At 40.3% G+C, this 102,289-nt stretch overlaps 2 protein-coding genes across 3 annotated transcripts; one reads left to right on the top strand and one right to left on the bottom strand.

The window, feature by feature from the left end:
* Window positions 1-3,955: 3,955 nt before the first annotated feature.
* Window positions 3,956-4,576, bottom strand: LOC126650366 (sterile alpha motif domain-containing protein 1-like). The gene has a single exon (XM_050335124.1). It carries the CDS (start codon window positions 4,574-4,576, stop codon window positions 3,956-3,958), a length of 621 nt encoding a protein of 206 aa, XP_050191081.1.
* FAM171A1 (family with sequence similarity 171 member A1) lies at window positions 4,058-92,248 on the top strand. Of its 2 annotated transcripts, XM_050328085.1 has the most exons (9): window positions 4,058-4,123; window positions 4,638-4,783; window positions 54,851-55,078; window positions 60,867-60,959; window positions 65,972-66,130; window positions 71,115-71,291; window positions 84,779-84,895; window positions 87,381-87,495; window positions 88,136-92,248. In XM_050328085.1, exons 2-9 carry the CDS (start codon window positions 4,690-4,692, stop codon window positions 89,835-89,837), a joined length of 2,685 nt encoding a protein of 894 aa, XP_050184042.1. In that variant the 5' UTR covers window positions 4,058-4,123; window positions 4,638-4,689; the 3' UTR covers window positions 89,838-92,248. The 2 variants fall into 2 exon arrangements, with proteins under 2 accessions (XP_050184042.1, XP_050184048.1); XM_050328091.1 differs by lacking the exons at window positions 4,058-4,123; window positions 54,851-55,078 and having other exon boundaries at window positions 4,390-4,783.
* Window positions 92,249-102,289: the final 10,041 nt, after the last annotated feature.

The following is a 102,289-nucleotide window of genomic DNA, read 5'->3' as shown; positions in this document are numbered from 1 at the left end:
ACTAGTTGTGGGAGAGAGAATAGAAAAGAACTAATTAGCCCAAGTTTTTGTTGAAGTGTATTTAACACACCATTCAGAAGTGTCTGAAAACTGATTAAAAATTGGAAATGTTAACTATATGCCTAACTGCAAAGTAATCTCTATTCTCTGCAAGGCACTCATTGGAACTGTCTGTCTAGTAATGATTGGTACAGAAAGACTCATTAATAGGTAGTCATGTTGTAAGTATATTAGTATTCACTATGTGAATGGTCAGCTGTTTGAAAATGTGTTTGTACAATTTAAAATATAATTTACATTGTTTGTATAGTGTTAAAATGTCCTGTGCGTAGCTTCAAATAGGAAAGGCTGTAGAAAGGAAAAAATCCCACCTTTGGATAGGAATAGGTTCAGCCATCTAGTTTCCACTGCACCTCCAATGCTAGGGGTCAAGTATTCTTTCTGAACAGAAATCACAGAATCACAGAATGGTTGAGGCTGGAAGGAGCTTATGAAAGTCATCTGGTCCAACTTGCCCGCTCAGGCAGGGCCACCTAGAGCTGGTGGCTCAGGGTTATGTCCAGGTGGCTTTTGAATATTTCTATGGATGGAGACTCCACAATCTCTCTGGGCAGCCTGTGCCAGTGCTCAGTCACCCTCACAATAAAAAAGTGCTTCCTGATGTTCAGAGGGAACCTCCTGTGTTTCATTTTGTGCCCATTGCCTCTGATCCTATCCCTGGGCACAGCTGACACAAGCCTGGCTCTTTGAACCCCTCTTCAGGTATTAATGTACGTTGATCAGATCCCCTCTGAGCCTGCTCTTCTCCAGATTGACCTGTTCCAGCTCTCTCAGCCTTTCCTCATAGGAGAGATGGTTCAGTCCCATCATCATCTTCATGACCCTTTATTGGACTCTTTCCAGTACATCCACACCTCTCCTGTGCTGAGGAGCCCATAAATGGACACAGCACTCCAGGTGTGGCCTCAGAAATGCTGAGGAGATGAGTGGGATCACCTTCATTATCTAATGCAGCCCAGGATACCATTCACTGTCTTTGCTGTAAGGGCACACTGCTGGCTCATGCATGACCAGAGTCAGAGCTGAGCCCTCACTACAGCCTGACTTTGGTCATATTATTTTATTAATATTTATTGACACCTTCCCTCTGGTGTTTACTCAGGCTGCAGTAAATTGTCTCCTTTTTTTTTTTCTTTAAGGGTGTCTAGCCAATGGGTGTCAGCAAACAAGGCACGAAAACGTGACTGGAGTATAACTGATATTTGCTTAAGTTTGAGGAAGATTTGAACTCAGCTCTGGGACATCAACTATCCCATGTGTCACAGGGAGTTTTCATCCAGGAATCAATGGCATTACCAGTATGTCAGTGTTAGATACTTCAGTGCTCACTGAAGCAAGGGAGAAAAGATCATTCCAAGAGAAGCTCTTTGGAGGAATAGCTCAGCTTCATTTCATGAATGGGTGCATTTATGAGAGTGCTACCATACAATCATATAGATAAATTCAGCTTATTCAGGTAGGAGACAAGCTCTGTGTGCCCAGCATAGTCTGTAAGCATATCTGAGCTGAAATACAGACTGATGATGCAGGGAGTGTGTGGCACAACATATAGCTTGTGTTTTCAAAATCTGCAGCCCAGAGGTACCTTGGGCTGTATCATAAGAAATATGACCAGCTGACTGAGTGAGGGAGGTGATTCTGCTCTCTCCTCCACTCTCATGAAACCCTGCCTGGAATACTGTGAACAGCTTTGGGGCCCCCAGATAAGCTCACACCTGTTGGAGTGAGTCCATAGGAAGCTGCAAAGATGCTTAGAGAGCTGAAGCCTTTCTCCTATGAAGAAAGGCTGAGAGAGTTGGGGTTGTTCAGCCTGGAGGAGAGAAGGCTCCAGGAAGACTTTATAGCAGCCTCCAGTACATAAAGGGGACTTATAAGAAAGCTGGAGAGGGACTTTTTACAAAGGTCTGTAGTGATAGATCAAGGAGGAATGGCTTCAGATTGAAAGAGGGCAGGTTTAGATGAGATATTAGGATGAAATTCTTTACTGTGAGGGTGATGGGACACTGGAACAGGTTGCCCAGTGAAGCTGTGGATGTCCAATCCCTGGAAGTGTTCAAGGCCAAGTTTAATAGGGCTTTGAGCAACCTGATCTTGTGATGGTGTCCCTGTTCATGGCAGGGAAGTTGGAACTAGGTGATTTTTAAGGTTCCTTCCAACCCAAACCATTCTACGATTTTGTCTTCTCTATGCAATTTCTCATTCCTTTGCCAGCTGTCGTTACATGTTATCTACTGATGCTGCAAGGACTGTTGTATCTGTGCTTTTTTTGGGGCAGGGGGGAGAGAGGTTTGAGGGTGGTGGTGGTGGTATTTTTTGGTTTTGATTGGTTTTGGTGCTTTTTGTTTGTTTTGTTGTTTTTTGTTGGTTTTTTGTGGGTTTTTTTTTGTGAAAAGTATACAACTATATTCAGGAAAAGAATACAGGTATATTCAGAAAAATGCATTTTCTTCTCTGTAACAAATTGCTCTAGCTTTCATTATGGACAGAAAGAGCTTTTATATAAATTCCTAGCTCTGCGTTCATCCTATTTATGCTAATTTAAGTTCATGCACATCCAGAAAAAGGGAAACAGGATCTCAAAAAAAAGATGCTATATGTGATTATTTGCCACATGGCCAAGCTTCTTTCTTTAAGGAGTTGCCTCACAGTCACTAACAGATCCTAAAGTATGATTAGTTTTCTTATAAATCCACCGGGCTCCTCAGGCCACGCTCCATGCAAGATAACTGTTCAGACATGCCATGAATTTACAATATTGAAATCTTTGTTTGTGGCAAGCAGGAGTAAGATCACATGATCTGTATTTGCTCATTTGGTCTTCTCTGTGAACTGAATTGCCTTTTTGTACCTTGTTTTCTTGTAGGACTGAACTTTACAAATAAATCCTCCAAATTCTCAGGATACAAAGATAAAGTTGCAGTGTCTACATGTTATTTATCAACACTCAGAAAATGCATTTGAAAAACTAAACAGTAAACCCAAAATATATTGTAATCAATTGTAGTGTCTCTAAAGAAATCTGGAAAATCAGTTTTAACACTTCTGGGGCAATAGAATTTCATAAAAGGAACAACCTTGTGGTAGCTCGTGGTATAGCTACTCTGGTCAAATATCGAAGTGACAAACAACTGTACTGCTTTCTAAAAATCAATGTATAATGCATTGCATTTTTATTGACAGATTTTATTTAAAAATAGATATTACAAATAAATCCTGAAGCTTTAAGACACCTCGGGGAGAGATTAAACTTGAAGGTATACAAACTTCAGTCTTACAGGGAAACTGAAGCATTGGCAGTGTTTGGAAGCAGATCGTGGGAAACCCGTGAGCCGGTTGGGCAGGGGCTGTGCTTTGCACAGCTGTGTAAAGACTTGCCATAATAGCTTTCTGTAGCACCAACCTCTGCGCTGGAGGAAACATGAGGAGCGCCTGTTCTCCCTCCCTTAGGACACATAATGCTCAGCAGAGCCCGGGAGGGGAGGAGTGACGGCTGTGCCCTTGCGTTCAGCCCCCGCTGGCCTGGAGAAAAGCACTCCGAGAGATGCTTTTGTGGAAGGTGCAGCGCGGCAGTGAGGAAGCCCCAGGGAGCCTGTCCTGCCCTGTGCAGTGTCCGCAGCGCTGCCCCGGCCGTGCCCCGCTCGGTGCAGAGCGGGACCCGCCGTGCCCGACCTCAGCCCTCGATGCCTCTGTTTCCAACCCAGAGTTCGCCGTTCCCGTGCAGTTTGCAACAGCATTTTTAAAACAATTTTGCATTAAAACCAGTAGATGGGTGCATTAGCTGTTGCTTTGTGGTTGGTTGTTTCGTGGTGCTTTTTAAACCCTCTTTAAATACCACATCAGCAGCAGCAGGGGCCCCGGTCGGCGGTCACGCGTGGCCGTGAGGGACCCTGCGACCCTACGCGTCCGAGCCGTGCGGGGGAGCGGGGCACCGCGCCCGCCTTCCCGCCCGTCCCTCCCGCTGCTGCGGCGAGCAGGGCCGGCATCGCCGGGGAGGCCATTTTGCAGCCGTTCGGGGAGGGAAAGCGGCGGGCGCGGCCGGGCAGGACCCAGCCCCCCACGGCAGGTAAGCGCGGCAGCACCTGGCGAAGGGCGGCCGGGCTGCGCGGCTGCCCCGGGCAGCGGCCAGGGCGGCGGGGCCGGGCCGGGGTGGCGGGGCCGGGGCTGCAGCCGCTGCCGCCGGGCAGCCACGGCGGGAGCAGGGCGGGGCGGGGCGCGGTCGGCAGGGGGCGCTGCGCGGCCTGCGCGGCGCGGGGCAGGGCAGGGGGTGCCGCCAAGGGTTAAGGGGCGGGCGGGGAGCTTGGGCTGCTCCCGCCGGGAGAGCGGGGGGATACACGGTGGGGAATTGAAGAATAAACCCGGGCGGACAGGCAGCGGAGCCGCGGAGTGCTCTCGCCTCCCCCTCCTCCCCCCCGCATCCGCCGCCCGCGGGGACAGCGCGGGACGCGGAGCCGGGGCGCAGCGGCGGGACGACAATGCAGCAGGCGGAGAAAGCAGGAGGGGCAGCGCACGGCAACATGGAGGGAGGCGCGGAGCGGGCCAGCCCCTGATGCGGCTCTTTCTCCTCCTCCTCCGGGCAGCGGCTCCGGCGGCGATTCCCTCCCTGGCGGCGGCTGGCGGCGGCGGGTGGAAATGAGCAGGTCGGCGGCGCTTCTCCTCTGCCTGCTGGGCTGCAACGTGTGGAAGGCAGTGACCAAAACCTTAGGGGCGCCCGAGGCGACTCAAGGTCGGTGCGGGATGGGCGGCGGGACTGGTCCGCTTTGTGCGGCGGCCCCCGGGGCGGCGGGGGCTGCATTGTGTGGGGGGCCGGGTCGGGGGTATGGCGGGGAGGGGGCGGCAGGGCGAGACCTCTCTCGGCTCTCACCGCCCACCTCAGACCCCGCAGCTCGGGGAGGCGAAGGCAGCCCTGCGGCTGGGGAGCTTTTGTTACCGGCAGGGGCAGAGGCTGCGCTGGCCTTATTGTGCTGCCCCCTCCCACCCTCCGTCCCTCGGCGCCGCCGGAGCTGTTGCATTGCGTCCTTCTCCCCTCTTTCCCCCTCCCCGCCGTGCCCGCCGCAGGGCCCGCCGCGGCGGTGAGAGGCGGGCCAGGGTCAGCGGCAGCCGCAGGCCGTGCGGGGCCACCGGGCTGGGCTTCGCCCCCCGCGCTGAGGTTCGCCCCCCGCGCTGGCGGCGCGACTCGGCCCGCGGCCCCGGGACGTTTCCGGGCCTCGGCCGGGCCTTTTGTTCGGCGCGGTGGCTCCGGCCGGGCGGGGTCTGTCACGGCCGCCCCTGGGCAGCCGGGCAGAGACGCTCCCCGGCCGGGCAGGGTCGTCCTCCGCCCTCGCGTGGAGCAGAAGCCGCAGCGAGCCCGTGCCCGAGAGGTCGTGGGGGTTTCCCATCCACCTGGGGCAGCTCCTGGTGCCTGCCCTGGGTCCTGCCCTGGGCTGCGCTGCCCTGACCCTCACCTGTGCCGTGGGGCAGCAGCCCCTCGGCCGGCGAGATGCACCTGCCCTCCAGCCCTCGGTCCTGCGGAAATTCGGCGAGGGGGCGAACACTGCCGTGCCCCGCTCACCCTCCGCCTTGCGTTCGCTGGCAGGAGCGTAGCCCCTCTGTCGGGCTCCTCCCGGCGGGCTCCGACAGGGATCTTGCGGCAGCATCGCCCCTGCCGGGACTGTGGGTATGTTAGGAAGCAGAAAACTTGTGTACGAGACGTGCTAGGATAAAGTGCATCCTCCCCGGTGGTCAGTGTTGGCCCTGTAGCACGTGTTCTCTAGGGGCTAAACGTGTCATCTGGGATGAGCGATCCTACTCCGGCTCAGCCTTGGTGGCAGCGGGCTGGCAGCACCCTTCCCGCTGTGCCGGGGTGGGACTGCACCGTGTGAAGGGTGATGTCCTGCTTCCTCAAAGCTTTCCTGCCTTGCATGTCGGTAAGAATCAGTAAGCGATTCCTCACTGCAAGAAAGAGAACGTTAAAAGTAATCTCTTTTGGACTCTTTCTTTCGGTGGTTGTATTTATGGTACACTGAGTAAAATCTAAGTGGACCTGTGCTCTCATACAGAGTAGTCCAAAGGTAAAGGTGTCTTGTAGAAAAACCTACCACGCTAGGCAGTCTGACATCAAACGTTATGTCAGATTCTGCCTTTATTTTTTAAAGGACAAAACAGTAGGAGTTCTGGATAAAAAGTACTAAACTATAACTCAATGGCCACTAAACTCAGGATATACTGAGTGTGTTGATAAGCATACCAGAAAACCAGAGCTGTGTTTTTCCCATGAGGCTATCACTTCAGATACTAAGGTAATATAAAAATCTATTGTGATTTCTGTATAATATGGAAAATCTCCGTCATGTATGCAATCGAAGTGGTGAGGTATTGGCAAAATTAGTGCCTTTCAACTGCCCTGTCGATTTCATCTTCTGTTGTCAAACTCAATTCAGATGGTGTGGAAAGGCTTGTCTCTGTAGCTGCTACATCTACATCAAGACTGATGGCTGATTATTTAAGTAATAGCAGCTATGTCAGTGAGTAGAGAACACTTTTATCTAAATAGAATGGTCTAATTTTGTCTTCCATGTAAGAACATGAGTTTTCAGAGATATTTTCATTTTCCAAAGCCCAATTACAAGCCTAATCTTTAGTCTTTGGACATGTACATTGAAAAGAGGATATGTGGAACTGATCTAATATTGAAGTGTATTCTGCTCTCTAGTTACCAGCTACTTACTGTGAATCTCTTTTAGAAAGTTTATGTGATGCCAGCTTGTAGCCTTGAGTAAGTTTCTGAATATCAGGTGTGAACATTTTCTGGGGAAAACAGTTTTAGCACCAGTTACATTCCCACTATGTATACACACAGCACAGAGGAGAAGTGCTAAATGGTTGTGAAATCTAAAACAACTGTTTTTCCCTTTTGCCCTTTTAGCACCCTGGTGATAGTTGTAGGTACAGGTGAAGGGCTACTGCCAATGTTTAGGGATGTTTGCAGATGACTGGCTTTCCTTTTGTGGCTGGGAATATACTAGTTAAAAAGCAAAGGATTGGAATAAAGGTGGATGTGAGAAAGCCATAGGATGCCGTAAGGGAATAATTACTTCAGCTGCAGTATTTATTGTTGGACAGTTTACATAAGACTAGGGTGGAGAACCCTTCACGTGGTGGGACAGATTAGATGAGACGTGGTTAAGATGTTCGATGTCTGTGTTAAGAGACCAAATAAATAATTCTTGGATTTGGAGCTATTTGAAGGTGGGATTTGTAGTCAGTGTTCTGATTAAGGAAGGGATGAGGAGGGATGCTTTGCATCCAGTGTTTCTCTCCTTCTTTGCTCTCAGGCGGATGTTCAGACAGTCCCAGCTTCAAATTCTCCTCAGCCAGACTGATTATGTAATTTGTGAATATGGAAAGTACTGGTAATTAAGCTCTGCACTTAGCACCCTATTTAGAAAATTGAATGACTTTGGCACAACTGTTACCTTATTTGATTCATTATGCAGCTCTGTTGTGGCCTCTGAAGGTCACAAAGGTACCCTCTAACTTTCAGTACCTTGCTTTCTTTAATATGGTAAAATCCTCACAGCTGAGTTGTTAATTTCTGTTGGTGTTGGTGCTCAGAGCCCAGCACAGACGTCAGTAGACATCCATGAAGACACACTTTAGGACTGGTAAGGCTTTACCTCTGTAACTTCTCTCAAATACGTAAAACTTGACAAGTATTTCAGATGAGGAATAAATGATGGTTTTGAGGGTTTGATTGGTTGGTTTTGTCTTTTTTTGTTGGTAGTGGTTTTTAATTGTTTTATCAGGTATTCCAGAGCTTAAATTTGTTTGAATGCTGAAATGAATGTGTAGCAATTTGAATTAAAAAACTCCAAACCGACCCTTAAACTGTATTCCTGTTGGCATTGGTGATTTATCTGATGAGTACACAAAATACACAGTGCACATTCTTCACATGAACAGTTCCCTTTTAAACTTAGGGAGCCTTGGCAAAGAGGAATTTGACAGTTATATGAAGAGGTAACACTAACCCAGGGAGAATGTAAGCAAAATCAGTGTAATTTAAGAAGGCATTAAGTTTCTTCATTGTCTACAAACTTTACTTCTCAGTAAAATATGAGGATCATTCATTCATAGATGCTGGGGAGGGTCTTTTAAGAGAAATCCTAGAATATTTTGTCATAGTGCAGAAATCTGGTATTACTTCTGTCTGCTGTGGTGGGTGTTGGTTTTAACTCGTATCTTAATTGATCTTCCTGTTTTATTAGTTAGAAGAAGTTATGAATAATAAAATAACATTTGAGTAATAAATAGCACCCAGCTCAAATACTAGTTTACTAATAGATGAATACGCTCAGGATGTCCCACCTTCACACTACCAGAATGAGATCAGGCAGATACTTTTTTCCCCAGTACGGTGGTGAATAAAAGTTCAACTGTTGCTGCTTGGTCAGAATTCACAGCATCTCCTCCCTCTGTGAGCACAGAGGACAGGAGAGTTGATGCTTGAGTGCTGCTGTTTGGAATTGCCTGTCTGCAAGCAGCCATTACAGTACTAGACACTGGGAAGCTGACTTCACAACCATTTCAGCTGGACAGTCTACAAGGCTTCTTTTCTGGACAGCACAGTAACAGCTGTGAGGAGACCCTCAAGTTCTTGTTGTGGTTTTTTTTTTAAAGCCAATTATCCCAAGCTTGCAGTTTTAGCCATGATGATAGAGTTTAGATGATGCGGAAATGAAGTCTTTCTCTTTCCTCTTGCACTGCCATATTGTCTCTGCAAATTACTGATGACCTTCAAATGCAAACATTTATTTCACTGAAACCACAAATGGACTCATCAGAGTAGAAGCTAAATTGCTCTAAAGCAGTGCAAAAGCCATTGCTTTATTTTAGTGGAGGAGCAAATTGTTTACTTAGTACTAAATAGTATTGTAAAGTCTTAATGAGGAGGAGGCATTTTTTGGTTTTATCAGTTATCAGATCCAGGTAACCATTAGGTTTTGGTTGGTTGTTTTTTGGTTTTTTTCCTGTATACCTTGAACTACCAATACCTGCAAGTGCCTAGTAACTGATTTCTCTCAGCCAGATGAACAGGTTACCTAGGTGATCTGAGGGTTTAAAACTGCAATCTTTTTCTCCTAAACAGTTGCGTTTTCCCTTTCAGCTTGCGATACCTTGCAGTAAGTGATTCAACTTACCTTAAATAATGCGTGTATGCACTCATCAAGTGATGGCAAATTCACATGCTGGCTTTCCCTGTGGTCATTTGTCCACTTGTGTCTTGAGGTGGTGTAAATTGCCTTCTCCCTTTTTCCTCACTTTTTTTTTTTTTTTTCTTTAAACCCCACACTGATGCCTCTTCCTGCTCAAGAGTAGAACCTGGTTCATGAAATTTTTAGGGACAGCTGCTCTCTGTGCCAACTTTTGGCCAAGTGAATGGTTTCAAATAGCAGTCCTGTTTCTGCAGGAGAGGTTTCTGGTAGCAATAAAATGCAATTTTACCATTGTTAATTGTAATTGTTAGTTTAACAGAAGCCTGGCTATATGTATTTCTGTGCTGGAGAGGAAGAAGAATTGTGCATTTAGATTTGTTGGAAAACTTTGGAAATCTCTAGTGGGTTTGGTGCATAGAGGAACAGAACTGTCAATCTGCTTCCTGTTACTACAAACTTCAGAGTAGTTTTTCACTCCTGTCTTCTGTTGGCAATGACTAGCCAGTTGTGGTGCATGAAGAAAACCAAGAGGAAAATGCATGGCAAGGAAACTCAATGCATAGGTTGTGTCAGAATACGTTTGTGCAGTACCAGGTAGCTTGGTGGTTCAGCTTTAATGGCATTTCTCGACAGCCCTGCTTGAAGTGTGGTCATTGATTAGCAGTGTGGTTGGAAATGATGCTTCTCTTCCACATCTCAAATCGCTCTAGTACATTTGATCAACACGTTGTTGCATATCTCAAGCATAGGGAGAGTTATTTTTTCCAGTCAGCCAAAGGCAAACAAAGTGATCTCTAAAAAATACCTGCGACTTGAAATCAAAGTGTGCACTTTCAGTATTTCTATTGGCGCATGCAAGCTGCATTTTTGTAAGATTAATTTTCCTTTGCTCCGGTATATATCTATTCTGCCTTGAGACATGAAAAAAGGCTTCTGAGAGAGCTGTTGCTGTTGGTATTCTGCTTCTCCCACAGGTCTCAGTGGTTTTACCATTTACCTGCCAGGGAGCACAAATAAGGGAGGCAAGAAGCCTGTGTAAATGGTTGTATTTTACTAGAACAAATCAGTTTAATAATGCTAAGTATAATACACACTAATAATAAACACTAAAACATTTTGTTTTAGGAAATGACAAAGAGAACAGAGTGCTTTTTTTTTCCTTCAGAAATTCCAGAAACATTTTCCTGAAAGCTGGTTTACATTAAGCTTTCAGTTAATGTAATGTCTGGCTTGCTGTGCACGGGTAATAACCATTATACACATGCTTTTTACAAATACTGTCTTTAGTTTTATTAGAAACTGGAAAATATGTATGTATTTGTTAATAGAGAACCATAAGAATGTGAGCACACTGTAATTTCTTGTTGTTTTTACTAAGTGCATTGAATCTTTCACTTTAAAATAGTAAGACAGTCACAGCTGACATAATGGGGAATCTGAGTCCTTGAAAGGAGTATTTAAGTATATTTCAACATAGAGCAACATTTTTATTTAATGTAAAATGCTGATGTTCTGATTCAGGTATACCCATTCCACTCTTGCTAGCTTGGAGAGCAAGGGATATTGAGATGAACTGAAGGAAAAATTTAATTTATATGCAGTATAGTCTCTAAATTTGGCTCCCTGCTACTTGAGGGATTGGGTGTATTTAAACAGAGCTGCTGTGGATATAAAGTATGTTTTGAACAGAAGCAGTTTCTGCAGGCAGGGCACAAAAGTCCCTGGAAATCCAACACCAAAGCTGTCTTTTAGCTATTCCTAGTCTTAGCTATTGCAGTTCTGTGAGCTGTCACTGCCTGTGCCATACTGTGGAGGCATACTAGGGAGTGAAATCCTGTCCTTACTCAGTATTTGTACACCTCATGCATTGGGAACTGAAGCATCCCTGTCACTGTAAGTAGGAATCTGTGCCACAGAAAACTCCCTCTTCAGCTGTAGTTGCTATTCAGATGGGGAGGCAAGAGCACGGAGCAGTAGAATGGACACCACATAAGCCTTGCTGGAACTGGGGTGACTTGTAGGGACCACCCTCAGCCTCTGCCCTGTAGGTACCCGACTTTGAGGAGGCTCAGTGGCAACTGCAGTCAGCAGAGAGGAAATGGAGTATGGGGGGAAGCCAAGGGGAAGGAAGTAGCAGCATCCTTTTGACTTGGGGACAACAAAGGAGCTCAATCCAATAAGATGCAAAATGCTTCAAGTTTAGTTCTAGCTGCAGGAGTGCTGAGAGATGCTGTACTGTGTGGTAGGTGTAAGTAATACAAGAGCAATGTAAAGGAGAGCTTGACTTGGCAGTTGGTAAATGCTGAGATAAAGAAGAGATAGAGGCAGAAAGTACTCCTGTTTTGTAAAAGGAAACAGTGCCCTTTCTTCTTCCTGCAGTAATTAACAGAGATGATAGTAGTGTTGGGCTCTCCCTCTTATTTCATCTCACCTTTGTGATTGTCATGACTGAAAACACAGTGTCTTTCATCCTTTATAAGCAAGGGCACATACTAATACTGCAACAAGTATTTCTCAAGTGATTTTGTGAGACTTGGTAAGAAAACAGCACCTTATTAAGGTAAATGCTGCATTTGTGCTGCTGCTGGGAGGAAATTAATGCATCAGCAGTTTTATCCAGCCCTCTTGTTCTTCGCCATACCATGAACAGTTGTACGAAGTGAAAGGTTAAGATCCAAACATGTAATCTCAGTGTGGACTTGCTATGTGGATGTAAGATTCCTCACGTGGGGATAGGTGATTGTCGTCCAGGGTAGGAGGCGTCTTGTGTGATTTGGGTGTCTGCATCTTAGCAAGTCACCCATGGTCCTTTTACAGACGTGAATATCTGATCTTCTCAGCTAATGGAACCGAGTATCGTTGCTGTAACCTGGAGTAAGTGCATTTGGTCAGAGGAATCCTGCAGTGTCAATCTCTGCTGAGGAGCATGGCAGCCTATACAATTGTTTGTGCCCTCATTTAGTCAGATGAATCCTCCCTCAGATACTGTAACTGAAAATTTCATGAGCTCGGTGTTGCCCTCTGGCTTGGCCTTGAGCTACTGAATATATACAATGTAATAAACTGTGTATAGGAACCCACTCTTGGATTACCTGACTGGGTTATCTTGCGTTTCTCAAGGCTCACACAAGAGTTGTTATCTATTTACATTTCTAAACCATTTGTCTTTGGAGTATTATGCTTATGAGCCTTCGTGTTTCACTCCCAAGAGTAAATAAACAAAAAGAAATCTTTAGAAATAAGTAAGAAGGCTTGCAGAGTTGTTTGGACTTGTCTACATGTTTTTACTGTGCTTTTAATTAGTTTTGTATTCCCAAGGGTTGATTTATTTTGGATTAAACTGCATTGTTACTCTCACCTTTGTCTGTTTTCTCATACTGGCATCAATGTGGTAAACCAGATCAAGGAAGTTATCCAGCTGAGAACTCCTGTATGCACCAGTTCTCTCTTTCACCTGGATCATTTCCCTGGTTGGATTAATCAGAATTATACAAATGCTGTTGCTGGTGCAGAAGAAAGGACTGAGAGGACGTGGTAAAGGAAAACAGGGAATTCATGGTAGCAGTGCCTGTGGATGCATGATTAAATTTTTTTGTAGAACTAGAACATAATATGTGAGGTACAACATTTAACAACTTAACTGTTTTAAAAGTTAATGCTTAAAGGAAATGGCTATTGTCTGAAAATAAGATAGTACCTCATTGCTTGAAGTAAAAGCATAAAGAATTTCTCAAAAACTAATTTGCCTACGGTAGGTAAAAATCTGCATTGTAGCAGCTAATGCTGGCAGACCTGGACCTGAGTCCTGGCAGATGATTTAAGATGCTTTCAGTTGCAACTGTCTATGTCTTTGTCAGAAGGTTTTTATCCCTTCCTAGCATATTCCACTTTGTACCCTTCATGGAAGTTTAAACAGAGTTTCATTCACAGTCTCAACTCCAGTGAACTGTGAGCTGTAGTGCTCATGAGGGTTTCTCTTATTTGTATAGTAACAGGTGGGTTAGTACCTGGATCTTCTAAGTGGCTTGAGAGGAAATGATATATTTTGGCCCACTTGAATGCCAGAGAAATGTGGTGGAGCAGTACTGGCACTTAGAATAGCCTTCTGGTAGAGTAACTTTTGCAAGCTAGCCATCAACATATGATTTGGTGTAATTAGCACATGACGCCTCATAGTGTCTGGTCACTCCTCTGATCTGTCTGTCAGCTGGAGAGATTCTCACCTTCCTGCAGCTAATTGCCTTGCTTTCCTTAGTCACTGCACTTCTGCAGCGATGTCTCTTAGATTGGAGCGTCTACTGAGAGATAAGAACTTTTCACTCCTAATCCTACCCTTCCTCCTTCTGTCCCTGTGTTGGCTCTCTCCTGTCCTGAAAGGCTTGGACTGCTTTTGCTGATGACAGGCAGGAGATCCTGCTAGGGTTTGTTCATGGCCTTTTTTTATTTATGTTTGAGTTGGGCAAGCATTGCTAAGAAAATAAATGAATCCAGGAGCTCTGGAGACAGGACTGATGGTCTGCAGGGCTTGAGGCAGACAAGGGCAGGAGGGGATAAACTTGTCCAGGTGTTGCATTGTGTTTGCAGAATGGGAGACATCAGCTCAAGATGGGAGCAACAGTTGCTTCCTTTACTTCCCTCTGAGTTGTGCTCCTGGCAGGCTGTGGAACCTGCTGAGTAGCATGCTAACCTGGGCAAATATTACAGTAGTTAAAAAAGCTACTTGTGGTAATAACATTGACAGACAGAGTGAAAAACAGCCATATACTTGCTCTTTCAGCTTTACTGCTAGTACCCAGAATATTCTTGCAACTCAGCTTATTTCAGCATGTGGTGTTGCATTTGAGGTCCTGGCAGATAAGTTAGAGCCAGTCTCTAGGTTCATGATGTATGATTTACAGGACCCAGGAACATAGACGTTTGAAAGAAGAGCTGTATTTTTGTTCTTCTGTGGTGTACCTGTGTGTGAAACTGTTACTTTTCCCCACTATAAAAACTTTACTTTGAAAACACTGATTTTCTTCAAAGGTTAAAATTTCCTTTGTTCTTATAAGATAGTTATTTCATTATTTAGTACACTGTTAGTTAAAACTTTTTAGATGGAACTATGGCATTAGACTTACCTAATAGTAGGTATTGATGTTAGCAGGTTACATGAAAATTAAAGATGCACTTGCTTCAAGTAGCCTGAAGCAGTAGGAGTAAGAACTTCTAATGGGATGAATTTCCAGTTTACTGATTGCTGTAAGCTGTTGAGTTATAACTGCAACAGGCTTTGGAATATTAAACTAATAAAAGTACTTTAAAAATCAGTTGTTGAAGGAAGAGAACCTGATGTACTAAAATTCTTGTTGAAAACTACTAGTTTTTCCAGATATTTGATAAGGCTTCCACCTTTAGTTCAGCTTCAAATGACTATCTACTCTGTGAAACTCTACATCAGCAAAAACTACTTGGCATTCTTTAGCTATGTTCAAAATCTTGATGGAGATGGTTTTAATTAGTAATTTTACCTGTGAGTATGTAATTAATCTTTCAGTGATTCTTGGGGGTTTTTCTTTCATTTGGTTTTTTTGGTTTTTTTAAGGCGTGGTTTACTACTGCTGTTGAAAGACCTGAGTGATCCCTCTCTGCAGATGTTGTCATTAGAAAAGGGAGTGAAGTAGTGTCATGTCACAAGTTGACTTTCTATGCACAGAAAAATATCCTTGGGTTTTGAGGGGTGAGAGTGTAACACAGCAGAGCAGTTTTTGTGGTGGTGTCCTAGAAAGGTAATGCGTTTTCCCATATGCAAGTTAACGCATGCTTTTAAGAATATACTGTACTTTCATAAATTCTTTTGTGGTTAAGAAAAATCCAAAAAGTGTATATATAAGCTGTCAAGATCAAACTCATAAATAAATAATAACCCTGTAGGTTCCTTTAGAGCAATAGAGAATCTTTGCTTACCATGGGTGATTGCACATAAACAAAGATGCATTTTAATATCTAATTCATTCAGGTGTCAAGTCTTGCATCAGTTAGCTGCTCAGAATGATCAAGAGTCATCTTCCCTTACCCTCAGCCTAACTGTATGGGGGAAAATATTAAAGCTGAAATTCTTATGGCCAAACTCCCTCAGATGTCTCTTCAGTCCAGGTGCTCTGTGTGCCTGTGGTGATGTTAGCATTTCCAGGGAGGAATATATTGAATGGGAGGAAAAGCAAATGCTCTGCATTGTTCCCTGACCATGATACTGACATCATGCTGGGGTAGAAAATCTCATTGCCTCACTGTTATTTCATGCAGTTCTGTCTACTGCTATAAGGTTAACAGACAGTAAGGATATACTCGAAATAGTCTGCCCTGAAAGAGCTTTGCTACATCTGGAACTGGCTATAAACAAATGGTATCTGACGGTGTCAGGTTGCAGATCATTGCTTACTTTCTGGTGTGTCTTTGTGGAGACAGTAAAGTGCAGCCTTCGTTACTCCAAATGTTGTTAAAATTCCAAACAGCTTTTAACAACCCAAAGGCTTTGAAGGAGGTGGGTATGCTTGCCAACAGGAATAGCACTTTCTCTTGCTGAGCTGCATCTTTAAGTTATTCTCATAGCTTCTTGAGTGTATAATAAAAGCTAGAATTAATAAAAGAGTGTATCTTCCTTGGAGAAGAAACACTCATTGTTTGCTCTGTAGTCACAGGATAAGGAAGATACGTCTTGTGCAGAAAATAAAGTCAGGATTAAAGAGAAAGTGCAGTGACCATGATGATCCACTGTCTAGGTCAGGGCTGGGAAGTAAATCAAACCCACACAACAGTTGAGTCCTAATTCATGTCATTTTTACTTTGACGGTTAGGGAACTTTTAGTGAGTTTACTGATAACTCAGTAATGTGGTTTCTGCTTGGACCCTTGTGAAATACTTTTCAGATTTATTGACCTTCTTTTTGCAGTTCCATGCTTTTCTTCATTGCACTTGCATGAGTGTAAAGGGTAAAGCCAGATAGCTGCCTGGCAGTTAGTGGGCAGCACAGTGGTGTGTCATCTGTCTGGGCTTGCTTTCAGCCTCCTGGGGAGGCAGGCAGCCCCCACCTGCTGCACTGATGTTCAAATTTGAGGGTTTTTTAGTGTAAGTACATACACACACACTTGCCCCCCAAATGAATGGCAAGCTTGGTTTCAGAACATACATATGTGTTAAGAAAGTAAGAAGATAAAAAAGAAGGCAAAAAGAAAAAGCATAAAGATGATAGGAAGGTATGTTAAAGTTCCTGTGTAGGAAATGAAGTTTCAGTGGATTCCAGCTACAAGTACTAAGATACATCTTCCTTTTCCCCTTGCTCTTTTACTCATCTTCCCTGCTCTATTGAGGTGAGCTTAATTTTTAACTTCATTTTAGTCTGTCAGAAGACAACCTACATTTTTAAAACAGTCTTGTAAACTAATCTGTATTTCAAACATACTTGCAAACTTGATGTCGCAGGTAACATCAGAATCTCATTTCGTGCACTGAAGCAGCAGGAGGATAAAAACCCTTTGAATTCAAGATGCATTTAAAAAGTCTACTTGTCTGTAGTTACAAGAAAATACCATAGGAAGCAATTGTTTTAATTCAAAGAATGAGGTAACACTGATAAATGTTGATTTCAGGATGTTTGCTAATAACTAATTACATTTGTAAATAATGTGCTTCTAGTATAGTATTTGGTTTAACTTTTTTGTGATTTTAAACCTAGACTGATAACCTGTGATTTTTATGAGGTAGCTATGTACTGCATTCACTGGACCTCTTAACCTGAGGGCAAAATAAAAAGACTATACATTTTATACCACATTAAAAAGAATAGGGAAAAAGAAAAGAACTTATTATTAAATCCATTGATCCCTTTCCTTGTCATGAATTATTCACATACTGGGGTAATTGGTTTTGTTAGACTTTAAGGGTTCTTTAAAACCTTGTAAAGAGAAGAACAAATATGAACATAATACCTAGCATCAATATAATACCTAGTTATCTTCACACCTTAGTCTGTCTCAGTTTGTGTTAATTACCGGGTTTCTGAGACAAAAATAGCGAGTCAGTATGATTATTTTTCCTGGTGGACTTTGTAAAAACTATGAATTTATTGTTTGTTGGAATACTCCTGTCTTCTCCTTCTGCTAAGAAACTGGGATGGCTACAATTGCGGGTTGGAGACCTCAGCATTCATGCACACATGTGCGGACATGCACACATGTTTGTCCTGTAAGGCCATATGGGATGAATCAAAGCTTACCTCACAGTAGTAAAACTGCAGTGCATTTTCCACCATTTTCAGTTGTGTGTTCATGGCATGATATTCTGTACTTTGAACAATTTACAGGGATGGTCCTTTGTAAATGGTCATTATTCTATGAAATTAATGTGTTCTCCAGGACGCTTGGCTTCAATTTTGTCCTTGGATTGCTGTGGCTATTTCAATAACACCAGAAGTTGCGTTGTCTTTTTTACTCACTGGCTTTGTTCAAAGCAGCTTTGGCTTGCAAATGCATACAGATGTGTTTTGTTCTTTCCTGTTCATGGCAGTAGATTTGCAATAAACCCTTACTAGCAGATAGAAGGCATGCAAACTAATTGAGTGTATGAGTATGTGTACTTCCATGTTCAGGATTTTTAAACAATCTGTTCAGACCTCTAATTACACATCACTGGCTTCTGGTTGTTTTGTTGTTTGTTTGGTTTTTTTTTTTCCTGCAGTTTTCATGGTATTTGCATACTGTTCTTACAAATTAGCATCTTTATTATTAAAATCCACTTTTTTTCCTAACAGACTTTTAGATCTTTCACATAAAACTGTATAATTTCGAATTTTTTCTCTCATCTTAGTAGTTCAAGGCAATTCATCTTTTAGGCTGCCATAGTGCCTTTGATACTATTAAAAATTATCCTTTCTAGAAACACAAATATGCTTAGCATTAAAATAGAGATTGGACCTACTGTTTATCTTTTTTATCTGTTCCAAGATAAGTAGAATTCCAGAGGTAGTTAAAAGACTCTAAAAACTGACCAGATGCTGAATCAGATGTATTCACCTTGAAACAGTGAATTCCATGTATTTCCATTTCTTTTTCCCAGATCAGTGGTGCTTTGTACTAGAGCCTGTGTGGTTCTGTAGAGATGGTTTTGTGACCAAAGGGAAAAAAAAAAGCCTACTTCCAAGGTAGTATTATCCCGAAGTAAGGCAAGACATTCCATTAAATCCACAATACCCCGTAATGAGAGAATAGCAATTTCTTGGATATTTTTAATGCAGGTAAAAGTGACAGAATAATGTCTTATCCTGTAAGTTACATTACTGAAAATCAATACTGGTAGGTTCTTCTCTTTGGTACTGATAGTAGGTCCTTGACTTCTAACTGCTCCTGTATACTCTGTATACTTGTTTGGAACTGATAGGTTGTCATTTTTCTTTATCAGAAATATAAAATATCAAATAAAGCTATCTCTACTTAGATAAATGTGTAAATGATGTGTCTCGTATATTGATTTTTTTATAGTTTGTAAACACTCCAAGCCATCCTTTCAGAATATGTCTGGTAGCTGAATCTTCTGCCACATTTGTCATTTTTGACAACAGGACTTCTGTTGCTAGCAGCTCTGGTGTAGATAATGGCGTTGGTGGAGCGGCCAATAATTTCTTCACATAATAATGATGACCTTGACTTTCAGAGGAGATGAATGTGTGTCCTCCTCAGTGTGCTCCTGTGGCTCTCTTAGAGCAACGAGCACGCTCAGGCCAAAGTATGAAGGAGATGAATAGTTCGTCAGGGAATTTTGCTGAGAGTTGCTTAGTTATTTCCTGATTCTTGCTCTGGAGGCTGTCCATCCTTGTGTGGACTCTGGAGATGCTTTATGGTTTGTCAGATTCACTTGAACTTTCTTCTGACCCATATTTCCAACTGTTCATTGCAGAAGTTACATTACCTGGCTGTCCACTCAAAGAATCATACAATCACTTAGACTGGAAAAAGACCTTTAGGGTCATTGAGTACAACAGTTAACCCAGCACTGCCAAGTCCATTAACTAAACCATGTCCCTGAGTGCCACATTGATATGTCTTAAAGCAGCTAGTTGTCCCTGAAAACTTGGCAGTATTTCAACCTCTCCTTCCAGTTGTTTGAAATACATCTGCATTTCAGCTTCTGAAATGTTCTCATCCATGTGTCTTTTCTTCTCCCAGATTCTTAATCCCAATCAGAAGTGATTGAGAAGGATTTGGTTGCTCAGGAGTTTCTGGAGAGAGATGCTCAGTGTGTAGGTGGAATAAGGCATTCCTTTGGCTTTCAGTACCACAGAGGAGTGTGCATAGATGGGGCTGTAGCGAGTGCTGTGTTTCTCTGTGTTGTTCATACTCGAGGGAAGATTAGTTGGCTTGACAGCCGTGGCGATATCCTGTGGCTACTAATTCTTATGGTATTGACCAGTCCTTTGTCTTCTTCTTGGCATGTTGCATCCAGACTTAGAAGGTCTGTTGCGTTGGCTTTCTGTCAGCTGAGAATCCTAAACTGCAACTTCTTCAGCGAGGGCTGGTATGGCAGAACGCGCAGCAGTGAGCAGGCTGTGCTCCTGCTCTTCACACTCACCCCAGCCCTGCTGCTGACACCTTTTGAGTAACTCTGCATCCAGTTTGCATGGATCTGTGCAATAATTAAAATAAAAGGATGATTCTTATGCATATTTTGTGAACGCATTGGGGAAAATGAAAAGACAGGCATCTTATTGGCTTCCCTTCAGAAGAATGGTGGCTGCTGTGCAGTTGTTTTTGCCTTGCTGTGTGAACTTTAACAAATGTCTCATTGTTTTGCTCTCAGTTCTTGCAGATGCTGGGCTTGCACTGCCTGCCACTGCTGTAACTTCTTGCTTGGCTGTTAGATATCTGTAAACAGCAGTAGTGCATGAGGGCCCCAGCTTGTGACTGGGGTTCTGCTGGGCTATAATCTTGTAAGTTTTTGCGTTTTTAGTGTTCTCCATTGCTAAATGGAAGGGAGATAAATAGCAGAAGTTCTGCTTTGTGACCACTTCTAATGCTGTCAGGTGTGCAACAGAGAAAAGCAATTAAGCTAGAAACAGAGGAAAAAAGTTCACATGAAAATACAAGTAGTTGAAAGAGGTAAACAAAAGACATGAAAGGGACTTATCTGTGTCTTACTGGCTTTAGCTGCTTGTTCTGAACTAGTAAGGGACGAATGTGTCCACCCTAAGTTACCGAAGGCTGACATGCTCAGGATTGGTTTAGAACTACTATCCTGCAGTACTGAGTACAAGATTGGAGGGTAGTTTACTGTTCCTTAGTTGTTGTTGGCAGCTTGACCTTGATGGAAGTGGGTTCTTATAAAGGAGGTAAATTCAGTGCAAGGTTATGAAATGATGGGGTAGCATTTTATAAATCTTTAAATATTAGCTCCTTTATTCACATTGAGTTTTTCTGCTTTGAGATGATGTTTGTATTGCCCAGACATTGGGGCCTATTGCAGTGATGTGATGTTTGTGTGATGGAATAGCCTTTCTCCTTAGGTGCAGAAAAGATGAGCTTATGGAAAAAGGGCATTTCTTTGAAGAATTATAAACATAAGCGTTTCTTACTTGTGCAAAACATTCTGTCCCAGGCATTCTGTTCAAAGACAGTCTCTGATTATGTGGTGCTTGCCCTGCAGGTCTTGCAATGCTGACCTTGTCTCTGATCCGAATTTGCTGTGGTTGTGTTTTAATGCCATATGTTAATCTTTACTTTCTGAGCACCTTTAACATGAAACTGGTGTGTTGTGTGTTTGAATACTGCTTCAGACTGCTCCTTTTTAATAACAGTGCTAAAAAGGTTTTATGCTCTTGCTTGTCCCTTTCACTGAGGAGTGTCATTGGCTCTGTCATTGTCCCTCCTCTGCACATATCTTTTCCCTCTTAGAAATCATACTGCTCTCTTCAGCCTTACCCATCACTTCTATATAGGTCATGTCTGATTCTGCATACTCTCTTAATTTTGATTTCTCTGTCTGTCTGGTCTCAGTCAGCTCCTGGCTACACCATAATTTATTACAAGTGACATGTTTGGAGGAGGAGGTCCTCTGCTGTATCATATCTCTGACTGTTGTGCTGATGGCAGATGATTGTGCTATGACATTCCTCTGCTTGGGTGTTTTAAAAAAGTTCCAGGGTGGAGGAACTGACATGTTCTGCAATTTGTAAAACCCAAAGGAGTTTAAAGTAACAGCTGCCAAACAGCTTTAACTCTTTACTTTCTCTCTTGGTTTATATTATGAATGAAGAATAAAGTTAATTTTTTTTTTAATAAAAAAAGAAAAATGGACTGCATTATGAACTGATGAGAATCAGATGCTGACGTTTTATTGTGTGATTCCTTAAAGAGTTAAAACATGATAGCAAGGGTGTTAATCTAGCAAATGTCTTCCGGTCATGTTTTAAACCCAGCATGAACAGACATGGATGTTTTTAATAAAAAGACAGATATTTAATTCCAAGAAATATACAGGTCTTAGGCCAGAAAAAATGCAATTTTGTGATTTCTGGTTAATTTTTTATTATTATTATTTTAGAATTATTTCCTTGGGGGCCATTTGTAGACTTTGGAGCACTTCATAACTTCTGCTAATCGTCTCAAGACTTTGTGTATTACATAAACTTCAGATTTCCTTGGTAGTAATCTGTGTTTATTTGACTTTCTGAAAGCTATTATAGGCACCAGCAACAGCCTGTACTTGGCTTTTTTGGGTTACTGATTTTTTTTATTTTTTAACTTTTTTCCCCACTTCTTTGGTTTCATAGGTCTACCTCGTCTCCTTTGCTTTCAGTCTGGAGCAGGATGATTGTTACCTGCGGAACTTGAAAAGCAAATCTTTCCTAGCTGGAAGGGAGTCTGTCTCATTTTTCTTCTTGGTGTGCACCAAGATAGCATGTTGTTTTCAGAGTGAGTAGCTTGGTGTGCATGGTTGCAGTTGGTGCTTGTATGCAGAACAGAAGTGGGGACTAGGTGAAATGCCACAGTATTATATTGTGGATCACCCCAAATGGCCCCTCTGCCATCCAGTCTGTGAGCACAGTACTGCAGAAATTACACGTGGTGTGCAAGAGTGACCACATCTCCTTTCGTGGACACTGAAAGGTAATGAAGTGCAGCACTATGTGAACTTCTGTGTTTGACCTAAATATGCTTGGAACACAGTTATGAATACGAATCATGAGCCCTATGAAAGTGTGGGAGTATGGTACTGAAACAGACTGGATTTTCATCTCCGTAGCAAGTGCCTTGTGAGCATTTCTTGAATCTGATTGACCTCATCTTAAAACAGAGTTCTGCTTCACTTCACCTTTGTGAGTCAGAGGGTGTTTCCAAGCATTTCACTGTTATAAGTAGTATCTTACTATCCTGTGCAAAATTTTATCTGCAAGAGTGACTGAAATAGTTCATGGAATAAGGCATTTTGCTGGCCTTCACTGCCATGCAGGGATATGCATAGATGGGGCTGTAACACAACAGCTTAATCCATCTGGTTGAGTTCAGTGAAAGTTGCAGTTGTTGTACAAATACCCTCATTTAAAAAAAAAAAAAAGAAAAAAGAAAAACAAGGTTAAAAAAAAAAGTTCAAATTTTCACAGGTTAAAGATTGGGCACATGGGGTCACTACCAACAGAGATACTGAAAACCCTTATCAGTACAGAGCCACAGTTGTTCAAAAAAGAAAGCAATTAATTCCTATCCAGTTAATGATAAACTAGTGAGAACCTAATAATCCCTCATATTTTCCTTCTATGGTATTATCCACATTCATGTAGCTTGCACATGGTCCTGTAAAATTGAAAAATGACAGAGAGAGAGGCTTGTAGACATAAAGATTTATCCATGTCTCTGACAAAGCTGGTTTTCTAACTTGCACATACCTCAGTACAGTTGCTCTGACTTTAATTTGGTTAAGTTAGTGCTGAGACAAGTTGAAGGAGGGAAATAAGAATGGTTAATCCATTAAATTGGGGAAAGGAAGGCACTGAAACTGTGGAGCTATGATCACAAAATCACAGAATAATTGAAGTTGGAAGGCACCTCTGGAGCCTGGGACTGTTTCCTGACAGCTTTTCAGTATCTCCATAGATGGAGACTCCAAAACCTCCCTGGGCAACCTGTGCCAGTGCTCAGTCACCCTCACAGTGAAAAAGTGTTTCCTGATGTTTTAAGGTAATTTCCTGTGTTCCAGTTTGTTCCCATTGCCTCCAGTCTTTTCACTGAGCACCACTGAGAAGACTCTGGCTCCATCATCTTTCCAATAAAGTAGGAAGTGATGAAAAACTGTGGCATATGGACTAGAAGGGATACTAAGCAAGTTTGCAGACAGCACAAAACTGGAAGGACTTGTTGACTTTCTTGAAGGCAGGGAGGTCCTGCAGAGAGACCTCAACAAATTAGAGGACTGAGCAGTCACCAACTGTAGGAAGTTCAACGAGGGAAAGTGCTGCATTCTGCCTCTGGGATGGGGCAATCCCCAGATGTACATACAGACTGGGGAATGAGATGCTGGAAAGCACTGCCATGGAAAGGGACCTGGGGCTCCTGCTCCCTGGCAAGTTGAATATGAGTCAGCAGTGCCCTGGCAGCCAGGAGAGCCAACCAGGGGCATCAGACAAAGCATCACCAGCTGGTTGAGGGAGGGAATTGTCCCGCTCTGCTCTGCACTGGGGTGGCCTCACCTTGAATATTGTGTGCAGTTTTGGACACTGCAATATAAGAAAGATATCAAGCTGTTAGAGGGTGTCCAAAGGAGGGCAATGAAGATGGTGAGGGGCATTGAAGGGAAACCATATGAGGAGTGGCTGAGGTCACTTGGTCTGTTCAAGCCTGGAGGAGACTGAGGGGAGACCTCATTGCAGTTGCAGCTTCTCCATGAGGGGAAGAGGAGGGGCAGGCACTGATCTCTTCTCTGTGGTGACCAGTGACAGGACTTGAGGGAATGGCCTGGAAATTGTGTCTTGGGAGGTTTAGGTTGGATCTTAGGAAGAGGTTCTTCACCCAGAGGGTGGTTGGGCACTGGAACAGGCTCCCCAGCACGAAGCCTGAAAAAGTTCAAGAAGCGTTTGGATAATACTCTCAGGCACACGATGTGACTCTTGGGGATAGTCCTGTGCAGGGCTAAGGGTTGGATTCAATGTTCTTTCTGGGTCCCTTCCAACTCAGCGTATTCTGTGACTCTGTGGAAACAATTATGCCACATTCAAAACTAGTTTTTCCAAGTTGAACTTGGCAGGAAGGTGCTGCTACTGTTAAGACCAGAGTGGAAAGTTCTGTGTTTGAAAAATTATCAAACTTTTACTGATTATTTATTCAGTAGAAGATATCTGTCTTGGAAATCAAGCCTTGCATATTTCCTCAAAATTGTTAATTCCATGCCAAAACCAAGAAGTTTACAGTATGCCAGGTTATTTTGAGTAGACTTGTATTCCTTTCGTAGCATTTGTTGTTAAAACATGAACAGCAAAGATACAAGGTGGACTGCCAGAAATACTGGATGTTTTAACAGTTGCCTTTGGTCTCAAGAACAATGTTTTCACACTGCATCTGTCTATCCAGTGCTCTGGCTGTATGGAATTTAATATACACTGAGCTGTGGTAGTGCCCTGATTGTATGCTTTTAGTGCCATATGTTTTGGCATCTATCTCTTATTTGATAAGCAATTTTATACCATGTTTCTTATACTATTTCCTCCTTATAGCTAAAATATGATCATCTTTTAGGTCTGGCAGAGTCAGCAGTTATTGTGAGATTGCTGTTCCACAGTTTGGATAACCTCAGTTGGTTTTCACCTAAAACCTGTCAGCAGTATTGTTGCCTGAAGTCATTCCTTGGCTGCTTTTGCAGAGATAGAAGATGAGGTGCTCAAGTAATGCTCTGCAATCCTTCAGCTGTAGGAGTAATAACATTCAGATGAGGGATGGTGCTGGGCAGGCTGCGCGTGAGCATCTTCATCTGCTGCTGATGTTTGTGATTACACTGTTTCGTACACCTTTGGTATCTGCAGTGAGCAGCTGTTACAGCAGTATTTGATCCTGTTCAAAAAGCTGTCTTATTCTTTTGGCTGATCAGAAGGGAATGTTATTTTCCTATACAGAAAAGGTTGCTGTTGGTAGCCTGAGCTCACAGCTTGGTGAAGCCATGTGGGACTGTTTTTATTCTCTTGTTATCAGTTTGTGCCACCTGGCACAGCTCCATTATATTCAATTTTTTTTTTTTCACCCAGAAAGGAGGAAAAAGGCATTTGAGGCCCTGAATAATCATCTAAACATCAGTGTGTGATGATTGGAGATAATAAATGAATTATTAAACTTTATTTTTTGTTCTTATAATGTTCATTCCTGCCTGGCTTTTGAACTACATATGAGCTTACTCAGTCACACCCTTTTCCTCATGGCATAATTAACTTAATTTTTTCTAGTACAGATTGCTGTGTTCTTTTTTGATTTTCTTTGAATTAGAAAAAAATTGAATTCCTTTGAATGGCCTAACACTGCATTCCAGTACTGTCAGCTGTCTATCCCTCAAAAAAAAAAAAAAAAGGGGGGGAAATCAGGGGTTGGGGAAGATTTCTTGAGGTTTCTTACTCAAGCTGGTCGTCTGAAGGCCAGACTTGACCATCCCCAGGTTAATCCCTATGACCTACTGCCTTGCTTCAAAAATAGTTTCCTTGAGTTGTGTTTGGTGTTAGGTTTTTTATTGTTGTTTGGGTTTTTTTCTTGTTGCTTTGTTTTGTTAGGGAAATTGTCATTTTATACTACTTTTGCTCTTTATTTGTAAGAGTTGGAAAATGGCTGTGACAAAGAACACTCATGACTGTTTTAGTTGTTTTCTGCAAAGCTGAAATTTTGATAGATAGACTCCTGTAAAAGCTATTTTGGATCTTTCTTCTCTGACATGCTTAACATTGCACATAAGCTTCTGTTAGTATTGAATGGGATAATAGTGTTGTTCCTCCTAAGGTTATGGAGCCCAAACCTTTCCGTGCATGCAGTAACAAAGCTGTTAGTAACATGTCATAAGGATCTTACTTTCCATTTGGCATTGCAGAAGTATTCCTGTGTGACCAAACACACTAGCCTGTGAATAGTTGCTGAGTATTTGTGCTAGTGTTAGTGTTTTTTTCATTCACATTTCTAATAAGGACATTTGTAAAGCTTTGATTTTTGAAACATTCTTTACATCACAAAGTAACTATGTTACAGTATGAATTTGTGTCTTTTGGGACCAATAACATTAATTTGTAAGTTGGAGGCTTATCAGCTGTTAGTTATAGGGGAAGAAAAAGATACAAGAGTATTGGTCAATCACAGAGCGTTTTATGAGCCATGAAAGACACATAAATGGTGATTCTCTCTGCAGGTATAGAAAGGACCTGTTTAAGGAAAGAATAACAGTTGACAGTCTGGCCTTGAGAAAAAAAAATGAGGAATGAGGTTGGGCACAGCAGCCAGCTGTGTAGGTGTAGAAGATGAGTAATTACTTCTTTAAGATGGAACTTGAAAAGCCTGAGCTTTTTTTGTGATGTATGTTTCTTCTGGTGACAGAGGCCTGGATTTGCCTACCCACAAGACTCCTTTATGTCCTTTATTCTAATTTAAAACATTCTTCCTAAGAACAAATTTGAAAAGAATAGAAACATAAAAAAGTAATAGCACAGTGAAGATCCAGCTAAATTATTTTTCCTTTGTTTTTAACTTTTACTTTTCAGTGGAATAAAAAAAAAAAATTTTTCTAAAAATGCCCTGAGGTGACTCAGTATTTAAATAAAAAGCTAAAACCAACACAGGATGATGAAAAAGTGACTCTCGTATTTCTCGATATTTGCAATTCCTTTTGTATTTGTATTGCAGCTAATTAGGAATTGTATATTAGTATTCCATGACATTTCTGTAATTTTTGTCCATTCTTGCTGCAGACAAACTTGTACTCCTTTGTAAATAGTTATAGTTTTATTCTCAGTGCATATGGAAAGTCATTAATGTGTGGATAAGAGACTGAAAGGCACAACACTGTAACTGCATTTCAGGGCTGATGTGAATGACCGTTGAATATGGAAGAATTTGCCTTCTTGTTTGTGATGGGTTTGACTGTTGTTAAAACATTTATACAAAACCACCACAGGATAGCAAGAGGAAGTGAAAAGCAAAGCAAACTTGTAAATGTAGCTCCTAATTTTGGGAAAAGCTAAATGTCTGTTAAATGCCTATTATAGGATCACACAAAGGTATGACTGCTGCACGTGCTGCCCTTTGAGTTGATGGAATGAAATGTTTGTAATGCCTGTGTTCTTCAGCAAACCTCTTTGAAGAACATTAGTCTGCGGGTTTCTTTGTGTGCTCATGTGTTGTGTAAAACGTTTGGGTGATAAAGTGGCATAAGTTGAAGCTTTAAAAAGACTATCCAAGTATTCTTAACACTTGGATAAGAATAGAGATACAGTCCATGTTTGGAGAGGTAATTAATGCTATATTTAGCTATAGTTTGATGTTTTAACCAGCAACCGAGATAATTCAGAATTGTAGAAACATTAGATTTATTTTTTTATTATTTGGGGCAAATGTATAAAGTTTTAATGAAGCTCAGCTCATTCAGTATACAAATCAGATTGCTTTTGAGAGGAAGGGATCTGATTTGGTTCAAGAAGCTTGTAATGCTTCCAGAAGACGATAATTTTTTTCTTTACCATTCACAGTGTTAAGGATGGGACCCTGGGACAGGTATTAACTTGTGAACATTGTGTTGCTGAGTTTCACAGGAGAGCAGCAGAAACCTCTAGATTTTGGCTGTGGAGAACAGCTAATAGCAGTCTTTCCCTCTGGAATGCTGTGCTTCATCCTGGGAAATTCAATCTCCTCTGCATGCTCCTTTGCCTTTATTTCACCTCCACATTTAAAATGTAGTATTTTATTTTAGCTCAGTTTTTCTGTGTGATTCTTAGTGGGAATTTTACTTCAGGTATTTTGCAAGAATGCTTTGGGTTATGGAACACCCTTCTTCATGAACTCTCACACACAGCTAAGTCTGTCCAAGTTAGTGCAAATAACTATTTAGCTATTTTCAAAAGTATTTAATGTTTTAACACTTTTCCAGCCAAAGAATGTTCTGTTTTTACATTTGGCTTGACAAAATTGATTGTTAGTTGAAAACCAAACCCAAGTGAAATTGCAGTAAAAGTAGATACTAAGAACAAGTTCTTTTTCTGCTGTGTGCCCTTGTCTTGTGCCTTGCAAGCTGCTCTGTCTGTCTACAAGAAATGCAGATTTGTCACCTCAATCAGTCTGACCTGAGCAACTTTTTACCTGGAAATTTTTTTTTTCCTCCTGCAGTAAAATTGAGTATGGAAATTAATTCCTGGTTATCCAAATAAGTCCAGCATGGGAAGTTTCTTGATAAACATGGAACATCTTAAAGGTTATGTGTTGTGAGTAACTGTTCTCATCTGCCAAAATACAAAACTGTGTAAGAAAAATGAATGTGCTATTTCTACATACATAAAAACCGGGGTACAACTGCACTGTTCTTGACCCCAACCATGCATCTCTCTTTGCACCACCTTTCAGCTGTACTAGCACCATCACCACTTACTACACTGTGTCAGTGACTCAATCTGGGTTAAAAAAAAAAAAGTCCTTCCCTTCTTAACTAAGTTTTTTAACTACAGTCTGTTAACCAGCACACACACATATATATATATATATGTATATGGGCAAGTGGAAGTGGAGTGGATCAAAGGTCTGCAGAGGTTTTTCTCTATTAAGTGCACCTGTACTATGGGTAAGTCCCTTCTGGAACCATCTGAAGAATGTCTCTTCTTGCACCCACTGGAAATTTTTTTTATCTATTAGTTCTTTTAAAATGACTATCAAATACAAGTGCTTGACAGACGGAGCCCCATCTGTCATTATACCATTATCTGCTGTATTTCTAAATTTGCTCCCACTTGTAGTGCTTGTGAGAATACTTTGGCATTGTTCTTAATTGTTCCTTGGACTGCTTGCAGAGATATAACCTTGAACAGCGAATTAGCTCTTGGACAAATGCATAATTCATTACATGATTTTATGTAAGACAATACACTTGGCCCTATCCTTTGTTCTTTTAATTTCATATATGTATGTTATGCAACTTTTTTTTTTTTAATTAGACTGACTTAGTCACTTTCTTGCCAGTCTACAGTATCGAGCCAATGCCAAAGGCAAATACCACGTTAGATACAGTAGTGGCCTGATCTGGTGTGGCAAATCCTATTTCCATTCCTTAATTAATTTTTTTAAAATATATCTGTTAGTTTAAAGTCTGATTTACTTAAATCCAAACCACAGTGAAGTATTGCTAATTGCCTTGTAATAATTGTGTATTTTGAGATTGAGTGTAGATTAAGCTTTATCTAAAAGTATAAAGGAGTGTATGGCCTTTGAGAGTGTCAATATAATGGTTTAATCAGGTGAATAGGTTTAATTATTTCAGTAGTCACACTAGTAAATTGCAGAAGCCAACAAAAGATAGTGCAGTTTGTAGGATCACTGGTTTGATTCAGCCCATATACATCATTCAGGAGTCCCTGATCTGTAAACTAATATTTGCAGCAGCCATTAAAAACCCCACCCAAACTGCCTGAAGGTGCATTTTAGTGGTTCAGCCTCATTTCCTAGCGTTGATACTTGGTTTTAGTCAAAGCAGTGACTGAGTTCTGTCACAGAGGATCTATCAGGTGCATTGTACCTACCCTCTGGCTCTGGATAACCCTAAATTTATGTGGCTAAACCCCATCTCAAACACACAAACAAAAATCAATGGGTTAGTCAATTCTCTGCCTCGCTTGTTGTCAGTTAAAGGACACTGTAACCTGCGTTGTAGTAGGGGAATAATTGCAAAATGTTTGGCTTTTGAGGACAAGAGTTTTTCAAAGAGTTCATTCGATAGTGGAATTGGTTCATTTTAATATTTTTCTTAATTTTTGTTGATATCTTGACAAATATAAAACAACTGGCCAGTTAGAAGGGTATCTGTTTTTAAGTGGTTAGTTGAGGAGGTTGATAGTAGTTCATGCTCTATTGTAGATGTTGCCTTTACTGTCCAGATATAACTTACCACAATTGACAGTGGCTTACATTAAACTTCAGTTCATATGCTCCCAGAACTGCCTGGGGAAGAATTTTCTGATCAGATAGTTTTCTTATCCTAAGAAAAATCCCTTTTCAAAAATCCTGTGGCTGAAAAGTAGCTGGAACTGGGATGTCTAGTTGTCTCCTTACACCAGCAAATATGTTCATCTTGTGCTTTTTCTAATCTGCTGCAGATACGTTCACTGGCAAGATAATTGGGATGTGTGGGATATGGAAAAGTTGATATTTAAAGTCTCTAAAACAACTATAATGATTTATAACAGGAGATCTAAATCTACTGAGTAGACACATGGGGACTACTGGTATATTTTTAATCTGCCGGTCCTTGCAAGCGTTTGGCTTTTCTGTAGCTCTGGTTAATGCATCGTAGATATTGCAGTGGTACTGAGCCCCATCTTGTCTCTTCATAATGTGTATGCAGACCTTGGACTGTCTTTGTAGAATTGGCACCAGAGAAGCAGCAATTTAAACCAAGGAAGAGCTTGACTCTTGCTGCTTCTTTATGTAAATGATACTGCTAAGAGGTAGGGAAGCAAAAAGCCTATTGTTTGGCATAAGAAGAGAGAGGAAATAGATCTTTGTCTGTGGAAAAAATGAAGTAGCTTTAGACCAAGTTGAAATCTCATCTGGAACCTCATGAAGGTCATCATATATCAGTATTTATAGCTGGTTTCCCTCCTTCCTCACACACATGCTCACACTCACTCTGTCATAGCAAGCCAGGGCTTGCAAAAAGTAATAACCAGTTTTCCTTAATCCAAGATGCAGACCTCTCCTTTTAGCATTACTTTCTGTAAAGTTGAAGAATCACTACACATGATCACGAGGCTACTAAAAGAATAAATGTCTTTATTCTAAGTAGCTGTGAATATCAACATTCTTAATGGAATTTTTCTCCATATGACAGTATAGTCATATTCTGATAGCATTGGTACAGGTAGAGAGCAAGAGAGGTACTAAATGGACAGATCTGCAGACCCTCCAGATCCTTCTAACCAAACTTCCTTTGGAGAAAAGGACTGACTTAATGGTTCATTTCAAAATCATGGAATCGACTAGGTTGGAAAAGACCTCTTACATCAAGTCCAACCTTTCCTTGATATTCATCCTTTCTATGATGTGTGTTGCCTAATTCGAAAACCTAAAAGGGATGTGTGCTATTGCTGAAGGAGCTCAGAACAGTTCCGATGCAGCTGAATATGGAGATCTGGGCATTACAAGTTAACATGCTTGAAAGGCCAATTTTGTTAGTACTTATGTGAATTTAGTATCTTAGAGGGAAAATGTGACCATTTAAAAAACTTGGAAAGTAATCAAATTACACCTTGAAGTTCTGTATGCTTTGCTTCCATGTGATAATTGCATCAATGCTGTTTTCCAGTGGTGTTTTCCAAGAGGAGCTTTCTGTCCTCAAGAGAAGGAAACTGTTCATTTGTTCCTTTTGTCCTCTTCCCTTTTCCCAGCCCCACATGAAAGCAGGTGAGGGTTAAGGGCCTGAGAGCTGCAGTATTTTTGTATGTTGCATACCCAGGAAAAAAACATCCCTGCAGTCAAATATGCCTGCAGTTAATTGAAGGCATTTTCTGAAGATTTAAATTTGCTCTGTCTTCATTCATAGTTTTTTCCTCCCCTCTTCTGTGAGTAGGTTTTCTGAAGTCATGTGTACTGTGTAGTTTATAAATGCAGGCTAATGTAGTTAGTGAGCTTTTTCTGCATTCAGGAAGAAAGTCCTAATTGATGGTATCCATCGAATAACTTTCCAAAATATTTACCAAAATTATGGAAATTTACTGAAATTTTGGTCATTTACTGTAATGAATAAATCAGCTAACAGCCTTAAAAAATAAACTTTTTTAAAAGGCCACAAACACCAAGGTGGTCATCTAAGCCAATTTAAGTTGACTAAATGTGAAAGATTGTGTAGTATTTGGAAAAAATGGAATTAAGCAATGTGGGTTTGATTTATGTTGTTCTTGACAGGTATGTGGTCCTGCTTTTATGTTATCACATTGCCTTTTTGCTTGCTTGTAGTATGTTGACTTGTGAGCAATCACATTTTTACTTGAAAGTGAACATTTCATTGCTCTTTAAGCCCTCTTTGTGCAAAGCAAGTTTTTAATGAGCATGCACGTTTAACTGTAGACAGGAGGACTCTCACAGTAGAAAAATTTGTATTTTGAAAGCTTGCCCACTACTGTCCTTTGTTTATGACGCAGTAGTAAACTAATGCAGTGTTACAGCTCTTGCTTCTGCTTGTGGTCAGGCTCTTTTGATTGTTGTTGTTTGGGAGGGGAGACTGGCTGTAATTAAGGTGATATATCCATTATATTTGTATACAGGAACTGTTAAGTAAGATACTTTCACCTTCAGCTAACATTTAATGTGTATATTAAATGTCAAAGGAAATTGAGGTGCAAACACAGTCATTAGGAAGCATCAAGAACAAAAGCACTCTAAGGAGAAATGGAATCCAATGGATTTTAAAAAGTGGCTTGATGAAGATAATGTTCTCTGTTAAGTATGGAAGAAAAACATATTGCTTTTTAAACCAGTTTCCAGGCTGCTTCAGTGTTCCATCGTTTCCATACTACTCTTTCACTGTGTTTTCTCAAAGGACATCTTTCAGCAAGGTCTCTCTTTCACCATGGTTTACAATAAGGTAACATACTGCAGCACAGTTTGAATGAGGCGTGTTTCTTGCTGTATAAAGTTGTACAGCATCCACTCTGCTTTCTCTTTTAAACATAGTGGAATGCAGGAAAAAAATATATGGTTGCAACTAAAATTTCAACCTTTTTTTTTTCTGGGTGGAATTAAATGGAGAGGGGAGCATATCAAATGCAGGTGTCTTAATTTAGTAGGCAGGCTTGTTTGTTACCAGCATGTTTGTGGATTGACTTTATGAATTTCTAGGAAAGCTGGGATTGAAACATTTGAAAACTAGAATAGTGCTTAATTTCATTGCCATGGATAATTTTCCAAGTAAACTGTGTGGGATTTATGCATTGTTTTCACCTTGATAGGGCTATCAGTATTGATAACAGGCTAATTAAAGTATATTTTTAGCAACTTTGTAGTGGTCAGAAAGCAAAAGGGGATAATACCACTGAGGGTTAAAGATTGCTCTGGGAAATTGCTCTAAACTGACAAATAATGATTTGCTGTCTTTGACATCTGTTAAATTAATACAGCTGAACTTAATTACATAAAGGCATTGCTGCTCAATCAGTCTCCTTTTCCCTTTGCTTACCAAGTTCTTCTTGGAGAGACAGTTTGACTACAAACCCTTTTTCCAATTGCCTTGTGATTTTTTTGCATATATCTTCAAGTAGGTATGTGTAATGTTTTTCAGTCTCAGTTTTAAGCTTGTATGGGCATTTAACTTGCTTGTAAATAGAAATATCAAAATAAGGATCCTATACACTTTGGATTTTTACTGGAGAAATACTGAGCTTCCCTGAAGGTGTTGGATTTGAATGCTTCTGGCATTAAAAAACAGGTGATATAAACCCTCCTCATTATGTGTCCAGTGCAGGATTTTTATGCTCTTGGAGCTTGGTCTGATAATTGCAGCATTTTTGATTCATGAAGAAAAAAAGTCAGAATAAGATAAAATATCTGCAAAGCAAGTCCAATGTCAGGGAGTAGAAGTCCTGCATGGAACAGTCCTGTTGCTTTCTTGTGGTGATGAGCCCCTGAGGAGCCCTAGTCATGGGGAAGGACCTCAGGAGACCTGGAGGGTCACCAAAGACGATCGTGGTGCAATTGTCCCGCTCACAGCACTGTCTGACAACCCCTGGTATGTGGTGTCTGCCTGGTAAGGGGGAGAGGTGGATCCTCACCGAGTTCTGCTTCTGGCTCTGGCACTGTAAGTTTTTACATCAAGGTAATTTTTTATTAGTGGGCATGCTGTGCGTGGATGGTGTGATTCCAGCAGCCACACCGCATTGCTGGATACCTCCTGACACGTGACATATTTCAGTTCTTCAATATATTGTGTTCATATGATGATAAATACATATTCCTGGTTTTGAGCTACATCTGGAATCTTCTGGTCCTCAAAATGTCAGATACAATAAGTTTTTGCTTGTCACTTACAATTAAACAGCCACCAAATTGAATGGTACTGAACTAAAGTTTGTCTAAAATTGTAGTCTGATTAAGGCCTTTCTTGTTGGGTTTCTTAGGTCATTATTAGTACCATATGATGGAGTTTTCCAGCCCTGAAAAAAGCCCATGTGAAGTGGAAACTGTGGTTTCTTGATTTAACTGTGAGGAAGTTAGTCCTCAGTCTCCTTTATGTTTCTAAACCAGAACTTGTAGTAAAGATGGAATGCATAAGGAGTGTAACAAATTCCACAAAGTTTTGTAGGAAAATACTCTCTTAATTAAGAGAATACACTGTGGCAGTGAAAGTAATGGATACTCTGATTTTCAGATGTTTCAGTTCTGACTTGGCTGAAGGAAATTAGAAACTTCCCATTTGATTGTTTCCTTTTTTACTAAATGACTTATCTTAAGCATTGTTTCTTTCTTCTCCATGAAAATACAACTTTAAGATAAGCAATGTGGTAGTGTCACTAGTAGCTGTAAACTGTACGAGGGTGTATGCTAATATAAAGTAGGTTGAATTCCTGTGGTGGCCACATTTTACCCTGCCTCTGGCATAACGCATGACAAAAGCACCTGGTGTGCAGCAGGGCTTTTAGCGCGTGTCCTGCTGTTACCTTCCCCTCCCTATGAGCACAGGAGGAAAACTGCTACTTTTAAAACACCACCCACAGATTAAATTTTCTACATTACAACAATCTCAGCAACCTATTATCTGTTTCAATAGCTGTCAGGGTATCGACTGTGAACGTTTATAATGCAAAATGAAAATCTGTATCATTGTAGACTTGTCAAAAAGTCAAAAAGTTGCAAATCTATTACAAGTTAAAAAAGCAAAGTGTAATTAGATGTCTCAGTGATCTGCACAGCCTTTCTTTCTCCTTCATTGTGTTTTCTTCTTCGAAGTAAAAAGAGGCAGCAGCATCTCTGTGCAAAGCAAGCCCAAATCCCAATAACAGTCTTTGTTTTTCACTGAGGTGCTGTGCAAGTTTATAGGTCTTTGAGTCAGCCTAAGGCCCTGCTCAAAAAATCAGTCATCTCCTCAAAGCACAAGAAAAGTCATGAGTATTTTTCTTCTCTAGTATTATCTATGGGGTCAGGAGTGTGTGTGCATGTGTTGTTTTAAGGCTGAATAAAGGAAAGCTTCAGATTGTATCTTATCTTTGGGACTTGGGTGTGGGGAGTCCACGAGATAGTAGAAGAGTGGTTCTTGGTTCCCCATCTGCTGCTGGGTCTCTTGGTTTCAGTAATAAAAGGAAATCTGTTTTCAGCACTCCCACATGATGGTTTCTGTGTTGCTGTGACAGCAAAGCAGGGTGAGAGTTAGCTTCTGAAACAGGCACACGAGGGGTTCTGCAGTAAAAAATCAAGGCAGTGATTAGTGCGTCACCAGATTCCTGCTTGTTCTCGCAAAGAGGTTGTCATCATCAGCCCACTCACCCCTTTGTGAGCCTTCTTGAGCTAGCTTTGGATAAAAGAGGCATTGTGAGTGTACTAGCCAGGGAGTCAGTCTTCCCCTCAACACAATGAAGAAATAATACTTCTATGTGGTCACCATGCAGTTCATTAAATATCAAGCTCTTATCAATCTCTTTCAAAAAAAAAAATAAAATTCAAAAATAAGAGCCTAAACTTACACTCCAGATGTTGCTTGACTTCTTCTCAAAGGTATGCTGATGTCACAGGAGCGTGAATCCCTAGAGCCTTTGGAATCGTGGAGGTGTACATGCACAGACTACTACGACAACTTAATTTTCTGAACTTGGTAAAGCTTGTGGTTTCTGAAGTAGCTGAACATGCAAGTGACAGTCCTACAGTTGTCCTTTGTGACACTAGTGAGTGCTCCAAATAAAATTCTGCTGGAAAATTCCTATGTAAAAGGTAGAAAATATTTCACTGTCCATGAGGAACATAATTAAACTAATTAAAGAAAAATCTGTAGTCTTTTACCTTCAAAGGAAACTGCAAAGATTTTTGGAGTCAAGGCAGGATATAAAAAGCAGCTATGACACACATTTTGCATACTTTTTTACTAGTTTTCACTTTGGCTATTTTGGGGTATTGCTTCATATCTGATTGCTGATGTGTAAAGATGTCCTCCACCACCAGTCATCTCTCCAAGTGACAAATCTTTTCCATTTGACTCTTTTGCCTTCCCCCCCTGCCCCACAAAGGGTGATGTGCAGATCATCTTCTAGCACTTACTTCACTACTTAACCTATGGTTTGCTTAAGTGTTTGCAAGAACTGTGTTACTGTTGGATGCCTTTCTCATTGCAACTTGCTCTGGTTTTATCTTGCAAACTGTAGGAAGTGTCCCAGCTGCTGAGTGCTGTCACACAAGCTATGCCAAAGCTTCAGGGGGAGAAGAGTCCACCATGTGCTTTGCAGTTCTCACTGGGGTGGGACCCAGATGGGTTACAGCTATTTCAAAATTTCATCTTGTGGAAAGCAAGCTGCAGAAGTCAAAGGGAGGGCATACTCCTAGGTCTCCTTCCAACATGGGACTGGGATCTGTCGAAGCAGTGTATACATATCTGAGAGCCAAGGCATGTCCCAGGGTCCCACGGCGGAAGATTGGAGTTGGTGTTTGTGTACAACTGGTGGTTTCAGGGCACACTGTTTGATTTACCTTCCCCTCTCTAAATATCCTGCTGCTGGTGAAGTCAGTGCTGATGTGAGTCACTCTGTGCCTCTGAGGGGAAGGAGGGAGGGGTGTAATACTCCTGCAATCCCTAAGCAGCATCAGAGCACAATGTGTGCATAAACAAGTGTTTGTAACTCTTAGCCTGTCCTGACTGCTGCAAGGGGAGAATCATAGAAGCAACTGGGTTGGAAAAGACCTCTGAGATCATCAAGTCCAACCCTTGATCCAACACCACTGTGGTTACCAGACCATGGCACTAAGTGCCATGAGCAGTTTCATCTTAAAAACCTCTGGGGAGGGATAATCCACCACTTTCTTGGACAGCCCATTCCAATGTCTGATTACTTTCTCTGTAAAAAATTTCTTCCTAATATCCAACCTAAACCTCCCCTGGCAGAGCTTAAGCCCGTGCCCTCTTGTCCTACTGCTGATTGCCTGGGAGAAGAGATCGACCCCCACCTGGCTCCAACCTCCTCTCAGGTAGTTGTAGAAAGGGATGAGGTCTCCCCTGAGCCTCTTTTTCAGCAGAGCCTGGGATTATTTGGTCTCCCCTACCCTCCTTAGTTCCTTAGCAGGCAGCTGACAGCACTGAGGTGACAGGTTGAGGGTGGTATCTGTGGGAGATAAGAGACCAATGTGACTCAGCAGGCAGGAGAGTGTGCTGGACGTGGAGCTCCCCTGTTCTCTGATCTGGTTCCATGACAGCTGCATACAGCTCTTGGACTGGAGTGTCTCAGGACAGCAGTGATGTACTTCTCTGCAAATCACAGGGAGCAGCTTGAAATACTCAACTTCTGTCTTTCTCTTCTTTGTGTTGGTTTTTTTTTTTTTTTTTTCCCTCCCCCAGCACTCCCACTTGCAGAGGGAGATACTTTACATATACAAACCCCACATGCATAGGAGGATCTTAAACATGAACAGCCAGCTGCTGTAATAAATAAAATGTAGCAAGTGATCTCAAAGAGAAAGGGGAAATGGAGTCAAAAGGCCAAGGTGTTCTGGCCCAAAACAGATGTTGGCAGTATCTGGAGTTGTATCTGTTGGCAGTGCTGGAAGAGGAGTGAATCTTGGATGATGTCAAGGAAATGTGTAAACCCAACAATGGGGGATGGGGCAGCCCCCCTGCAGAGTGAAGGAAGCCCAGCTGCTCTTGGCTGTGGGTGGGGAACAGAGCTGTGTGCTGCCTCTGCTGCCTTACCCCTCTGTCCAGAGAACTTGGCAGGTCGGGAAAAGGGAGTGATGAGTGTATTGACAAGCAGGGCCTGTGGCACCACATAGATGTTATTCTTTCACTACTGTACCAAACAAAAATTTTCTCTGCATCTTGCTTTTCTTAATACTTTTGGACCATTTTTAAAGCCAGTCCAAGTAAGAGCAAATTGCAACAGTCAGTCTCGAGCTGATGGGAATTACTGGAATGGATAAAGACTTATAAAGGAAGGACAGTCAGTATTTGGGAAGAAAAACCCCTTATGTTGAGTTGTGTTTGTTTGTTTTTAAACTGCAGTAAAATGGAGGAACAACATCTTTGGACCTTTACCTTTCCTGTAAGCATCTCTCCTCATCCTCATTTCCCTGTTGCAGTCAATGGAGATTGTCCACCTCTTCCCACATCTTCCAATGCCTTCCTGTTCCCTCCATTTTACCCAAGCTGACAGGTACAGCAGGTAACCAGGCAGGCTTTCAGCTGTTAGCTGAGTGTCTGTGGTGTTAGAGCCCGCTTACTGTTCATTCCACATCAGCCCAAAGGCCTTTCCTTCACAAGGATACATTCACTCATCTTTTTTCTTATGGAACAGGAGGTGGAAGTACCACTGAACATGAAACATTTTGTAGATCCTCTGCTAACTAACAAACTGTTGGAATAAATTGTGGGCTTTAATTAAACTCATGCACAAGCTAGATGCTGCTCTATTTTTGTTACATTTTCACCTTCCGTTGTTCTACTATTTTTTTGTCTGATTTCAGAGCTCCTTCTCCTAAATAGAGTCTGTGACTATTTCTTAAGAACCCTAAACCAAGAACCAACCCCACTGCCATCTTAATAGACTCCCTTCATAAGTCAGCAGTAGTTTTTAGCCTTTTTGCTTTTATTGATCTTATTAAAAATATATTGAAAAATCCAGTAACAGTAAAAATGGTAATATATAGCACTGGTAAACCCCGTGACTTGCTCTTTCTCTGGTGTCATTTGTGACTCTCTTGATGTAATCTGTAGGTTTAAGGGCGTAGTACAGAGCCTGAAAAAAGCTACTAAGGGGGAAAAACCACAAAAAGACTGGGAGGTGATTGCTTTTTTCAAAAGGTAGCAGGTCAAGTAACATCTTTAACTGTTGCAACTGAGTGATAGGAAAGAGCAATTAGGGCTGCCAACAAAAAATGAGAGGAAGATACTGCTTTTGTGTGAGTCTGCTGGAAGCTGCATTTCCTCACTCTGGATGTAGGAGTTCTAGAACTCTGGTGTACCAAAGGGCCATCCTGCTGCTCTGAACTTCGTGACCATACCGTGTTCCAGATATTCAACATATTGTGCTACGTGACTTAGTGGGCTTCTTTTATCTCTGGATTTAATGGATTTGGGAAAAAAGTTTGGTACCTTTGCAACTCAGGTGCTACAGCTGCTGGAGTCAGCCCGCCCGCTGTCACTGCAGTAGGTGATCTAAATAGGATGCATGTTTCAGGAGGACTCTTTTTGGGAGCAAAGTAGCAAAGTGTTGCAATGAAGCTGTTGAAAAATGAACAGTCTTAATTTAAAAAGCAATTTTGAATTTCTATACCTTTTGTAGAATGAACTTCTGAAGCCTGTTTTTCTCTGCAGGTTGATAGTCTTAGGTGAAAATTGGGGTGGTTTGTCCCAAACTTTTGCAGAGAGATACAAAGTAAAGTACATGTGTTTTGTTGGTTTTGTTTTAAACTGTGGCATATCTGCTATTTAAATGTATTTGCTGTCACTGCTACTTAAATAAAATGAAGTTTTAACTAGACATATTGCTCTAGTGTAAATGCATTTATTGAGGTTATTAAAATTAATCACCTCGTTGAATTTCTCTTTTTCCTTAAAAAACAAACAAACAAAACAAAAACAAAACAAAAAAACCCAGTGTAATAGTAAGTGATGGAGTCTTGGAGCAGGAGAACAGCAGGGCAAAGGTGTCTAAATACAAAGCAAGGTGTTTCACAAACAGCTCTGAAAATTTATAGCTGAGGTACTGAACACATCTTGTCGTCTTATCCAAGTTGTTTCAGCAGCAGCTCATTATGCCAAAGAGGAGGTGGTTTTAAGCCAAATGAGTCTTCAGCACAAGAGTGGAAAGTAACCCAGACCAGGATTCCTGGGAGAGACCATCAGCCTTGAGCACGTTCTTACACTGCTCCAGGGACCTAGGCTTGGCAAGATGCTCTGCAATGGCTCTGCCTGCCAGAGAGGCTTCAGGGCTTGCAGTGCAGCTGCCTTTCACACACCCTTTCTGCACATGATGTAGCCAGGGCAGCAGAAATCAGAGAACTACCAACATGAAGGCTCCATCTTCAGAGTCCAGGCTTTGTTACAGCTGATGTAACAGGCAGTCCCCAGGGCATTTTTCCAGGAAACCCCTCTAATTTGCAGAAAAGGATAGGCATGGTTCAAAAGTAGCTTATGGCCTGCAAAGCCATCTGCTTCTACCACTGTCTGTGTTGACAGCAAGTTTAGCACTGCATCCCTAAGTGGATCATGAAATCTCACCCGTTATGCTTCACAGTTACCTATTTAATTTTTTAAAAGTCCTTTCTACCAAGGGAATTGGAGCAGTGGCTCTTGAAAACACTTTGGCTGAGGTTCCTAGTTGAAAAGGGATTTTAAGTAATTCCACCCACTTCACTGCAGTTTTAACATGGCAGTAACAAGAATGAATTTCAAAAACGAGCCTCCAAAGTAGGCAGCAGTGTTTTATATGTAAGCATACCCAGTGAAAAGAACATGAAATGTATTTTACTTGGCTTTGGTACTGCAGATAACATAAGAATCATCATGTTTTAAATGAGTATCTATACACTGTGAGTGTCTTAGCTGAGTGATTCTCTTGCTGTTTTATGTTGTTTGTGGCCCCAAGCATTTTGGACTCTGTGTGAATATAACCACAAAATAATTTCAATGTAATTTTAATATTCATGTAATGACTAGAAAAGATGAACTTAAAGTTCAAATATTAAAGGTTGTCTCATTCGCATTAGCTAGTAATGATTTTTTCTTGTCTTGATTTTTCTTTATTTAACTACCAACTCAGAGGGGAATAGCTGATTGAGTGGTCCAAAACTGAAGTTGAAATCCTTCTTGCTCACATTGAACATCTTGGCATTAGTGTAATTCTGTAATTTTGGGAAGAAACTTGAGTCTGCAGATAAACTGCTTTATGTTGCCATTCAAGGCAATTGGATTTTTGATTATTTTATTTGTGGGTAGAAGATGTTAATGTGCCTCTATAATTTTGTTGTAACTATGTAGAATCAGAACTATCACTGTTTTGCTGTGGTGTGTTGGCTGATCCTGTACTAGAGCAGTGGACCTGAATTCTTTTCTCTTTGTAAACACCTAAGGCAACTCGAGTGATTGTCAGCATCCTTGAAGTAGACCTCAGGTTCCTACAGGCTGCTGGATTTCCTAACCTCTCCACTTTCTATGATCTTTAAAATGATGCGTATTGTGCTTGTCCAGCTGCTGGCTGAAAGTCTCAGTCATGCTGTTTTGGTAGCACAAGGCTACCTGGGAATTCAGGCTGGCTTTGAGTGGTAATAGCGATCTGCTGTCACTTTATGCTTCCCTTAAGTAATTTTGCAACCTCGTGAGAACAACTGGCCACTTGGGTTATTAAACCAGTGTTGAAATAAATACACCTGTAACACTCACGTAATACTCACTGGAATTGTATTTATGACTAAACATGGTAGAATAGGTTTTAAATTTATTGGGCTGGTTTCTTTAAATTCTTGGTTAACTGTTAAATATCATTTTTCTTAGCAGTTCCTTTGTAAGTGTGAGAACAGAATTAATTGCAAACAAAGAGATGATACACCTGCATGAAATATGTATCTTATTAACTACAAGAAACTATTTGTAAACTTGTTTTTCGAATAAGTTTCAGGGAAGTGGTATGGACTGATAGTCTCAAGGAAATGTTAAGGAAATGCTGTCATTTTTAGTGTGATTAGCTGCATCTTGTGTTTTCGGTTTAACTTAGCATACATAATAGATGCATAACATATGTGAACCTTCTATCTGCTAATCGTAGAATCTTTGAGGTTAGAAAAGACCTGTAAGATCATCGAGTTCAACTGTTGACCCAGCGCTGCCATGTTCCCCACTAAACCATGTTCCCAAGTGCTAATAACATTATATTTATTCTGGGCACATAGAGCATATTTTGCCCTTTCAGAAGTTGATTATTGGTCTTGTATATCTATTTTTTCGTTTTCTTCCCAGCAAATTCCTGTTTTAACATCCTGTTAATGCAGCTTCTGTGTATAAGTTTAGCCTCTGTATGAGTTGGGTATTTAGAAAGGCCTTCTTCCTGCTTCCTCTTTAAGTGTTACTTGCATGCAGTAGATCACTTTCCAAACATGCAGCTGTTTGTTTAAACCAGTATAATACTTTAATACAAATGCTTGCTTAATGCGTAGACTAAGTGGCCTACAAAATATTCATGTTGCTGCCTGTGCCAAGGAAGCAGAGCACACTGCTGGAATGTTTTCAGTTCTGCATGTCAGCTTGTTAATGGGAAAGTGGCTGTATTTGTCAAACTGGAAACGCCAGCAGCCCTGTGTGATAGTGTTACTTACAAGCAGATGTGTGTTTTGCAGCACGAGTATAAGAAACAGACGAGGTAAAATGAAAGAATTTGGGAGATTCTGTGCTGAGGGAGAGACCTTGAGCAGAGTGCTGTTTACAGCTATAAATCCCTAAGATGGGTTTATGCCAAAGTGTAAGCATTAACTCCTTTATGTTGCCAAATGGACAAACTAGTAAATAATGGAAGTGTTTGCCAAAGTTCTGTATGCTCTGAACAGACTCTTAGGTTGGCCACATGTGGAGGGTATAATGTGTGATATCAAATGTACTTATTTGAAGATATTTAACATTATGTAGGATTTTTGATTTAGCACAATGATACAAAATATACTGGCATCACAATACCAATGTTAATAGGAAATACAGTAACAGCAAGTTCAATCACTACACCAATGTGTGGTACGTGTTGCTGGTCTCTAATATGCTCACCATCACAGTGCTGGGCTTCACCAGCTCCCAAGAAGGAATATGCGAGTTGAAAACAGCCCGTAGATGCCTTTGAATTTATTTATGTTGCTAGTTGTTCAGTTTTCATACTCTCTGCTGGTCTGAGTCACGTATACACGCCTTCCCCATGCTGGTCTGGGAGACATTCCCATCTCTTAATGAACTTGGAGAAAGATTTGATCCACTCAACTGTGGTGTAGTCAATTGATTCACTCAAATGACATAGCTGTTCATCTAATACAAAGGCCACCCTTGGGCCCCATTTGTATTGAGATACAGTCAGCTCTGTTTGCCGCAGCTGTGCCCAGTCACACCCTGCATTATTCCCTGAGCTTCAGGGCATGTTGCCCTTGCTCATCTCCTTTCAGCCTTCTTCTGCCATTTATTGGCCAGTCACAGCACTTTACATTGAGATTGATCTTTAAAGAGAACAGATAATTCACCGATCTGTTTGATGAGCTGGGATTCATTGGTCTTCAGCATTTTGATTTGTGAACCCCAAGAGTCCTTCAGCAGAGTGCCATCCCCTTCAGACCCCCCTTAGAAAGGCACTAAACAAATACACTTCTCCAAGTTACATTCCTACATTCCCAAAGCTTGGTTCATGGACCTCCAAACCTTTGTTTCTAGCTACAGAGGTAGTCATAGGAATGTGATAAGCACCACTGGCAATCAGAGCTGCAAGGTGACTAAGAAATGCAAAGGTATGTTCCAGTGCTTTTCCCATTAGGGAGAACAATATAAGGTGTATGAGCAGCTTATCAAACCCCTGGTAAGTGTCACTCTTTGTTTTTTATATACAATGGGTCTGTAAGAAAGATGAATGTTGCAAGTGTAACTGTAACTGCACTTTCCCATTATGACTGAATTTCTGGAAGAGCCGGTAACTTCTGATTTACATAATTGACTTCCAGTGTGGTGGAATAGAAAGTAACTTTTTAAAATTCACAGTTTTAGTCTGATTATAATTTTTTTTTCTCATGAAATCTTAACAGCCCTAAAATTAATCCCCTGCCAAGAATTAAAATCACCATGGCTGTTATGGTAATTTAAACTGACGCAGGTTTTGGTTGCTGAGTCAGTTATGTATTCTCTGCATATATATGCAGTCATCATAGCTGAAGTATAGACAGTACAGCAGCCTGGTTCAAAAATATTAATTGAAAAATTAATTGACTTGGATGAGAAGGCTTCGGTGTGACTGAGATTGGATGAGTAAACAAAGGGAAATAACAAATGGCTGTGTGTTAAGCTGCAAATGTTTTACTGTGTTAGGGTGAAGGGAACTGTAGTGGGTCCTATTTTATTTGAAGTTCTTATTCATTATCTAGCAGAAGATCTAGATCACAGGTTGATTAAATTTTTAAGCTAGTCCAAATGAGGAAATTTAAATACTGTTTGGAACAGAAAAATCTCAAAAACTTGGAAATATAATAAATATTTTTGGAGAATAAGAAAGTTTCAATATTGACAAGTTGAGTGGTGATTGAATCCTAGACTATAGTGAGAAGAAAACAGAAGTCACAGCAAGTGGCATGTAGAAATGTTGATAAAAGCAAGCTTTTTATGGTCAGGAGGAAACAACAGTAACCTCCTCCATCCACCCAGCCAGAAATAACAACAGGATTGTAGAGGTTTTTCAGTGTTCAAGAGCAGTTGTAAACACTGTGTAGTGCCTGTGCAGAAGTCCTCACTGCTCCATATCAAACCCTTTCCTGGCATTGTCACAAGCATCCTGTCCTTATGGAGCCAGGAAATTTAACTACTGTGGTGCCAGCATGCAGCAGTAGAGATTGAGAAGCATTTGGGAATCAGTATGGTGTTTGGGAGTAATGCAGAATTAAGGTCTGTTGCTACTATTCACATCAAATACTGACCTCAAGCTTGCCTAGATCAGGAGATGGACAGGCTTCCCTTCCAAAGTGACCGTCGGGGTACAGTGGAGCTGACCTAATTGCCTATGAACCAGCAGGGATGGTCCTGAATCCCTTCTTTCCCTCTGCCAGTGTTGCACTTGGCCACCACTCTCCACCCCCACACCTGCCTGTTCTGCTGATTTTGGCACTTGGGGCTGTGTTTCTTCAGCAGTTCAACCTGATAACCTGGCACTGAGCCATTTGATATGTTAGGCCAGTGCTGTGCTGGGTTAGTAAAAGGAACCAACACAGTGACAGGTCCAGGGAACAGTAGGACAGAACAAGACAAGGAACAGGAGTCCACGGCCAGGCCAAGGAGGTGGGAAGGGATGCTCCTGGTTTTGCTGTGGAGTAGCTGAACAGTAATACTGCGTTCCTCATCATCCTGCAGAGCTGCCTGCTCAGGCTGGCTGGGCTGGAGGAATGAGCTTGTCACTATGTGTAGTTTCACCTATGATTTAATTTTTTGCCAGCTGGGGATAACCTCTTCAAGTGATTATAAATTGACTACTGAGTTATTTGAAAAAAGGGAATGTGCAAGTACCTAGATAGAATTTTAACACAATAGTTTGCCTCTGTACCTGTAAGGGCTTACATCAGCAGAGTACTGAGAAAAGTTTGCACTGCAGGCTGCAATGGAAATGTGGAGAGTCACTTGAGAGGGGTTTGTTTCAATTGTTACAGTGGTTTGTTTAAAAACAAACAACTCCAGTAAAAATACACTCTTCCAATGTTATATCTAGGTTTGCTTCCACAACAGGTTTTGGAAATAAGTAAACCTAAGATTAAAGCTGCTTGGAAATGAGCAAAAAAAGCGCTTGTCTCCTCCCTGCCCCATTGCATATACATTAGATCACTTAAACATAGAATACATCTGCTTTAAATTGCTTTCATCAGATGCATAATTTTATTACTAGAGTTAGGATAAAGTTGTTCTGAGAAAATGTAACACATCCATTTGTGGCTAAGCAAATCCAATCTTTCCCTTTGCTGCTCCCCCCCACTCCCAACTAGACTGATGATGCAGTAGGTATAAAGTTGGCTTAAAATCCCTCGGAGCTGCACAGTGGCTGAGCTTGATGTCGTGTTATCCTCAGAGCTGATGTTGCAAAATCAGCTGTGGTCTTGTTTGAGTCAGTGGAGAACTCTAATGCTGAGCAACTGGAAAATATCAGTGCATTAACTGTTCATTCCATATTGATCTCCAAACAGAGTTTCAAAGAACTCTATTATGAAAAAGAGGGTTTTAAGCAGGGATTACTTTTTCATGACTTGTAAAGAATACATTATGCGTGTGGCAAGCTAAAGCTTTGAAACTCAACTTCCATCTGTGCTCCATGACAGTATTTTATTTAATTCCGTGTCTAAGAGACAAGGTTTGGAAATGAAATTAGTTTGTGTCATGCACAGTTCCTGTAGAGATCAAAGGCAGACCTGTTAATGCAACTATTGCTATTCATGAGTTTCATAGCCGTGTGAGTTTCAAGTTAATTATAAATGCTTGTTTAATCACTTAACAATAGGGTATCAGAGTCTCATCTGGGCATTATGCGTATAGCTCCCACTTTTTTTAATTAAAGCAAATTCCTACCTTTTTTCCCAAGAAATTAATTTTGGTGGTAATGCTCTAGGCTCTAGCAGGTCAGAATATGCAAATCTTCTTTTAAATGTTGGACAGTTGCATGATGAATGTCTTTATTTTATTATCCTGTAACTGCCCCTCCCTCCTCTTTGAGTACATGGTTGTGTAGTAACCTGGTTGTCACTATACATGGCATAAATTGTTCTAGTTCATATACTAGAATTCTTTTTGTGACATTTTATTAAAATGTGTGTACATTATCCCTAGAAGATAATGTATTTTGAGATAAACTAATGTATTTGTAATTTTAGTTTCCAAATGCTTTGTTTAATAGATTTTAAACACGAAGAAGCAAGGAGGACACCTGTCTGACCTTTATATCACAGACCACTGCTTTATTTGAATATTGAGGATTAAGTCTAATTATCGGATAATTAAGATAAACCATTTCAGTCCCCTGGAAATTAAATTCTTGTGCATGAGAGGAACTAGTGCCAACAATGCCTGAGGCACTTGCAGCAGCAAGGAATATTAGATGAGAAATGCAGATGAATCAACCTGTGCTGCAGAGAAGGGTGAAAAAGCCTCAAATGCCACCTGAGAGCAGCCTCCTTCACAACCTGAGCTCCTGCTTGTCTGCAGAGCTGAGATGAGCAAGATGCACTGTTGGGGCATCACATGGGGGCTTCTCTGTATCAGCTCTCATTGCACCAGCTCTCTGCTGTTTCTGAGGAAGAGCAAGGGGGAGAAATAAAAGGAAAACTCAGAGTCACAGAATCAACTGAGTTGGAAAAGACCTCCGAGATCATCAAGTCCAACCCTTGCTCCAACACCACCATGGTTATCAGACCATGGCACTCAGTGCCACATCCAGCCTCATCTTAAAAACCTCCAGGGACAGGGAATCCACCAGCTCCCTGGGCAGCCTATTTCAATCTGATTATTCTCTCTGTGAAAAATTTCTTCCTAATATCCAACCTGAACCTCCCCTGGCAGAGCTTAAGATCGTGCCCTCTTGTCCTACTGCTGATTGCCTGGGAGAAGAGACCAACCCCCACCTGGCTACAATCTCCTTTCAGGTAGTTGTAGAGAGTGATGAGGTCACCCCTGAGCCTCCTCTTCTCCAGGCTAAACAGCCCCACCTCCCTCAGCCTCTCCTCATAGGACTTGTGCTCGAGTTCCCTCACCAACCTCATTGCTTTTCTCTGGACTTGCTCCAGCACCTCAATATCCTTCCTGAACTGAGGGGCCCAGAAATCAGTCAACTGTGCATTTGGGGAAGAAAGTTCCTTCTTGACTTCTGAGGTGTGAGAGTTAATTATAGACATGACACTGCAAGTACTCAGTGTGCCAAGGACCATACTGATAGTCTTCCCCATGACCTGTAAAGCACAAAAGTGTTTAGCAAATTCAGATTGCAGTGCTAAAACGAAGCACCACAGACAACCATTTGGGCCGGCTTCATAAATGTTCTAAAATCAAGCATTCATTCTCTTAACTCTTAACATTAATTTTAAGCCTTAATTAAACACCTAGGACTAAAATTAAACCTATTAAAAAAAATTAAGAAAATAAATCTTCCCATAGCCTGAGTGAATCTGCCACCTAGTAAGCTGTTTTCTTGTTGCACCTGAATTTGCTTAGGTTCAGCTGTTGGCTGTCTCTGTCAACAAGACTGAAGGTCTTCAGCTGACTTGGTTTTTGCAGTTTCCCTGGTATGCACAGTGATCCAGCCTTTTCTTGCAATAACAGGTCAGGTTCTTCAGATGACCAGTCCCAGGGCTGCTTCCCTGTCCCCTGGATTTTTTTGTGGCTCTCCTCTGAACCTCTGCTTTCTAAATCTTTTCTAAATCTGGGTCTGAAAACCAAGCCCTCTTGTGTGGTCCTTACTAGAGCTCTGACCAGTGCTGACTTTCTTCTTGATACCAGGACTGCAGCAGCCTTCGTATAATTTGGAGAATCACTGAACAGGCAATCATCAGACTTCCTGCATCCTGCCCTCTGCATGGTTGGATTCCCTGGAAATCAGTGGCAGACACTCACCCCAGTTGAAACCTTGGTTACCTGTGGTGGATGGGAAAGTTGTGTAGCACCACTGATTTTCCTGTAACGAGGACCAGAGCCGGTTCTGAATAGGGCCATTGTCTTTGCTGTGAATCTTCTGCAAGGAGATGCTTCTGCTTCTGGAAGGATGTTACATACATATTTTCTTTTCTTCATATGAACTTACTCTACTGCTATTTTGAGGTGTGGTTGTCAGCAGAGCCTTCTTGATGCAGCACATTAGAAAGATATGATGATATGTAGATGCTTGAGTTGGCATCTGTGGCTAGGGGATGGGGAACACTCCTTTTTCTAGGAAAATGTTTTCCTTTAGATAAATGAAAATCCTATTGTTTGGCTGAGGATTGACCTCACACATGGGCAAAAGGTTAAGAGGCAGAAAGGCTTATCCATTTGGCATGTAGGATTCAAAGCCAGGCATGTTGCCAGTAAGCAGAGTCAGAGCAGAGGATACAATTTTAAATAAAGTTCATAATGGCATTTTTTAAATGAGCAGGAAGTTTTTTTTTCTAATCAAAACCTAGATAATTTAAATATCTCTTTCTTTGGTAATATCCTGACATTGTCCATGGATAAAGGACCCCCAAAGGAAAAGCTAAGTGATAATGGCTGCTTGTGTCAGCCTGTTCCCAAAAGAGATCATCTGTCCAGCAGACGTCAGTGGGAGTCTGCCTGACAGAGGGGTGTGTGCACAGAAACCAAATTGCAGAATTGGGATCTAAATAGGATTGTGATCTTTGACTTCCAATCTGTGTCATAGTTTTTCTCTGTTTATTCCAGTATTTGAGATCTGACAGTTTACCTTTACTCAGATCGCTCAACTGAAACCCAAACCCACCAAAAACCAGTGCTTTTCATTATTCAGGAATTTGGTTATAGAAGACAGCACTGATGATACCAGTTCTGGAGGAAACTATTCCCAAACTGAGAGTTCACAGCAATATAAAGAGCAGTTGTGAGTCCAAGAAGGGGTTACAACTGCAGAAGTAGTTGTCTTAAGGTTAATTGTATTTCAGGGGAGGCAATAGGGTTCATAGAGCAGATGGCACAGGAAGGATTGCTCAGAGAAAGTTTGGATTTAGTAAAATCTCAAAAATCAGATTAAGAAGACAGATGGGATTCTGGATTGGAATGCTACTATTAAAGGGGTTTTTTTGTCTTTTTTTCACTTTCTCAAATTATAACCTTGAAGATGCTGGAGTTTTTTATATGGCTTACAATAAATTTGGTACTAGGAAACTGAGAGGGAGTTACACAGTAAGCAGCTGTTTTCATGGTAACTAGTAGTTTTGGTTTACAGTCATTTGAAAAACAAGTAAGATGTTATTGCTTGCAAGAAGACAAAGGAACATAACTGTAAGAGAAAAGACTTATTTGTTTGAGCATATACACACATCAGCCTTGATCTCTTTGTGGAATTTACCCCTGTATTTGCTGGTTTTATTTGCTGTTTTCCCACTAACCCCCTTTTCCTGCTTTGCTTTGGGATTTTTGAAGTAGAGTTGCAGGTTGCACTATTTAACATTTGTGAGTGGCTCATTCCTACCTGCACTTCTAGAAAGAGACACACAAGCTTTTTGCTTGATCATCTCAGAGGTCCTTTCCAACCCATCTGATTCTATGATTCCATGATTCTTTTCCTGCGGTTTATTTTCTGGGAATGAACAGTTATCATAAGTGGCTCTTGCTTGGACATGAATCTTTCCTGGAAGAATATAATGGCAGGGCACATGCTAGTGGTGCAGGCAAATGACTCTCCTCTCTTCCTGTGCCCACCTGTGCCGCACTGCAAGCCAGCAGGGCAGCACGTGGCAGGACAGCCAAGGTCCGAAGGAGTCACATTCACACCACACTGGTCAGGAACAGGGTTATGGCTCAGGCATGGCCTGTCCTGAATGTGGCTGGCTTGTCTGGGGAGATGAGAGAGATCACAGCTGCTCTGGGTAAATTCATCAGCCTGGGGTCTGTCACCTCAGCCACCTCTGCTTTGCTCTTGAATGAGAGAAAGTCAGCACTTTTCGCCCTTATGTCCCCTTACATCCTCCAGGACCTCACTAGTAGTACAGAGCAGAGCTCCTTCACAACTTAGTAATTAAATATTCTCACTGTACATACAACAGTATGACAAATCTGTGGGAGAGTGAAGGAGGCTTCTCTTTAGCAGTTCACATTCTTGGAGTTTACCTTCTGCACCGCTTTCAGTTCCCTGCCTCCACTGTGTTCCCCGCTTACTGCAGATGTCCTTCCTTATCTGAGTTCACGTGTCCTTAATTCTGTGTGACCTCCTTGCTGTAAAACTCAAGAATAATATATCTGTTTTGCTGAGAGTACCTACTAAAAAGTTTGCCAGATATTTTTAAACACTCTATTCCTCAGCTAACAATGAGTCTTCTAAACAGCCTTTTCTGATTAATTTCTTGTACTATACCTAATGTTTCAGTCTAAGACCTCCCTCTTAATTTGAGGTCAGGCTGATCTTGGGTCACTTGCTGCCCCTACTCTTCTCTCTTATTTCCCTCCTTCAATCCTCCTGATCTTCAAGAAGTGTCTGAATATATCCCAGCAATTATGAAACTGACTGTCTCTCTTCATAGGTTGTTCTCATCACATCAGTGTTTGAGATGATGTTTTCTTCAACAATTTCCCTCCAGTTTTAAGCTTTTAATTCCGTTGCTGTGGAAATTACAGTGATAATGCAGGGTTTAATGTTCATGACTTTACTGCTGCATCAGATAAGAAAAAAAAGGGAGCTGTTGTGTGGGAGAAAGCTCTGAATTAAGCAAGTTGTATACATTTCACACGTATGTCAGGGAAGTTAACACATGAAAAGGAATTAGGGTTGTTCAGGGTGCTAGAATTTTCTCTATCTTCTCAGGAAAAAACAAGTCTAAATGTCAAAAAGGAGGAGATAAAAAGCTCAGTGTCTGATCTAGGGACTGTGGTTTGGAACAGCAGTTCCAGTCTGTTGCCTTTCAGGACATCAGTCTTCCATCTTGGATGATGACCTTAGTCATTTCTGTTTGGAAAGAGGATTTTGGAAACCCTTGAATCCCTCCTTCTCAGAAAGAAAGAAGGATGCAGGAAGAAGCCTTTACATACCTATGAAGTGAAGGATAAAGGAAGTTCCTACCAGAGATACCCATGGCTAGCTCTCTGATTTGAGAAGAGAGACATGGATTTGTGTATACAAAAGAATTTTATCAGTTTTTGTCTCTTAATCAATTTTAGTAGTAGTCTCTATTCTAGAATTTTGATTGTCTATAAAGAATTAAATAGGTTTGATACTTCTATTGTTTTCTGACCCTCTTCCTTAATTAATATTTAATATTCCAGAGCTCCTTGGTTGCTTCTTGTATGTGGTTGTTTTAGAAAATGCTAACCTTATATGTTACTGAAATTGCTAACAGCAATGTTCAGCTTGTCCTGTTCTCTTGGTTCTTCTTTAATGCATCACCCATTATTCTTAACCTCATCTGTTCTTCAGCATTCTTTGCTAGGCAATTCAAAGTGGAGAATCCTAAGAGCACAGCTATCTGCCTTTGGATCTAAGCATATAGCACCTTTTGAAAATTATAATTTATATTGCCTTTTGTCCTCACATTTGTAAATATGTGTACGGTTTGTAAATGCATAAATACATAAGCTTTCCTCCTTTGATTAATGTGGCTGCCTTTCACATGCACAAGATACCACAAGTTGCTTGGTGGTCAAGGCAGGGTTTCTAAGGAGACACTCTGTGTGTGCTCCACAGTGTATGGACTCAGGTTTTCAATATACATTGTTTTCTTTGACTACTATATGCAAAGCTTGGAAGAAGTCCAGAATCTTTAATAGCTAGAATGTATTTCATGCTGATCCCATCTAAATTGGCATCCTCCATTGCCAAGTTCTAAAGTGAGGTCTGTGATGATGATGAATTTCTGTAATGGGGTTTTTGTTCAGGGTTGCCCAATATTTGTATTTTCAGTACTGCAGGATGCAGACAGATGATCTCAGCTTATAAAAGAACCCATATCTTTCTGGCTCAAATGCCCTTAGGACAGATGTGCTGATATTTTTGTATTAAATTCTGAGATCCTTTTAAAATTTTATGTTGTTACAGTATGTTTCTCAGCATACTCAGTTGTGTCATTTCACTATTGAAAGTCAAAACACAGATTTTGTTAAGCTCCTTGTTGTTCTTCTTGGTGTTATGTCTTGCCATATGCAAGTTCTTAAAATTGTAAGGCACAGTAGTAATAGAACAGAACTGTACCACCAATACTGTTCTGTAGAAATCAGTGCATTGGTTTTAAATATATATGAAAAAGAGGTCATGCTCTCTTTTCTGGGCATCACGTGCAGAAATGAGTTGCACATGGAGTGTAAGCATCTTGCTTGTGAGAAGTTTAAGTCCCTGACACAAAAAGAGCATTGGCAAATACTCTCTACTACCCTGGGGAATGAGTAAGCTGATGTAGAGGACTTCATGCAAAAACAACAGAATTTTCGAAAATTAGGGTGGGAATGAGAGAAAGGGGAGAGTGGGAGAGGGAGGGAGGTATTCATTTAGGAAAACAAGGCAATTGGAAATGAAAAAAAAACAAGGAGTGTCTTGGTAGAGGCATTGGATCATTGCATTCAAGTCATAGTTATTGCAGAAAGGCAACAGCTGCTACTTTAGAACATGAGGCAGAGGAACTATTGCAAACACAGAAAAATAATCGTAGAGGTGGAAGAATGCCTTCCAGAGGGACTGTCTTGCACAAGCCAGTCCATGTTATGTAACAAAAGCCTGGTGACACAATGCATGGAGTGCCCAGAGTGGGCAAGTATTGAACATCTGGAAACATTTAAACTAGTAATTAGTTTCTGGAAAATATGGCAAATTACTCAAGGAAAATTGAGTCCATTGTGCTAGCTTCTGAATGCATATCTGCAAGATGTACGATTCTCCTGGCTGCCTTAGCTGTCACTTCTTTGCTTCTCATGTTCACCAGTAGCATGTGGGGACAAAGGATACAGTAGTGTCAGGGCTGACAGGCTGACATGCTAGGGGCTCTGACATTTGGGGAGAAATGTCACAGAAAAAGGGCTGATGAACAGAGAGGAGGATGAAGTGTTCCTCTCTTCCTCACTCTGCTTCCCACCTAGTTGTCCTGTGCTTTGAGGACATGGACCTGATCCTGTGGGATTTCACCACCTTGGTTAGACATCACCAGGGAAGTCCTGTGCCAGCTGGGACAACCTCTCCCACCAGAGTTCAAAATCTCCTCTGTAGCACAGCCTGCTTCAAAGTCCACTTTCTTCTCAGGCTTCTGTCACAGCAGATTTCCTCTGTTTGTTTACTACAGGGAGAGAATTGTTTTGGGGAAGGGGTGAGGGAGCACAGCGCACTTCCAGCCTTTCCCTCTCCCCACTGGTGCTGGAGCAGGCTGGCAGGAGCAGAGGCACCAGCAAAGCAGGGACCTTACATGCTCTCCATGGCTAATACATGATGTTTGATAGCACACGCATTTAGAGTTGCGATAGTACTGTGTGATTGGTGTGTTGCCCATCAAACATGGCAATATGGGTGATGTGCTGCCCAGCTACATGTGGGTCACAGGTGGAATACAGATGCCCCCACAGCTGAAGTTAGCGGTCAGGCAATAATTCAGGACCTGGTGTTGCCTGTGGCACAATCTGCAGTGTCTCTGAAGATTGCCTGCCTGAAATGGAGAACTGCAGGCCAGTACAAGAGGTTGTATGTGGCATCAAAGTGTCAGAGCCCGGTGTCTTTTCAGTCATTGGTGTGCCAGCATGTTCTAACTTCTGCCTCCTGCAGCAGCTTTTCAGACGATAATCGCTGTGGTTGTTTGTCATTACAGAAGTAACGCTGAAGGTCCATGTAAGCGATGCCAGCACACATCAGCCAATAACTGAAGCCTTCATTGAGATTTTTACCAATCAGATCTCCATTGCATCTGGAACCTCAGGAGCAGATGGCACTGCCTTCCTCAAGTTTCAGTATAAGTTGGGCAATCAGCTGATAGTGACTGCTAGTAAACATGCATATGTGCCAAATTCTGCACCATGGAAACCTGTAAGATTGCCTGGTAAGAGATCTTTATTTTTGTTCTGAGGTAAGATTTTGCATCTAAAGGAAGTTACACAGTTTTGTATGATGTGTTTCAATGCTTGAGATCCTGGGTGGGAGGAGAAACATCTGCGCCTTTCAAATATAGTAACATTTATTCCTCAGTTAAACTGCAGCATCAGGGCTGTGCAGAGATTCACTCTCCTCCTGGCTTGTCCTCACTACAGTGCTACATCAGTTTTCAAACAACTGTTGGTGCTCTTACAGCTCCTTAGGAAACGGAAATCCATTCCAGATCTTTTTCTTGATGGGAACTCTGTTTCCAAGAGCTTTGTTTCAGCAGCTGCGAGGCAGCTCTCCCAAGGTGCAGCAGCCACTGTTGCGCTGTAGGCTGTAGTGTACAAAAAAGTCCTGCCCGTTTAGTTCTTGGCCATGTCCATAGCACAGTTTTAATCTGCAGTTATGTTATCCAGATATAAAGATTTTTAGTAACTTAATTACCGTGGTTTGTTTCTTCCACAGGCAAACAAATATAACAGCAATATTTGCATGTTAGTTTTTCTCAGAATGCCTCTAAATTGTATGGAAAGAGGGAGACTTGACATTAGTTGTATGTGAGAGAAAACTGAGTCATGAAAACTTACTCCTGTACCACTAAATAGAAGAGATTGAGGGCGGCTTTCAACCCTTGAGATATAACATCTATATGGAGGTCACATCCCTGGTTTCATCTGCCTTTCCTCTAATCCCCAGGCACAATTAGGGTCCAAGTAATTTGGGAACAGTCCCGGCCTTTATTGTACCCAAATCACACCTAAATATCACCTCAAATTTGATAATTAGCCTGGGCCAAAGCCATGACAGGTTTTAAGTGCACTATTATTTAAATAGTATACATGTTCCCAGGGCAGAGTTGAATTCCGTGTCTTGGCTGTTTTATTTATTAATATCAACATAGCCAGAAGGACTGCGTGACTTGCTGCAAGGTCAAGCAGCAAATGTATTTTCAGAAGGGGAAAGGAACGTGAATCTCTTCAAACCCAGAATTATGCTTTAGGCATTTCAACGTGCTGTTTACTTATCTGCATTCACTTACTTCAGATAAGATAAGACTGACTTCTACATTTTCTGTCCTGTATTCTGCCATGTTTTTCAGCTACTTAATGGAGCCACAGCAAAGACTAAGCCAGGCTCTTTGGGGTATAGTTAAAGAATAAGAAGTAACTGAAATGAGTTGCAGCTAGGAGAGTTTCAAATTAAAAAAAGGCAACAATTCTTTACAGCAGCAGTAGTCAAAGATTGGAATTTTACAACGCAGAAAGGCTGTGAAATCTCCATCTTTAAAGACATTCAAACTCTACTGGATACCCCTCTGCTTGGTGGAAGCAGGTGACATCCAGAGATCCCTTTCAGCCATAATTGTTCTATGACTGTTTAAAAATTTCTTTGGCCTTTGTTTTTTTCTATTTAAATAAGATGAAATGCAGCTCCCTCAGCATACTTCATTTGCTTCCTTAAGACAATCTTAAATGAGTAAAGCATGCAATAACCTTTTCTTGCCTTGTGTCTCTTATCTTTCTGACTCATACCCGGGATCTTTTGAATGCAATGTACTCTTCCATAGCCTGGAGTTTGTTTGTTTAGGTTTTTGCTTGTTACTTTTTCTTAAATACTGGTTTTGAGGCAAGAGAATAAAACAGGGCATTTTTGGTTTAGTAAGTCATTGAAGTTTAAAGAGCAGTAGTTGTATAGGTTCCACAAAATATTTCTTTCCATGGCTGAAACATGAGCTTAACTCAGAAAATGGATTCCTTTCACCTCAGATTCTCACCCATTGAAACCAGTAGGTAGTTTACCATTGATTTAATTAGAAGTAGAATCCTTTCTTTTGCTTTCTGTACCTTGAACTTAATCCTTTCTTTGATTAAAGAAACAACAGGTTACAATTTGATACACCCCATGAAGATTTAATAGGTTGTTCTTAGAATGTCCTGAAAAGGGACGTGGCATAAAAGTTGAGGCCCAAGATACTTAGGCTGTTATTTTTTGTATTGACTAAGATGCCTAAAAATCTTTCCAATGACTGTTTGTATTTAAATGCCCTGTATTTAAAGGCCTATCATGCTTGTAAGCAGCATAGTAGTTAGAAGTTTTGAAAACTGAGCCAAGTTGTCTTGTTGTTATTTTTTTAAGCTGGTTTGAATGATGGGGAACAGGCAGCATATCCCAGTCTTCATTCTGCATTGTGCAATCTGGGCACACCCATACAACTGGATCCTCACTTCCTGAGAATGCCTTTTGACAGTTCTAGGAGCTCTCACCCCACAGAGCAGATTCCCCACTCGGAGCAGCGTTCCACCTGTGGCAGTGTTTTAAGCTGATGTGCCATCCTATGTGCTCTGCGAAATGAACTGTGGGCATATTAATTCAAATGTTGAAATGATAATCACGAGCAGGGAGTAGGTGTGAAAGCTATAGGATGGTAATGTATAAAGTACTGCAGCAGAACTTTGCCAAAGGATCAGGATTCTCCCATCACAATCAATATGCAGTAGTTATAGCCTTATGCTGAAAAGCTGTGCAGCCACTGAACTTGTGGTATTGTAATAACTTCAAGAAGTAAGAATCAAGGGGTTTCTGTTTTCATAATTTGGCAAAAATGAACTTTTCTTATATTAACCAAAATAATTACTAACTCTTTACCACTTAAGCAGGAGGATGATTTATTTACATTGAGATAAATGGTAGGAGGAAAAGATTAAGATCTCTCTTTCCATTAAAATATTTATCAGCAGAGCCATGACTCCACTTATTAACAGTTGATTAATTTAACATCACTTGAGTTGTTGAAGTGTTCGTGATGGAAGCTGTGTTCATCAGTCTGCTCGTAACCATGCATAGATTTTTCTTTGTAAATAATTTGGAAGAAAACATTTGTGATGGGTAATACTTATTTAAAAAGACACTTCTTTGGGACTAGTGTGCGCAGTGAAGAGAGGGCAGTTGCTGAGACAGCACAATTCAGACTAACTTGTTGGGTCAGTGTCGTGGTTTAACTCCAGACATCAGCTAAGTACCAGGCTCCTGCTCGCCCCCACCCAGCCTCGGTGTGTGGGGAGTAGAATCATAAAAGGGTGAAAACCATGGGTTGATATAAGAACAGTTTAATAATTGAAATAAAGTAAAATTTTGTAATAATAATGAGAAGAGACATAACAAAAAGAGAGTGAGGAGTAAAACAAGTGATGCACAATATAATTGCCCAGCCCGTTTCTGAGCAGCAATTGACCCTTCCCAGACAACTCTCCCCAGCTTATATACTGGCCAGGACCTTCTGTGGTGTGGAGTATCCCTTTGTCCAGTTTGGATCAGCTGTCCTGGCTGTGCTCCCTCCCAACTTCTTGTGCAGCTCCTCACTGGCAAAACATGGAGAACTGCAAAGTCCTAGACTTAGGGTAAGCACTACTCAGCGACAACTGAAACATCGGTGTGCTGTCAATGTTATTGTCATACTGAATCCAACTCACTGTATTTTACCAGCTGCAGAGAAGAAACTAACCCAGCTAACCCAGGACAGTCAGGCAAAGGAAAGCAATGGTATTTTTGGGAGGGGAGAGCTCATCTGGAATAGTTTAGCTGTAAAAATAAGGTAAAAACTGAGAAGGTGGAGTATAGTATTTCAGGACTTGTCCTTGGTGCAGCCACTCAGGGAAATGTGTGTCCACTTCTGGATCCACACTTCAAGGAAAATGTTTAAAACTGCAGTTTTATCAGGAGTGATTAAAAGATTGGAAGGTATGGCTTACAGGGAAAGACTTTAAAGTGCTTAATTTATTTTGTTCCCTAGAGAGAAGGTTCATAGGGTAATTTGATCATAGTCCATCAATACCCTCATAGAGAACAGGAAACTGGTAAGAGAGAATTCTTCTGTCTAGAGGGCTTGTGTAAAAAGATCAAATGGCTGGAAATCTAATCTCAATAAATTTTGATGGGTAAAGAGGCACATAGTTTAGCCACCCTCCTAATTATTCACTAGAACACTGATGTTGTGGTGTGTTCTTCACTACTGGACACCTGTGAAAGAAATTTGGATAGTTTTTGTACCACATGTTTTCAAGTTTATGTACAGCTATTGAATCTAAAGCAGTAATTAAGTCAGGGAAGTTATACAGGAATAAGGCTGGATCATCACTGTCATCCTTCTGGCCTTAAAAATGATGTCTTTTGGTCTTTGTCATGCTGAGAAATGATTGTGCAGAAAAACCCAAGGGAAGTTTACAAGTTATATATTCATTATAGTCTGGCGTATGTGGAAGATGTTGGCATAGTTTATTGTATTGAGCTCCCCAGGGTGTCTAAATTATATTAGCTTTCTTCATACAAATTAAGTTACTGGAGTAAAGACAAACAAATTTTGTAATTGTGTGGCTTTTGTGCTACTTACACTAGGCTGTCTTACTTATGTTGCCTGATGTGTAGATCTGTTTACATGTAGGGTGTTGGAAAGAAAATTCTCAGCTGTACTTACAATAACTTATTTTAGTTTATTTTAATGTTCATTTGCATTGTTAAGACCATCTTTTAGGTGGTGGTTCTTATCAGTGTGTTTCTCCTAGTTTCTTCTCCTTTCTCCTTTAACTTCTCCTGACCACAAAAATTTCCAATCCCTAAAAAGAGAATTTATTTCTTAAAACAGAAAAACAGCAGTCTCCCTTTTGGTAGCTGACATCTATAGTGGCTCTTGGATTAAGTAATACATTTTAATTTAGAGGAAATTGATGAAGTTCCAGAAAATCAGAAGAGTTTGCACTGTTCTTCTACCAGAACTAACTGGTTCTGGGAGTGTCTTCCTCAGCTTGTGGTCACTTCAGACTGGGATGAGTACTTTCCAGGTGCAAATGTAGGATGCTGACCAGTGAACAAAAATTACTAGTCTGCATTAGTCTTCTCCTTCTGTCTTTGAAAGCCATGGGTGGACTGTAGTCAGTCATTCTCCTGTACTGTTTTCATGGATGGGGGAATCAGGTGTGCTCGGTGGCTAATTCCTTCCAGATTTCTGGTCTTTTGGGTCTGAAGAACTCGGCATGAAATTATATCCTGTTTTTCACTCTGCAAAGATGTGTTTGCATATAGACACAGCCCCCTGTAAGAAATGTCAGTACCCAGTGGAAAGGGAGGTCCTTACAGGCAGACTTCTTGCAGGAAATATCATTTATTTGTCCCTTTTCGCACCGCTGGGAGGATGACAGTAGTTCTGCTGTATATATAGCACTTCTCTGGTGTAGGTGGTGACTCAGTAAGGACATGCTGTATTTTAAAGCAAATTATTCAGACTTATTCATCATGCTTTGCCTTTCTGTATGACTTACGTAAGCATCTCAAAGTACTTAAAAGTTAGGTTTCATTAAAATCTTTCTGAGGTAAGAAGTATAGTCATTGTACAGAAAAATAAATCAGCCAGACTGAGTTAGTGTTTCTCTTCTCTTTAGGAAATGGCATTTCTTTCTGTGGAGCTGGGAATTGCTCCATGAAACCCTGCTTTACACTGCGCTCTTCTGTGCTTTGAGCTACCATGCAGAATGTGCAGAGGCAAAGCGTAGAACGTGTTGTTTAGTTCAATAATAATTGCCCTGGCAATGTAACTGTTTGGTTTAGAAAATGTGTGTGGTTTCTCTCATGTATACAATATGATTTTAATAGTCTGTGTGGCCTGCTTTTGCAAAAATGTAGAAGAAAGTAAGTGCTGTTGTTGGGTTATGTTTATAAGAATTCAAATATGTCCCACTTAAACCACTTCTCTCCCACAGTGTTCTCTTCACTGAGCCTCGGCCTTCTTCCTGAACGCTCAGCTACTCTGATGGTCTATGACGATGTAGTCCAGATAGTCTCAGGATTTCAAGGTATGCTGGCTTTTGGAAGTTGGAATTGAAATCTGAGGGGCACTAAACAAAAAGCCTGACAGCCTGATACTTTCTGAGCTCTGGCCTGCGGGTGAGGCTGGCATTCTGTGGGGAGTTCTGAGTTCCCTGAGGAATGCTTTTCTGTGGGATGGTTTTACTGAATTAATAGCTGAATTCATCCCTAACTGCTGTGACTAGAGAATTCAAGTTACATGCTAATAAAGGAGTTGGGACTTTAGTGTGCTATTTGAGAGGTAGAGATTAAATTTCGTACACTATCTGTTGGATGTTTTTTCATGTAGCCTCATTTAACCATCCTTACAGTAGACATTTTCTGATGTTCTTATTGTCTAAGAATATTTTTTTGTTCCATTTTGTTTCTTTCTTCCTAGTGTGAATGACTTAGAAATTTTGGGCACAGAAAAACCGAAAATTTATTGTATCTGCATTGTTGTATACCCTGTATAAACTTGTTTTTCTTACATATTTCCTTGGACTTCTTATCAGACTGCAATTATACTCACATAGTACAGGATGAAACTCGCTGTTTTAGAGAAATAAAGTTTGAAAAACTTCTTTGTAAGGCCAAACTCAGATGTTAAAGCAACTTTAGTATCAGTCAGATGAACAGTGTTTTCTGAACTGCACAGTAAAGAGCAAAATATTCATCTGACTTAGGGATCCGACCTAAAATAATCTAACTGATGTGATAGCTGAGGTTAACAAAAGAACAGAAGCTTTAAAAGATACCTTGATGAACTAGAACAAGGGGACCTCCTTTCTGTGAGCACTCTTATTGTGCATAAATGGTGTCTTATTCACGTGTCTTATGCTTACCATCATTTTAAACTCTACTGGGTAGTTAATAAACAAGAGAATACTGCCCTCAATAATATTCCAAGATAACCCTGTTTTATCTGTGGGAATATAATACAATTACGCCTTCCTGACATATTTTTTTACATTTAGAAACCATCCAGACACAATAGGCTTTTCATTAATGATAGCACTAGATGTGGCTGGAGCTGAAAAAGCATTAAACAAATTAGGTAGCTGATGGAATGCTCAGAAGGAGCTGGAGAACAGCACAGCTGCTGTACATATATTCTGCAATTTGAGAGCTGACATTGTCTAATGGGATAAATTAGATGGACGGTGAACTGTGTTGAACCACAAGGGATTCCATTAGGCAAAACATGAAACGTTGTTTACCAACAGCATTCTACTATCATGATGTATTAAATACTCTTATTCTTATGCAAATGTGTTAATGTTATACAATTAACTGAAAAAGAACAGTATTTTCATGTTTACAGCTTCCTTCAAAAAATAGGTGATACTTTTAGAGGACTAGAGGGACATTAATAGCTGAATGAGACTCATAAATATTTTCCACGTAATCTTGCTCCCTTTAGTGAATTGATCCAGTGTGTTCCCAAAATATTTAAATTTGAATAATATAACTGGTTCTATTGGGATAGTAGAGAAAGAGGAAGAAGGTGGTACCTAGGGTGTTCTAAGGGTTGGGATTTGAACACTCAGCCTTGCCTAGTAAAATCTATTTTATAGGTCCAGTCCACACTTCTTTTCTTGGGAATTCTCTTGTAATGAAGCCTAAATGAAAGACAGCCTAGACATTGTTCCAGTATTTGAATGGAGCCTCTCTAGTCTTGATCCAAAATCCTTGTGACCTAGTTTTTCTCTGTTATTTCTCCAATTTGCTTCCCAGTAACCTCGTGCTGCTTCAAAAGAGCTGATCAGGAATTACCTTAATGCAAAAATGAGAGCAAACCAGAACTCATTATACCAGGAACAGGCTGGGAACACTGGTGTTTGAAGCACCAGTCAAAGGGAAAGAATGGCCTGTCTTAGTACAGTAAGTTACCAATTGCATTTGAATAATTAATCAAGCAAGCAACTTATTATGCAATTGAGAAGTTTGTCTGAATTGATGCAGGCAGCTTCATTTTCGTGATGGCATTACAGTCCACTTCTGTGCTCTGTCAGTAATTGTGAGGGATGGAGCTTGCCAGCCACTGGGTCATTTAAGTTATTTAATACCAGCACAGTGATGAGCTGAACTTCAGCATTCAGTGAATGGGAGCTGTATGGGGACCCTCTGTCTGCCTCTGACCTATAAGACATCAGACATAATGAATTAGTGAGACTTAACATTTTACTTCACATGGATTAAAGCTCAAATGCTGGTGTTGTGCCACATGTCACACATCCAGCATGACAAGAGGTGCCTTACAGGGACTCCTTGAGGTTACATCTTCACTGTGCACTGGCAAACTGGAGCTGACAGCATTTGAATCATGGCTGATATGTTGACAGTAGGATGTTTGAAGAAGATCAGTGCTCACCAGTCCTTTACCTCATGGCACTAACCAGGTGGAAAAAGCTCACATGCCCATTTTAGACTTGAATGTGTTTGGGTGTTATAAGTAAAAAATAGGTATCTTTGGTAATAGAAGCAATACTAATAATCCACTCCCAGTGATAAGTGATGACTTGTTGACAAATACTCTGTCTGGTCAGCACAGGTTTCTCCCGTTTACCACTTCTAATTCCCTCAATAAATCTATCCCCAATCATATGCCCTGAAGTCCACTATGACCTCTGGTAAAGGAGTACATGGGATTATCTTCTAGCAGGGTGGTGAGAGAAGGTGAAAGCTTTAGTAGCTCCTTCCCTCACTAGCCTTTCACTGGTGGCTCCCAGTCTTCTGCCCCTTTGAGGTCTCTTGCCAGGTGTGGGGAGAGCCAACTGAGGAGCCGAGGGGAGAGTCAGGGTGAGTGACAGGTTTTGGGTGAATGTCAGTAGGAAGGAGTTTGTTAATCTAGGTTGTGTTAACTGCTCTGCGCTGATTTATTGTATGTGTGTGCTGTTTCTTCACCCTTAAAGCTTGTATCCAGGTTGATTGCTGTGCATGTTTCCTGCCAGGTTTGGGGCTTAGACATAAGAACACTCTTTGCTGACTGTAGGGTTCAAGGCCATTGATGTTGTCTTCCTGAGTCCTCCTTGCCTACTTAAAGTTTGGCAGCTCATGGCTCTCCCAGTACTAAAACCCAACCATTTTTTCTAGTAGAAAACCTATAAACTATTGTATTACAGACTCAACAGTTAACTTTGTTTTTAATTTTTCATTAGTTGGTATCTTTGGAAATATAATGCCACTTCCTGGCGACTTGAATAATGCATCTTAACCAGAGATTTAGACAGCAGAAAATCCTAAAATTTTACATTAAACTGTTAGTGATAATCCTAATACCAGTTTCTTTGTTGAATTTTTTTTCCTGTTTTGTTACTGTAGATGTTTATCCCCATGGGCCTTAGGAGTCTGCTCTGCAGTGCAGTTGGAGGTTTCCAAGTACCTGAGCCGATCTGTCCCTGAGGTACAGCCAAACTGCTACAGCAGTTCAGAGTACTCAGGAGATGAGTCTTTTCTGAGTTCGTTGCAACCAATTTATTTAATGTTTTATATTGTTTTCCGCTTAAGTCTGGAAATTGGATAAGGGAGATTTCTTCCCATGTCACATAGGTCCTGTTTAATGACTCTTTTAAACACTTTGGATGCTACCAGTCTTGAGAGCTTGCTGTAAACACTTAAAAGTTTCAGAAATTAAAAAATAAAAGTGACTTTATAGCTTTTTCTTGCAGCTTTCTTTATAGCTTTTTCTTGTCATCAAAGAAATGACAGCTAAACAATGATCAGCTCTTTGGAGGTACTTACTCCCCTGCACAAAAATTTTATGGGCCAACACAGAGGTTTTTCTGTTGAGTTTTATGTTTTCTCATAGCTAGAGTTCCTGCTAGAAAATTATGCAAGAACATATTTCAGTCTCTAGGTTAATGACACTGGCAGTTATAAAGCTTAGGAGCGAGTCAAGCTCTTTATTCTTTCTCACAGTGAAGCTACATGTAACCTAAAAGTGCTGCCAGAGACTAACAGGGGAAAAGATGCAGAAATATATTGACTTGACATCTTTGAATCGCATAGTCAAATGTGAATTAAGAAAAAAACTGCTTGCCTCTTGATTTTGTGCTGTGTGGGAAGTGTTCTGTGAGTATGCAAAATGAGCTCTGGAGAATACAAAAGCTTTTGATTTAAAAATTAATTTGCATGTTGTGCACACGAACTTGCAGATGGAGTCTTGCTGTGTGTTGCGAAACACTATTAATGGGGAGTATCCTTTGAAAAAAACTACTGATTTTATAAACTGGGATTTAAATGAGACATGAAATGCCATAGTACATGAAACGGTCTTAAATCATGTTTCTGCAGACCCTTCAATTAACACCTAGTGATCTTTAAAGAAACATTAACACTATACAAGACAGAGGAAAAGAGAAATCTTACATTCCAAGTAATCTGGTTCTATTTACAAGTGTTCTTTGCATGAGAAAACATGGAAAATCTTTTTCACTTAAGGTTTATCAAGTGAATCTTTTCTTCCAGTGATTTAAATAGAGTGGCTGGTTTCAGTTCTACAGATAGTTATCATGGCCAAAGTTTTGTAAAAACTAAACACAGAAATTACACAAGTTAATTGAGACTGCAGGTAGAATTGTCTCTTAGAAAATAATTTTAAAGAGTATAAACTACATTTATCTTGCTATTTCAGGAAAAACAAAATTTAAACAAATATGGTGAACTGGATGCTTTTGCAAGCTATCACATGCCCTACCTCTAAACTTAGTTTTAGTTACAGTTATTAAAAGAAGCATGTAATGAAATTGGAGGTGATCTGGGCAAATAATATAGTCAGAAAAGCTTCTGACATTAGAATACACTTTTGTTCTGTAATACTTGTGAAGAAATAATAGCAACTTCAAAATAAATGTAAAAATACTGGTTTTCCCTCTTTTTCATAATAGCCTTCTAACGTCTCTGTCCTTCCCAAACTACTGCAATTTATAATGAAAAGAAATGTACAAGTTATTCCATAAATATGAACAGCTAAATATTCTGCCCACCTTGGATATAAAGTCACTTTTAATATTTTCAGGTGCACGGACTCAGCCACAAGTTCACTTTCAGAGAAGATCTGTGAAATTACCAGAGAACACCACCTACAGTGACTTGACAGCATATCTGACTGCAGCCAGTTCACCCTGGGAAGTGGACAGTTTCCCTTATTTGCAGGGATTAGATGGAAATGGAACAGGTAACCCATTAACTCTGGTTTTGCTCTGATTTCATATTGGTTCAGGCCTTGACTTTTGGTCATATAATTTTTCCATTCCCCATTCCAGCAAGCAGTCTTTTAAATTTGGGTAACATGAGGAGTTCGAATGCCCTACCAAAATGTTGTTTCAATGAGCAAGAGGGCGTGGTCAGCTATCCCTTAAATGGGGTCACTGAATAGCAAATATGGCAAGGAGCAAAAATAGCAAGGAGAAAACTCCTTGGCCTTGGGAGATCAGGAAGGTTGGTTACACTTATAATTCAGAGCTGAGTCTCCAAATGTGCACATACAAGATTCAAGATAATGTGTAGGAACAAGAGAGAATTTAATCTCTTTTTCTAAAAATAAATGAAACACCTATATATCAAGGATTTAATACTGTGTTGTTTCAGTGGCCTTGTTGATACTTTTGAACCTAGCTTCCAGCCCAGATGTGCAAATTTGTCTAACACCAAAGGGAAAACAATGAAAATTCATAGTAGAAACACAACTCCTCTTAAATTCAAAGTTATGATTCATTTCTATGACTGCCACTGTTTGTTATTCTTCCACTTTTCATTCAGTCTTGATTGAAATATTTGGTGCTTTCTAGGTAAGAGAAAAATAGCAGAATCAGGCACAAAAGCCTTCAAATTCTTAAAATGCTGGTGTGAAAAGGAGAATAATGTTTTCTCTGTGCCCTTATTGGGTTAGAAAGATATCAGTGGCCGTGAAGTGTAGCAAGAGAGATTCAGGCCAGTGCTTAGGAAAACCTTGCTATGGTGAGGATAGTTTAAGCTGTAGAATCAATTGCTTGAGGGTGTTGGACAGAGTTAGTGACTTGTGAGGATGGCACAGGCATAACTGAGTCTGCTTTGAAGCAGGCTGAGTATTCCCTTGAGGTCTCTCCCTGCTGTTTCTCAGGATGCATTTACTTGTGATGTGTTGATCTAAGTGACTTTGAATGCTAGGTCGTCTGTGTAAACGGTATCTTGCTAGCTTCTCCCTTCTTCCCTTTGTACAAATCTGCATATCTCCTTTTCTATTATAACAAGAAATGTGTCTGGTACCTTACCCCAGTCCTTCTGTCTGCTCCAGTGATTACATCTCATCCTATCTCATTCTATCTCTCTGTCATTTTCCTATTCTCATCTTCCACCTTCAATTTTCTCTGACTTTTCATAGTCAGACGTGATCAAATATCTCTTTTTTAAAATGAAGGAATGTGTTTGATCTCATTCGTCTACTTCCTCATCTCCTTTTTTGCTATCTCTAAACCAACTGAACAAACTGTTGACAATGTGTGTGGGATTCCTCTTTCCCAAATCTTTCCTTAGTATTCTGCAACCCATTCTTGCATTTTTTTAGTGAGCACAAGTCTTGCCAAGGCTTCAGGCAATTCCATCTCATGGGAACAGCAGAATCAGGACATTATCTTTCTCCTGTTTTACCCTCTATCCCCCTATAAAACACATAAGTGCACCCTTGGCTTTTTAGTCTTCTGTATGCTTACATAACAAAAACTTTTTTACTTGAGCATAGGGATTCTGGATTTGACTTTTAGCCTTCAAGTAAAAGTATATCACAAAAAACCAAAATATTGCCAAAGAAATGGAGTTTAAGAGATTGAGAAGTACCTTGTCTTCTGAATACTGTAATATTCTGTATAAAAATTCTGTAAAAAAAAAAATACAGACTACAAATGCAAGATATTGTAATATGCACTGTAATATAGGTAAAATGTCCTCTGTCTTTAGTAGAAGTTTCTCTTGATGTGGAAACATGACACTTTAAAACTCTAAAGTTGGATTGACTTTCTATGCCTGTTATCTCCAAGTAATTGGTAAAGACTTTGCCTGGAAAACTTCAGAAGGAATAAAAAATTAGGTTAATACCTGCTGAGGATTTTTTAATATTTCTGTTTTCAAGAGGGAAAAAAAGGTACAAATTTTAGAATTCTAAAAAAACTTAGCATTAATTTTAATGAGAAATTTGGGAATTTGGCAGAACACTGCTCTTCCCTCTCTCCCACTTCTCCTTCTCCCCCAGTTACTCCTCTATTCTTTCACAATTTCTTTACGTATCTGTAGAGTTTTTGAGAGCTCCCTTCATTTGTTTCAAACAGATCAGTTCTGCAGGCTAGTATTTGTCCAGAGTGACTTTATAGTAGTTTTAGCTAAAACCTATTCTCTATGATTTCAACAATTATCATAAAATCCCAACTGGGTGTTGAATGAGTAATATGGAGCAGTGAAAATGTAATGCATGAATCAGCATGTTCTAAAAATAAAAATGTGAAGAATTTCATTGCAAGTAGTGACAAACCTGTGTAGTGTTAGGTTATTGTTTATATTAATCATCAATTGGAGAGCTGTAGAATGATTTCACAAAATCTTGTCCTTTTAACCCAACTAAACAAAACTTTCCATCGTCTGTATCAGTGGACCAAGCTGTCTAATAACCATTACTCCTCCTGCTTTTGTAGGCTGCTTGTTTCTTCATAAAGACTCATGTCTAAAGTGACAGTGGATTCTCCTCTGATTATTTTTAGAGCTCTTTACAGGTCACCAGATGTCAAAAATGACAAGAAATAAATGAGAGCTGACATTTATTGAAGTCCATTCCCATTTAATCTGTGTGTGTGCTTATCAATTCTATAGGATGTGGGAGTTTCATAAGCATTGATTTTCATTTGCCTTCAAAACAGAAAAGAGAAACATTTTATCTTTTTAATGAGCACTAACATACTGTACAAGGTGGCAAACTGAAGAATTATTTCTTCTTGCTAGAGATCAGTGGATTTCAGAAATTTTTTCGTTTTGTACTATAACTTGTTCAGCCCAGTACTGAGCAAAGTGTCAGTGCATCATAAGTAAAAAAGATGCATTGAGATTTTTTCTGTGACTGCAAAGTCATTGTTACAGACACATGCTGTATCAAGACAGTAATAAAACAAAAATTCAAAACTTTTAATATCTAAAAATATGGAAAGTATAAAGCATCATTTAATCTTTTATACTAATCAAAAATCTGAAGTTATACCTTTTTCCAGTTGGAATTTGCATGCACCAGAACATGGTCACCTTAAAATGCTTAGCTAAAGGAATTAATTTCTCTGATACCAGCCTGAGAACCTTAGTGGTCCAAGTCCTGGGGACAAGCATCAATTTGACAAAAGTTAAAGGTGGGTGGCAGAGGCAGTGTATCGAACAATCAGGAATAAAGGAACAACTTTTCCCTCACCATTTTGTTCCTCTGTCTTGCTGTTTCATATTCTAAGGTGTTAAGGGGATGATGTTGTGAACCACTGGAGCCTGCAATATACAGATGCACGTGGGCAGGCTGGCAACCTTCTCTTATGCCCTAGCTGAATTTTCAAACCTCGTGTTTCTGTTTTCAGTCTGTTAGCTCTGTGCTCTCTTAGATGGCCATCTTCACAGAGCCTGTTTTCTCAGTTCTCCAGTCCCTCTGTAAGATAAGCATCTGCATCTCTGTTCACAGCAGTGTGTGTGTCCCTTGCATGTCAGCTGTGCAACACTGACACTCACCTGGAAACCTGGGGAAAGTGTGTGTCAGAGTAGATGCTTTAGTAAATAAGCCACATGCAAAGTTCCTTATGGTTATTTTCCATTTTCAGTTTGGCACCTCTTGCAAAATCCAAGGAATTTAAAATTTGGAGGAGTTTTGTCACCTTTTTTCCCTTCCCTTTACCATTCCCCATCCCTTCCTTTCCTGGTGATGTCTTAACTTCGGTGAGCTATTACTCAGAGACATCAAATTTAATAAAGGCCATGCCTTGATACTTACTCACTATTATGAGAAATCATAAAGGTCTCACTGCTTTTCCACCATTCCACCATAAGTACACCATAAGTGTACTTATCCCAATGAATACTGTCACTGAGATGCAGCATGTTCCTGAGAACCCCTTGTTGTGCCACCACTGCTGGGTGTGAATGTGCTCTCACAGACAGTTTATGCAATGTAGGGCACCAGGGTTACAGCAGGGGCAGTACCCCACCTCTGCCAGCCAGGCACCCTCTTCCTCCTCTCTGATCAGCCCCTCAGCAGGACAAGCAGCTGCAGAGCCCCTGGAGTCAGCACAATGGAGGCAGCAGGGATGGTGCTCTTAGCAGCCATGTGGGCCTTTGGGGCTCAAGCCCCTTGAAAAACTGGAAGCTCCATATCTTCCAATTAAAACCACTCCCACTATTGCCTTGAGCTCCAAATCTCCTTGGTTTTAAACCTCAAGTTTGGGTTTTTTTCACCTGAGTACATAGATACATCTGTGGTATTTATCCCTGTCATTGATTCATTTGGTTAAATGATTATAACGCTTTTTAAAATCATGTTGTCATTAAGTAACATTCAATGGCATGCAGTTTAAACATGAAGAATAATTATAGTCTTACATAGATAAGATAACATTGTATATCCTAATAATCCATTTATTCATTGCAGTTGGTTCATTGCAGTGAAAGACCGAAGGAAATGCAGCCTGTCATTCTTAAACACTTGACCAATCATCCTTCCAGTGCCACTGTTTCTTTGGGTGTTTGTTAGTTATGATACATGCATGTGAGGCTGTAATAAAGACTTGTAAGATAATTTGGCTTTGTCATGATTATGGCTGTGATACTCATACAGATTTATTTAAGATTAATTAAGATAAGAAAATATATGCAGGAGATTTTTACATTGTAGTTTTCTTGTCTTCGAGTTTTTCCCAAAATTAAGTGAAAACCAGACCCATATACATCTTTCTTGGAGCTTGTGGTTTGTGGTTTTTTTGGCAGGGGGAGGGTTGTTTGTTGCCTGGTTGGTTGGTTGGTTTGTTGGTTGTTTTTTTGTAAGGCAGGGAGGATTGCTGCTATACCATCCCTTGAGAATTATGTTGAAGCACTATTGTGGTGTTGAACCACATGGGTCTATCTTAAATTCTGGTACCGTCTGTAGTCACAGTGTCCATTCCCTCTCTCGGTAGGAAACAGCACTAGGTATGACCTCACCCCTGTCACTGCCGTCAGCGTCCATCTCCTCAGCAGCGATGGGACCCCCATCCCTGTGAATGGCCCCATCTATGTAACAGTGCCTCTGCCAACAAACAGCAACTTGAAACACAATGCACACGTCCCAGCATGGAGGTTTGACCAAAAATTTGGTAGGTAACGTCTCATTGTGGTTCCCTAGATGGCTTCACTTCTCTGAATCTAGTGTCTCACTGCGTTTATTATGTTAATATAGCAAAGTCTTCGCTGGAGTGTATAGAAATCTGTTTTCTGTCTAAAAGAAGTGAAGACAGAGTTTTACTTATCAAGTAATATATATCCAAATACTTGACTAGCGTTGTGTGCCACTTTTAGACAGATTTTTTTGGTAAATGTACCATTTTGCAATTATTAAATATTTTATTTAAAAACTATCTTGAGAGAACTGGATTGCACCCACAGACTGAGAAGCAGAGAGACTTATTCGCTACGGCATTAAATTGGAAGTCTGGAGAAAGGGAAACTTGCCTTATCTTTGCCAGCAGCCAGCTATCTGACCTTGGGTCCGTCTCTTGTCTTGAGCTCTGTTTCCTGCCTGTCAGATAGGAAACATAGTACTGACTTCTTTTGTAAATCACTTTGAGATTGACTAATACTATCAAGGAAGGTACATGTAAATAAATAAAAAAAAATTTAAATGTAAATAAAAGAATTTTAAAAAAGAAAAAAGCAACAAGGAAAAATCATTAAATACTTTAAAAGGACAGAATGACTAATCAATAAAATCTGTAAAATGCACTGTTCTTTATATTGCAGAATATTGTTTACCATTGTGAACAGGAGTTTTCCCAGAAATAGTAGTTTAGGCTCTCTTTTTTTTTTATTTATTTTCTTTATTTTGTTGCTAGCTGGTATACTGTACTGGCCTTCTTTACAGCTTCAAAGTTTAAAGAATTAAGGAGTGCATAAGTTTGTCCTGGTGATCCCCCTTCAGTTGTTGCACTATGTTTTCTGAAGTATGTACCAGAGGATTGTTAAGAAAAAGAAGAGTGGAAGGTGAGAAAGGTAAATGCTGTGAGTGAGGAAGAGAGAAAGAAAAAGGAGCCAGAAATATGGATCTGTATAGACAATTGCTGGCTTTGTCCCTGTAAGACAAGTGTTTTGAGCCATTTGACGATCACATCCAGAAGCAGAGCAATGAGCACGAAAGCAGCATGTTGGAGGAAGGGAGGAAGAGAGAGGTGAAGAGGAAAATAATGTTTTTGCTTCCTTCCTCCCTCTACTGAAAAAGGTAATGTATGCCTATGAATCTTTTACCAGAAGCTGGCTGTATTAGAGAGTAAAGCAGTAGGATTTAATGAAAAGTAAATGTGAATATTATATAAAATGAAATAGTAGAAAAGAGTGCAGTGAATGGGTTTGAGGTTTCCCTTAACTGTGGAAATTACACTTTTCTTGTGCTGTCCTGGCAGCAAGTTTCACTACATTCTTCCTGAAACTGATTTTGATTTGTGATTCTAGAAACCATTTTGTTTTCCCTTGTTCAAAAAAGGACAAAGAAGACTGACTCACATTTACTTTCCTCAGAAGAAGCAGTCGTTCCCCAATCCTTCCTGTCTGCTCTAGAGCTTCAGCCTGCCTTACTGCTAGTTGCTCATTGCTAGTAAAATGTTTCTGATTTTGATTATGGAGCTTTCTCATTTATGGCCAAATTTTCATGTCCCTTCAGTGAGGTCACAAAAACTCTTTCTTAGTATGGAAAATGATTTTTACTTTTGTCTATAAAGAGCTAGTTACCCTGTCATGTGCAGTATATATTAGTATAGATCAGTATAGCTTAGTTAATGTTGCAGGCTGAGGCTCCCAATCTTGAGACAAGTCCAGCCTTATTTGATTCATGGCAAACTACTGGAGTACTTGTGTTTTTGGAAGCAGAAGGCTTCCAAAAGACTGCTAAACAAAATATATCTTTGTCAGGACACTTAGCTTCACAAAGCTGTGGAGAGGAAGATACTGAAGGCCTTATGCTTTAGCTCCAGCTCACACTTCAGCTGAAGTGAGCATCTTTCCTTGCAACCAAAAATGTTGAACAAAGATGCATTTTAAGCCCTGACTGCAGCATGCCAGTTCTAGTAGAATTTTGGCCACATCCCAACCAATTTAAATTAGAGTATCCTAATTTAAGAAATAGACCAGCCATACTATCTTGTACAGGCTACATTAGCACCCTAAAGTCTGTCAAAGTAGCCATGTGTAGCATGAACATGGTGGTGTTCTGTCATTCCCCACCCCGATGGATGTGAAGGGAGGAGGATGGATGATTACTGGGATGGCTCCATGCTGGAGAAATCCTTAACTGGCAAATAAGTTGTTGTAACCTATTTGCATTACCAGATCTGTACCTTGCCAGGATAGGACCTCTAACCTTATTATTCTGATTTTGTCTTTCATTTCAGGGCTACTTTTTTCAATGCTAGCTATATTGAGGTCTCTCCTTAATAGATTTTCAGTAGCTTAAATTTTCACATTTGTATCTGAACACTGAATAAATGCCAGAGATGGAAAACTATGACTGTGTTACCAGGCACTAACACAGTGCTTCTGTCTCTGGTGTATTAGCAGTACAGTGGGTGCTTGTTCGTGCAAGCCATTGTTTTTGTTTAGAATCCATGTGGTTGTCATCATTACTGCATGAAGAACAATTTCTGCTCTAAAAAGCAGAAATATTTTTCACTTTCAGAGGGACTAGAGAAGGGACAGAAATACTGCAAATGTATTTTAATCCTTATAATCTCATATGTTTTGCTGAGCTCATAATGTACTGGTATGAACCCAGAGGCATCTGATTGGAAGTGCAGAGATTTTCATCGTTTCTACAAAAGTGAGGCATATGATGGCAGCCAAAAAAAACCTAATGGCTTTTTAGGATGTTTACCATAAACAATCTGTATTTTCATGACCATGGTTTCTGTCCTTGGGAGAGAAGGGGGAGAAGCAGAATAGTCTGCTTAAGGCTGAGAGTGGCTCCACTCACACTGATGAAACACATAGCCAGAAAAAATAGCCTGACATCAAAATAAGACAATCTGCTGCATCTATTTTGTACTATTCCAAATGAGATTTTTCATTACGAAGAAACTTACTGCCTTATGTGCACAGCAAGCAAATTAAATTAAAGCAGTAATACCTTTTGGAGTAGTTAATAAAATGTAGATCAGCTGTCAATGCCCTGGAGATGTTTTAAGGGTAAATGAACCTTGTTAAGAGTAAATGTAACCTCGTTCTTGTGTTGGTCCACCACCGTTTTCTGCAGCATTTCTTAGTGATGGTAATAATAAACACAGATGCATTGATGTTATAGAGACAGATGTGCTAAAATGCAATTTAGTCATTCCAAGCTGTTGATATACCATGTCTCTTGCGTTTCACACTGCTGTGGGACTGTGGTTTTATTTCATAGTACACACTTAAAGGTTTGAACATAGAGATATGGATTTTCATTTCTATAATCAGGATTGCCTTGTAAGGTTTTCTAGGGTTTTGGTGTTTTTTTCCTGCCAAGTGCTGTCTAGTTTTTCTCAAAATCTGAGGGGGGCTAAAAAACTTCTTTCCCTTTATCTGTAAACAGATGGTTGGGATCATGACTTCTTTCCTGTATATTTGCCTTAATGTCAGTAGGACTTACAGCAATATAATTAATCTCTCTATTCTTGGACACCAAATTTCTGTTCAAGACTTGTTTCTAGCCTTGTCCTCTTCAGTCAGAAATAAATACCACAGATCCCAGTAGAAATGAAACTTTGTACCTCCTGTGTCATCTCCAGGTCCCACCAGCTGGACTGAATAACACAGCTGTATTCTCTTCAGTCTTCATTTAAACATTTTTTGGGGTTTTTTGATGTTAAGGTGTCTGTTTTTCATTGGATTCAGTGAGCAAAACTTTATTTTTTTATTTTAAGTCCTCAGTTTCATCTTGTGTGTGCTATGGAGGCACCTAGACCTCTAGCTCCACATCTGGAGCTGTATGTAGGACTTCAAAATATTACCAAATATTCCAAAGTGCATAATACAGATGTATCTGCTAGTTTGAACCATTCCCACCAAATAACAGGAAAATATTCTGAACACTGTTTTCAGCTTTGTGTGCCAAAGGACTCTATAGGGTAGGGGAGGGGTCAAACCTCTGCTTTTTTGTTCATCTTCCCAAGTTATTTCTTGCACACTACATGCAAATGAAGTTCAGAATACTGTTCCTCTGTTATTCCCCCCAAGCACTTGATGTACATCTTTGGCATGACCTTGTTATCTTTAAATGACTAGCTTCTTTCTTGAAGAGGATGTTTCCCCAGTGCCTGAAATTTCAACCAAGTATTATTGTAAAGTGATGGCAGAATATGGAGAAGAGTATCTTGGGAAACTCTTTATAGCTTTATGAAACACAATACTTTATGTACTCTGCAGTTCTTGGTCAGTGCTTTCTGACTGCATTTAATGCCACAACAGATTTCTAAATACATTTAAAAGCCTGGTACTTGCTTTTTCTAGTTGACGTCCTGCCTTCACTGGTAAAACTTCCATTGATTTTTGTAGTCAGAATTTCCCGATGTTCCTTCCTCAGCAAAATAAAGATAATGTTTTCTGTGCTCAAAAAAAGTCATGAGGATATACTTATGTATAAACAGTATTGGTGCCTACTTAAACTTGACTGCAATGTGGTTTTCCTGTATGATACATGGAGGTGAAAGGATGCTTGCTTTTTGTTCATAGTGTTTATAGGGAGAGAGCGACAGCTACTGTCAGGTAGAAAATGTAAGAGGATTACTGTACATCTACCTGTCTAGTTTACTGCATATTGCTTGCAAATAGGATGATTTGTAAAAGTCTCTCATTTAAGCTTCCCATGTGGTAGCAACAATAATCCACCCACTTAAACTTACAGTTTAAAAATAAAATGCATTTCTTTTTGTTGTAAATTTAATTAACTTCTGATTACCACCACATTCATACCCTGCATGAGACAGAAAATAATAATTTAAGAGAAACATTCTCAGTCTGTCTCTTGATCTGGCACTGAGTGTGAGCCCCTGAACTTGGATAGATGGCCTATATTTGGACTGTGGGCAGCTGCACACACGGCCTGGGACTTCATGCACTTCTCCATGCGTTTCATTGGATTTTCTATGTCTGAGAAGTGGACGTGCTTAGGAAATCACATTCCTCACCCCCAAAAAGCTTGAATTTCATATAATCAGCTCCAGAACACATGGTTCTAGACCAGATTCACTGGTAATATAGAGATTTGTTTGCAAATTTCAAGAAGAAAACCACAGAAGCTCATAGTTCCATTATTTCTGTAGTTTAAAAATTCCTTGACAATTTGATTTTGACTTCCTTTTTTATCTTAGCTGTGAAGGTTAAATTATTCTTTAAGACTAAATACACTAAGGAATACAAAGTCTTAACTAACTGCTCTCAAAGAATTTCATATTTTGTGTGTTGCCATAGAAATGGCAGCTACCAAACCCAGCTTTTTACCATATACGATGTCTACATAATAGGTGCAGATATAATTGCAGAGTATTAGACAGACCTCATCACTGAAAGGAAAAGAAGCTCTTCCTGCAGTCCTTCACAGTGTAGCTCCCTGAGGTATGTTTTCACTATCATGATTCCTCTGGAGAGGATCATAGGAGAAAGCTGTGTTTATTTATTAATATGTGTGTTTTTAAAATGGATGTTGTGGCTTACACATGTGAAAGTGATGTGAATGGGGTGGTTTAATCTTCTCCCCACCTCGTACACCATCTGAGTTACATTTATGGCAAAACAGATGTATGGCATGATGGTGGAGCTTAAGAGGACATTGAAGGAATCAGGTTTGTGCCAAAGGATAATGGTATGTGCAAATAACCTACTAATACGTAGTCAAGGAAATAAAACTGGAAACAAATCCCATGGCTTCTGGGAGCAGGTTTTTGTGACATGCTGTGTGTTGTATCATGTACATGACCCTGTAGCTCCACCTACAGAAGCCATGGAGCAGAAGATGGGGAGAGGTGGACAACAAAACTTCCTAAGTGGAGAAAAGACCTCTGCACATGTGCAGTTATAGAGTTTGAAGAGGACCTGGACATTGGTGGAAATCCAAGCAGGAGTGCATAGAGCAGGAGTGGGAAGTGTCTGGGTGGGGCTGGAAGAGGCTGAGGAGGACCTGGGACAACCTTCCTCTGCAGCCTTGCGATGTTAGATCAAATCCCATTATGTGTCTGCTTCCACTTCCAGTTTGAAAAATAGGAACTGAATGTGAGTGTGAAGGAAGGAAAAAGCATGCAGTGTTTGAATTGCCTTGTGCTTCTATTAATTACTTGTTCTAATAATCTTGTCAGTAACTGACTGAATGTGATTAATGATGTGGTAAAGCAAATTTTGAAGGTGGTGTCTTTCAGGTATACCAGTAACGAGGGATGGTGGTGCAGCAAGCATAACTAAGCTTTTCCTTTTGATATACAATTGTTAACCAGTAATTATGTATGGGATTCATTTTCTTTAATAAGTCTCTTCTGTTCTGGCATTCTGGAAGGAAATACTGAGGGGACCAAAGCAATGCAAACAGTTCTGTGGACAACATGCCCTGCTTCCTGCCCAGATGTAATTAAGATTATTAAATATTGAAAACTAGTGTGTTCTTTTGTTAAACACTTGACAGGTGATTTTAAGGGGAAAAATGAGAAAAGATGGCAAAACCCACAGAGCTTCTCAGACATGAGCAGTAAATCAAACCATCAGATTTCCTTGCCAAAATCTTCAAGGTATGATGGTAAAAGCATTTCCCTTATAGTACACCAAATAATAATGGTGCTGCTAGAACAGGAGCAGGATTTAGCCCTGAAAGGCTTGTGTAACAAATTCAGTAAGAGTAGAAAAATAAAGAAAGTATGGGCTCAGAGCAGGGACATTTATTTTTTGATATTGCCTAGCAACCCCAAAAACAAGATTGTAATATTGACTTAAGTACTATGAATTTTTAAACCCATTTGTATAGAGGGGAAGGCGAGGAGGACAGTAAGCTCTACCAATATTCAAGAAGGAATTTTTCAGCTTCAATTTCAGTGGCTTTTAGCTTTTTAGAAAATGAACAGAAGTAAAACCAAAAATCTCATCCCTCTGTAGTAAAACTTGCCCTGCTGATGCAGATTAGAGGTGATTTTTGGTTGGAAGAAGAAATCTGATAAGCAGCTTTCAACTGGTGGAATGAAAAGCTACAATTTATGTATGTCAGAACATGCTTTAGGAAGTTATTTTCACAAACTTGCCCTTGATTAACTCTTCATAATAACACTGCCATTTGAAGTGTCTAAATCAATTACTTCTAGAAGCACCTTTGGCGTGTTTTGAATCTCCTTTGCTGTCCCACACTGTCTGATAACAACCTGCCTCATTCCTTTTGACACCTATATCTCCATTTAACTGTGAATCTGCCTAATCAGGGCGGTCTTACAAGACATTGTAGACATCACAGAAGAGATCAATGCTGAAGGAAAAGCACTTCTCATTAAGGAATATTTATTTAAAACATCTTTGCTATTAAGCAGTACACTTAAAAGTATCTTTCTTTTCTTTACAAAGCTCTTTTGTCCACGGAAGATAATCTTGTGAATAAAAATAAATTCACATAATGGGATTATGTTTAATTTGCTCTCTGACTAATTAAATCCTCTTATTTGTCAAATGTATTGGATGAAAATAATTCATGTTGTAAATAACACAGTTTTGATTCCCTGCTTCAGTGGGATTGGATGATCCTATTGTTAGTTAAAAGTAACAACATAAAAAGCAAACAGTATTTGATCAGTGGGAGAGTTTTCTACCAAGAGTTCACATCTATAGGTAATTTATGAAAATAAACCACCATGGCTACCATACATTTAAACACTAGCAATATTTAGGCTTTATGACTGTCCTTAGGGGAAGCTGCTGGCTACAACACCCTCCTCTGACAGTCATTTACCAGAACTGTTTTGATCAGTGATAGGAAGAATACACAGTCCAAATCAGCAGAAGTCCCTGCAGCAGTGGTGATCTGGGAGGCTCTGGAATGGTCAGCTTGGGAAGTTAAACCTGGAGTAAAGCAGCATTATGTATCTTCCCAGAGACCCAAGCTCTGTGCTGAGATGCCAGCGAGCAAACTCCTCACAACCAGACGACAAGAAGAGGGGAATTTGTCTCCTTTCTTCTTGACTATAAGAATAGTCATAGGCATCTCTCTCTAGAGGAGGTGGCCTGGTGTGACAGCCCTGCCTGGACAAAGCATGGTCCTGCCTCACGTAGGCCAGTAGGAATTTTGCCATTTGCCTGAGCTGGAGCAGTGCAGGATTGTCAGCATGCACAGCCACACACGTGGAAGCCACAGGGATGTACAATTCCCTGGGTTTCACTACAGATTGATTTAAAATCATAAGGTCTACCTTTAAAATATGGAAGCAGTGTCTTACTCAGAGGCATCATGTATCTAGAACACAAAAGCAGATCCATTCATGCTGCCTGGTTCCAGCAAGCTGTCACACTGAATAGTTGGTGCCTTTGAAGACAACAGGACATCTATTTTCTGGGCAGACCAGCCGTACGTGCAGTGACCTGATTGTGCAGGGAAATAGTCTAGAATAGCTGTCCTGTAATGGCTTCTCTGCAATAGCTGCCCAGCTGGGCACTCTCCTTGCTGAAAGTGCCAAAGTCTGATTCAGAAGTAAACTAAATTAAATTACAAAATTAATTACAAATTAAATTACAAAAAGGCATTTTTAATGCAGACTGTGTGTTGAAATGGAGATTTAATGTGCAAACCTTTTGCTGTTAAATTTACTCATGATAACCCCTCCTTGCCCCCATTGGCAAGTCCTAAAAGCTTCCTGAGATAAATGTGTTCATCAGAATCAAAGTTACTGCAAAGTATTAAGATGCTTCTCTCTAGCAGAATTTATTTCTCCTGCTCTGCTGAAATCTTGGACTTGTTTCTGATATTTTTGCAGCCAGATGGAGCTCAGCTTTCTTTATCTGATTGTTTTTTGATTCATGTATCTTTAAAGTACTCTGATTTTTATATTCCTTGCAGTGTTCTTTTACCTTGCTTATAAGTTCCATATATGAAGTAGTGATGGGTAGATGTTTTATAAGCTTTTAAGAAGAAGTGAAGGATAAATCTGTTAAATTACACCATTTATTCCAAAAAGCCAGTAACAGGCAATATCATTTTGGTGAGGAAAGCGTTAAACTTCTAGATTCTCCCCCTGCCATTAGTGTGAGCCAGGAGACAGCTCCCCTGACTTGAATCTTGGATCAGCATGTTGGCTAAACTCAGCAGTAACAGAGGAAAAAGAGGAAGACAAATGTAAAAATGATCTATAAGCAAAAATGTCTCTATATATAGAAGTTTTCCATGAAGCACCAGACAGTCTTTAAGAATTAATGGTGAATTGGCCCAAATCATGCAGTGCTTACAAACTATACTGCGCTTGCTGTTTCTGCTCCAAAGATGCATTGACAAGTTTTCTTTGGAACTACACAGTCTTAAACAAAATTATCAGTTCTATTAAATCCAGCTACTTTTACTGGTGTGGGGTTTTTTTAATATAATCCTGTACTGCTTGTTACTTAACTGTTATTGCACATCAAGTATAAAATTTAATAAGCAGTGAAGCTTGTTGGTCATGCTGACTTATGTGTGGGGAGAAAGTAGATGCTATAGGATAATTGGAGAATAACAAATTAAATTATTATAACACAGCCATGCAGGACGGTAAGACCTCTCTTTCCTCCTCAATCCTCCTAGTTAGCTCTCCTACAGTTGTAATCCTGACCACACAGAAAACACTGAATGCTGCTTGCCCTTATTCCATTTGCAGGCTACTGCATAGCAAAGGACAGAAAAATGGACAAAGTTCTTTACTCTCTGCCCCTTAGTCTCCTCCCTTGCTTACAGCAGCAAGTTTGTGAGGACACAGGATAATTAGCTTCATTTTTAGAATAGGAAAACATCTTGTTTCCCACTCCAAGGAAGAATCTGGAATAGGATAGGGAACTCCTTCTCCAGGGTGCACAGCAATGAACTCTTGGTCACTTAAGGCAGCTTGAAATGCTGGGAGCACAGTCAGTACCATGAATTGGGTTTTGCTTGGTAGAAGGTCCAGCATTAGTCATTACAGCAAGGCAGTGCATGTAGGGAGCTACAAGAGCACTCCTTGTTTAATGATACTTGAAAAGCAACCAGGATGTTAGAACCTATAAAGGATGAAATATGAGAGAGACCTGGAAACGCTCTGATGGATTTGCAGGATACTGGAAGCGTGTCAGTTCCCTCCAGTAATACTAGGTTGGCTTTCAGCTATTTGATCACAAGAGAAACAATACAGGACTTTGTGCTTCAGCTGTTTCCACTCAAGCCTGTTTTGTCGCTGCTGTTGTGAAGGATGAAGTTCTTTATTCTCTTCATCCCACAATGTGGGAGGATGCTCTGTTTTATAAGTGGACTATTGGTAAGAGATGGTGAAAGTTTAAGACAAGAATTTAGCACTGAAATAGTGGACCAGGAAAGTATTAAAAAAGGGAGATGATGAGAACCCGTGGTTCCCAGGAAGCCACGCTTGGTGTTGTCCTAGGGAAGGAATGTGGGACAGTGCCAGTTAAAAAGTAATTATTTTCTGTCGTCATATACTAAGTTATAGGGTGTGCTCAACAAAAACTTCATCACTTTTGTTTAATGATGACCAATATTAGATATATGTGTTATGCTTTTGAAATTCTTAACTGAGAGATCCATAACAGAGGGAGGGAATTTACATTTTTCCCTGGTTTATACAGACCAATACTTGCCTTGAGTGCATTCAGTGGTTAGCAAAAATGGGTGACCCAAGTGAGCAGAAGACAAGCATGAAACCTGACTGACTTTGTGCAGTAGACTATTGTTTGCTTCCATTTCAAATACAGAGATTCCTGCCATTGCTAAAATATGAGCAATCTGAGCTACTGCTTGTTTGGCAGGATGGCAGCAGAGCTCTGCTCACAAGCGATAAGAGTGCAGCCTCTGTCAGCTTCTTGATCACTGCATTATGCAAGCAGAGTATTACTGAGCAAAAGGCTTTTAAGGAGGAATCGGGAGGACTGTGTTCTTTGGAATGCAGTGTAATGTGGATAAGGCATGCTGGACACAAGTTCCCCCTAGTGAGGGAATCAGTAATAGCTTCTGTTCAAGGAGGTAGCTGCAGAAATAGACGACAAAAATAACGAATATTGCTAAATTACATATGTCTGTGTTCTGCCTGTGTGTGAGTTTAAAGGGCTTAGAGATGGTAAGAAAAGTATGGGAAGCACGATGAATTCATCACCCAGGTCCTTCCATTCTTTTTTTTTAGTCAGCACTTTATATCTCTGTTGAAGTTTTGTTGCACATCATTGTGTATTTGAATAGCTGGTGCACATTCTCATTGTCTGAATCTTGCAGAAAAAATATAATTACAAGGTTCAAGGTTACAGAATTTTTACCAAATGGCATTTTAGAGACAAGATATATGCAATTTTTAACCCTAAGGTTACTTTTCACCTTCTGGTCCAGGGCTATTAGAATGACATCTTCCCCAAAACTGCATGGATAGAAAATCTGATGGGTTAGCAGCCACATTAGTGGAGAAAAAGAAGTCTACATTTCCTAGTTTTTCCAGAAACTTCACACATAACTGTAGACAATTCCATTCTATTCTTCCTGAAAATGTTTCCCTAAAAGAGGTAAACTAGTGGCTACATCAAGGTGTTCTGCTACAACAGTTACAGATGCCACATGTGCAAATCTGTGTACACAGATTTCTGTACTTTTGGAACTGTGAATCAAAATTACTTGTCCTGTATGAATTTCTTTATGAAATGATTATTGCTACCCTATACAGACTAGATACTTGGAAAACTGAAAATTCCTGTCCCCTGTTGCCCACAACAAATTCAGTTTGGTTGCAAATACAGTCACTGTCTGGCAATAGTAGTCACTTAGATCTCCTAGAAATCCTCTCAACCATGTATTTTTCAAAACCTTTCACTATATTCAGGTGGATTTATTATTAGCCTAAGATGGTGGTCTTACATAGGAAAAATCAGTAGCAGGGAAGAAATAAATACTCAGAAAAGCCCTTCTCTTATGTTCAGGGTTGGCATAGATGGATAATCTAAGGGTCTTGGTGGTATTAAAAAAGACAAACACAACTGCAGCTTCTCTTCTGCACTCACTGTACTGTGTTCTGTACTCACTGCTAAGTGTTCGGATGACTGTCATCCACAAATTCTGCTGCCTAGTCCTGAGTGTTGTCTGATGAAAAGCACCATTTCAGGAATTACACGCAGGAGACTTATTTAAATGAAAGAGAGTCACAAGTACATGATGCAGCTTGCCTTTCAAGTGAGCATTTGAAGTGAGTAAGGGAATTACAGCATTCTGCCCCCCCATCTGCACTGAAATAGAGAGCTGTGTTGCACAGGTCAGCATACTGGTGGCCACCAAAGTGTGTGAAGAACCACCTTAAGGAGGTCATGCCCTCTGTTATGGCACCCGCAGGAGGTGCCAAGCCAGGACTGCAGCTTTGGGAAGCGCTGCCTGGCATCAGGGGTGGCTTCTCAGTGATTGCTCTCCATGTCCAGGACAGGATTTCTGTTTCTTTCAAAGAGCATGAATATGGGAGCAGTCTACAAGCTATTCTGGACAATTAATGCATCAGAAACTAAGGTGATTTTCTTCTTCTACATCCCCAGAATCAGGGGTCTTAATGAATTACAAAAAGGCATTCAGCTGATTCAGTTGTAAAAAGTTTTTTTCATACCCCAATTCTTGCAATAAAATTAGTCTTCAGGAAGTAGAGCAGCTCTCAGCTAGTGCAGATTGTCAGTCTGGACTACTTAAGAGTTACATGAATTTAAACACATTGCTTTAAAATTGTTAGTCTTATTTATCTTGAAATTATAATTTAATAATTCTAAAAAGATATATTTCATTTCCATTAAGAAACATGTTTTTAAAAACTCATCATCTGTTACCAGTCAGTATCCCTGGGGGTACTACACACATTCTGAATGGCTAACGGAGTTGAATCAAAGTGATGGTGCAATGTAATTCTGCAGTTACTGGCAGTAACATTCATAAGCTTGCTTTCTGTACATGAAAACTAACATTTTTAGGAAATATTTTCTTCAGGCTTCTAGAAGTTGACAACCAGTAGAAAGGTGGTATGCAGAACTCACGTGTGGTCTGGGAGATGTGATGTCTCTTGAAATACAGTTTTTAAGTGGGCTGTCTATATATAATCAGCTTCAGGAAAACGCTTCTTCAAAAATAGAGGAATCTAGTATGACAATAAATATTTTCTTTTAACAGTTTTTGACAATTTATTAGGTTTATTTAATCTTAAATGGTTTTGTTTGGGTTTTTTTTTGCTTCTGTGAAGGCCTGGGGAATGACTTGCTTGTGGGAGCTCTCAAATGCCAGGGACCAGAAGGCACAATCACACTTCACAGCAACACACACAATCCCTACAGCTTATTGATAGGTTTTGTTACTGCTTTTCCACTTTTTTACAGAGGAATGTGTGAATATATCTGTAACATCTTCCTACAACCTTTACATTTACAGGGACATGGCTGAAGAGTAGTTTGGGCATTGTACAACAAGAAGGAAATCAGTTGACTTGGACTTATATTGCACCTCAGCTGGGCTATTGGGTTGCAGCTATGTCACCTACTATCCCAGGTAAGATGGAACTGAATTTTATTGATATTTGCAGCATTGAGTAATTATTTATTCACATATAATGTTTATATTTTTCAGAATGACCTCATCTGAGATGCCACAGCTTGATCAATAATGGATTATTAGAAAACAGAAATCTGAAAGTAACGGGCTAAAATCTTTATGGGATTGTGGGGGGCAACCCTTGTGGTCAAAATATCTGAGTCATTTCAATGGGGAACTTTTTAAAGTGTTCCTTCTTTGATGCATTTATGTCACCACTGCCTGGTAGAGCCATTGCTAGAAAATGAGGGGAGTTACAGCATCAATGTATTGGTGTTAAAGTGGCATGTAGAAAAATAGGTGCTGTGAAGTTTCTGCACAGAAGCTCACAGAGATACAGATTCACCTAAAACCAACATCATCCTGGGTTAGACGTTTGCTAATGGTTTGATTGATTTTCTGATTGATTGTCATTTTTTTCCTTTTGAACTTTCCATTATACCCTGACTTATGTTTTGTGTTATCTGCGTGACTGATTAATTTACACTGTAAATAACTAGTGTAGAAGTTCTAGGAAGTGTATTAGAGTGGCATTAGTAGGTGAGCTGACTGGTTGCCATCTGCAAGCCTCTTGACATAACTGTAGAAAATGGCTTTGAACTAGGTATTAATTACAAGTGCTTCTGTGCCTGTGAAGATTATTATTGTTACAGCTCGCTCTTTCTTTTTTTCTCTCTGTGGCTGCCTCAGATTTCTTGGTAGTAGTTCTTCAGCCACCAATGATCTGAGATACCTCTGTGTATAAAAGAGCCAATCAATAATTTAAAAAAAAAAAAACAAACCCCAAACTCCTCCTCTTAAAGGTTTTCCTTATTAGGTTTTCTGGCTGAAAATCTAATCCAGTAGAAATGAAAACATTCGTGCCCTGGCTATACAAGCAAAGTAAACTCTATCTAACCAACAAAACAAACTCTTACATGAGAATGAGTTTTAAAGCCTACTCATACATGCCATGAAGTTGTTTCATAATATGCAAGCTTTTTATTTGAGGTTCTATTAAATGAAGCTGCTGGAATATTCATCTGATTCATTGCTGAAAAGAGTTTAGAGACAGGTGCAGATCCGAATAAGCTATCATATTGCATTTAATGGGATTTTATTAAATAATCGTACTTTAAGAAAAAGGAACTGCTCTGAGCCAAACATTTCCCAGTACAGCCCTGTCCCAGATTGCAAGGAAGTTACACTAGTCATGAAATTGTGCTTGTAACTCTAAGGTTACAATGCTTGTAACTCTTAACAGGAGAAGGCTTATTTGTCCTTGCATTTTAACTTGTATGGCAGAATTTCTGCTTGTATTTTACTTTTCCTTCTTTCTGAGGGCTAGATCTGGGTTCCTGAAACTTTTTTGCAATGGTAACAACATTTTCATGAAAGATTCAAGTGATTTCTCTCATCTTCTTTTTGCTTAATGTCCTGAAGCAACAGTAACGATCAATTATGTAAAGGTAGTGGTGGGACAGAGAGTATAAATATTTAAATTTCCCAAATGCAATATAATTTATGATATTTTTAATGAGTTGATGCATTTTTGAATATTTTATCTCCTAATTGAATCTTATTTGGTTTCTTATCTCAAAAAATGGACAAAAATGAGCTTTGTATTCCTAGCAGTGGCTCTACAGACCACTCAAGATCCACAGATGAGGTTTTGCAAACCTCATGACCTAGAACCTTCAAGTTGGCCAGGTTTGCTGTCCTTCACAGTAGGTGCATGTTAGTCTGCCGGCTGATGCTGAACCTTCTTGCCTGCAGATGAAAATTTGGGTCTTTATTTCAAAATCATCATAAGGATTTTACAAACCAGCAGGGTAACACATGCATAATTATGAACAGATGTTGCCCACATGTGTGCATTCCTTTGTATGTTAGAACATTTACTAAGCATTATTTAAACCTGGAGCTACAATGCCGTTTCACTAGTGGCCTGTTTTTTAAAGCTACTGAAGATCTGCTTGGCTTGGCTTGATCTAGACTTCAGAGCACCAACACATCTTCCAGAGAATCCCGTACTGCACTGTATGCACTGTTCAGTGTGAAGCACCGCAGATGTTAAACAGAATTGTTGCCCACAGTGCTGCTATTTGCATCACGGTGATGGAAGGTGCTGTGATGACTTTTGTCCAGTGGTGAGAGCTTTGGCACACTGTGTCAACATTAGGACCTGGAAGGCAGCATTCACTGATGCATGCTCCCATTGAAACTAACTGCTTTTCCACAGAATGATCTAGTGAAGTTGCAGTCTTGAAAACCAGCACATGCTTTCTCCACAATTTGCTCCCTCCTCCAGAGGTGGTCTGCTCAGTAGGCACCAGGGCTATGAGTGGCAGTGTTGCTTAGCACCCTGATAACAAGGGAAGATGTCCCTGGGCTTGTTTAAGTTTTGTTCCCCTTCCTGTTTACCAGTTATTACAGTTCTAAATTCTCTTTTCTGGCCTTCCAGGTCCCGTTGTAACACACGACATTACCAGCTATCACACAATGTTTCTTTTGGCAATTTTAGGAGGGATGGCTCTCATACTTCTAGTCTTGCTGTGTCTTCTTTTGTATTATTGCAGGTAAGATTCACCATCCTGATTACTTAGTTCATGACAGAAATACAAGCTTTTTTCTACTTCTGAAATTAAAAAAAATTCTGTATTCAAACATTTTTACTTTGGGGGGGGGGTGGGGGAGCAAGCAAAACTTGGAAAAGAAAGAAACAGTGAGATCAAATTTCCCATGTTCCTGGTTACATACAACCCCTGCCTTTGGTAGGATGGTAGTTGAACAAATCACACACATCTGTACCTGTGCTGTCTGTCTAACTTCCTATCAGACATGGGCATAGATTCAAGATCTCTGTCATTGTACCTGTTACGCATTTGCAAATGATCTTTATATTAGCCTTATATTAAAACGAACATTAAACTTTTATTAGCAAGTGTCTATTAATGACTGATTTTATATTTGCCTTCTCCAGACGTTTGCTCCAATTTGTAATTGGTACTTGAGATATTTCCCAATTGACATTAGTTATTCTTTAATTTTGTCTTTGCTGCTGAGATAAGCTTTTAAATGTTAGGTTATGTAATAAAAGCTCAATTCCCCTAATACTAATCACTGCTTTAAAATCTTCTGTTAACACACTCTCTCTGCTTTTGTTTCTGTGTACAATGGTCATAAATGTGTAACTTCTTTTGTTACTGACTTTTATAGAAGAAAATGTTTAAGACCACGTCAACATCATAAGAAACTGCAACTTTCAACAGCACTGGATACTTCTAAGAAGGATCAAGCAACCTCAATGTCTCATATAAATTTAATATTTTCACGTCGTGAGTCAGAATTTCCTGGAGGGTTGTCCGTTGCTAGCAATGGACACGCGGAAAACTCAGGGGCAAAGGAATTAATCAGTGCTGTCCACATGGAGATGGTATCACCTAGTGGGGAAGCAGATATGCATACACCTATGCTCAAACACTCCTTCAGTACTTCCCAGGAGTTTAGCTCCCGAGAGGAACTGCTCTCTGACAAGGAGAAAGACAAGAGCAGAATTTCCTTGGATGACCTGACTCCCAGTGGGTCTCTAAGAAAAGACTACCACAAATCAGCAGATAGTTTCCCTTTAAAGGCCAGAAAATCTACAGAAACAGCTGAAGGCTATGAGTCCCCTATCAAAGATGAGTATAGGAGAAGTTACAATGCTATGCTGTCTCAGCCTTTGTTTGAAAAGCAGGAGAGAGAAATTCAAGTATCTATGAACCATATTGCTACTGGAAGTAAATACAATATTCAGGAACAAATATACCCTACACCTTCAGCCCCTGAAAAAGAGCTGCTGGACTGCAGACCTACTGATTGTATGATGTCTCGTTCAGTTGATCACCTTGAAAGACCCACATCCTTCCCTCGACCAGGTCAGTTAATCTGCTGCAATTCTGTTGACCAAGTCAATGACAGTGTTTACAGAAAGGTTTTGCCTGCACTGGTCATCCCAGGTCATTACATGAAATTGCCTGGAGAACACCCTTTTGTTAGCCAGCCTCTGGTTGTCCCAGCTGACCAGCAGATTGATATAGAAAGACTTCAGGCTGAGCTTCCTAACCCTCATGCACGGCTTTTCCCACATCCCCCCCAACAGCTGCAACCCCAGCAGTTGGCATCCCAAGCAATATCTCAGCAACATTTGCAAGATGCAGGTGCAGCTGAGTGGAGTCAGCAAAATGCTTCCATGTCTGAGTCTGTTTCCATTCCTGCCTCACTTAATGATGCATCCCTGGCTCAAATGAATAGCGAAGTGCAGCTTCTTACAGAAAAGGCTCTGATGGAATTAGGAGGTGGAAAGCCATTGCCTCATCCTCGAGCATGGTTTGTTTCTCTAGACGGACGTTCAAATGCTCACGTTAGACATTCATACATCGATCTCCAAAGAGCTGGTAGGAATGGGAGTAACGATGCCAGTTTGGACTCTGGTGTTGACATGAATGAACCAAAATCTGCCCGAAAGGGAAGAGGAGATCATCTGTCTGCACCACAGAGTCACCCACCAGTGCAGGAGCACCAGCAGAGAGAGCGGAAGGCTTCAGATAGCACAGCTTACACACAGCTTGTGTACTTGGATGATATGGACCAAAGTGGCAGCGAGTGTGGAACAGCAGTTTGTAGCCCCGAGGACAATGCTCTCCGATGCCTCCTGGAAGGCACCAGTAAGAGAAGTGGTGTGCAGCTGCCCAGCCTGCAGGAGGAAACAAGAACTGTGGATACCAAACCAGAGCCATTAACTAGTCCTGAACACGGAACGTCCGTTCAAGATGACGATGAGGACGAGGAGGATGAGGAAGATGACCAAGGTGAAGATAAGAAGAGTCCTTGGCAGAAGCGAGAGGAAAGACCACTAATGACTTTCAATCTAAAGTGAGATATTGTGAAAATCCACCCTTCAGTGGAGTATAAAATTGCCAAATATCCTTTCTGTGGAAGTGCTTGATTTTTTTTTTTCTTTTGTTTTTCCTTTTTGGTTTTTTTGTTGTGGAGAGAAAAGATAAAAACAAACTGTGGTGAGCAACATTTGAAAGAACTTAAATGCATTACTGTGTAAATGTTAGAAAAGAATTAAAATCATTCCTCTGATTTAACGGCTGTCTCCGGTGAGATAGCTGAACAAAGAGTGTGATTGTTATTCCATATACTTGATATTGGTCATCCAGGATGTTGAAAATACTGACAAATTGTTTTGGTTGGTTTATGACCTCAATCTCCTTGTGAATGGGAGCTGGTAAAGCTTTTGTTTTGTAGGCCAATTTTATGTTGATAATGCTACTGAAAGTATCTTAAAAACAGGAGTTTGACACTTGGTGTCCAAAATTGTGCATTATCTCAATGAAAGGCTATGCATTGCTGCTTTTAGTAATATTTTGCTTATACTATGCTTTTCTTAATTTTACAAGTTGGTTGTAAACATTTTATGTCCTTTATTATAAACTACTCAGCAATTTATTTTAATGTACAACTGCAGGAAACTTGAGTAGCATCCCTTAGCATTGAAGCCTTTTTATGAAACCAAACTGAACTTTGTGTCGACTAAGATTCCTCCAATTCTGGTCCCATTTTCTCAAAGTGCCTTTTTTACAGTAACAATGAACAGTCCCTTCTTTTGCTAAGTCCTTTTAATTGACCCCATTTGAGATTTTATAAACTTCTGAACTTCTACCTTTTATTTTAAGCTGCATGCCAAGAGTCCCATTTTGTGCTGAGCATTTCTCATTTCAAAACAGTGTATTCTGTAGCTATCATGTATATTGTGGATTCTGTTTAGCCAGGATAGACTTAGAAGACATTTTAAAGGGCCCAGAGTAGCCAAGAAGATAGTTTCATTGACTGTATATATTGTTAGTTTCCTCTGAAATCATATGAGCTAATCATGCTCATATAAAATGGACTATAGACCGAGCAAGTGGACTGAATGTGTCTAGAAAAATTTTGGGGAAAAAAAAAAAAATGTACTATCCAAAAGTGCCAGAATTACTCTTCTGTGCTTTCTCCATACAGAGCTGCTTGGTTATCCAAAAATTATAATTGAAAATAAACTGCAAAAAATATCTTTGTGGATTTTTTCCTCTGTTGCTGGTTATCATATTGTTTTACGTTATTTCATAAGAAAAGTACTTTGATTTCACTTTTCATGGGCATACTTATGCTTATGTGACTTACACACTTTCTTTTGCAGCTCTCATGAACTTCAGTCCATACTGAAATTTAGACCCCTTTTCAGAAAAGCATCCTCTGTATCTTGATAAGTACTAATGATTTGCTTAAGTATCACTGAAGACTTTGAAAATTAAATCCTGCTATCACCAAAATTCCCTGTGGAGTTGCACTTCCCATGGGACCATTTTTCTTTCTGTGATTCCTGTGGGTACTCACATTTATTGCACTCTTCTCACTTTTTCATGAATTGGGTTCAAAGAAGGAAAAGTATGTGACTTCCACTTTTGTGGAATCCTTCATGTACATTCAGTTTGTCATGTTTCATTCAATTATTTTTATGCAGCATTAGCAGCAGTCATGCTTAATAAAGTTAATAATTAAGTAATCTCTAAAGTGACTAGAAAAAGTGCTATATAGTTCCTATTTAATTTTGAATAATAAGCCCCAACTCAGATTTATTGCTTTATTTTCAGTGGGTTTCAAGGTTTTCTTAGAGGTGGGTGTTGTAATTTCCACCTTACTGTGTGTCTTACCTGGGAGTCTGATCTCAAGCCAGGAACTGAACCACGAGTTCCCAGTTCCCAGGCCAGGGCTCCTCTCCATCCACAAAGCCAGATCACCTCTGTTTTCCTTTCATTCATGTTGGGAAGTGGTATGTGTTGTAAAAGAAATCTAGAATATTTGTGGAGTGCATTGAATATTGACATCACCATATTAGCAGTAAGTTATGTTTTACTCATCACGTGCGTTTCAGGTCCTCTTTTGCTCTGTTTTTTTTTGCTACTGACCACCTGTGAACTGGTTTTGGGCTCTGGGTTACTTATTGTCTGTCTGTGCCAGGTCACTGAACAGAAAAATACTACTTTAAAGGACTAGTATATGTCAGATGTCAGTACGTGCTGGTAATACAGTGTCACTTATTAATCAGAATGCTGTGTAAACATTCTGGTTAAAATTTCCACATACTAGAATTATTGTGCTATTTAATTTTCAACTTTCTGTTGTCTTAAACCTGTCATTTCTAATTACATACTTTTTTCACTTTCCTTTGCAAAGTTTCCATCATTGCTATCTTGTAAAGTGAGATTGTTGCTATTAAATTGCAGTGATTTGTTTCTTTAATTGTGTTGGGTTTATGTTCAAAACACATAGTTTGATGGTTTGATGATTTGTGGTCCTAATACAGCAAATATATTTGAACAAACACAATGTGGGTATGTTGCAGATCTTCTTTAAAGTAGGACTTTTTAATTGGTTGTAATATCACCAGCCACATCATAGTTTGATTTTGCAGAATATATAGTTTATGAAATGTATTTCTCAATATATCCAACACATCTGAGCCATATACTAAATTAAATTGGAACACAGTAACACAGATCAGATAACAGGCTGAGATTAGAGTGTGTTCACTGTATGCTTTGCTTAATCTTAAAGTCCAGTGATGAGTTCCATGTTGTAATGTTCAAAAACTTACCTTGAAAGATACTTTGGTAAAATACAAAGAGTTTTGTTGCTTGTATTTTGAAGTTGCACAGTGAAGCAAGTAACAATAAAGCTTATAAAACAGAGAGAACAAAGTATAACTTTAATAGGTCTCAGCATCAGCAGCTCCAAGTGATCTTAGTCCATGTAGAAGATTGTCTAGAAAAGCAATTGTTTTCTTGTTTTATGATGGCAAGTGTTAGTGCAAAAGTTTGTAATGACAAAGCTTACAAAAATAATGAAAATATGTTGGTCTTAAAAAAATACTGGGATCAGGTCTTCAAAGTCCATTTGTATCACTCTATGAAATGTTAGGACTGTTGGGAGTCATTGCACTCATTAAGAGTCCATTCACTTGGTGGTTGTCCCCCACTTCCCACTTTGTTCCTGCTCAAATACTTGATTCTCAAAGCTTATTAAACTGTCTGTAAAGCACCTTGACTTATCGCAGTAATGACCTTTCATTACTTGATTAAGTGCTTTGGCAGGGTACCAGCATGCTAAACCCTCTGCAAATACAAGGACAAAAAATGGATCTTGCCCCAGAGCAGGATCCAATTTGCCCCATTTGCAATCTGTTACACAAATTATTCACAACTGTGGTACTGATCTGAGGTGAACAGATTACAACGGAAGCCCAGCATTTGGAAATTCTAATGGTGCTTTTTTCTGTTACAGGGAGGACTGAGTAGCCTTAGAAAAGTGATTTACTCAAATACCTTGAAATACCTTGGCAATATTTTCATTTTCCACCCTTCATTCTATTCATGAATGCTCTAGAGAACTAATTTTATTTCACTATCCCAAACCAACATGGTTGAAATTGGTAATTAAATGTCCCATGCAAGTTTTGGCCTATAGAACAGTACAGGTATAAATGAGCAAGTGCTGGGTTAGATATTTACTCTTTCTCTAGAAAGGTTCCTAGTGAACCAAAAAGGCATTTTTTCTTTTTAACCATCTTTCTTCATCTGGGAATTAAAATTTGTTAAACACAGTACCTCTTAAACTATCAATAGTCTGTAACCTCGGGCATAGCAGCATCCATCCAGCACATCCTTGGACTTGGTCAAATGAGAAAAGTGTCCATTTGCTCTTCTAAAACATATGAGTGATGGGTAAGGTTTTTCTGAATCAGTGCTGCCGATTGGGTCTTCAGCATTTGAAATTCGAGTTGTTGTATCTGCCACCTGGTGGTGAGCTGCTTCTCCGTACGTACTGTGTGTAAATCACAGCTTACAATTTCAATATAAGCCCAGTTGATAACTTCAATAACACCACAAGGCAGCTGGAACAAGATCATCAGTTGTTTCCTGGGCCTGCTGTGAGTCCAAATGCAGAGATCCTTCTCAGCTGAGAGACCTTGCCCAGCCTTCTAGCTGGGGCAGGATTCAGACAATGACATCTCCATTCAAATCAAAATGCATCATCACGGATCACTGATAGCTGCCTCTTGAATAGCACCTTGGCTTTAGATTAAAATAAAGTAAAAACAGTTTAAACTACTAATTGTTTCCAAAGTTGAGAAAAATAAGAGCAACTCAATTATTCTTTTCCTGTTCCTCTGATTACAGACAGATGTAAGCTGTCAGGTTCAGTGCTAACCTTACATGCATATATAGATACCTATGAACCATAATACATAATATTATGATGTATCACATACTGTGATATAAATATATACACACATTATATTTTCATCATATCTGATAGTTTCATTTCCATTCCAATTCTAGTTCAATTGGAATTGGAGCTTCAGGTAGACAAGTAGACGGTAGTCAAATGTCATTTTCAGAACAGAAGAGCATTTTTTTATGTTACTCATGTATTCCAGCTGGTAAATTGAGACCAGGTACTACTTTCTATTTGTCAGTAATAACAGAAAGGGTATCTAGTTCTTTATTGCTGTAATCCTCCGGTTTCTACAGGTTATTACTTTGCAAAATGGGGTGCCTGGTCTATTATCACAACTGAAGTCCTTCTTGTTTTATTGATGTGCTTTCCTTCTAGGAATTAAGAATGCCAGTTAGTGTGTTTGATCATTGAATAGCTATTCTGCCTTGGAAACTTGTAGCACACAGGGAAGGAAAATGTGACGACAACAGGGAGGCACAAGTGAAATACTTGTTTACAGGTTAGTTTTGTAATTCTGCAGAGCGCTTAATAAAACCAATGGAAGAATTCTCCTCCCAGTTTTATAAAGTGGGAAATGGTACTTGAAATACTGCTGTGAGATGAGAAATCCCACTTTCAAAGGAACAGCTGGTCCTGCTGCAAGAGATGTTGGGCATCAGAGCTGGAAGAAATTATTTCAAGGGGCTCAAGGGATTACACACGTTGTTTTTTAAAGGGTTTTGGTGATTTAATGGTTGTAGGAGATTAAAAAGCCTCAAGACTGTATTCTTCCCAACCTTTGCCGTGTTTTCACAAGCACACTCCCAGTAATGTTGTCTCCTTGGCTTCTCCCCCTAAGTAGAAACCCACCACTGTCCTGTTCTTATGCTGGAGCTTACAGCTCTGGCTGTGGCATATGCACCACAAGCTGCTCCAGGTTCTCTTCCCTACACATCTTTTCTGGGAGTTCCATCAATAAAGGAAGAGGCCATAACCACATGGCAAACTCAGGAAAATCTGCATAAAAAAGAAAGTAACACAGCACGAGATGTGCCCACACTACCCTTACTTACATGCTTAGGGCTGGGCCTTTCTCCCAGTGTTCCCTGTCCCTGAAAATGAGAGAGGCTATGGGCCTTGGCTTCTCTCTCCTCTGTCTTCAGGGAATGCTCCTGCTATAAACACAACTCCGTGATCCCACCTCCAACTTTGTGCTATGCTGTGAGGCCAATATCGATGGGACTTACAATGTGACACTCTAATATTAGACTTTTCAGTAAAGCTACTTTTAGGCCTTGGGGAGGGTGAGCGTTCTCAAGGTATCTGCATCTTTATAATGATACCATTTCCTCTAACTTGTATTTAACACCTCATAGTCCTGTATTAAATAACACAATAAAAATGAGAGAAGCAGAACATGATAGCCAAGTTCCCCCATATGAGGAATGCTTTTGTCTTGACAGCTGGATTGGTCTTTTATTCCTTGAAATCCTTGAAACTCTACCTACATAAATGTGTGTGTCTGTGCATACCTGTACATGCACACACATTCACAAATATTTATGTAAATGCATTTAATAGAAAGGCTTATAAAGCTTATAAAATTAAATAATAGTTTCAGCATTTCAACATCAAGCAATGCCAAAATAAAGGTTGCTCACCTAGACTGACTGGAAGAACCGGCATAAGATCCCATAAAGACTTGTATTAATTAACTTAATTGTCCTTGTGGTCTGACATTGCAAGGTCAAAACCATGCTTGATGCTGAGTTTCTGCTGTGCCTGTGCCTTCAGCTTCCACGAGATAAATTCACACTTGCCTTCTAGCCTAGACCTGATGTCTAAGTTTTGTGATTAAAGCTTGTCTAATATCTGTATTTTAAATAAGTTACTCTGGAATTGTTGCACACTTGAGAAAAGCTTTTCTTTGCATAAAGTTATAAAATTCCAAAGGGTAATCTTACTGTTAAATCTAAAATCTTACTATTAAATCTAAAAAAAGTTTGCATGGAAATGGAAGAGTTATAATAGAGTCTGACTTCCCATTGTCATCATAGGGAAGACACTGTGTCTGCGAGACACTTCTGAGTTCAATGTAATTCTCCATGCAGTAGGTGTGCATTCTGAGCCGTGCTGTTAATCTGTTTTTAACCACCCAGAAGGCATGCAGAATCTTTATTGGCATTACCCCTTTATCTGATTTGTAAGTTAATGAACATTTCTAGTTGGAGCAACCTATAGAACATTGGAAATTATTTTCTGTTGGCTATCATGGAAATGTGAGAAATACAGCATCTACCCAGAAGTAACAACATACTGTGACTGAGCAGGCTGTCACCACAGGAAGCATTCTGATTGTCGTAAAATACTATTCTCCTTCAAGATCTGCCTGGTGTTTATGCTAATGGAAATACGTAGTAAGTACTAAAGGATTTGATGGACATACTATTTGTTTGGGATAGCCAGACCTTTTGGTTTCCTTCTCTGAACCTGATCTTTGAGAACTATCCTACTCAATATTATGAAGGCTGAAGGTTTTCAGACTCTAATGTAGGATGTCTAAAAGCCTTAAATACCCTACAGCAAACTGGGCATGTAGGAGCACCCTAATAGTTCTAGTCTGTTACAACTCTGAGAGCTGTAGTCAGGCTGTAGCCTCTTCACTCTAGCAGGAAAAAAAATTACATCTGTCACAGGAAAGAGTTCCTTTTTGTTTGGAAGTATGTGAAACAGACAAAAAGAAAACTCAAAAAAACTTTGATTTTAGAAAAATACTGAAATGGTCAAGAGATGAAGAGAAATTTGTGTAGCTATTACTCCCTTCATCCAGAATGAGGGAAAGAAAGCATCTTGGCTGTACCTGCAGCTTCCCTGCAAAGAGAAAGAAACAGCAGGTACACTGATAGGGGAACTGTAAAAGGCTGGTGAGAAAACTGATTGCAGAACTGACAGGAGTAAATTGGATTGATTTGGAGATTGGATGAGCAGAAGTAATTGCTGAGTATTGGTGTGAGCTTTCACAGCACCAGTGTCAACACCATCTTTGTCAAAGAATCTCTCACCACTAATTCTTACTCACATATATAGTTTGAAAAAGGTCTTAGTTAGAATAAAAATAGACATTAAAAATGCAAAAGATGCATATATTTGTAATTACTTGTGTCAGTTCTGATTATTAAATATCTTTTAAGGTAAAGCATGATTTATTTGGGGTTTTTTATGTTTTGGGGCTAGAGACCGTAGGAACTGAGGAATTGCAGTGCTGGAGCCAGATTGGACCTGTGTTTGATCTAAGACTTGTATTCTGCTTCCAACAGTTATCAAAAACAGATGCTTCAGAAAACTGGGGAAGAAATCTCGACTAGCAATAATAACAGGATGGACGTCTTTCTATCCTTATCACTTATACCCTTAAGCATGAAGGTTTGTATTTATCACACATATTTTTTAATGCTGTGTTTTCACCATGCATGTAAATGTCTAACCCTTTTCAATGCTGTATAGCCCATGGCCCTTGCCAGTGCAGGCACCAGGATGGAGATGCAGATTCTGTGCAAAGGTAAGATGTCAAATAGAAGAGCTGTGGTATGAGCTGCATTTTAATACAGAATTACACAAAAAAAAAGCTGAATGAGAGCATATGAGAGCTTAACAGAAAGAGTGGGATGTTTTGAGAGTGCTTGTCCCCCGGTTTGAATGCTACAGCCAGTACAGGCCATCAGCAAGTGGGCTGTGGGAGACAGAGGAGGCTGCAGCTCACCAAGCGTGGCATGCAGCTGGAGGCTAAAAAGAGGTAAAGTGGGTGAGACAAACCATGAAGATCAGAGAGGTGATCTCACATGGATACAAGGGTGCAACATATGGGATCCCAAGCTCATTTCATTCCCTAACCATTTCTACCTATCCTGTTGTTAACTGCAATAACTATACAGAATTGTTTTGGTGCATTTGTTCTGTTTACTTTCAATCTGTATTTTCTTACCCTTGCCTCTCATTCAGAATTGATGAAGACACTTTAAGTTTTCACCATAAAGAGCAGCCAATTAAAAAAAACCATTGTGAGGTAGTACTAGTAGGCACTTGTATGAAACAAAGTCTAAATATATTTGTTTGCTCCATGACTTTTTTTAATGTGAATTAGGAAAATAGGGAACACTACACTATTAGCTAATTTTTAAATGGGATCAGTTTTGTTTCCAGTTTTGTTTCCAATTTTTCCGAGATTAAAAAGTGGTCACACCAAGTTGTTTATTATCATTACTCGCAATCAAAACCCATTTTAATTTATAAATGCCACAGATATTTCAATGTGATGTGCAAAGGTAGGAACAATCCTAAGACTGCATGACAATTTCAGGTACTTCTCTTCTGCAGTGTTTAATACACAAAACACATAGACAAATCAGGTGATGCCAATAGCCTGAATGCTGGATTATATATCACTGCCTCACTGGGATGTAATTAATACCTGTCGCTAGGCAGGCAAACAAGTCTGGATTACGCCTGGCTGCTTGAGAGAAACAGTATCTGTGCCTGGCTGACTTCATTCAGTCACAGAAGAGCAGAGAGAAGGAAGGTACAACCCTGACCATGTGCTGCACAGTCTCACTTGATGGTTCATACAGCAGGTGAGATCTGAAAAATACGTACAACCCTGGGAGTTTAGGATTCCCAGTCCCCAGAATATCTTACCGCCAAGCTTAGATGGCTCCTCCCTCAGTAGCTCAGGGCTCTTTTGAGCTCATGTTGTCACTGAGATGCCCGAAGTATTTGAGTGTTTGTAGGGTTTTGTTTTGAGTCCTGGAGTTTGCTCTGGGAGTCAACTAGGAAAAGTGAAACATGGCACCAGCAAAGTCCATTTGTGGATCTGGGCCTGTACTCATATACTTACGGCCACCTCATGCATCTGAGGTGGCTCAGAACCTCTTAGAATTACAGGCACAGGTAAATTTTGTGTAGCCATGACTGACCCACGATCGCATTCTGTATGGAAAGCAGAGGAGAGACAGAACCTGGAAGGAGAATGGGGAAAGATCCAGAAAGCTGAGATTTATGGTGTAGACACTGGTCTGTTCCTTGGTGGCTGACAGTAGTGGGAGCAGCTAGGCAGAGCTACATCTGAAGTAATTTATTTGCCTTTTTCTCTTCCTTTCTTCCAATTTGTTGCCATAAGCAACTGGATATTTTGTCTACATCTAGCAGCAAACGTAGAGTCACTGTGAAAGCTCTAAGGAGACCTATGAAAATAACCAACCAATGAATAATTCATGACATGCTGGAATTATTTTAATTGATTTCATGATATGCTGTTTAGTATTAAGTGAAGCGTCTCTCCTCCAAAGGAAGTCTATTTTCCTTTGTTATTAATTTTTTAGCTTTTGTGTAAAATGACTGTGCTTTCCTCTTTTCAATCTTTAGAAAATAATTAAAAAAGGCTTTTATCTTCCCTGTACATCTAGGAAGAGGTCTTTTAATCAATTAAGAATAGTAAGTTCACACCTTCACAAATGCTGGCTCTTTACCTAGTGAATTTAAAATGAAGCATTTCTGATCACTTTTGATGCTCTGCTTAGACTGGTGTGAGTCTGTGGGCTGTGTCTGCAGTATTCATATGCAGCATTTTGGGGAGTTCCTGGACATACCCACATGCAACAACAGAGATCTTGGAAGTACAGATGCCCACAGAGAGCTTGTTTGGGCACAGCAGAAGCCATTCTTGCTGCTTAGTGTCCTAATGGTACATCCTCCTTTAACTCTCTGTGGCTGAGCATGTGGGGTCCTGAAATTCAGAGGTACATTTTTTCACCTTGCTGCTCTATTTTTGGAAGACATCATTAGTGTGATAGCCAACATCTATCAAGTAGCGTAACTGCTGAGCAACGTCTGCAGAGTGAATTTAAATGCTCTGGGGAACTGTCTGGTAATTTCAGAAGTGCAAAGGTACATTAGAAATCCTCAGTGCAGGACAGATGCACAACTTTCACTTCTAGTCAACCTTTCTACTTGTGGTATAAGCAAAATTCATATATTCATGAAACAGCACAATTCAGTGTTGTCATTTGACCTTGTAACAGTCAAATCTGGATGGTAATCTCGGTTGTGCCTCTCAGGATATAAGCTACTATCCATAAGGATGTTCTTCATGCATGCTGTGAAGTATAGAATAGCAGCCATTCTGAAGCTAAGCTCCCCGCTCCAGGCAGACCCCCTAGCAGGGGACAGCAACAGATAGCTTGCTCGGAAAGATTCACATTGCCTCCTTTATTGTCATTATGAACTGCAATGAGAGTCAGGATCCAGGCTTCTTATACTCTATTTGTCTCAATGGAGTGAAGAAAAATATGGTAAAGAACAGAAGATGGTTAAACCCACAGCTTCTCCAACACAGTGATTCAATATAGCTGTTTAGTCATTGACATACTGTTCTTCACTTTCTCCTACACATTATTATGAGGGGAAAAAAAAGTCATTAGTAATCACTGGATTAACTTCTCTCTGAGCTAAGGGACAATTCCTTTTTGTTACTGAAAACTATTGCGTATTGTGCCTTTGTTTTCAGATTTCCTTCCTCTCTGATGCATTACAGTTGAATGAAGGTTTACTCCCAAAGGTCCTTTCAAACCGTAATAACATGGTAGGCACATTTCCCCTCTGAACTACAGTGACGGCCTGACTTTGGGAGGTCATACTTGGCCAAGTGTAAATTACAAACTCCACCTTATGCATTTGAATTACAGGTTCCTGTGGCAACTCACAAATTGTAAAGGACCAAGTGCAGTGGGACACAGAGCAGCCCCAGTCTGGTGCTCAGTACACAGAGGCTCAGAGTTGGACAGTTGGAGCTGAAGAGTTTTGACAGCTGTCCTCTGCTTGACCAGTAAGATCTTTTACTTGACATGTCACCTGCAACACATGATAGAGCAAAACATAAGACCACCTTGAATCAAAAATAGGAAAAAGTAATCCAAATCACCACCTTAAATCAAAATGGGAGGAAGCAATAGCTTCCTCACATTAAATTACTTTCAAGGGGGCAGTGGAGATAAGGAGAAATTACAACTGATGCACACTATTCTTATGTTTTAATGTGATGTTCGGCAGCACTGCCAAAGCAAGCATTCAAATTCTGAAGAGATTCAGTTTGATATGACCCTGGAAATCAGGATAGTTCAAATAATTAAAACAAGTGGCTTTTTATTTCTTTTCCTGGGTTCAAATCATTACCATTCAACTCCAGTTTTTCTAGCATGGAGTTTGAAGAAATACAAAAGGCTTCTGGAAAACAGCAAGTGCTGCAAGAACTGGTGGCCAATGGCCACCATGTTGGGATCGTCCTGGCGGTCTCAGCAGCCTCCACCAGCAGCAACTCCTGTTTGTAGGGCTTCGTTTTGAGTCCTGGAGTTTGCTCTGGGAGTCAACTAGGAAAAGTGAAACATGGCACCAGCAAAGTTCATTTGTGGATCTGGGCTTATATACGTAATTGAGGTGGCTCAAAGCTTCTTAGAATTACAGGCACATGTAAATTTTGTGTAGCCATGACTGACCCATGATCGCATTCTGTATGGAAAGCAGAGGAGAGGCAGAACCTGGAAGGAGAATGGGGAAAGATCCAGAAAGCTGAGATTTATGGTGTAGACACTGGTCTGTTCCTTGGTGGCTGACAGTAGTGGGAGCAGCTAGGCAGAGCTACATCTGAAGTAATTTATTTGCCTTTTTCTCTTCCTTTCTTCCAATTTGTTGCCATAAGCAACTGGATATTTTGTCTACATCTAGCAGCAAACGTAGAGTCACTGTGAAAGCTCTAAGGAGACCTATGAAAATAACTTGGCTGTCCGAGTGATTATGGTGTGGGAAGGAAAGGCGGGGACCGGCAGAAGTCGCGCCGATGCTGCCGAGGCCCGGCGGCTGCGGGCCCGGCCCGGGGGGCCCGCGGGACGGACACGCCGGGGCCGCTCCTCGGAGCTCCCGCGGTGCGGGGGCAGCGCCCACGGGACGGGGAGCCGGGGCCTGTAGAAGGCCGGACAGGCGGGCTGGATGTCGACACGAGGGGGCCAGAGCGGGACC

Source organism: Myiozetetes cayanensis, unplaced genomic scaffold (assembly GCF_022539395.1).
Source record: "Myiozetetes cayanensis isolate MyiCay16 unplaced genomic scaffold, myiCay2020 scf1, whole genome shotgun sequence".
In the NCBI taxonomy this organism is placed as follows: Eukaryota; Metazoa; Chordata; class Aves; order Passeriformes; family Tyrannidae; genus Myiozetetes; species Myiozetetes cayanensis.
Note: the sequence above shows the minus strand (reverse complement) of the source record. Positions and strands in the feature narration are given on the sequence as shown.

What these genes read in the sequence shown, in the direction of transcription:
- LOC126650366 (XM_050335124.1), bottom strand. Translation starts at nt 4,576, where the DNA reads ATGTTGCCGTGCGCTGCCCCTCCTGCTTTCTCCGCCTGCTGCATTGTC.
- FAM171A1 (XM_050328085.1), top strand. Translation starts at nt 4,690, where the DNA reads ATGAGCAGGTCGGCGGCGCTTCTCCTCTGCCTGCTGGGCTGCAACGTG. An exon ending in GGCGCCCGAGGCGACTCAAG is followed by an intron (nt 4,784 to 54,850) that starts GTCGGTGCGGGA and finishes TTGTCATTACAG; the next exon opens with AAGTAACGCTGAAGGTCCAT. An exon ending in GAGGTTTGACCAAAAATTTG is followed by an intron (nt 71,292 to 84,778) that starts GTAGGTAACGTC and finishes TTACATTTACAG; the next exon opens with GGACATGGCTGAAGAGTAGT.